The following is a 144,179-nucleotide window of genomic DNA, read 5'->3' as shown; positions in this document are numbered from 1 at the left end:
ATGTAGAAACAATACAAGCAGCAAAGGTGCAATATGTGTTTGTCGCCAAAAATAACAATAATAATAATCAAATAAAATTACAAAATAAATAAAATAAAGCAAAAACAGAGCATACAGAGGGAGAAAAAAATAATTCACTCTTTAGACAATGCTCTAAAGCAGTGCTGGTGGTCATGCTCTTGGCAGTTTATACTGCCCTCTGTTGGACAAACCCAACACAATGAGGGGCTGCATCACAACATTACATTAAAATAATACCCACTCAGTTTAGTTCAATCAGCTGGTTCACATCATGCACATATTTTCAATATATATATATATATATATATATATATATATATATATATATATATATATATATATATATATATATATATATATATATATATATATATACTGTGTATAGACAACTAGTGGTTTTGAGTCTGGTCTGTGGATAAGCATTTGTCTGGGTTTTCCCGCACTGACTCTTTCTTCCGTGAACATGGCTTTGAGATAAAATGGTGTTCAATGCAAAAATCACAAGTGCTCAGTTATGACTCTTTTTCCACCTGATCTAACCCTGAAAAATCTGATTGATTTGTCCATATTTCCATTTTTTTTTTTTTTTTTTCAGCTTCAATAAAAGTAGTTTTAATTGAAATCTTACTTCCAGGGTGTAGAATTGTATTTTAATCCAGCTATTATTATATTTGTAAATTGTTAAGTCTAACCAAATTTATTTATACAGCGATTTTCACAATACACTTCGAAACTGCTTTACAGAAAATCAAAACGTTATCATGTATAACATCTTAATATATTTATGTCTGAAAGTATTCATTTAGCAGATTACAGCTGAGTAAATATATATTGCATGTTACATAATATATATAAAACCCTACGCCATTGTACTGTGTGTATGCAGATAAAGTTGAAAAAGGGAAGGCAATAAAAAAAATTAAAACAGACAATTGAGATTTGCTTTATACTATATACTGCATTACACAAGTAAAAGGCCATGAGTCCAATAAAACTAACTAACAGTAATTTAGTGCAAAATCATTTGTAGATGCTAATAATATAGTTACATTTTGCAATGCAATTAAAAAACACTCAGGCAATGTATAATATATATATATATATATATATATATATATATATATATATATATATATATATATATATATATATATATATATATATATATATATATATATATATATGGGTGTGTGTGTACATCTCTTTATGTGAGAGTAATTTTTGTTATGGATATAACAGTTCAATATAATATAATCTCTCTGTCTAGATCTTAAATGGTCAGCGTGTTGATGACAACGCAACACAGTTGAGCGGTGGCTGTGAGAAAGTCCATATCAGCAGCCGCTCCAGGTCACAGAGGCCACGCTGAGGTCAAAGGTCATGGGACAAAAGGTCTCTGGACATCTCCTGCCTCACTTGGTCAGTACCGACACCCTTGATAGAAATACACTCACGTACACCAGCATTTTTATTTTTCAGAATGCTCCTTAATTCATCACACACCAAATTTCCTCAGTTCCCCACAGAACCCTGTATACATTCACACACCGTCCCAGAATAATGCATCTGTATTCTCCAGGTACAGGGGACAAATCTTTTGTCATGGAGTTTTCTATAACAACATTCCAAATGCTATCGAGGTGGACGGATTTCCATAAAAGCAGTTAAAACGTCGAGGAACAAACATCTGTGCATTTCTATGAGTGCGCTCACTGTTCACACATTGTTGAATGTACTGGGTTAAGCATGAGATTTCTGAAGGTGAAGGTCTATTAAATCTGCCAATTCTTTCTTGTGTACACTTGGCAGGAAACAAAACAGGAGAAAAGAGAAAGAAATAGAAAGAGAGGGATATTGAAGGGCTCACGATACAGTGATATTAGACTTTGTATTACGGAGTGATAGGACTCGCTACATCACAACACAACAGAATGTTTTTTTTTTTTTTTTGCAGCGCAGTTCGTGTCTGATCTAAAACATGATGTAGGAGCACCCATGTAGTCTGTGTGACTACTGATCAACAAACCATTCAGGAAAGCAATGCACTACTGATCAGAAAACCAGACAGGGCTGCCAGGAGTAAAATTATCAGCTGACTCTAAGAAAGAAAGTAAGAAAACCACACGAAACTATTTTTGAAATGAATGATTAATGTAAAAATTGAGTTTTTCAGTCTACAGGAGAGTTACAAAAAAAGAGTGGTTCTAAAAAGAGCCAAATAACTATAAACTCACCAAATATAACCATATAGCTTTAGACGTTTATACAGCAAAACATGGTTCCTATCCATTTGTCCAACAAACCTGGCATTATTATGTAGTGAAAAAAAGTCCCTCTGGATAAAAGCATCTGCTAAATGTATAATTTTAAATTTTTTCAAGCTAATGAACCCAAAGAAATATATATTCATGCACGCATACAGTGGGTATAGAAAATAATCGCTCCCCTCCAAAACCATCATATTCTGTTGCTTTGCAGCCTGAAATCAAGAGGGAAACAGTTTTTGTTTTATCCAGCTGTATTTACTCACTGCTACTTACAACATCCAAGTGAAAGATATAACACCAACATTTCAAAAAAAAAAAGGATCTCCCCCTTGTGTTGGCTGCTTCATATATTAGTGTACTGTATGTGTCAAAATGTGTCAGTAGGGGCTCATCAAAATTACTTTAAAGTTGTGATTAATGCTTAATATTTACAGTTTGCTAATCTGACCATGACATGCCTTTATAAACATACATATTCACACAATACCCATGTTTCTCACCCAAAAATTACAACTCTGTCCATTACTCTCATATTATTCCAAACCTGTCTATATTTCTCTCTTCTGTGAAACACAAAATATATTTTTAAGAATGTTGGTAACCAAACGAGTTTGGCTTCCACTGACTTCCACTGAATGGGCAGAAAACACTGAAACATTTCACAGAATACCATTTCCTTGTTCGTTGCACTGAAGAAAGTCAACCATGCAGTTTTGGATTGAGTGTAAAATCTGCATTGATGCACAAATGACGCATCTCTGTTAGGAGGTGACCACCGCTGTCCACTTTCCTCAGGTCAGCAGTAGCCAGCCTAATTGCACTGGGCTCCAGGCGGCCCCTTACACGAGCAGACACACACAGACCCGGATCTCTAATGGGGACAAATTGGCAATGTCTGTGCTGGCTGGTACTGTGCAGCACACAGCTGTGGATTGATAGTGATTCCTAATGATCCCCTTGGGTAGATCAATACCAATAATTCCCTTTCCTGCCCATCCTTGTTATTGGCAATAGAGCACCAAGAGGAGAAAGTGGAAACTGCAGTGTGGAGTGACACGAGGCTCGGACCCCTTAACACATGCTCACACACACCTATTTGTTGACTTATCCTTTGACACATATGCTAACACCCAAACACATTATTGCAGCATCTCAAGACAAAATAACAACCTCGCTGACTCGCAAATTGTGGAAATCAAGTCAAACACGTATTGTCCACATAGCCAGCATGATCAATATTTATTCCATCGTATATGTATTTATTAGTGTATGCAATTTCACTGGTCCAATAGGGGCTGGTTTATATTAATCGTATCAGTGGCACCGCTGCCCCAGGCTCCAAAACTCAAATTGAGATGTGGTCTAGAGCAAAACAAACCTTATAATGCAATTAAAGCCACATCTGTGGCACCGCTAAGAGATATAAATGATATCACATTATTCATGTTCTTGGCCATATTGAAAAAGCATTTGTTTGATATTCCGCTCGTTCGATGCTTTGCAACAACGCAACGACTGACTACGGCATTGTTTTTTCGAACTCGATGCATCATTACGAATGTAAGCAATGCTATTCATTAATTCCTTTAAGGTGAGAAGCATTGATAAGTTGAAATAATTTCATCTCAGTAGGGGAACCAATGAGAGATGGATTGTGGGATGCATGTTGGTATGGATTAGAGTGAGTGCGTGTATGATTTGTAGATACATTCTAATAAAGAGTGTTCTGTGAGTGGTCATGCGTTTGCTTCTGTGTGTTTAGCCGAGCGGGAGGGAAGCGGAGCATGAAACCCAGAGGACCTCTGATCTGCGTGTGTGTGTGTGTGTGTGTTTTCTAGCTTGTGTGTCCCTGTTTGTGCATCACAGCCATAAAGCATCAAATCACTCTCTCTCTCTCTCTCACACACATACACACCCATTTCCATCCCCCTGGGTTCACGCAGCCGATTACTAGCACCAAACACATCCATACACTTTAGGCTAGCTGTCAGAGAGCGTCCTCATTACCCTAGAGTCTGGCGCTACACTGCACCTCCTCAACCACGCCAACCGCGGAGAAACACACAACACAACCCCGGATTTCACTGTTTTCAGCCTCCCTCACGCTGAAACGGCAAATCAAATTACAGCTTGATACATAAATCAATGAAATCAATGAGGTATTTGTACGACGACAGGAAACTCATTGATTATTCAGTCGCCACTCAGCCCGTCTGTCGAAAGAACAGGAAATATGATCATTTCATTTGATAGTTTTTACGGCTCAATTTGCCTTTTAGGCAAAAATCAAGTTTATAAAAATCTGAGACGATTATAAAAATGGGTGATGGCAAATTTGACATTGAAAAAAGATTTCAAAGACATTGTGTATCAAATAACAGCATGCCACTGGTTTAATATTATAATATTAATATGATTAAATAATGTGTATTTAAGGCAAATGTCTAAGTGGAACCTATATTATAACTGAAACGAGTTTAAGTTCTGGTAAGTCAATCTAATTCTTTTTAAGGATTAAATTATACATAAGGGATAAAGTATTCAATTAACTAGTCATACGGTGTAAATCAACAACTAATTTTAACAATTGCCCTCACTTAAAAGTGGTAAATAAAAGATAATTTGAGTGTCTTTTGTGGCAAAAAAAAAATACTTTACTAAAAATACTACTAAAATCTCACATTTAGTTTAATTGACAGTTTATTTTTAAGTACCTGTGGAATTTTACTAGCAATTTTGAGTGAAAGCAGAGTTCAAATTGTGTCAAAGTAACCCCTACACATTTTCTCCAGTGCAGTGACTGTGTTAGTATTGGTCAAGTTTCAAATTATTAATAGATTCATTAAATGGCAGATGAAAATAACCTTAATTTCATTTGTTTATCATTTATTTACTTGAAAATAAATAGGACCTCACTTGGTTTCCTCAAGCAGAGAGAAAATTACATCAAGTATATGACATCAGAAAATAATATGACATCAGTCAAATTAGTGTTTTTATTTAAATCTAAATGAGTATTTGCAAATAAATAAATAAAAACAAAAATTGATTCTATACTTTAGATTTTTTAGCCTTAAGTTCACATTTTCAACTTTTCATGTAATGAAATAAGAGAGCCGGCGTCCTAGAAAGGTGACAGATATCAAGTCAGCGATGGACAACTCTAGTCAATACAGAGTGAGAGAAGTGAATTGAGCTGACAGAAAAAAAGGAATAAAATAAGAGAGAGAAAATGAAGTTTGGAGAGACAGGGGAGCAATCCGGCTGCCAGCCAGTTTGCTCAGGTGACTTGGTCAATAGTAGAGAGACACTCCTGCAGTCTGGCGGACGGGTGATATGTGTGACACACTCGGCACAGGAGAGCGGCCCGCCGTGCCTCGGTCTCTCTCAGCTTCATAAAACCACTGCCTCTTCCTGAACATCAATCAATGTGCGGCTCAACAGTACAAAGCCATTAACACACACACACACACACACACACACACACACACAAGAGCCATCTCTCTCTAACCCGACTATGAGATGCAAGGTTTTAGGGACTTCTCAGTCCCCAAGGAGGTTCATTGTAGATTTTTTTTCACGCCGGGTTATTGCCAGAGTCTTGAGAGGTGTGAGACGTGTGTATGTGTGTGTGTGTGTTATAGATGAGAGTAGAAATGGTTTTAGGAGCCGCTACAGGAGGAAATCAGTGTGTCTAGTTATTGCGATGTAAAACAAACTAAAATATACTGAGTTGAAGAGTTCATTCACACAATAGCTGTCAAACACCTCCTCAAAAACCAGCTGCGTAGATGAGAAAGGAAATGACAAAGAGAAGAGGAGAATGCAAAGACGACAAGAAAAAGACAAATGACAAAGAGGAGAAAAGAAATAGTATATACATATATGAGAACCAGAGAAAATTAGTCCTTTCTATTAGTATCAGAGCTGTCAATCAGTTAAACAATTTGAATCAAATGATTCTTTAAATTAATTACAAGTCATTGCCTATCATATTATTTGCTGAGAAAAAAATAAATAAAAGTAGGATAAACCTGGTTTGGCAGATGAGTGCATCAAATAAATATTATAAAATGTCACTTTTTTGTTTTATGCAAAATATTGTTTTTGCACTCAGTCTTTCACTCTGTTAGATGGTATACTTTGCATGGAATGTATCTATTCAATAAATTGTTGGTCTTTGAAGACTGTCATTTTGGGCACGGAGTCAATCTTGAATCACTTGTACTCACACCATGAGCTACACATACAGGCAAAATAATTTAACTTTCAAAAATGAAGATCCTGCATTCTATTTGAATGGCTCCTCGTTCACTTTTGCTTTCCACTCAAAGTGAGGTTTGGTGAGGCATATTATGGGCTGCTCTGACTGTGGACACACACGAACATGGAATCGCTATTTTAATCCTGACATGCTTTGAAAATCTCTTATTATAATATGTACATGTGGGACATGCATGATTATTTGTGTTATTTAACTGCATTAAATCAGTTTGTTGTTGCAGACAAGGGCAGTGTACAAATGCATGATTGTTAGTAGACAAATAAATACAGATTCAACTCTCCAAGATGTTTTAAGGGAGTTTGGAGTTGGACTAAAATGCTTATTAGATGTGAGACAGAACAGAGCATACTGAAGTTGTGAGATCTTTTCTTCCATCTTATGTTGCACATCAAAAAAAAAAAAAATGTAGGGACAGTATATTTCACCAGAATAAAATCTTTTTCAAATGAAACAAAACATGCACTGATTAATTGTTCAATAGCAATAATTAAAATGATCTTCAATGTAATAAATATGTATGGGTTTGTCTATTGTTGTTTGTTTTTCACTGTTTAAAATTAATTTTGCATAAAAAATAGAATGCACCACAGAAACGATGTTTGAAGACCCAAGAAAAATTGCATTTGCATTGGGGAGAAATATACAGTATGCACTGATATTATTCAATCCAGGGTTTTTATGGTTAAATAACACCATAAAATAAAGATTTTAGCTACTTCAAATAAAATAAACATTAACCAAAATCAAATAAAACATAAAAACCTTACACTTATCTTATTCAGTTAGGATAGAACAGCATTTTTAATTGACAGTAGTTTTAACTTGGTGTAAAATAACTCTACTAAGACCGAAATAAAAATGAATAAGCACTTTACAGACATATATATTAAAATTAATAATAAAAATAAAATAAAAATGACAAACATACAACTAATTTAATTAGACAAAATACAAAAATATAAACTAATTAAAAAACTAAAATGGTATCTCAGTTATACTGCTGTAACACTAACACAAATGCAATCAAGAATATAACAATACAATTAATTTAGTCAAAAAGTAGCCTTTAAAAGCAAGTAAAAAAAAAAATATTGGAACATTTTTATAATTTATATTCACAGGCACAGATTTACACACAAGTGGTATAATGCAAAAAGATGAGACTGCTGCTGTAAATACTGAAGAGAGAAACAGTGAGGGGAGGGCGGTGGATCAGTTTCCCATGAGCTCCGGGACGTGCAACAGCTAAACGGCAGTGTTTAATTCATTACATCGTTATGTCATCTCATACTAATCTGCACAGTGCCTTCCACTGCTTTGACATGCAAATGAGGCTGAAAAAAGCCACGGCACTTCAGGGAGGGGCGAATAGCAAACACGCGCGACAGGAGGGGGTCAGCAATCATCATGTCTTGTCAGTGGCATGAAAATACAGCCTGGAGCTCATACTGCCATTTCCGCTCCTTCCCATGCAGGTTGTATCTTCACATCCCGCCTCGCACGGCATCACACACAAAAAAATCCTGCAATCTGTCGAGCATCAGACTCCCTGTAGGGCAAGCGTAAACACTCTCGGCCCCCCTCGTGCACAGCACGCGCCCCTCATCTGCATATTCAAAAAAAGGCCTGCCGCTACTCTCGGGCATCAAACTAACCCCTCCCCGAAACCTCATCAGCACGTGCCGGCTGCACTAATGAAGGGCCACACACACACTACACACGCGACCAGCAAACACAGTAGTAAACAGACAAAAATCACACTGTGTCACTTTCAGTGATGCAAACCTCCCTGCATTTACCAATTGTTCTCCTCTCTCTCCTTTCCCCCTGCTCTCTCTCTCTCTCTCTCTCTCATCATCAGGTGCCGGGTGACGAGCCGCCCATGATAATCCAGAAGCATGAACCAATCAATCAGCAGCATCGTAATCAGCAGTGCAGAGACAGAAAGGGGAAAAGAAAAAGCTCACAACTTACCCAGAGTTCCTGAGGTTCAGTCTCTCCTCAGCTCACAGCCAAAGCAATTTTTACTCTTCAACCAAAAAAAGGAAAAAAAAGAAAAAAGGGTTTCTAGCTCATGCCCTACACTGCTATCTGAATGGATGTATTTTTCACTGCATCATGAACGTGTCGAATGCGTCCATCTATCGGCCCCTAGTCCTGCTTACTGTGACCTGTGGGCACAAACACACTATTGTAGTGGAGATATGTATTAAAACAGCACTGTGGTAGATATCAAATGCTGGGGACTACTGTATCCTGCAGATCTGTTGGCCTGTGTGTGTGTGTGTGTGTGTGTGTGTGTGTATGGAAGTGTGTGTATGTGTGTGTGAGGTGGAAGGGAGGAGAAAAAGAAGGGAGGGTCAAAACTAAATGTTCTATAAAGAACTGGAGGACTGTGAGGACTTTTTTCCTCTTTCTCTCTCTCTCAGACAGCGGACGCTCCCTCCCTCTCGGGCTCCTTCCTTGCTACGTTCATCCCCTGCCTCCCAATTCTCCCTCTCTTTTCCTATCTAAACCTTTTTTTTCTCTTCTCTCCCTTTCTCCGTCTCACAGACATTCCCTCCCCACTACAGCATCCTTTTAGGGGGTGTTCTTGTTTCTGAAAGCAGAAAGCGTAACAGTACCTAGCAGCCATGTACGTTTTAGCTTGGGGCTCCGCTAGCTGGGAAGCCATGCGCTATCATCACTTTTTAAAACACATGAGAGACGAAACCAGAGAGGGAGAGGAAAAGAGAGATCTGAATTTAGCATAGGATTATTACAAAGCCAAATCCTAAACCATCTCAGCGCAGATTTCCAACCATTGTACAGGACACAGCTTCCTTTTGGTATCACAGACAAGCATGCAGCAGATGTTTGCAAGTAAAGTACATTTTTTAGGTGAAATCATTCCATCAGTGAAAAGCTGCTTTGCAACATAGTGGTAGAATCCTGCTTCAGCAACGAAAGAAACCCACATTCAACCAAATTCTGTAAAAACTATTTAAAGTGTGCTGTATTGTTGAAACATCGATATTAACTGGTTTTTATTTAAGTCAAAATTGTATTTGATCAGAATAAATCAACCTTTTATGCTTAATGTACATCTAAACTAACTCGTTTTATTAATTTATTTGAAAACCTACAACCTGTACATGCAGTTAATTTTGTGTAATTACACTGTAACAACATCACCTTACATGCACTGCAACTAAAAGAAGTAGTGTAACCGAAACATTATTTGTCAGGTTGATTTAATCCGATTAAATAATAATTTTGACTTGAATAAACTTGTAATTTATATGTTAGCAAAAGTGTATTTATTTAGTTTTTTTACCTGAAAAGTTGGGTTACTGTGTCAGGATGTAAACCTATAGGTTGCCTTCCATGATAAACAAAAATTAGCATGTTAAAATGTTAAATGTTTTATCTTTTTTTCATGTGACCTATAAATGTAGCATCTAAACTAGCTGGTTTTATTCAAGTCATTAAATCAACCTGACAAATTAAGTTACACCATAGACCCTGTAGAAAACTTTCAGGTTTTCAGTGTCTTAATGAAACAGGAAAAACTGCCAGATTTGGCATTTTGTTCCATGGATTTAAAGTCTAAACTACAGAAGGTGCTATTCAACTGGACTGACCAGATTCATACATGCTCCACGTGCCCTCTCAGTGTGAACGTGCGTGATTCTTAATTCTCCATCCAATTCTCAAACTCTCCAGCAAAAGTCAGGTGAGCTAAAAGCAGAGGATGGAGCTGGTGCTGTGCAAATGAATGTGTGTCTGGGGTCACTGGAGCACATGAGAAGAGGCAAGCTGGGTGGAGAACAAGAAGGATCGGAGAGACAGAGCAGGGCCCGCTGCTCCTCATCCACACATGATCTTTGTCCTGGTTAAGTAGAAATGCGTTACGAGAGGGAAAACACGAGCGGAATCAAACACGGCGCTGCCTCTGCGGGGCCCATGAATCCTAGTCTCCCGCTGTTATTAAGGAGCGCTGGTAACGAGGAGGGAGGGGAGCTGAGGGGGGTCTGTTTGCTCCTTTGAGTCCCGCACTGTTGTTTTATTAATCTAGTTTATATTTCTGCTGCTGCTGCCTACCAGTCCGGTTCATCTAGGAGTCTCTACTGATCTCTGACCCACACGCAGATGCACATGCACACATCCGGTGGAGATTCTCTAGGCAACGTAGCATCTGAGTTCGGTGAACACAGGGCCTGGCGAAGTCTGGCTCCACCTGCAGAGCACATGTACTCCCTATAGTGCCCAGAGGAGACAAACAACTGTAAATCCCAACCGTCTCTGGCCTCTACTACCACCCCCCACAGGTTTATCATGTACCGTCCAGCATACAACCTACACTGACCATATGAAGCTTATTTTTAGGTTATGTGACAAAAAAGTCTAAAACATAATTTGTAGTCTAGTGGTACAATTTGAATTTAGCATTAAAACCCTACCTAGTAAAAAAATGGTTAAAGTTGTATTTTTGGTTAAGTTAATTGGCTTTATACGAGTCAAAATGTTATGTAATCTGAATAAATCAACCTGTTTAGCATGATATACATTGGTTTTATTAATTTATCTGCAAACCCACAAATTTTCCACTTGATCTAACTAAGAGAAGACTGCTGTTGGTGTAGGTAACCGTTGACAGTAGTCTGGCAGTAACATTCAGTGGCTACCGTCAACATTTTTCAAAATATCTTATTTTGTGTTCAACAGAAGAAAGAAACTCATACAGACTCGGAACAATTTGAGGGTGAGAAAATGATGACAGAGTTTTCATTTTAAGTTTAAATGGTACATGTCCTTACTCTAATAATAACAGTAAATTATGCATAATTGCAAGCAACTAACCCTAAACAAAATCCTTACACTAAACTTAACCCTTCATGTAGTTAATATTACTCAGTGCTTATTAGTGTAAATACACTGTAACAGTATCACCTTAAAATAAAAAAGAAACTGTAACATCAATTTAACTTATTTTAAAGTTGATTTAGTCTGATTACGGTAAATAACATTTTTAACTTAAACATAAACATGTTAGTTTAGATGTCAAGTTTATTAAATTAAGCTTATGAAGTTTTGTCAGATTAAAAACATTTTGAAATGAATAAACTTTTTTTATATATATATCAGAAAAAGTAGTTTTTACAGAATTGGGACAGGATTTGAACCCAGGTTGTTTTTCATGCTAACTAAAATTGTGAAGAACATTTCAATGATCTAATGAGCTTTTTTGTTTTACATTCTTTTTACGTGCAATGAAACGTTTCCATTGATGTTGTAGGTTCTTCATGGAACCCAAGATGCTGATAAAGAACCTTTATTCTAAAGAGTGTATTGTGACTGGATTTTACTGTAAAGTGTTTCAGAGCGGTATTCATTCACTTTAAAAATGTGCATGACACAGAAATGTTGCAATGTATCACGTCACAGCTCCGGAAGCAAAACAGTCAGGTCGGTTGAACGTCATAAGACGGCAAATACCAGCAAAACGTCTCGAGGGCAAAAGGGAGAGTGTGTTTGCTTGCACATCTTACTTGTATGTGTTTCGCCGAGAGAATAGGTAAGCTATGGGTCTCAGTATTTGGGGGATGGGGTGGTCATGCTTCCCTGCGTGTCATGTATATAAGGAAAAGGATCCATCTTCCTGAAATACAATTTCACAGAATGTGACAGAGACCGAGTCCTCCAATTGAACACAGACAGAGAGAGAGGGAACATTGCGTGTGGACAAATGAAAGATATAGATGGAGAGAAAAACAGAGAGCTAACTAAGCCCAAAGCAATGTAATGTGCCGCACCACTGTGCCAGCTACATCCAGCCGCATTACAACTGTAACATTTGATGTAGTAAAATAGTACATTTGCTATAAAACTTAAGTGATGTGATTGGCGCTATTCTATTCTGTGCATGGCCAGGGCACATCCGGAGAGCACGTACCCTTCAAGGACTTCATCAGTGTGATAAAAGACACAGGGTCAATCTCCCACCATTGCTGAATTTAATGCTGTCCTCGCCGTGCATGGTATTTTACTGCATGGAATCATTTTAGACCACATTAAAGATTGCGACACAAAACGCGTTGAGAAAAAAATGTGGATATGTGCAGTAATAATCTTAAAGAGCTACTAATCAGGTCTTACAAAAGACATTTTGTTGATATAACATCCAGACATGCATCCAGATCGTTTCAGTCATATTAAAGCTATAGTTTGTCCAAAAATAAATTTTCAATTACTTACCCTCACGCCATTCAAAATTTTGAGATGATTATAGAATTTAAATCTTGGGGTGAACTATCCCTTGTTTCCATTATTTTATATAATTTAATAAACAGTGCTTTTATTAATGAAATAAAAATGTGCATGACCGTGCATTTTTACTATCTTTTATATTTATATTTATTATCTTTTATAATTTATTATCTTTTTTTTTTCAATGTAGTTAAACACTCAGCATAATATAAACGAATCTGGGCTGTAAAATTCATCAAGACAGTCTGTATTTAACGATGCAACATAAAGCAGCTGTTATTAACATCTCAAATGTGAACTGTTAGTATAATCTGACTCGTCACTAATTAATTATCTGAGATAGTTGGAATTAACACATTTGATGTACATTGTGGTTCATTAAATATGTGATAGCATTAATTGCAGGTGGGAGTTTGTACAATTATACCTGCCATATGACTAATGATAATTAATCTCATTAACTAATTAAGCTTAATTATTTCCCCACACTTAACTAATGACAGTATTTAACATTGGGGAAATTATCTTAATTAGCTGCTGCAATTAAGAGTAATTAAAACCCAATTAACGCTCTCGGGAGAGGCAGTGATTACATTGAATCTATTGCGACTGTGGAAGTGCATGTGAGCCGCAGCTTTTCCCCATCAAGGCACAACCAATACCTCTGGCAGCATTTCAAACAGGAATAAGAAATCAAATTATTTCCAGCGAACAGCACAGGGCTAATGGTAAATGACAGCTGTCAAAGAGACTGCGACTATCTGCCTGAAGATGGGGAAAAAATGCCCATTGTCAAAATTAATCACTCCAACCTCGTAGAAAGTCATAAGGGGGAAAACTGCAAGAAAGAAAACAGTGTCAAGTTCAAGTTGAAGGAACACAGTACAGAAGGCTGTACAATTACAACAAAAGACATGCCGAACTCAGGCAGAGGAAATCTGACAACCAGCAAAAACCAGATGGAGTGCGATGATGAAAACTTGCTTAATGTACAACCAAACCCATGTTGCACAGATGTGCTATTCCGTGCAGGCTTTTTACATTATTCTTTTTTTTTTCTTTTTTTCTTTTTTTTTTATACGTACTTTTCAGTTGCTTGTGTTTATGCATAACTTTTAGAATGGTGGTAATGCAATAAGCATTTTGGTAAAATCGCTGTGGAGTGTGTTTGTGTGTCTCTGTGTGTGTGTGTGTGTGTGTGTGTGTGTGTGTGTGTGTGTGTGTGTGTGTGTGTGTGTGTGTGTGTGTGTGTGTGTGTGTGTGTGTGTGTGTGTGCGGTGCTGTAGGCTGAGCGGTCGTTTTGCATCCACTCTCAGCACACTCTCACACACCCCTACTATGCACATCCTGATGAAAAAATTGAGTGGCAAGATTCATTGCTATCAGAGCAGCTGATGAGATGGAAGGGCAAGAGGATGGTAAAAAATGGGGCCCACTCTATTTCTGATTATTATTCAAAGAAGAGGCAGAACAGGACGGTCCTGACACATCAGCAGACACAAAATAAATAAATAAATAAAAGGCAACTGGCCATATCCAACCCCCTCCTCCGGTCCCCCACAATCTCTGTCTCAGCAACAACAACGACAATGTATGACGATTCAAGCTGATTTTGCTCTAGTGGTAAATATATTTTATATGTTCTTAAATATAAACATAATAATAAATATGTAATTGTACAACCTCTTAAGTTTGTATATTACACTGAAAGTATACATAAGTAAATGAAATAATGGCATTTACTGATGACATGCTCCCTATTGCTGCTTTGATGGAGAAAAAAAAAAAAAAAAAAATATATATATATATATATATATATATATATATATATATAGACTCAGATTCAGCGGTTTGGTCAAAAAACAAAAAGTAACTTTTCCTGTAAATGTAATTAAGAGAAATTATGTACTGTAGATGCATGGAGATAACTACATTTTCATATTTTAATAAAAATTTTAATTCTCTAATTTTGATTTTACAGAAGAAACAGTTTGGGCTTAATTAGATAACTGTTTAAAAAATTTAAAATAAATAAATAAATAACACATTTATAGCTTAAATCTCTATTTTGGGATCTAATAATTTATATTCATAAACATTAATTTGTACCTTACAAAATGTTCTTCTATAACAGTAACAGCTTCCTTATAACAAACGCAAAAATGTCTAAAGATAAATAACATTTTCAAAATAACTAAAACCAAGAAATGGATGTGGATTGGAATAAAACGGCATGTACACTGCAGGGTTTCTATGAGGAAATAGTTCTCGATGCTGCCTGTTTAAGGGAGGTTTTAGAGTAAGGGGGGTTGGATTCTGAAACCCCATCCCCCCTCCCCAAACTCCTTTTTTGTCAGTTTTCAGCAATTGGGAGTAGCTCTCTGCCCAGATTACTCCTATTGTGCTCAGCCAGAAAAACCAAAGCGAAAAACACCTCCAGCCCTCCAGCGGGGCTCACAAATGCATTTAGAAATGACTTACAGTCCGGCACCAACACAAGCCACGATGTCCCCATCTCAGCTACTCAGCCTTGTTCATAACAAGCACCTGAGAACACAGTGTCTATCAGAAGAAAACTTTCAAAGAGCCCCTCTGCATGTACCGCCAGGCCACTTAAAAACAAGAAGAGAAGGACATTGACGGAGACCGTCAGGCTTAGTCAAGAGCAAGATAGTAATAGCATTACCGTGAGAGAGAAAAAAATTTAACGCAATTCAGTTAACACGAATAATATGTTATTTGTTAAATAAGGACAGAGAGAAAAAAAGGAAAAATATTTTCAGGATGAGGAATACAAGGCCCAGCAGTGACATCAACGGCTTTATTCGGCGTGAACATCTAAAACTTTATATATATATATATATTGAGTTCATAATTTTAAAATTATTATTTATTATGACTTTATATGATTGTGTTACTTAATGATTTTAAGGGTCAGGCAAAAGCAGCACCTTAACGCAACGACTGTATGTATCAACTTTTAAACACTACGCTGCGATAAAACATAGTTGCGGAATAGAGAATAAAGTTTATTAAAATTGAGCTGCAGAGGTAATAGTGTCCTCTACGATAGAGGACTATGGTGCTATTACCTTGAAATAGGCATGCAGCGGTCTTCTCAAACTGGCATCTAGTGTAAAAGCATCCTGCAGAATAGACCGAGGGCCTGGGGTGAAGCCATGTTAACTCTGCAATTCTGTAAGTTCAGTGGAGCTGAAAAACACAAACTGTTAGAGAGAAAGAGAATAGAAGAAAGGAGCCTTTCTCATCTCGCTTTTTTGTGCCGGCTTTGCAGGAATTCTCTAAATTGTGGAGATGAGTGTAAATGGGAGCATTTCGGAGCACCGAGATGGGACAGATAGGGACAAAGCAGGGCCATAAAAACAGCTGCATTACCATACATTATTATACACAATATTTTGCACTCACTCTCTTGGACGAGCAATCAGAATGGCCTTTCTCTTCACACCAGACACATTTGCGGCTGCAGATGATAACCCTGCTGTCATTTTCCCTTTGCAGACTCCTGGTGTCTCAGATGAGGGGCTGCACAAAGCCCCTGCATCTCAATGTGTGCAGTGTGTGTGTGAGCATGTGTGCGTGTGTGTTGGTGTGAATTTGTTTGTGGGTCAGTGTGTATCTGATGTGATGGTGCATTGAGATTGTGACAGACTGAAGCTGCCAGATATAGGGTGAAGCCTGTGGTATATATATGTGTGTGTGTGTGTGTGTGTGTGTGTGTGTGTGACAAGCAGAGGCAGGAACAGACAGACTGCAAAAGAAAGGATGAGATGTCTCAGAGAGTCAGAAAAGATAGAAATAACCAATGGGTGCAGAAAAACAACGGATAGATAAATAGATGTACTTCATTTGGTAACACTCACATTAGTATTCAAATCTTCACTGAGGCTATTTGTTATAATTATAATAATAATTAGTAGTATACCTGGGTCATCAAGCACGCAATGAAATGCATCATTTTCAGAATAAATTGTGAAAATATTTCTGATTGAATATGAGTTTAGATGAGTTTAGATATATATATATATATTCTTAATATTACCCATCTTGCAGATATCAAGTCTTGTTTTAAGCCAAAAACTCACTTTATATTGATCCTTTCTCATGTGATTGCTTCAAATAAATGTATCTTGATTTAAGATTATTTGGATATTCGCACAAAAAAAAAAACAAGACAAAAATATTAAGAAAAATAGTTTTCTGCAGTTTAAGGCTTTGTTTTAATATATGTATTGGACTAGATTATCATAATCACACTGTGTTAAATGCTGGACCACCACAGCACTGTATACTGTGGTGCGTTCTTGCTTTGTCTTGTGTTGGTGAGGACATAAACATGGAGGCTGAGTGGAGGCTTATCCTTGGGCTTATATCATGTCAGGCCAAACAAGTTCATTTCATATTCAGGGGAATGGCTGTTCACTGCAGGGGACTCGCTGCACTACCTATCCCACTCTCCCCCCTTTTCTCTTTGATTTGCTTCATTTGAGCTCTGCTGTCCCCGGCAGCTTGTTAGAACTGCCACCTCACAGACCGGGACCCCTGGATCGAGAGACAGAGAAGATGGAGAAGATGTTAAGGGCTGGGGAGGCCTCGACAAGAACGCTGTCACAAGCCAGAGGTGAAGAAGCACGGATCCCCACCAGAGCAGGAGGGATTGCTGAGCAGGACACGCCATCTACTGATACAACACCGCTACTGAATCACAAGCACAGCATGACAGGCTTTCATCTTTTTATCATTTTTTTTTTAATGCTGCGTTAATCAAATTGTTGAACAGTTTGTTACAGAGCATATAGACTTCGGTCAGGTTAGACGCCATACTGAATTTGACCGTGTTGTAAGGGACAGACCTACATTCTTTACAATGGCAAGCATTTTATAAAGGTCCTAGATGAGGACTTTTCACAATTTTCAAAACTGCAGCATCAGACCAGTTTGTCATTCTGTGTGTAAAAAAACACATCACAAAAAAAAACTTAATTGCAGTGCAAAACATCTAAAAATGAACAAAACCTGCAAAGACAGAACAGAGCGGCTGGATTCCTTAGCTACATGCTCCTTTTTATTATTTTTGACAAGGTGCAAAAAAATTATCCATTTAGGTCAGAGGGACAAGAGACATAACTGCCTCAATTACCCATAATGGCACACATATGTGGCAGGCAGCCACCTCCATTTTACGTGAATCAATCTAAAACGTTCGTGCCTACATTAGGTGCGGGGGAAATACTTGGTCATCCGTCAGTCCAACGGAGGGTCAAAATAGAGAATGAAATTTTGAGAAAAAATAAATAATAAAATGATTGTATTCCAACCTCTCTATTTGCCAAGGTCAGACTCATTCATCACAGTGGGGTGCGCTGGGAGACCGGACGAAGGCTTGAATGCATAATGACAGAGGACAGGCGGTGTGCCGGGGTGAGGATGAAGGGGGCACAACAAGACACAGCCTCCCCACCCTTTCTGAACCCAGCCTAGATGATTAGATGTCCAGACGCGGGATAACCTTGGGCTAGAGCGGATAAAAGGTGCCCAAGGAAGAGCCGAAAGAGATGGAGGTAGACATGGACGCGGACAGAGACGGGAGGCTAAAGCTATTCACAAGATTTTATCATTTTCAAGAGGAAATAAATAAATTATTATATATTATATATATTATTATATAATTTTGTATTTAAAGTTATACATTTTATTTTATTTGGTTTAGGTATTTAATTAATTTTATAATTTTCTTACATTTTCTATATTTTAAGAAAAAAATATATTATATGATTTTATATTATATTAAATTTTTCTTATATTATATATTCTTAGTAAATTATATATATACATATATATATATATAGATATATATATATATATATATATATAGATATATATATATGTCACGGTAGGAAATCCAGTGTTTCCTCCGTGTCATGTTTTGTTATTGTTTTTGTACTTACGTTGTCTCCATGTGTTCGTTTAGTTGATTGTCATCACCTGGGTGTTGATTGTCTCGCTCCAGCTGATCGTCATCATACCTCTGCTACTTATACTCACCTCGCTCTCTCTCTGTTGTCAGATCCTCTCTTATGTCTCCACGTACTAACTGGATTACCGTCTTCCGTGTTTGTGTGCTGGTTGGATTCGTGTTGTCGTCCGCGTGTCAGTGTTCCGGTCTGTTCCTGGTTCTAACCATTGACCACCTTCACCTGCACCGCTGACTTCACCATCCCGCTCTTCGCACGCCACCGTAGACCTTCCTTGCCATTGCCAACACTCTGGACACTCCTTATCAATAAACAACATCTGATTGCCTGCAATTGCTTCCTCCTCTTTTATCTGTCGTTACAGTAGGATCTGACCATCATGGAAGCAGCAGGCGATCGCTCCCCATCTCATCTCGAAGAATTTCTGCAACGAGCTGTGGGTCGTATGGATCGCCAAGACAAGGCGATAGATGAGATGGGTCGAGCCTTCCAAGCAATGGTGACGAAGGTGTCCGAGCTCGTTCTCCAGACGCAACAACAACAACAATCGTCACCCGCTGCGCCTCCCACGCCACCCACACCGCCGATCGTCTCCGGGGGGATTTCCCAGCCCGATCCACGCCTCCCCATCCCGGAGAAATATGCGGGTGAGCCAGAGTTCTGTCGATCTTTTCTGTCTCATTGTTCTCTGCACTTCGCCCTGCAGCCCCGCACGTTCTACACCGAGGAAATGAAGGTGGCATTCGTCTTATCTCTACTTACGGGAAGGGCTGCCCTCTGGGGGACGGCGGTGTGGGAGAACCAAGACAGCTGCTGTGCCTCGTTCCACGCACTTTCGGAAGAGATGAGACGGGTCTTCGACCGCTCCGCCGCCGGGAGGGAAGCGGCTTGGCTTCTCACGGACCTACGTCAGGGGGAAAGGTCCGTTTCTGATTATTCGATTGAGTTCCGCACCCTGGCGGCGGAGTGTAAGTGGAACGAGGAGGCGCAGTGGGATCACTTCCTGCATGGGTTGGCTGACCGCATCCAACAGGAGATCCGTGCCGTCGAGCTCCCCACTTCTCTCAACAGTCTGATTGACCTAACCATCAGAGTGGAGAATCGACTCGATCAAGCCACCAGACGGAGGGGGAGAGCAGTTCTCACGAACAGACCGGAGGCTCAGTATCAGCGCTCAGATGTTGCGGTCAGCCCACCGGGAGATCTTGAACCCATGCAGGTGGGGCGAGCTCGGCTCTCCCGGGAGGAGAGGATCAGGCGGAGATCCCTGGGACTTTGTTTATACTGCGGCAGTCAAGAACATCACATCCAGCGTTGTCCGGTAAAAGACCAAGCCCGATAGTAAGACGGAGGCTACTATCGGGTGGGATCTCTGCCAGAAAGACCTCTTCTACATCGACACTCCTTCCGGTGAGTCTACGGTGGTCCACCCACGCACTCGAGCATCACGCCTTGTTGGATTCTGGGGCAGAGGGTAATTTCATGGACTTCCAGTTCGCTAGTAAGCTTAACATTCCTCTCACTTCCCTCAAACACCCCATTGCACCCTTTGCTCTCAATGGACACAGACTACCAGTCATCACTCAGACCACCTTACCTGTTTCCCTCACCACATCTGGCAATCATACTGAGGAGATATCATTCTACATTACGGACTCACCTTCATCCCCCATCGTTCTCGGTCACACCTGGCTTCAGAAACACAACCCCAGCATCAATTGGCGCCTTGGATCTGTGGTTAGCTGGAGCGAGGAATGTCATTTGTCTTGTCTTTTGTCTGCTGGTGTTAATGTTTCTGAGTCTGTGTTTCAGGGGGAAGCAGTGGATTTGGCTAGCGTGCCCGCGGAGTACCACGACCTGAAGGAGGTGTTCAGTAAGTCTCGTGCTGATTCTCTTCCTCCTCATCGTCCCTATGACTGTGCGATAGAGTTATTGCCAGGTACTTCTCCGCCTAAGGGCAAGTTATATTCTTTGTCTGTTCCAGAGACGGCGGCCATGGAGAAATATATATCCAGTTCTCTAGCAACGGGGTTTATCCGCCCTTCCTCTTCTCCAGCGGGGGCGGGGTTCTTTTTTGTGGGAAAGAAGGACGGATCCTTGCGACCTTGCATTGACTACCGAGGGCTGAACAACATAACGGTAAAGAATACCTATCCTTTGCCGCTTATGTCTTCAGCTTTTGAGAGGTTGCAGGGAGCGTCCGTTTTCACTAAATTGGACTTACGTAATGCTTATCATTTGGTCCGCATCAGGGAGGGGGATGAGTGGAAGACTGCCTTTAACACCCCTAGAGGCCATTTTGAGTACTGCGTTATGCCGTTCGGGCTAACCAACTCGCCGGCAGTTTTTCAAGCACTCGTTAATGACGTGTTGCGAGACATGGTCGATCTGTTCATATATGTTTACCTGGATGACATATTGATCTTTTCTTCGTCTCTCCAGGAACACGTGCAACACGTACGACGAGTGCTTCTGCGGTTGCTAGAGAATGGATTGTTTGTCAAGGCGGAGAAATGCGTTTTTCATGCACAGTCTGTTTCTTTTCTAGGACACATCATTTCGACTGAGGGTGTTCGCATGGATCCTGAGAAGGTTAAGGCTGTGGTAAATTGGCCATCCCCAGAGTCTCGCAAGGCCCTGCAGAGATTTCTGGGGTTCGCCAATTTTTACCGGCGTTTCATTCGCAATTTCAGCCAACTAGCCGCTCCTCTGACCGCCTTGACCTCCCCTAGTTTGACGTTCAGGTGGTCAGACGCAGCTGAGGCTGCGTTTGCCAAACTGAAAAGCTGCTTTGTTTCAGCTCCCATTCTCGTCACCCCTGATCGCTCACGTCAATTCATAGTGGAGGTCGACGCGTCAGAGGTGGGGGTAGGAGCAGTGTTATCCCAACGCGCATCCTCAGACGGAAAGGTGCATCCGTGCGCGTATTATTCTCACCGTTTATCTCCTGCAGAAGTTAATTATGACATTGGCAATCGAGAGTTGTTGGCAGTCAAACTTGCACTGGAAGAATGGCGTCACTGGCTTGAAGGGTCGGGTGTACCTTTCATTGTATGGACGGACCATAAGAATCTCGAATACATTAGAACCGCCAAAAGACTTAACTCCAGGCAGGCTCGGTGGGCATTGTTTTTCGGTCGTTTCGATTTTACACTTTCTTACCGGCCGGGTTCCAAAAACATCAAACCCGATGCTTTATCCCGTCTTTTTGAGCGTTCCGATCGTACTGCTACTCCCGAGCCCATTTTACCGGGGACCATCATTATCTCCGCGCTCAGATGGGAGGTCGAATCGAAGGTGTTGACCGCCTTAGAAGGGGTAACGCCCCCGGCTCGTTGCCCACCGAACCGATTGTTTGTGCCGGAGAGGTTACGGTCAGACGTTCTCCAGTGGGGTCATTGTTCCAGTGTTGCTTGTCACCCAGGGGTTAGTAGAACTAGATTTCTGGTCAAGCAACGATTTTGGTGGCCTGGTATGGCTCGTGACGTCCACGATTTCGTCTTGGCTTGTTCAGTTTGCGCTATTGGTAAGACTTCCAATCGACCTCCAGATGGGTTACTCTTACCGCTGTCTGTCCCTTCAAGACCCTGGTCCCACATTTCGCTAGATTTTATCACCGCCCTCCCGCCCTCTAAAGGCAATACGGTGATTTTAACCGTAGTGGACCGGTTCTCGAAGGCGACTCATTTTATTCCCTTGCCCAAATTACCTTCAGCCAAGGAAACAGCGGTAGCTGTCATTGACCACGTCTTCCGCATACATGGCCTCCCGACAGACGTGGTTTCTGACAGGGGTCCCCAATTTGTGTCCAAATTTTGGCGAGAGTTTTGTAAATTGTTAGGAGCGACTGTTAGTCTTTCTTCCGGGTTCCATCCCCAGAGCAATGGTCAAACCGAACGAGCCAATCAGGATGTCGAGAGGGTTTTGCGATGTTTGGTTTCCAATAATCCTTCGTCCTGGTGTCAGCAACTCTCAGTTGTGGAGTACGCACACAATTCTTTACCAGTGTCATCTACGGGCATGTCTCCATTTAAGTGTAGTTTAGGGTACCAACCACCTAATTTTGTTAGTACGGAATCCGAGGTTTCGGTCCCCTCCGCACACGCATTAGTCCAGAGGTGTCACCGCACCTGGACCAGAGCTCGCAGAGCTCTGCTCCAGGCTAGGTCGCGCACCAAGGCTAAGGCCGATCGCCACCGGTCGAAGCCTCCCCGTTACGTCGTCGGTCAAAGAGTGTGGCTTTCTACCCAGAACATTCCTATGCGGTCCGTTTCTAACAAACTTGCTCCCAAATTTATTGGCCCGTTTTCTATTACCAAGATTATTAATCCGGTTACCGTGCGTCTTAGCCTTCCTCCGGCGTACAGGAGGATTCATCCCGTGTTCCACGTCTCCAAAATTAAATCGGTGATTTCTTCCCGTCTTAATCCGCCTGCTCCGGTTCCCCCCCCGCCTCGTCTCGTTAATGGGGAAACCACCTATTTGGTTAATCGTATTCTGGACTCTAGACGGAGGGGACGCGGTTTTCAGTACTTGGTGGATTGGGAAGGTTACGGTCCGGAGGAGAGGAGTTGGGTTCCTGCTCGGGACATATTGGATCACCACCTTATAGATGATTACAATCTACAGGTAAAGCAGGCTGGGAACGTCAGGTGACGTCCTAGGGGAGAGGGTACTGTCACGGTAGGAAATCCAGTGTTTCCTCCGTGTCATGTTTTGTTATTGTTTTTGTACTTACGTTGTCTCCATGTGTTCGTTTAGTTGATTGTCATCACCTGGGTGTTGATTGTCTCGCTCCAGCTGATCGTCATCATACCTCTGCTACTTATACTCACCTCGCTCTCTCTCTGTTGTCAGATCCTCTCTTATGTCTCCACGTACTAACTGGATTACCGTCTTCCGTGTTTGTGTGCTGGTTGGATTCGTGTTGTCGTCCGCGTGTCAGTGTTCCGGTCTGTTCCTGGTTCTAACCATTGACCACCTTCACCTGCACCGCTGACTTCACCATCCCGCTCTTCGCACGCCACCGTAGACCTTCCTTGCCATTGCCAACACTCTGGACACTCCTTATCAATAAACAACATCTGATTGCCTGCAATTGCTTCCTCCTCTTTTATCTGTCGTTACAATATATACATATAGATATATATATATATATATAGATATATATATATAGATATAGATATAGATATAGATATAGATAGATAGATAGATAGATATAGATATATAGATATATATATATATATATATATATGGAATAATTATATATAATTATATAATGTCACTTATATAATGAAATTGTATTTAAATATTTTTCTAAGAAGATATATTATAAAATTTACTAAGAAGATATATTATTAAAAGATGTATATATATATATATATATATATATATATATATATATATATATATATATATATATATATATAACATAAAAATAAAAAACAAAGCAAGGCACTATTACTGAACCCCTCACCATCATCCCTCTGTAGACCCCATGAAAAAAAATAATCTAATTTTCCCATCTCCACCACCAAAGCGTCATTCCCCTCCCGCAGGCCCCCCACTTCCATCCCACCACCACCACCTTCCTCTTTTACAGAGCACCCCTCTTTTTTTTTCTCGGAGCAAGGCTCCATTTTGTAATAAGTTCTGATCAGTGTTTCTACCAATTTGCATTCTACGGAGGAAATGGAGGAACATCCCTGATGAGGGAGAAAATGGAAAGAGATAGTGAGGAGAGAGAGACAGAGAGAAAGAGAAAGCAATCATATGTCCGATTGAATGTGTGTGTGTGTGTGTGTGTGTGTGTGTGTGTGTGTGTGTGTGTGTGTGTGTGTGTGTGTGTGCGTGTGTGTGTGTGTGTGTGTGTGTGTGTGTGTGTTGGAATCAAGGGTGTGGTGTATATGTGTATATCTCATGAGCTGGAGGTCTACCTGTGAGCCAAACACAACGGGACAAAACACATTCACCCATAAGGGCTGTTACACATTATAATGCTGTGACATTATAGAACTGTCCACTGTCAGATTTGCACCTGTTTTGACACACACACACACACACACACAAAATACGACTGTGCTATCATGGGTTTTTAGACATTAAAGACATTAAAATATAAAAAATTCTAACATAAAAATATAAATATTACAAAATAACTCCCCTAATTAATATATGTTGATTGACTGATTTATTGACTACTTATGTTTAACATTTGAATTGTGTAAAAAAAATGCATAATTTTTTACATTAATATTTTGATAGAAGACTTGTCTGGTGCATTTTTTTAAGTTAATCGCACTGATTATTTCATTAAAGTGAGTTAAAAAAAAAATTAAAAAGATAAAATGGGAAGATTCCTCATATATTAAATCTTCTTTTATATCGTAACTATATTAATTATAAAAACGATTATATCATGCAAATATGTGACCAATGAGAAGTTCTCATTTTAATATATTATAATGCTGATCTATCTCAATAAGTGCACAACATAAATTTAGTGAATTTAGTGAATTTAGAGAATTTAATGAATCGTGAATGAACAAATGAACTCTGTGATTTTTATACAAGTCTGCCTTTATATGGTGGGATTATATAGCATTATACAGCCTTGAAAAATATTCGTAATAATTGTCATTAGATTAAAGTGCAGAATTATTTGCATTTGCAACATTTTTATTGATTGCATATTACACTACAAACTGAGATGTGTTAAATAAGAAACATATACAATAATATAACTTAGTAATGTCTATCATATACACTGAGACACATTAGGAGTAGACCGGAGGTGGCTCAGGGCAGTTCTGGTGATATTGTTAATGGGTGTTCGAGGCTTTTCTCAGGACTGATGAGACAGATAGAAAAGTTAATTACAGCCTGACTGGAGCAACCCTTCCTTTGTCTGTATATAATATGTTTTCCATTTATACTGTGGAGATCAGCGGTTATCTCCACCTTTGGAGGGAAAAAGAGAGAAAAACAATTGTGAATTCTCCATCCAATTCCCAACCATGCATTTCTGAGCAGAATTAATTTCCGTGACTATCTAATAAATCAGAAACAACTGATTGCTGTTGATGTCAATCCAGATGGACACAATGAAATCTCCCTCCAGTTTGCCCCTGGCTTTTCCTCTGTCACCGCTCTTGTGTTGGAGACTGCTGCCTCACACAGATAGTGGGTTCTGATTGCCTTCCAAACAGATATTATGTTCTTGCATCAATCCAATAATATACATTCAAAAATGCACAGCACGTCTTCTCACATGATTGTTGAAGCCAGTCTGCCAGCAGCACTTTATCATGGGATTATAATTATTCATGGGCAAATATGTTGTATTGCATGCTTTATTACACATGGCTTCACTTCAGTTGGAGCGAATTCAAAGTCTAGCACCTTCCTTTCCAGCAGGTGAGCAGCAGGTCTTTGGACGCGATGCAGGAATGTTGGGTAATAAAAGAGAGGTTAAACGATGCTGCCGTGACACATTGATCTGCCTCAGATCCAGAGTTAGATATCCCCTATTCCCCTGTACACACTGCCATTACAGAATTAGCCTAACTCCTGCCTCACCATGGCTCAACAGAAAGGCCACACTGAATGCTTCTCCACCGTCTTATTGATTTTCACACCCAGAGACGGCGCGCCCCCAAAGGCCACTGAATTACAGGCCATTTTACAGGGAATTACACCAGTGCTGGAAACTTTACAGAGATATGGGTGTCAGGGATCAGTCACAGTACAGACCCTGCAAACAGCAACTCTATCCAACCTCTACTGGGGACTCACACTGATCTTCCAGACACAAACGAAGCAGTCCAAAGTCCAGCAGAATTCAACAATAAAGATAATAAAGTTAAAGGGACAGTAACATTGCACATTTGTGCCACCAGCAGCAACCAACTGTGAAAAAATAACAACTGTCATGTGAAAAAAAGTGTGCTTAATTGTAATGAATGCACTTGTAGTATACTTCAGATCTTAAAAGTATATTTTAAAAAAGCTACTTGCAGATAATATATTAATAACATAAAAGTCACTGAAGTGTACACAAAAAGTTTGTTATTAACACTTTTTAAAAGTGCACCTTCCAATCATGTCAAATTAAAAGGTTTATTTTAAAGTACATTTTAAATCATTATGGTTTATTAATCATTTGTCGTGCTTTAAAGATGTAACTGTAAATGTACTAAAATGCAACTACATCTTTACAAATGTGTAATTACAAATACATGACACACATATTTCCATAGAAGTTACATTAAAGTTTATTTTAGTTTATAACCATAATTGCTTGTCAGTACATACATCAGTATAACCATATTTCAAAGACAACAGATGTAATTATAAAATTACATATAAAGATTTACTTGAGTTCCATTTAATTGGGTCCAAAACACTTTAAAGTTCAGATAAGTGCAATTAACATAAATCTGAATTATAATACATTTAATTGCAATTAACATAAAATTGTGTGGCCAATATAACATCTCATTCATTTCACACTTGAGAATACTCTCTTAAAGTGTATTATTTCTTTATGCTATGCTAAAGTATGCTAAAGTGTACTTTGTACTTTATATATTCAGACTACACTAAATGACTTGTTTTGCTATGTTGGGTCACATTTAAAAAAGAAAACATAATAGCAATATTGGTATTCTTACTAAAATTAAAAGGGATTCAGTTGCTATTCTAACTAAACTTAAGTATTAACATTATTATTTTCAGATCAATGCACAAACTATTTAAATTTCTAACATTTAGTAATATATTTGAAATACATTATTTAATACATTTTCCATGACTTTTCAACACATTCTAGTTCATTCCATCCCCCCCACCACCTATAACTCCTGCCAGCACCGAGACTTGAACCTGAGGGTTACAAGACCAACTCTCTAACCATTAGGCCACAGCTGCCCCCAGGCAGAGGTGTTTTAGGCAAAGGCATTGCTTCAGCGCACCTCCAATGAAGACGAGAAACAAATATTCTGCCATCCTAATATGCATGTATTACAGGCTGCTGTTAGATGTGTTGACAAACGCAGCATTGTATCGTACTGCTGCTAATGTCTGTGAGTTCCTGTGTGCCAACAGCCCTTTCTGATTTTATTTACGTCTGGGGAGGGCGTTTGATCCAAGCTCTGAAGCGCCATTTACAACGGCGTGTGTCATGTCAAAAAATTGTGTGAGGCAAAAGCCCTGAGGATAGAGGTTAATTCAGGGAGGGGAAAAAGAAGCTGCTGTGTCTCTTTAATGTGATAAACAAGAAGAAGCTGGAGAAAACTTGACATGTGTAGATTTTACATATATACCGTTGATAAGTAGAATGACATAAAACATTGACAAGTCTTATTTTTGTTTCTTTTGAGTGAATGCAGAAGGAAGCAAAGGCCCGTAAGACATACTGAGTGAGCCAGAGGGACGGCTCAGAGTTGGCTGACTAATAAAAATCTCTTTCTCTCTCTTTCTTTGTCTATCTGAGGCCGTGTATGGTTACATTACATTTCTTCTCTAGCTTTGGCTTTGTAAAACTCACTCAGTGCACCGGCTCACACTGACCTCAGTGGAGACCCACAAACATGAAAGGACATTTATCTGTTCCAGGTGTGTGAGCACTAACATCAAGTTATAATGCTGTTGCTGTTTCTTGACTAATGTCTTCATTGTACATAATATCTTATGTATTTCAGTCTGTATATGCAACACTGTGAGTGTGTGTGTGTGTGTAGCCTTTTAATAATAAATAATAATAAAAAACTAAAACGTTTAATTTACTTCTGTCATATTTGGAATGGTGGTGAAGAGTTCATTTTTGTACCCATTTTTGTATAAATCATCATGTGGGTGGAGATGGCGATGGCATGAAGACTGTCAGTGAAACAGATAGAAATCTAATCATCTTTTAGAAGAAAACGTTTCATGGAATCTCAATCCTGAACCAATCAGGCCACACACAAACCCACAATCAGTCTCTGCAGTTCCTTACAAGGGCTGATAAAATTTCAGATAAGTGATGGCAGGTCGAAGCAGCCCATCCCATTTTTCAGCTTTGTTACTTTTTTTGCTAGACTCATTATTTCACCCGTTCAGGGACCAGACTGTCACACACAACCCACGTTTGATATATGAACATCGGTCCATCACTAAGATCCTCTCCTGCCAGAGCCAATGAGTTGTGTGGGTATGCGGCAGAGAGCGGGTTGCTTCCCCGCCATGAGCAGACAGAGACTGATGGTATGAGCTGGAAGTGGTGAGGGGGAGCATGGGACTCTGCTCTGGACAGGTTACAAATAGGGCTGAGAGAGTGAAGAACTCAACCTGAATAAATGCTGATCTTCTATTGAGCCTCTCTCATCCACTAACTGTCATTGTAGCCCAGTTGCGGCAGCATTAAAGAGACTCAATCAGTGCTATAGAGAGAGTAGGAGGAAAGAACTCGAGCGGACATCAGACAAAGACTTGGGGAACACCACACAAATGACACAAACTGCAATCACTACAGCTTTTGCTGATGTAACACACCATAATCTATTAGCAACTAGCAGATTTGAAGCAAAAGAGAGCTTGGTTGAGAGAGAGTAAGGTTAAAAAAGGTAAATGAAATTTGCCAGTGCAGTGCATCATTTCCTGTTCTTTTGTTGCCATCCCAAATGTCTCTCTTCCCCACAATCAGTGTCAGCAAGGAGAAGAAACACTGTTCTGACATATTAACAGAGGCCTGTTCCTACAACCTTTATCTCTTCAGGAGACAGAATTCAATATACAAAAATCCCATCATGCAACTGCAGCATACTTGCAACGGAGAGAAGGGCAGGGTTGCGAGGTAATTGGCTGGCAGTGGATGAACACAAGGTATGAGATTACCCGTGGAGGAGTGGAGAGGATGGGGAGGGAGAAAGGAGGGGAGCCTTGACAAGCCCTCCAGAACTACCTCAACACCCCCACCCCCCATCATCGACGGCCCCTCCCTCCCTATTTTACATACAGCCCCGCATCTGAGGCTCCTACTCAGCTTCAGTAGTGATGTGTTTCACACCGCAACCACCGCAAGAAATGAGGAGCAAGAAAATGACTGCATTTTGCTTCTTTCCTTCACTTAGGCTGTTTGTGTATACCCAACAGGCATTATATTCATTATATGAATTTTAAATCTCCCTAGATTAGTCATTATAGGAAGCTGAATAAGATCAAACAGTAAAAGATAAATGTGGTCGAAGTGGTAGCAGCCAAAAGAGGCGTGGCACATAGAAGCCCTGTCAGTTCACCATTACCATTCGCCTTTTTCTGCCCGGATAAATGAAGCAGAGAAAAGAAAGAAAGAAAGAAAGAAAGAAAGAAAGAAAGAAAGAAAGAAAGAAAGAAAGAAAGAAAGAAAGAAAGAAAGAAAGAAAGAAAGAAAGAAAGAAAGAAAGAAAGAAAGGGGAAAAACACATTTGTCTGATTTATTTATGATGCAATGAAGGTATGTTGAACGCATCAGAACAGGCAGCAGTGGTCAGACTGTCAAAGAAGATGAAGTGTCTTCATAGTTGAGCAGGCGAATGAAAGAGAGAAAGAGAGAGAGAAGAGCAGAGCCAGAGGTTGTGTTGTGGCAGGGTGTTAACCATCTCGCTTCCACGCACACCCAAACTACAAACCACCAGAACCACCATCAGCTGTCTCATCAAAAAATACTCTCAATCTAACACATGGGCCTAGAGAATAGCACTTGAGTAAGAGATACAATAGATATGTGCTGAAACAATCTGGAAATTGGTTTGATGGAGACCAACCACCACTGACAATGATGGAGCTGTTTCATTTGAGAATACAGTGTGATTACCTAAAAAGGTCAGGACCTATATATGGATTTTTTTTAAATATATATATATATATATATATATATATATATATATATATATATATATATATATATATATATATATATATATATATATATATATATATATATATACATACATATGGGGTATATGCAGATGAAAACCTTTCCTGCAAGTTGTATTGAGCTGTTCTTGTTGAAAACAGCTGAAATAGTGCAGACATTCAAACACATCATATTTATTTTATGATGGATTTTAAAGGTGATTTAGGATGTGTTGCAATTCAGAAAGTCAAAATGTCTTCTGATTCTGTGATTGCAATTCCTCTGATCAGAAAAAAAATGTGCAAAGGTTAATTTTAACGGTACTGAAATAAAATTATATATATATATAATTTTATTTCAGTACTGTTAAAAAAAAATATATATATACACATGCATACACACATACATACATAAATATATATACATGCATACACACATACATACATAAATATATATACATAAATATATATATATATATATATATATATATATATATATATATATATATATATACATGCATATATATATATATATATATAAATGTATTTATTTATTTATTTATTTATTTCAGCAAACTAACTAATTAAAATAAAAATAAAAACTTAACAACTATTTATCAAAAGTCCAAAAAAAAATAAAAAATACAAAAAATTATCAAAAATTAATAGAATTTGCCAAAATATTGTTGTCAACATGACTTAGTTTAATGTGTGGTGTTCAGTTGTCAGATTACCGCAGTTCCAATGCTTTTAATTCAGTAATTCAGTGTTTGGGCATGTGATCAAATAATTTAAATTTTTTTTTTAAAAATACATTAAAAAAAAAAAAAGCAACAGAGACAGCAGCTGATATTTCTATCAGTCAAACACATTACCAATGGAATCAATATAGCATGCAGTGTGCTCTTGCATACTGCACATGTAAACAGGTGTAGTTGATCATTCCATGAATGCATTTTGCATACTGTGCACTGCATACATCATATACACTGCAGAAATAGTATGACCATACATTATTCGGAGCACAGACAAAGTGTATGGAGAGCAGAGCAGGTGAATGTTAAAGACAACATCGCCCTCTGGAGGTGGAGGACAGAATCCTGGGCTGACTGTTAGAACATCCAACCACAAAGAAGCCACCTGCAGTCACATCCTTCTCTCTTAGGAATTTATATGTATACTAAATGGCTAGAAAGACAGGTACTAAATGGACAAGAGTGAGAGGAGAGAAAAAATTAAAAGATGCAGAGATTCAAATTTAAGAAGAAATACTTGAGATGCCGTGTAAGTGTGATCTTCTCCCAGATCGAAACGAAACAACAGCAAACTGTAAGTACTGAGATGCTTTCTGAGTTTGCAGTAGTTGCACAAAGCTGAGATACGACCAGGTGAAACCTAAAAACCTCTAAAATAAGCAAGCAAAAAGAAAAAGGCTGAGGCTGTCTAATTCAACCCTAATTCTGTCCATTTTACCTCATCATTACTAGACCAGAGCAATTTCCAGGCTGAAATCTCCTTTGACGAAGCCCTCTTTTTTTGCGTAACCACTGCTCTATCCTCTTTGCGCTGCTCATCCCAAGATTTATTAACAGTTTTCAACCTGGCATGTATTTGAAAAATCCCAGTGATTTCATATAATTTAATGGGCTGCAGATGGGCCAGATTCAAACTGCTCGGTCAGAAAATACAGCCCAAAATTGCTGTGCTTTCTAATATTGCCAGCACTCCGGGCAGATGGGAATAAACCGGAATGGAACACAAATGTACTTTTCATATTTGCAGGTCTGCTGTGAATCTCCACCTCCAATGTGATAAAAATTGGGCGTCTGCGGCATGGATTCAAATAAGTCGGAAAGGCACAGCTCACATCCATCATAACGCGAGGGGTGGGGGGCAAACAAGAGCAAAAGAAAACCTTCCATCGCTAAAACCGGATAGTTGTTAGTGCGACTCTGGACATATTTTTTTGTTTGTTAGTTAGTTTTTTTTTTCAATTAAAATAGAAGAATGCAATCGTCCACATCATCTACGTGACATAGTTTCCAGCTGCAAGAATTATGTATGACATCCTCACGCTCTCCATGCAACCGTTCCATTATCTCCCATCGCACAATATGGCTTCCTCCCCATAGAGCAGACCACTGACCCACAAAGACACAAGGAGGTTGGATCTGAAAGATGTCCTCTATCACCTGCTCCTGTTTCATGTGTCGCATTACAGAAAATTCCAGAAATCAGCCAGACTAGATTGGGTCTGAAGCAAGCCCTTTGATACCGCCGTGCGTCCTTTCATCTCTGTGAACGGTTCCCTTCACTTTAGTTTACCAGAACAACACTTTACACACTAGGGAGAATACCCTTGAAACTTGACAACCAAGCTGCCTTTCTTCTGAGCAGGCACAGGGAATATTGGAGGCTTCTTTTCAAGTTATTTTTCCTCCCCAGCAAGTTTTAGAGATGCAACAGTGAGATGCAGGAACGTCATGCATTAGTTTGCCGGTACTCTTTTTTTCTTCTTCTTCTTCTTTTTTTTTTTTTTTTTTTTTTTTGTATGCAAATAGACCTGTTTTCAATTATACATTGGACTGAGACAGTGCAACCTGTCTTAACTGACCAACTGTACACGTGTGAATGGATAAATCCTGCCACTGCATTTAAGAAAAATGTACACATTTACTTGTCTTTTTATTTTTTGCGTGAAAAGTTATTTGCATCTTTTGACTGTCTTGATTTTATTTTTAAACATCTGATTTTATAAAGAAAAGCTTATACTGTGTATTAGGTACAGTGTAAACACAAAACACCTTCAGGATGAAATAAATGACACAAATTTTTACATTATAAGATGTTAAGCTGAACGTTCAAAAAACATAAAATGTGAGCTGTCACATAGAGGATTCTAGGAAAGTCAGTATATGTTTTCTTGAGCAATAAATGATTAAATTTCCTGTTCTTTTTCACTTCCAAAAACTGTACATTTAACAGTATTTTACTGTAAAATTACATGTCTTATTAGATCTATTACATGTTGTGATACAGGTGCTAACAGGTTATCACTGCAGTATTTTTACCATTAGAATCTTTTTTTCTTCTTTTGGCCCATCTTTATATAAAGGGTCTTTTCAAGATCAAAGTCATGTGCTCTATTCAAAAAGAAGGAAAAAAAAAAACAGGAAGTAATATCATAGAAAGATCTCTTTCAAGACTCACATGACTGTGTGTCAAGATCAATATGTCTATTAAAATATACATATACATAAATTAATTACAGGGCAACTTTTCATGTGATGCAACTTGATGCAATACGTATGATATTTGTATAATAAATAAAAAATAAATAAATAACCTTTTTTAGGTAATTTTCCTGGCCTCATTCAAAATCTACTTCATTCAAATATGCACTCTCTATTTTAATCACACTTCTGGTGATAAGTCATGCACAGATACAATTCTAAAGACTTTTCTCAGTTCGTATCTCTTTTTTTCTCTGAGAGAGAGAAATGAGAATTCACATACTCAAAAGCAGGTTTGATAGATTCACACTCGAGGACTTCACAGGGACTGAAAGCAGATTTCTCATTTCTTAAGTGCAAGCTCTCCATGCATTTAAATCATTTCTAACCAGTTATCTGAAAGTTCATCTATCGATCACTATCGTCAGATCATTACCATTCAGCTCAGGAAATATGAATTTGATAGGATCTTCTTTGCTTACGTTGGCTCTTTCTTTCCTCTCAAGATTTATCCCGAGATTGACCTGGTGCTTTCTACGCTTGTGTTATTGAACACCTGGCAGCTGAGCCCTTTGAATCCACTGATGCCTTTAGCAAGAACGCTCAGACTCCAGGGTTATTTCAGCAGAATTTCCTTTCAGTAAGACTCTAACAGTTCAAATACGCATTAGAAATCAAAATGCAGCCAAGTAAACTAGCAAAAGTTACAGGATTGCGTGGCATCAAAGTGGGTCTGACGTTAAACCAGACCTGACCGAAAGCCATGTCTTTGTGTGCAGTACCTGTTCTTCACGTCTCAGGGCACCTCTCAGCTTTTTCATGGGATTACATGGAGAACTTTGAAGCCCCGAAACCCAACTGGCCCAATCTCCACACCACAGCTCGTCTGTCTACATTGGAGATCAGGAAATGAGCTTCCTTTTAGAGGGACTGTTGTGTGCGACACCAGACCTGAGCACATAGAAAATGACATGTTGAAATATACAAAACTGAATTTCACACAGTGGTAGAAACATGGTGCCTGGTGGCACTTGAGAGCGTGCAACCCCAGTTCAACTCAGGACATCTGTGACATTTTCAGATTTCATCGATGGAATTTATTATTTATGGAACAATTTATTTAATTAAAAAGTAAAACAGACACATTTCTATTGTGAAATACTATTAGAATTTAAAATAACTACTTTCTTTTTAAATATATTTTAAATGTAATTTATTCCTGTGATGTCAAAGCTAGATTTTCAGTATCATCACTCTAGTCTTCATGTAACACAATCTTTTATAAAACATTATAATATGATGATTTGCCAGTCAAAAAACAAACAACAACAAAAAACATTCCTTATTATTAGCAATGTTGTGCTGCTTAATATATTTTGTGGATTCTTTCATTAAATGAAAGTTCACTGAACATAATTGATTTGAACTACAAATTTTTGTGACATTATAAACATTTTTACTGTCACTTTTAATCAATTTAATGCATCCTTGCTAAATAAAAATATATAAAATTTCCTTAAAAATATATTTGCATAAAAAATAAATACATATTCAAATATAAAACAAGTATATATATATATATATATATATATATATATATATATATATATATATATATATATATATATATATATACACATAGTGAAAATAGAAGAAAAATAAGTTTTTTTACTAGTGGTCTCAGACATACAGGCATTTTAAATTTTAAAAATAATTAACATTAATAACTATTTTGGATGGATGGATGCATAGTTCAGACCCTACTAAAAGCCTATTTGATGTTATTTATATGGATATATTTACAGTTTTAAAAATATTGAAGAATAAAAGATTACATGACAGTGGGAGACTAAATATTAATGCTGTTTGTGTTCTCTAAGGTCAGGGATCAAAAAGGCCATATACAGATCCACACCGACAGACAGGATCCATCTTTACCACTCGGGCGACTGTTGACTCTTTTTAAAATGAAAAAATACATCTGAAATAGAAAGCGGCAGCATGCGAATGACCAAAGCCAGAGCAGAGCCAAATGTCAGCAGAGGTACACAGAGACTCCAGCGGCCCAGAAAGAGCAAACACATGAGTGGGCAGGACCCTGCATGAGAGGGCGGCAATTCTACCTTCAAGGTGGGATGAATAATGAATGGGCTTGCGATGGACACAGAGAGAGACCATCAATATTTCACATTTCTCCTCCTCTAATTTCACTCTCGCTCCCCCAGACTGCTGCTTGCTGTCCCAACACAAATCCAGAACTGTTGCTGCTGAGATATAAGGGCAGTGTGTACACAAACCACCAGCACGGGACACGCCATGATACCAGCACTGATTTATGTTGAAATAACATGTAAGACATTCTTGTTGTTATTCTGTTTAATATATATATGGCTTCAGTTTGAATTCAGTGAAAATCTGCAAAAAGAATGAAATCGCTAATGAAAAATAAGGGTTTCATTGCATTAAATGTGTACTTTAAACCTTAAAAGTATATATATAAAAAGTGTACTTGCAGATAATATAATATTAATTAAATTAAAGACCACTTAAGTGGACTTAAAGAGAAACACTTTAAATGTTTATTGACACTTAAGTTTTAAAAAGTGTACTTTTTCTAATGTCAAATTAATTTTAATAATTAATTTTTTCCATGCCAATTTTAATCATGAAATTTAGATCAAGAATTACTATTCTAGAATTACTAGTCAAGAACTCAACCTTGGGTCGGGTAAGAATTAAAGCAAGCACTTGGAAGAGAGTTTGGAAAGATATACAATTAAAAGTCACAATAATACACTTCCCAGCACAGGCAACACACTCAGCTTGCATTTAGGAGTCTGTCAGTATCAGCATAATCGAATGTAAATGAATGCATTCAATCAAGTTAAATTGGATGCATTCAAACTTCATTTCTTCACTTTCTCCCCCATGAACTCATGTCCTCGCTAATGACTGCATTAGATATACTTATTGCTTTGTGTGTAAATCCAATTGTCATTCCCATTTCATATAGTGTCACTGTCCTGATTAGCCTGCAGACCCTGAGACAACAATGGGAAGCGCCATGCTCAGTGAACCTGCCACCATCACGCACACACTCGTCTGATCTCATCACACTCCAGCCCGTCTGAGCCAAGCTGGCGGCCACCTCAATTCTACTGATGCTAAAGTCCTTTCCGCACAGACTGAACTACTGAAATCTTGGTGAGAGAGAAGAACAAAGAGGGCAGACAAAGGGTAGCCGAGGCAGAAAGATGTAGACTGACATGCTATAAACATAAGGGTCAAAATCTCAGCCAACAAGCTGCTCAGCAGAATTCCCCAGACATTCATTAACAGCTAATCATGCTGTTACACACTGTCACAACGCTCTGAAGGTTAACAAATCAATATTCCTCAAGACTGGCATTCATTAAAGAGATAGCATGCCAAAAAAGCATGCACTTACAGTCCCAAACACAAGGTTTTTGGCCCATTCCTTATGCAAAGGTAACTGTACAACTTTAAGAAACTTAGAATATGCAAAAGAGGACTACTTTTATGGGGCTTTTTTTGGTAATTTTTTTGTGATCAAATAGCATCTTTCTTCTTCACAAGACATTTAAAATGAAGCATTCTGACTTATTCATTCTTTCTTTTCTTTTTTTTTAAACAAATTTATATTTTTATTCAGCAAGGATGCGGTAAATTGATTAAAATTGTAAGTGAATTCTTATTTATCCATCTATCTATTTATTTATTCTCATCTTTATTGGGAAAATATTGGTTTCCACAAAGATATTGAGCAGCACAACAGTTTTCAACACTGATAATAAAAAAGCAGCGAATCAGCATATTAGAATTATTTCTGAAGGATCATGTGACACTGAAGACTGGAGTATTTATGCTGAAAATACAACTTAGCCATCATAGAAAAAATAAATAAATAAATACAGAAAATGTAATAATGTTGTGATAATATTTCACAATATTAACAGTTTTTACTGTATTTTTGATCAAGTAAATGCAGCCACAGTTTTACAGTGAAATTGGGGTATTTTTATAATGTTGAGACAGACTGTTTTTAGGCCAAAGGTTTATTTTGACAGAGGGGTAAACAACAGGGAAAAAATATATGGTCTATATCAGGAGTCTCCAAACTCTGTCCTGGAGGGCCGGTGTCCAGCAGAGTTTAGCTTTAACCCTAATTAAACACACCTGAACCAGCTAATCAATGTCTTATTAGGCATAGTAGAAACTTCAAGGAACACTCCTTGCCTATTTGGTTTGAATACAGACATTTTTAGAGATTGCAAACTATGCTTTTGCCAGATATTATAGATTTCTACAACATGGTCATGACGTATATTCTCTTCACATATGACTAGCACCCAGACAGCAAGCAGTTTTGGTTCAGATCCGGCCCAAATCTGGCCTGCATGTATTTCACACAATTTAGGATATACTGTTTTTTTTTGTTTTTTGTTTTTTTTTTACCTCAACTATTCTGCATTTAATAAGTCTCAAGTGGAACCAGTCACCCGTCAGAGGAAACACTGACACTGTGCCCAGGCCACACACCATGCACGGCACAGCACACCGCACCGCAACGCACCACAGAATAAGAGCGGCATAGCTCGTCCGATCAAATTGTGCCATGAGCTGATGATGCTAATTAGTCAGGGCAAATGTGTATTAGTGGATTATGTAATCAGCTGGAAGCGAAGTGGAGCAGCGAGACGGGTGGAGGGAACTGAATAAGTGAGCGTGGCACCAGCTACAGTCACAGCTTTAGTGGAACATTGCCCTGCCACTTCATGCCAATCTGGGCATGAGAAATCAAGCAGAGAAGCTAGCAATCCCAATTAAACAAGAGTGGATAATTTCATCAAAGGAGGGGCTGGTGGCATGAGGGACCCTGTTACATGTCCTCAGGCAGCCTTGCGTCTCTGCCCAGTTTAATACTTATTAAATGACGAGCCTGTACTCACTAATGTACTCAGACAGACAGTACAACACACACACACTCATAATAGAAGGATGAGCAAATGGGGGCAACTGACATTGAAGAGGGTGGTGGAGAAATTGAGGGCATAAAGGATGGCGATATGACTGAAGTAAAAAAAAAAAAGTTGTTCACCTTTTCACACAAGATTTGAACACTAAAACATACATAAATGGAGCTAATTTAAAAACAATAAAAAATTGTATACACAGCCCGCCCAAGCCCACCAATTTGTGTGGAGCATCTGGCTATAAAGCATGCATAGGATCCTCATGTTACTTTGAACTGAAGCAACAACTGAGTCGTGCAGCTACATAACACAGCCCACAACGCAGTACTCGTTCCCATATCTCAGGTACTATTGATACTTTACTCGTATTGCGTCTGCTAAGATGCTTATGGGGAACCAGTACAATCACGCTGTGCTGTGTTAGAGCAGTGGTTCCCAAAGTAGGGGTCGCGACCCCACGGTGGGTCGCGGGACCCCGGCGCAGGGGTCGCGAGATGATTTCGATATAGGCTTTATATATTTTTGTTTCAAATAATTTAACTCTTTCGCATCTTACGTACGATCACACCGGTGTGATCAGTCTAGGCTAGTCCCTGGAGTGTACGACCACACCGGTCAGTGCATGACGTGAAATTCAAATGTGCTCTCGCGAGTTGGCTGGCGCTGAGCCAGAGACAAGTGCGCTCAGAGCTGTCATCACAACTTTTCAGTGTTTTCAACCACATAATGTTTATTTTAGGTTTCAGACATATAAGTACTAGAAAAAACAATACATTTAGAGTTTGTAAAATACACACTGATGTCAAAGGAAGAGGCAATAATAATCTTTTTCATTATAATTAGACACATTTTATTCATATCAGATACACATTGTGTAAGTAACTTTAAAGTTTACTCCATTATTCTCCCAGTTCACCAGCCACTTACTTTTATGTATTTCGGGAGAAGTGGATGAATTCACGTGTTGTAAATCCAACAGATCTGATTCTCTGAACTGCGTCTGCGGCACAAACTAAGATGGCGGCGCCCATCGCGCATTCAGCTCAACTAACGCGATCGTTATAAAGGTGTTTAAACAACAAAACACTTCCACTTGCATATATTTGACAATCGGAATATCAGCTATTTCATGCCATATCTAACAAATTTGTTAATATTTTGAATAAAAAAAGGAAAAATGACAAAAGCAGATCATTCATTCAGCTCTGTTGTTGCTGTGGTATGTCACGTGACAAGCAATGACGCGTCACCATGGAAAGCATAAAGTGACACATCTAGCGGATTAGTGTGTGTGTGTGTGTGTGTGTGTGTGTACGGGTGGGAGCACGCGTGTGAGCAGCTCAGACTTACTCGACTGGTTCCTGATGGCAGAATAATGAACGAGTTCAACCCAACATAGCTGCACAGTTACTTTCCAAGAGAGAACAGGTGGATATCGAGCAGCTCATGCAGAATTGTAACACTGATTTTGCACGCAGAACAATAAAATATAACTTCGTGTACTTTGAGACTGGGCATAAAATCGATTTGCTGTACATTTCACGCGACGAGAGGTGTTTGTTTTTTGTTTTTTTGGGGGGGGGGTCGCGGGGCAGCAGCGCATTTATCATGGGGTCGCGGGCTAAAAAGTTTGGGAACCCCTGTGTTAGAGGACTGACCCATACTTAAACTTTTCTTGAGCAAAAAGGGCCCCGAGAGACCAAGTAATTGCAGGGAAGCTCCACAGAAGCAATAGGGCCAAACTCACTGAGGTCAGCATGCGCTTAGCAATTGTTCCAAGTAGAATTCGTACAGCCTCTGAGCCCAGAGGTGGCCGAGAGAAGAGAAGGCAATGCCTCAATAGTACTGGTTTGCCAGAGTAAATCTATCTAAGCAGAAAGGACCCGAGTCTGTCAGGCCGGGACATCCAGATTCTAAAACCCGGTAAATGTGGACGGCGAGGACCAGCCAGCCGCCGCACAAATCTCTGTAATGGAAACTCCGCTAGACCAAGCCCAGGAAGAGACAATGACTCTTGTTCAGTGAGCTCTTACTCGCATTGGGCATGGAAGTCCCAGATAATAGTATGCTAGCTTGATAGCATCAATTATCTATTTGGAAAGACTTTGCTTCATGACTGGTGACTCTTTGATGTGATCACTGAAGCATACAAAAAGATGATCTGACCACCTGAACAGGGCAGAACTTTTAATTGGTTATTCTTTCAGAGCCCTCAACAACCTGGGCATGTCTCAAGTAGGGATGGTGAAAGGGCGGGGAGGATTGAGCATCCTAGACCCTTTCAAAAAGCGAACTACTGTAGGTTATTCTGGCCCACCAACTGGCCAGCTATAGGAGTGTTTAAGGCTGCTATGGCTGCTTCATAGACCTTAAGCATGGAAGGGGAATGGCCCTTATCTAACAGCTCCTGCAGGAAGGACAATATCAGAGATATGTTACAAGAAATCGTGTCTCCTCCGCCATCTTGTCGACAGTGCTCTAGCCTGAGATAGTGTGTTTAGCACCTTCTCAGGGATGCCATGTCATCTTGTTTGTCTGAGAGAGTTGATCTCATCTCAGAAGGTTGGGCCACTGGGCTGCTAGAAGCAGCTGAGACATCTCTGTGACCCAATGCTGGGTCTTCCAGAGGGGGGCCACCAACAGAACCTTGTGTTTCCACTCCTTGAATTGCCTGATTACCTGCAGGATCAGGGCAGTCTGGGGAAAAGCGTAAAGAAGGAGGTTGTGCGATTTGTTGGTCAACGCATCCTTGTCTTTCAAAAAATGTATTGGGCTGTAAGAGTTGCTTTCTGAGGTGAAGAGGTCGACATCTGCCTTGCCAAAGAGCTCCCAGATTGTATGAACCATATGAGGGTGGAGCATCCACTCTTCTGAGTGGACATTGCTCCATGATAGCATGACTGCTCCCTGGTTCAACCTGCCTGACACATGCACTGTTCTCAGCGAGCACAAGTTAATAGCCGATTCCAGGAGGTACTCTACCAGAATGAAGAAGCACGCTGCAGGCCTGGCTCACCTTTATACGCTTGCATCCATGGTGCAAAGCATGGGACGGAACTCATGGTTTAAGCCAGTACTGAAGGGGTCGCATGCAAAGCAGGCCCAGCTGAAGTAATGGAGATGCAGAAGCCATAAGGCCCAGCACCTTCTGAAATGCCTTGAAAGAGCGCTGAAGAAGGGATGGACAATATATTGATTGATATGATTATTTGCATCTCATCAGTAAAGCTGGTTCAATGATTGGCGGTAAATCCCCATCACCTGCTTTCAAATTGAGTGCCAGTTAATACACAGAGCCTTTGTTCACTGACAAGCTACGATATATTGAGTTCATTATTGAAGTGATAATTTGAAAGCAGGTGACGGGGATTTACCGCTAATCACAGAACCGGCTTTACTGACGAGATGCACATGATCATATCATTCAATATATTGTCCAGCCCTAGGCTGAAGTAGTCCTGCATGGCTTGGACAGATGGGCAGCCTTTGCCTTCCAGCCGATGGTCGTGGGTGGGCAGAGATGCACGGCCACTGATTCATCCAGGGGAGGCAGTTTATCGTAACCTTTTTCTTGGGAGCCGTCGACTGTGGTGACATTAAGTAGCATTTTCTGAATGAAAAGGAAATCCTTTTCAGATAAAAATGACCAGAACACAGCATGAGAGCTGAAAACATTTTAAACAGTACAAACATGTATTTTTTATTCCCTCCCTCCACTACCAATCCTTTAAATTCATCAGTATTCAGAAAAAAAACAGGAATACAAAACAGAAGCATAGAACAAGCATATGCACAATTTATTCAAATATAAATTGAAATGGTGTGTGCATTGCTTGGCTTTGGCTGACGTACTTTCCTTGTTCAGCCCAAATTCAAATATATATAAGTTACAGTACAGACCAAAAGTTTGCATACACCTTCTCATTCAAAGAGTTTTCTTTATTTTCATGACTATGTCACACAGTCACACTGAAGGCATGAAGTGATATTTGACCAAGAAGGAGAGTGATGGGGTGCTGCCCCAGATGACCTGGCCTCTACAGTCACCGGACCTGAACCCAATCGAGATGGTTTAGGGGTGAGCTGGAGCGCAGACAGAAGGTAAAAGGGCCAACAAGTGCTAAGCATCTCTCGGGGAACTCCTTCAAGACTGTTGGAAGACCATTTCAGGTGACTACCTCTTGAAGCTCATCAAGAGAATGCCAAGAGTGTGCAAAGCAGTAATCAAAGCAAAAGGTGGCTACTTTGAAGAACCTAGAATATGACAGATTTTCAGTTGTTTCACACTTTTTTGTTATGTATATAATTCCATATACCACATGTGTTAATTCATAGTTTTGATGCCTTCAGTGTGAATCTACAATTTTCATAGTCATGAAAATAAAGAAAACTCTTTGAATGAGAAGGTGTGTCCAAACTTTTGGTCTTTACTGTATATATATATATATATATATATAAGTTTTTTGTGTGCTTGCCACTTATTGCATTGTATATTGCTTGAGAAATCACAGCTCATTTCATATAATTAAAAAAAGGCTTTAATCCAGGCTATACTACTGTATGTTCCAGAAAATGGAGTAGTTATAGGTTATATGCAAAAAAAAAAAAAAAAAAAAAAAAACGCATCATTGTAGAATCAATAAACCAGAACATATGAATCAGGCACTATATTTCAAATCTTCTGAAGCCATTCAAAAGGAAAATACTGAACTTTTATGTTTCATTTTATTTTCTGGTATTTTACATGATTCTCATCAACAATGTTGGGGAAAGTTACTTTTAAAATTAAAATAAATAAAAGCCCTTTCACATCAAAACGTGTAATGAATAAACCACAGGCTGGAGGAAAAGTGAATTCATGTCTGTACAGTAGAACACGAGAAGAAGGTTTAACACTCTTAAGCAATAAAAAAATAAAAAATAAAGCACAATTGTTAGTTCATCTAAATAATTTTTGCTTATCACTTTGGTTGAACTGGATCATCAAAGGTCAGCAGCAAAGTATTCTTCAAAATCAATTTAAACAGTGAAATGCAAACTCAGAATATGACACAAACCTAATGTTAAATAATACAAATGTATCTGAAAACCAATGTCTTTTGCATTTCACTGTTTAAAATAATTTGGAAGAATACTAAATGTTTTTTTGGTAACACTTTAAAATAATGGTCCGTTGTTATTAAGTAACTACGCAGGAAGTAATAGGTAGTACTACATTAACACTTAACTTAATACTATTAACTAATATAGAAGCAAGATTAACTAAGCAGTAAGTAATAGCTCATTTAGGACATAGGTAGTTCCTTATTAGTTATTTGATAATTACTAAAGAAAAATATCGTCATTGAGAACTACTTTGGAACTATGGCCAACTAATGAAGAATAACCAATTAATTGCGAATCACAACAGCTACGTCTATAAAGTAAACAATTAGCTTCTTTATGGAAACGTAAGTAAATTTACGTGTGATAAAACCACATTTAACGTAAAAATACACACGTATTCTCATGAGATCACGTTGAACACTCGAGTAATGAGTCATGGATTTCACAAGTAATTTACAATAAAATTATCTGACACATACTGTACAGCCATATATTTCTGTGAGGAACTAGTGATATTCTACCAGACATTGTAATCTGGAAGATGTTGTTTTGTGCTTAACACTATAGATGCAGTCAATGTTTTCATGAAGGATGCAAATATGTTTTGACAAGAGAACATCATTATTTATTGTCACTTCCTAAAGAGAAGCCCTCCCCAGGATAATATCACTAACATTAAAGTTATTAGAGTTGGAGACATTGAACTTAATGGAGCTCATAAAATATATCATATGGATAGGCTATATATATATATATATATATATATATATATATATATATATATATATATATATATATATATATATATATATATATATATATATATATATATATATATATATATACACGTTTCCATAAAGAAGCTATTTGTTCACTTTATAGACGTAGCTGTTGTGATTAGTAATTAATTGGTTATTCTTCATTAGTTGGCCATAGTTCCAAAGTAGTTCTCAATGACGATATTTTTCTTTAGTAATTATCAAATACCTAATAAGGAACTACCTATGTCCTAAATGAGCTATTGCTTACTGCTTAGTTAATCTTGCTTCTATATTAGTTAATAGTATTAAGTTAAGTGTTAATGTAGTACTACCTATTACTTCCTGCGTAGTTACTTATTAACAACGGACCATTATTTTAAAGTGTTACCGTTTTTTTTTTTTTGTTTTTTTTTTACAAATGGGATGAATTAATGCACATTCACATTTAGACTAGAACTACATCATGTTCTCACAGCACACACAGCACCTCTGTACTTCCAACTTCTCCCAATATGGGGACAGGAGACATCAATTTTTGAAAAAGTAACTCAGATATTTTCTTGTCAATTAAAAAAGTAATGAGTTATTTTACTGTCTATGTCTCTGAGTTTTGTTACCGTTTGGTGCCCATCATCTGCTATTTCCACCACGTAATCAAGCCACTCTTCTTTAAGACATGAAGACGTTGTATTCCACGTCATTGTGTCTCGCATTAGCTATTTCAACCATAACCATTAAAGTATTCAATTTCTACAGTGACTCATTTGGCGAACATGATTCTCTTTCTATGAAACCTGCAAACCGCATTCACTGGCTCTAACTCTGTAGTCATACCAACTCTATAGCAGTTAGCAGAAGCATTGCAATTATTTCACATTTAATAGAATTCAAACAAATGGCTTTCTCAAACTCATTTTTGGGTCTGCGTTGTAAGTGTGCAGCTTAGAAGGAACATTGCCTATGACCTGTGCACTATATTCCCAATTTTCTGAAGCTACAGGCCTCTATCTCTCAGAAAATATTTTCATTTTTCAGTAATTGCATTGTATGGAAAAGAGCAGCAGATACATTATTCTAAACTTTTCTTTTAAGTATGGATAAACAAAATGAACGATGTCACAGAAATTCCTGGCAAATTAAAAAAGTAAATCAAAGAACTAAAAATATGTTAGGAAGGAAGGAAGGGTGGATTTGTAGAGTAAGCACCACACTGAGATATACACTACTCTTCCTCAGACCTCTTCATCAGTCCACAGGGGGCAGGAGATGTACATAGACAGGGGGAGGAAGAAGAGCAGAGCCCTCGCTCCCCCGTCCCCTGCATCTCCATCTTTCTCTCTCTGACCCCGCAGCAGGCCGGAGCAACCCTGGACTCTCGCTGTGCAAATGCCCTCTTATTTTTCTTTCTGAGGCCATTCCTGATTCTAATTGGTTCAGACCGGGCTTGTTTCTGTGTAATCCTTGCATGTTAATACTCCCACAGTAACATTCTCCCGCCTAATGGCTGCCCAGCAGGAGGCATTTCAACCGCATTACCTCTTATCGAGTTACGGAGCCCCACCGTTCCAAATAAGACAAATTTAATTGATCCAGTCTATAAAAATCCCTCTCTGCTGTGAAGGGTCTGGTTCTGGGGATTTCTTTATTTATTTATTCCCTCTGTTTTCCCCACTCAGGCTGAACTGCCTCTGCATGTGGCGTGGGGAAATTAGGTTTATTCAACTCCTTACAAAGAGGAGGGACAGGGGAGACGAAATTCAAAAGGCTTCAAAATTAGATCAATGGTCTCAACAATCAATCAACGGCTGGACTACCAAGCCGCCTCGCTCAGGAGGAGATGTGAAATGAACCTTTAAAACAGCGGGCGTTTTGCCCCATACCTCTGCGTGCCATGCGGAGGCAAGTTACTAAACTGCAGTATGATTCAATGGTTAACAACATTCATCGCTCTCTCCGCTGTGCTGCCAAAATATTCCTCGAGCAAGAAGGCGAACACACACTTTTTTTTATTCGGCAGAGGACAGAAATGTGGTGCTAATACTGTACGCACTTTGTTCTGTGGTCTTGCGGCTCCGAAAATAAGCCAGACAGGCAGGAGAGTTTGAAGAACACAAGATTCAAGAGCAGTTGTGATGATGTGTGTGCATGGCCTTAATTTCACCCAATGTGTTTTTTTGTTTTTTTAATCCTGTTACTGCACATTGGTATAATTGGGCTCAATGTAACACGGCAGGCTTATCAGAAATAAATACATTCGATTCACTGGGGATGAGGAGTCTTAAAACACTGGCTTTAAACTTTGCTGCAGAAGAAAGTAAAAAACTCAGGACTGGAATATCCTATTAGTCTATGCATATCTAGAATACTTAATTCGAATGCTGATGTGCTCAGTTTACCACTTGTCCATGACACACCGTGCTAATGTCATACCAACCCTAGTTAAAAGAGCTAATTGCCATAATCTCGTCAAAGATTTTTTTTTATTGAGTATAAAAGTTTTTACAGTAACAATAAGCTCAGGAGTCTCCATTTAAAGCCATAAAACAAAAACACTGCTGGAAAGAACATGAAACTGATGGGAGACAATAAGCTAAATAAGAACTTAAACACACTGGAGTCTAAGGGTATTTTGGGGGCCTGGAAAAGTTTTGTAATGCCCTGACATTAGTGATCTTTTTTATAGATACAGTATCTAAATGGCTAAAGTCTAATCTGACTGTAATCAGCACAAACTGGGCTATAATAATATGTGAGCAGCATGTATGTACAATTATTGTGTTTTTGAGAAAACCTTTTTTTCTTTTTTCTTTTTTGAATGATATAGTATTGTATATTGTATATAACCAAAAAAATAAATATTCCTCCTTTATTGCATGATGCAAAGTGTTGGGGGCAAAACATACATTGCAATGCAATACAATAATGACTGAGATGAACAAATACATGTTTAAAAGCATAATGTATCATATTTGATAATGACATTTTAACCGGATTTTTCTTAAAATGATATATGGATAAACAACAAACCCAAGTTGCTTAAGTCCAGCTTCAGTCTTCTTGAAATATCTTGAAAATATTTTTAATTATACTAAAAGGTCTATTTTAATCATGTTGATAGTTTAAAGGCCTTAGAAATGTCTAAAATATTACACAATATGCTTTATATGGTAGATAAGATATAGATTCATATTGTAGTATTGTTACACTGTTCATTTTGTCTGTAAGCTTTCTACACTGTAATGGGCAATTTTTCTTACAGCACTCTACAAGTTAGATTATAAAATAGTTTTACTTTATTCAACTCAAATCAACAGTTCATTCATGTGCATTTATTTATTAGGCAGGTTGCTGTGTAATAAGTATAAAGTACATTCAGCCAGTCATTATCACAAAATAAAACCCTTCAGAGTGATACAAGACCCGATCACCCTGTCATGTTTATTTTGAGATAATGATCAGCTAAATGCACATTATCTCTTACATAAGCAATACTTAACATATGGAATATATCTGCCAGTCCTAGAAGAGCATCTTTTGCCCAGCATCTACTCTGCACAACTAAGTAAGTAACTCTGAAAGGGGGCAGAAAAGGACACTGACCTCGTGTTTCATTGAGGAACTATTGGCACAGCAATCTGCTGCCGATTCCTACCCTCATGACTAAAACTGAGCTACATATCCAACTCGCCTGCCTTTCATCTGTTCATCAGACATTCAGAGGAGTGAGAACCAGAGGATGAGAGGGAAGGGGAGGAGAGGAGACATGCATAACATGTAGAGAGACACGGCTACTGGAAAAGGGGTTTTGTAAGATCTTTTGCAGCTTCTGGTGTTTGGAGAGCCGGCTAAATTAAAATCCTGTCCATTAAATCCTGTGTAGGTGTTAAAAATCCCTTTTCCCTGACCTTTTGGATAAATTTCCATCAATCTCATTTTACACACGATTAAGGTTTAAATGAGAGATGGGCAGTATTAATGCCGGTTTTAATCTAGACAACCTGTTATTTAGTGCTGCTAGCAAACTTAAACAGACCTGGTAAAGCTAAAGCCTGGATTGTAACAAATTTTCAGATTAATTCAACTTTTCACCAGTTTTAGTGGGCAATCTGTATCCACTCTCTGACACAGTCTTACATTCCATACAATCCTCACCTTAATCTTGAATAATCCTTGATTTAGGTGTGAACTTTAAAAAAAAAAGAATTTAGTGTCTATTTAGTGTCACCCACCAGGCATTTAATTTCAAAACTGCTGTGATACTAACAACAACGAATGTAATAAAATGCTGCTAGATTCACATGCATTTGTTCCTCTTCAGGAACTCGAGCTGCGACAAAATGCTTTGGGTAATGCGCTTAGCGTGAGCAACTGAATATCATATCTAATCTGTCTCATAGAAGAGCGTGACATCACCGACGGGGTGACGTAAGCGACCAGGAAGCTATAAAGGCACGAGCCGCACAGCTGGCTTCAGCTTCGCGTATTTCAGCAAGCGCTCTGTGTGTGCAATGTTTTATTTTTTGTTGTATGTCACAATTAGCTCCTCAAAGAGTAAGCAATAATCACGTTTCAGATTGTGTGTTCATCACTAGTGGGAATAAACAGTCTGTGCGCGGTCTGCCTGGGATCGAGGCATGCTGTTTCGGCTCTTGAGGGAGTCGACTGCCTTCACTGGTACAAGCCAGTGTGGACTCTTCGGTACAGACCTGGTTGAGGCTTCGTCTGTACGCCTTTCCCCCTATTGCTCTGCTCCCGGGAGTTCTGGCGAGAGTACACTGGGACGGGGTCCGTCTGTTGCTAGTAGCCCCATTCTGGCTGGGCCGAGTATGGTTCGCAGATCTGGTCTCGCTCCTCGACGGCTCTCAATGGGAGATACCGATCAGGACAGACCTACTCTCACAGGCGCAGGGCACGATAATTCACCCTCGTCCGGAGTTGTGGAAGCTGTGGGTGTGGCCCACCAACCGAGGTTGTTGAGACCATCCTCCAAGCCAGAGCTCCCTCAACGAGGAAACTGTACGCACTGAGGTGGAAACTCTTCACCTCATGGTGCAGAGACCGCCAGCTTGTCCCAGCAAACTGCCCAGTTGGTACAGTTATGGAGTTTCTACAGGCCAGGCTCTCTGCAGGATTGACCCACTCCACGCTGAAGGTTTACGTGGCGGCCATTGCGGCCTACCATGCCCTTCTCGATGGTCAGTCTTTGGGAAGACACCCCTCAGTTACACGTTTCCTCCGCGGTGCGCTGAGGCTGAGACCTCCAGTACGGTCCCGTGTTCCCCCGTGGGACTTCATTATGGTGTTAGAGGCTCTTTGCAAATCTCCATTCAAACGGATTCAAGATATCTCAGACAGAAATCTGAATCTTAAAACCGCCTTTCTGTTGGCCATTACCTCTCTGAGGAGAGTATGGAGATTTACAGGCCCTCTCAGTGGCCCCTACCTATCTTGATTTTGCACTTGACATGACCAAAGTGTTCCTATACCCTCGAGCGGGATATGTTCCTAAGGTGCCCTCTATCACACCACAACCTGTAGTGCTGCAGGCCTTCTGTCCTCCTCCCTTTCAGGAGCCCGGCCAAGAGAAGCTAAATTGTGTGTGTCCAGCGCGAGTGCTGGATGCATACGTCCACAGAGCTGCCCTTTGGAGAACGGACCAATTGCTTGTATGCTGCGGTCATCCCAAGAGGGGTTTTCCTGCTTCTAAGCAGACTATTAGTCGTTGGATAGTTGAGACTATCAACGCCACCTATGAGTCCTCTGGTCGTCCCCCGCTGTCGGGAGCCAAGGCTCACTCTACTTTGTGGTCCACGCCTTCTACTTTTGCAAGATTCAATGGCTTAGACATGCCAGGCACTCAAGGCACTTCAGTCCTCTCATCCTAAGCTGTCATGTTCGGATACACACTAGGCAGTGGGTTTGGTAGTCTAGCAGCGTTGGTACTCGTTCCCCAAAGTGTTTTGACGCAGCTCGAGTTCCTGAAGAAGAACGTCTCTAGGTTACGTATGTAACCCCAGTTCCTCAAGGGAACGAGACGCTGCGTCTCGAGGCCATACCCCCGGCACCCCTGCCGGCGCTTGCTGGTACTCGAAGCTGAAGCCAGTTGTGCGGCTCGTGCCTTTATAGCTTTCTGGTCACTTATGTCACCCTGCCCGTGACGTCACGCTCTTCTATAAGACAGATTAGATATGATATTCAGACGCTCACGCTAAACGCGTTCCCCAAAGCGTTTCGACGCAGCATCTCGTCCCCTCGAGGAACTAGGGTTACCTAGAAATGCGTAACCTAGAGATGTTTTTGGATACTATTGTATATGCTGCTCCTTGAACATTTACATTTGAAAGTGTCATGATGCATCCAAGATGCAAACGAAACAAGATTTTACAAATTAGCTTGGGTTGTAAATATGAATGGCAAATATTGAGATGAATCAATATAATAAAATTCCTCCTTGAATTACACTAAGACATTTTTTTTTTCAATTGATTGCTGCTCTAAATTCTCACATCAGGTGCTGTGTAATGAGTGACTGTGCATTGAAAGCCTGTGCTTGATGCTGTTTGCTAGGTTTTCACAAACATCTTCAGAAAGTTATCAGAGACATCCAGCTGAACATGACAGCTCCTGTTCTATTCACACATTTAAGATTGCCTTCCTTTGAAAACTCAAAGCATTCCCCAATCAGCTTCAAATCCCATTCCACAATGGTGCAGTAGTTTTGACTTATAAGACACATCCACTTCCTTCAGCTGCAGCACAAAGCACAGTGCCATCAAGAACCACAAAATTAGACCAGAAGGACAAATTGATTCAAGTTGGTTACTCAACAGAACTTTTCGGTTGTACACTAAAGGTCAAGTAAACTCAATTTTTTTAAGTGTACCGTAAGTGCCTTTTATTTAATTAATAAATATATCATCTGAAAGTACTTTAAAAGCACACACACACACACTGCAAGTGCACATTCAATACAATTAAAAAGACTCTTATCACTTGTCACTCACAAGTGAAATCAAAAAAGAAAATATTTTTTTCTTCTTTTTTTTTCTTCTTTTTTTTTGAACAAAGACCCCAATAATCTCATAATAATCTCCTAAATGTCAAACATAGTCTGTCAAAAGTTTGAGATTTCAATAAGAAAACAAACATTTCTCATCAATTCTTTCAAAACGAAATGCTATCTACAGTAGCTGTGTAGCCTTGATCTATTAACATATAGTTACATAAATCTGTTTCTTATCTCTCCTAAAAATAAATCATTAATTAAAAAATGAATAAATAAATAAAGGAGAACCCATCCTAAAAGTTAATACTTAAAATATAAGTCTCCTGAGCAATGAAGGAGAACTCTTTGCATGATACAGTTTTCATCATGGGAGTCCAGAATCAAATCAACTCTTCGCAGTAATATTTATATAAGACTATTTTGTTTATTCATATTTTTAGTCATTTTTAACAGAACCTTTTCAGGTAACAGTTTGGATGAAAACAGATGAAAGGCATCTATCATAAGCACCATGTTCCCTGGTGCAGTAGGTGAAATCCTCAGTAAAATCCCCCTCTTTGTATGTGAGCATGGTATGGCATAGGGCTGATCCCTGGAGAGGTAGCTCTTTTGAATACATATTGATATGACTGAGCTCCTAAGACACAGCGGGAGAGCCTAAGGCCACTTCCTGTTTATTACACATGTACTCTGTGCGTGTGCCGGGGGTGTGGAGCCAGGGGGCCTTGGGAGGATGCAAAGACTCTACACTTTATCTCCTGCTGTGCCAGGCTAAAGCAGCATGTACTGCCACATGGGGCAAGGCCCATGAACATGCGCTGAAAACACTTGTGTAGGAGAAGAGAAAAGCCATTTAAAAAAGCAATCAGGGATAAAGATGAATCATCTTCTGGTGGTGCTTAGATCACTTAGAGTTCATAACAATCCAATGTTCGCTCTACAACCACAGCATTTGTGTGCAAACGAGAGGAAATCAGGGTGACCAGGTGGCACGGATAATGCGTGCATGCTTAAGTGAGTGCGAGGAGTCGTCGAAGACATCCGTGATCATTGTGAAAGTCCTTCAGAATTAATGCAAATGAGCCTTCGAGAGACTGAGACGAAGTTGGAAAAGAAAAGGGGGAGGGGGGCAATTAAAGAATGCCCAAAGCAACAATATTGAGGACAAAGCTTTTCTTCTATCTAATTATATTCTACGGCAGACACCTGCCCTTTTCACCCCGCGTTCTCCTGGTACTCGAGTGAGGCAGTGAAACGCTCCTGGCTTCTTTGCCCACTGAGACGACTGAGAGACAAACCGCAGCTTAGAGGACTGGGACATGTCTATTCTGTCCTGTTTTCACAGGGCACGGTTATACAGAGAATGGCAGTACTTCATTTGAACGGAGGGCAATGAAACTCCAGCCAGTTTTAATGAAAGTCTGCACTAAATTAGTGGTATGGTTGTAATACTGAACTCCTAATGTAAGATATGAACAGCAAACCAGATGACATGCCAGTTAACTAACTTAAACAGAAAGACTTCTTTTGGTCATCCAGCATCACCAGAAAGGCCATGCTACATGTAGTTACCAAACAGGTTTGCCCACCAGCTAGACCAACACGACTACATATTTTGAAAGTCAACTAGTTTGAGATTGCCTAAACGACTAGTTGAAATCAATCTGGATGTATGATTACTTTTGTATGGCAACAATTGTTTTTATTATTATTATATACTGTTTATTAGGAAAGCATTTTAAACTCAATGGTGCCTTAGTTTGCATGCTAGATTTAGCCTTTAGAAATTTTTTTATAGTAAACCTTCTTTAAAAAGAGTACTTACTATGGAAATAATACTCTTTAAAAGAATATCCTTAAGTGCAAATTGAATGTATTGTTTTTAGACACTTAACCCTTACCCTTATTAATTTTTTAGTAGTGTAGCACTGATTTTCGAAGAAAAGTCATGCTTTCTTTCAAAATAAAAATCAACTTGTTTTATAAATATACTGTATTATCTGCAATTTTCAGAAATACTTTTTAACTAGATTTGAAGTATACTGCAAGCTCACGTACATTTAAGTGCGCTTGGGAGACCTTTTACACAAACCACTAAGCCACAGCTCAAGCAGCAGTTTGCTTTTAAATTTAAAGTATTGCATAAAGAAAAGAGGAAACTGTGCATGTCATAACTTTCACAAACATATAAACACTCAATCAAATATAATTTAAGTACTTTCAGTCAGGCGAAGAGCCCTGACTCAGAGTTCATTAAAGGGGAGATGATCTCCCTCTGCCTCCCTCCAGAGGAATTCTTATAGGTGAAACACTGTGGAGGAGTCTGTGGTAATGGTGCGGATGTTCATAAAGAGAAACCAGGTACTGGAGATTGGTTTTAAATCACTGGCCAAGTTGCTCTGCTCCGAAGGGAGATAAGTTTAGCTAATGAAGCCTGACAGTCCATTCCAGAGCAGAGAAGGTTTCACCCGGATGCAGCCGCCCCCCGGCTCAGCCCCTTCTCGACGAACACAGGGAATGGAAGAACTTTAGAGAAACTAACTTCTGCCCATTTCCTGCTTATTTAACACCAAATCCTACTTTAAAGTCTTTAAATAGCAACACGACTCCTCAACATCAAACACTCTCGCTTCCAGATTTTCCTCTCCCACTTTCACTCATTCAATAACTGCCTATCTCTAATTCAATCCTGCTCTCAGGTGGCACAATTAGTTCCCACCAACAGGGCTTGAGGCTTCATCTCTTCAATGAAAATTCAGTACTAACTACCCATCACTTGTACCGGGGCACAGAGTGATACCGCACATGCTGGCATTAGCATGCTGACTAATAGCCGTACTTATTATTACATAGAGATTATTACATAGAGAGAAGAACGTTATACCGTATATTTTGAAATGCAACAGCCTGATCAGAAGCAACTGGATAAATCAGGGTACTATATACTCTAGAGACAAAAGAGTATTTTCAACATAATAATCAGACCTTTTGTAAACTTTTCTGTAGTTGTAATTTGTAGATGAAACTAGTTAATCTTTGAAACTAATGACTGGAGTCTTTAAGGTTAATTGCGCGGATCACATTGTGTGCGACTCATTTAGTATTACACGCAACAATGACATTTCACAAGGGGGTAGAAAGTATGAGCGGAGCAAGATTTACGGATTCCTTTTCACAACCTCTGGGAGAATCACGCCAGTAGGACATTTTAGACAGAGGAACCGAGACAAAGCGGGAAAAGCTTGTGAACCTGGCCCTTAAACATATTTCACTGCCTTAGTAAAATGAAGAGAGAAAGTGGCGGACTTTGAGTTGAAGGGTGCTGTTAATTTACAGCACATGCCAAAAACTGAGAATTGAGGATGGAAAGAAGGCAAGAGAGAAAGGGAAAGCTCTGAGTTTTATATGATTCCCAGCTCCCCAATAATCCACGGCCTCCCCCCTGGAGTGGACTTCCACTAACCCCTCCACTGCTCTCCTCTGTTTCATATTCTTCCAAGATGATCTGGAACTAATGTGCTGTTTATTTTTCCCAGAAGATAGTGTCTGGGCTGCTCGGCTCACGCAACCTGTCTTTATCCACCCACAGGTGGATGGAGAGAGAGAAAATAACACGGGGAAATGGGAAAGGAATAGGATTTGGATGGATACTTGTGTTCCTTGTTGTATTTAAATATTTTTAGATCATCGCTGTCCCCTGTAAAGTTATATACGAGAGGAGGTGCTGGAATCGGTGTTTGAAATGGTTGCTTGAGGCTGATAATATGTCAGTTTCTGATGACACCTTTTGTTCAGAATATTTTTAAGCTGAAAGACATATAAGGTGTATGTGATTTACTTTGTGGAATGTTAAAGTAATGCATGCTCTCATAGAGATCAGCCTCAAACAAGTCCTACGCAAAACTTATCTAAATTTCTATTCACTCATGAAACTCTAGATGGCACAGACTCATTTACATGCAATCTACAGCCAATGAGATTGCTTGATCAACTTTCATACAGTCTGGTTCAGTGTTTGCTGTAATCTGGTCCTGCAGCAGACTACCTGGATTCTTCTTCGACCATCCACCTCCCCCAGCTCCACCTGTGTAGATGTGCTACTGGATTTATGTATACAGCAGCTGCATTCATCAGCAGCATATCTTACAAGCTCACAGGCTTGCTAGCAGATCTAGTTTGCCAAGACTAAGTCCATTTACATCATATCCATGCTAAAACTATTCTGAGAGTTTTCATGAATTATTTTTTTCTAAAAAATACAATAGTAAAAAATAACTCTTTATTTTATGTTCCAATTCTCGCTATTAACAAACCATTAACTATGATTTTGCCTCAATAAACTCCCAATTTGCTGTTTATTAATAGTTAGTAAGGTAGTTGTTAAGTTTAGGTTTGGGGTAGGACTAGGAATGAAGAATATGGTCATGCAGAATAAGTGAAATCAATATGAAGGATTTGTCATACGACACAAAACAATAAGAAAACCTGCATTGAATATATGCAAAACAACAGGTGACAGTTCATTCAGAGCTTGTGCCTACTGTGTCATCTGTGTCACTTCCATGTCACTTCCTGTCTTCTAGCAAGTGAATAGATGATGGGTGCACATGGTGATTTGAGCTCTGACACAACCTCCTTTACTGTTGTTGGACAAAAAGCTAAGATGATTTCCAACCGACCAGCCCAGTCAGTTCCAATAAAGCCTGACAGCAGCTGTCAGACACTCTAATGCATGCTCTTTCAACACTCTCCGAGTGATAAAACATTGCCTCAGATTGTGTACCCTGATAAAAGTTCCCTCTGCTCACCCTGTAGGAACACAAGGAGATCTTTGATGTAGAGACACCAGGGATGCTGCGTTCCCAAGCAACTATGGGCGTCTGAGAAAGCAATGAGGCCCCCTGTACTGGCCTTTTCTCTCCTTGAAGATTTGTAAATAAAATATCAAGGCATGGAGCATCCTGAAACAATCCCTCTTCAACCGCAGCGGCGTGCACCGGGTATGCAGCACAGCTCAGGAGAGAGACGCATGATTGAACTCCAGAGGTGCTGGGCATGGGCGTTAATGAGATGGGAGTGGGAGCATTTTCCTCTCTGCCCTCCGCACGGCAGCCTTGAAACCAGCCCCGACCAGGCCCCACCCGAGCTGGCGAAAGGTACTCGGACTAATCTGCTTCATTTTCTGCCTCTTTAACCGAGACCAATGTATTTAAACGGCTGCTCCTTTGACAGATGCTCAGTTCAAATTATTCCTAACTGGAAATTTGCTGGAGCAAAATTAAATATCCTTCAGGCCAGGCCGCCTTAAGAGAACGCTCAACATCAAAAGGGCGAACACTTCAAAAACTAAAACTAATGACGCCAGCCCACCTCCAGGGAGTGTTGTTTCAGCCTCAGATCCTGGCCGGCCAAGATTTCAGTCTTTAAATGAAGATTTTAACTGTTCCCTTGACTCCAGTCTTTAACACAGAATACAGAATAAGATACTGACACTACGTTTTACCACCTTCCGTCAGTTCCAGAACAGAAACGGCTCTCTAATCTGATGCATCTATTCATGACTGATTTTCACTTTGTCAGTCCTACCATTATCACGTCTGCACACCCATGGTGTGGAATCGCACCAGCAGGGTTTGCCGTGGGTGACTACCATGCCAAAGCTTGTTAAACTTCCAAAATCCCTCTAAACATGATGCTTCATCCCCACCGTGAGGCCAGAGGAAGCAAGGCAGAGAGAAAAGGGGCATGTTAGAAGGGGAAAGAAGGGTTATAACAGCTGGCAACATTCATCTGGGCTCCCTGATCAGAGCCGACAGGAGTCATTAAGTCATAAAACCCACAGAACCTCCCACTCTCCAGATGAGCAAAAGAAGAACAGAACAAGCACTTGGAGTAGAGAGGGAGGTCCATGTCGGCCCCACTTTTCCCTGCGAGAGCCTTGCACTGGAGGTTCAGGTTATTGAGTGAGACATATCTAAAGAATGAGTGAATTTATACATCAAAAGCTGAAAAACCACAAACATCAAGTATGCAATCATTGTCGACAGGCTGTTTTCTATCTAAATCTAAACAGCCTGGGGTCAGTTGAGTTACAAATTATGCCCGACTAAGTCATTTTTATTTATTTATTTGCATTGCATTGCACCATTAAACCTAGTTGAAACATAACTTTACATGTAAACTGAATCATTACAGAAGTCTCCGAACAGGAGTAACGGTTGGAGTTAAATAGCAGATTGACTGAATTACATAAATAAGCTCTTTTTTTACCTAACAGACTTCAATCCTTTAGACGCATATGATGTAACATTGACATTTACACTTGTTTACATTTTAAGAGAGAGAACATTATATGAATAAATTACTTTGCTAGCGGCTCTTCAACACAAACCTGACCTAAACAGCACTCTGTGTATATCGGTCCATGTTGTGCATGTTAAATAAAATAGAAACATATGTTTAATGTTAGTTACGTAAGCAAGAATCTAGGATAAATAGAAATGCAATACATTTCAACACATCATCTGCTCACAAGGCTGCTATTGGATCACTGAGAGTAAACATGATATAATATAACTTTACAGAAAATTTACTATACTAGCTATATTCGGACTAAATAAAAATGCACCCAAAAAAGTAAAGAGTTACAGTAGTTATAAACTAGCTAGAAGTTACTAAGCATCTAGCTTTAACTTTACATACTTCAGAACTTACGAATGGCTGATGCAACACTACCCTGGAGACCAAATATTTCTAAGCAAATTGTTCTAATGTAATGTTATAAGACAAAAAAAATTAATTAAATTAAAGTCTGCATTGTCTGCCGCTTTTGAAATATAGCGATTAATCATGTCAGAAAAACAGAAAAGCTCCAAAATGCCTTTCACATTTTCTAACATAATAATCTATAAATATTTCAAAACATGAATCCAAGGAACTCAGGCAAGCATTAAGATAACATGCATGGCACAGCATGCCAGAACTGCCACTGAACTCGCTATAAAGACCAACCTATGCATATTAGTGAGATGTTGAAATATTGAGAGTGAAATGAACCGACAGTGAATGGTATGCCAAGCTTTTTAAAAATCTGATCAACGAGGTGTTTCAGGCTCTCTGAAAGGCAGTATTTCGTTTCTTCAAGCAGTGGGGTTAAACAAAAAGCAAATGTTAAGCCCTGATCGTCTGAAGTTGTGCCGGGCTTTGAAAGCCAATACCCAGCTCCTCTCACCCAGACTAACCCACCATTTTACAAGTCAAATCAAATGCCTTCTCAGATCAGGACACATCATTTTTGACAATTATGATTTTTTTTTTTTTTTTAGCATCATGGATAAAGACAAACTATGAAGAGAAAATAGTTCACCCAAAGAAAATCTAATTCCACACCCTTTTAAAGTAAGCAGGCAAAAACAGTCCAAGATTTGTGTTTGTTGAGAGGTTTCCAAAGTGCTAGTGCCCAAAGGAACAAGGTGCTCCAGAACAGCTTCTGACCATTCAGTCCCTCACGGTGATGTCTGGCATGAAAGAGCTTTGGTAGATTTAAGACTTATTCAGGCATCAACTGAGGGCATGAGCTACAGTGCTGACCAGCTCCTTAAGATAACAATTCACATGAAATATTGCCCTCATAAATGTTGGATTTCTTTTTCAACATATTTAAAAATAATTAAATAAAAATAATACATTTTCAAAATGTACAATTCAAAACATGTTAGGATGTAGTATGTGTGTGTGCGTGTATGTGTGTGTGTGTGGGGGGGCATGTTTTTGTGATATCAGGACACAACTCTGTATAATGACATGGGTATGACACAGGTATTACAAGGAGAGGGTGACTTATGAGGATATAACCCATGTCCCCATTTTTAAAAACGCTTATAAATCATACAGAATGATGATTTTTTTGAGAAAGTAAATATGCACAAAGTTTCCTGTGAGGGTTAGGTGTAGGGTTGCTGTAGGGTGATAGAATATACAGTTTCTACATTATAAAAACCATTACGCCTATGGGATGTCCTCACTTTTCACAAAAACAAACGTGTGTGTGTGTGTGTGTGTGTAATACTGTATATCTCTAAAAGAGAAAAAAAAAACATGCTTCTAAAACCAATTTTTTTAATATTCAGTGATATTATCGTCTGGGAATGTAATAAAAGTCAATTTTAATTATGTTTCTGGATAATCTAAAATATTTTGGGGGCTTTTCTCATCAAATATTTGATTAGTTAATCAGCATGTGAGGTGTAAATTTGATATTGTCAGAATCTACTTTATAATGAATATAAATGACTTACATTCAAAATTTGGAATAACCAATCTATTCAGTCAAAAAAATCTCAAATTAGAGATGCATATAACACAAAATCTCAAATTAGAGATGCATATAACACAAAATCTCAAATTAGATATGCATATAACACAAAATCTCAAATTAGAGATGCATATAACACAAAATAATACAAATTCTGAATAGGGATTTTCGCAGAATTTCGCAGATTGTCTACAGAAGCGAGGATGATGGCCATTTAAGGAAACACATTTTTTCCCTGGTGGAATGTGGAGAGAACAGCGGGAGAGCGAGGAGGATAGATGTAAACCTGTGAGTGTTGACCCGGAACAGTCTTCTCCTGCTCTGCAAGCACGGCAAGGTCCACCGTCAGAAGAATAAACTCTCAGTCCTGTTAGCCGCTCGGATGCATGAATTTAATTTTCACCATCTGTTGCCTTCATGCATCCATGTTTTCCATTTCTGCCGCACATTCTTCACAAATTCAGTAGCTTCCTTCTTCTACATTTGTAAATGTTGTTGACTGTGGAAAGGGTCCATGTTTACTTAGAGTCCCTGGCCATCTCAAGGCCTCCTCTAATCACCCACAGCTGTTCACTTCTCCTTTGCTTTCCTTGGCCCATCTCTTCAAACACACAGACTGTATTTTCGATATAAATTATAGATTTCTGACAGACTAAATAAAAAGTCAGATTGTTATTGGAAGCAACATGTCCCACAGTAATAATGATATTTCATGTTCTTCAGGACATTTTCTTCCCTGGCATCTATCCAGAACAGAATGGCAGCTTTATTTTAATGTTGTGCACCAGTCTGAGAAATATTATTGTGGTGATCTCACAGGGCAAATAACAGAGATGTTATTCTTTTGAATACATGCATACTGTTTATCAGTGTTGATAATTGAGAGTAAGCTGGAATGAAATAAAATATAAATGTTAAATTACTCTAAATCGTAAACAACTTAAAGAGTAGGTTCAGCCAAAAATTTAAATTAAGCCATAAATTATAAATTATAAATTAATTATAAACCCTATATGACTTTCCTCTTTCAGACGAATTCAGTCGGAGTTACTTTAAAAATAGTCTTTGATCTTTCAAGCTGTTGGATGCAACTCAGAAGGTGTTATACTCCGTCGGTCCATAAGAAGTTTAATAAAAAGCTCATTAGGATGACTTCAAGGTGAGTAATTTATGGGCTAATTTTCATTTGTGAACCCTTTAAGCAAAATAAAATAAAATAAAATAAATAATATGGAAATTAATTTAAATGTTGCATTGGCAACTAACAAAAATGAATATGTTTTTACATTGAAGTACTACACAATTACTACTAAACCTGAAATAAAAATAAAGCTATATATATATATATATATATATATATAGATATATATATATATCTATATATATATATATATATATATATATATATATATGAAACTGCATTTATTTAGAAGAAATATACACTATAGTTAAGCAATAGCACAAGAAATGAAATTATTACGTTGAGGTGGAATTCCTACACAAGTACTACTGAAAGTGAAATAAAAATAATTTAAAGCTATAAAGAAATAGTTAATAAAATTAATATAAATGACAGAAGTGCATAACAAAATTACTAAAAAAAGGAAAATTTGAAATAACTCCAAGTATTAATAAATACTAAAATAACACTTAATCTGCATTTATTTTAAAGAAATACGAGCTGCTAATAACATTGTGTGATGATTGCTTTTATATTCAACTGTTTATTAAACGTGACAAAAAGTGTATGCTAAGCAACTTACATTTTAACATACTTGACCTGAAAACATTATCAGTTACACTGTATTTTGGCTCTGAAAAATAAAATAGTCCCAAATAACTAGACGTTGAACATTTCCAAACAACACGTAGTTGTGTTTCATTCCTAAATTAATCAGTGTTTTTGAACAAACCAGTTGAAGATATCAAAATGGGATGGCAGAGACTACAAAAAAACACGGTTCGTGATAAAATAAATCCTACCTCTCACAAAAGTTCTAAAAATAAACACTTTTCTCTCACTTCCACTGACTGTCATATACTGGAGCAGTTCCGGCAGATGACGTAAAATGCGCGGTGTTGCGTAATTAGTGACAAATGCAGAGAGACAACAAAACAAAACGGCAGTGACGAATAAGAAGTACAAACTGAGGATTTATAAAGAAAAATGTCGAAGGATTTCGAAATAAACCTAGAGGAGACTGGTTTTCTTTGCCAGGATAATTTTTTATTTAACTCTGACTGGATTCGTCTGAAAGAAGGAAGTCATATACACCTTGCTTTTGAGTTGAACACAAGCTAATTTTCGTTTTTGAGTGAACTAACCCTTTAACTTCTTATTTTAAACTGTTGTATCACATGTGCGGTAATGCTATTCTAAATCGTAGTCATTGATAGTTGTAAAATTGTACCCTGTTGATCAACCAAATTTCATGTGGAATTTAACAATTTATGAAGCATTATTCATATTAAATTGGGTTTAGGTTCAGGTATAGTAGTGCAGACACTTTTTCAACATTCACGTGTGTGTATGTGTGTGTGTGTGTGAGAGAGATTTTAAATATTTGTTTGATTTGTATTATAGACTCCTACATCATAGGTTTAACTCTCATGCTGAAAGTTTTTAGGGACAGAGCAAAGAGACCAAGGAAATGAGAAAGAGAGAGAGGCAGAGAGATTGAAAGGATGAGAGCAAAATGTATAAAGAGTCATCTGTTCTTCTACTTGCCTGAGGACCTCGTCTGCTCTCACCTGCTCTGTTTGGCAGCAAGGGCAAAAGCAAATTTGACACAGTCTGGGACACAAATTGGCATTCTGAACCGCAGTGATTCCTTGAGTGTAATCTAATTAAAGCACACAGCCAGTGGGGTAACGGCCAGAAAAAAATATCAGTGCATTAAAAAGTTCAATGGATTGAGAGACATAAAAGTGTCTGGCACTCTTCTCCAAAGCCATCGTCAAGTTCACTATCTGTAACTTTACAGCTCTTACCAGGAATGACCAGCAGTGGATAGTCTGGTAAATCAAGGTAACAAGAAACCCAGACCAAAAACAGTCAAGAGTATAGAGGATCCGTGTAGCTAGTGCATTGCAATTTCTGTAACCGTACACTCGTTTACAACACTGCTGCTTACAAACTCACCCAACATGAAGCATCCAATGTTATTGAATTGCCTTTAAAAGTCACATAAGAGTTTGAACAAGCACAAGGTGCTTTGGTTTTCCATCATCCAGGAAAAAAGGGATGCATGAAATCCTTTCTCCAGCTTTGAGAGCCATTGTAACTCTATAACTTGATGCGTCATCTTGAGTTGAGGGAGGATCAGTTGAGTTTTAAGCTAATCTCTTACATTATCCTCTGAGATCTGAAATATGAGTGTAACTTGTCTTTTTGAGAGTGGGGGAAGATGATCTTAGCTGCGGTAATATCCTCACATTTAAATACTTTAGTTCATCCTGCGATAATGTTTACCACAGAAACAGATGAACAAAACACCTTCGGGTTGATTCATCCAATCCTGGGGACACTGAGCTGTACAAAGAATATTTTAGCACTGTGTAAGATTGGGGGTCATGAACAGATCAGTGCTTTTCAACTGGTTTAGCTTCAGGATCCAGATTTACATTGGAAATCAAGTGGTGACACAACAGTACCAAGCACATTTACTGTACTCAATGTACTGTAGTTTTATAGATTTGTTCATGCTCTTGAAGGATAAAGGCATGTGACACAACCTGTTAGCATTGGATTATTTGGCTGATTACCATTTGACCGTTGTATTTCTGCCAAGACACAAATATTTGTGGTCGCACAAATGATGTAGCACCAACAACAACACTGTTTATTACTGAAAATGTTAATTTTATTTAATTTTATTTTATTGTACAATGCCTGACAATATGGTTAGCTGCAGTTTCATATATGCATTTTGCATTGTTTTCTCCTGTTATCTCCAACCCTGTCTTGAAGAGAACAGACCTGCTGTGGATCCTCTTAAAAGCTTATATTTATTATTTTATTTATTTTTACATTTAGTGCATGACAAATGTTAGTACAATTTTATATTTGAATTCTGCATTGTTTTAAAAGTTGATTTTTATTTTTATTTATTTTTTCTCAATGCATGGCAATATGGTTAGTTACATTTTCATGTGTGCATTATTTTTTCCTGCTATCTGTGAACCAATGCATAAGGCATTTTAGAAAAAGGCCCTGAGCCTCATCTTCTGCATCTAGTGCCTGTTTTTCCTCATTTGATTCTGTTATTTAATTGCAGTTTTGATGCTTTGGGGCATGATAGACCATGTGTGAAACCACGGCCATCAAAACACCCAGTAGCCTGGTGTAGCCATACATGATTAATTACTTTAAATGCGCTTTTCAACCTTTGATAGTCTGCAAAGGGGCCTTCAGGCCAGGTCCTACACATCACAGTGGTGTGCTCTTCATTTTATATCACCTGTAAACTAAATCAAACAAGGCTCCATTGCAGCCCATATCCCAGATCACTCCTGTGAGGGAGAAAAAGAATGAGTTAAGAACAGCTTGGCACACATCATAAGCACCTGGATGCCAGCATCATCCATGCATGTGTTTGTGAGAGAGAGAAAGAGAGAGAAATGTTGTGCCTCAAACCTCAAACCCTAATCACCAGGAAAGATGTGATCATAGGCAATAACACAAGATCCACACAACATAAAAAGTTCATCTCTACAGTCAGATGAATTCTCCTTGAATTATAGTTTAACATGCCTTTGGCAACATTTCTGCAAAATGACTCAGAATCACATTGATTCTTGCACATTTTCAAAGTGAAATGTCTGGTTAGAGGTGCTAAAAGGTTAATTGTTTTCTTCTTTTTTTAAACGTACCTAAACCTAACCGACGTGTCAACAAAAGAAAAAGTGAGATAAAAATATGTTTGCTCCTGGAACCATTTCATTTTAGTTTGCGTCTTGAGCTCTTGTTTCTTTATCAGAAAAGCCATACATATGGAAATGATTATGGGATGCAAGCATCAAAATGTATTAGTTCACCAATAATGCACTATTTTAAAAGTCATTTGAGGTCTTACATGGCATTGTGCAAGGAACCACATGAAAGTGATTCTTATTTAATCTATATACTGCCCTTGTGAATATAATTTGTATAAAAAGGAATGAATTCTATTGGTGTTTGAGTGCCACTAGTGTTTATTTCAGTTGGAAACTGCAGTGAATTGTATATAGGTACATTCTTGGAGTTTTGCAAAACATTTAGGCACATTTTCCTGTAAGCTTTTATTATGCACAATTAACTGAGATGTTTCAGGTTCCCTGAATGATTCAAAAACCAAAAAAAGTTGTCGGGATTCAGTTTATTTTTAGATTTATACTTATCTGTTTTTAGCATTTTTTGTTTTTCTATTATATCAGTTACATGAAAGACTCAAGACTAAAATGCTTGCTTCATAAACTGAGTCAATGCCTATCTACTGCCATGCCAATGAGAACAAACAGAGGCCCTGTGGGATTTTTGTAACAAGAGCAATGCATCACTGCTCCAATTAGCCCGGTTACATGCTCAATTAAGCTGTTCACATGCATCATCTGTGCCAAATATCTGTCAACATATGTGCTTAGATAAAGAACACACATAATTAGTTATAAAACATTACATTAGTGGACATGACAACATTCTGTAAAACAATATTGTGTCAGGGTGCTCTTCAGTGAGCACTAAAAAGGTCCAGAATTCTCAGCTTAGTTTTGACTTTAGGCAACATTAGAGGACTTTAATAGAAATATACAATAATCTAGATAAATAAGATTGATAAGCATTCAACAAAGATGGGATGCAGTCTAAGATATCAATATATCAGGCCTCATTTTGCATCCTATAAGAAATCTAATTCTCCTTTACCCTGATTTGCATAGGCGCGCATATCGCTCATGATGGAAAAAATGACATATTCTTAATTCAAGAAGCCTCCCCCATTCTGCTACTATATCACGGTGTATTCCCAAGGACCCAAACGAGACAGAATGAATCTGAGCGTAGATGTGGCCGCTGGGTTTCCCTCCTTCCCATTCTCTTTACTTCCCACTCGGCTTTGGGTTTTTATTAATTTTATTTAATTATCCTAAAAAGCTCTTTTTACACCATAGCACGCCGCTCCGCTCCCCCAATATGAGCTATGTAATTTAATAAAGCTCCATTAAAGAGAGGATTTGATTAAAAAATTAAGCTGCCACGATCACCCCTTCCCCCAACCCCAATTTAGGATGAGATCCAATATTTCACATTATGAATATGTCGAGTAGAAATTATCACCGCAGGACAAGTTAATACATTCCACGGGACCTCCGCGATGACAAACGGAGGAGACAAATGTACAGAAAGTAAAAGAAAGAGAAAATGAAGTGTGAACTTCTGCCTTTATCTTAGGTGTTCCGCTTTTTTCCCGCTCTTGTCTTTCCAATCATGCTCCATGTTCAAATCTCTTCTCATAATTCCCCATTTTCCACTTCCTCCAGACTGAGTGCGAATCAAATAACTCAAATGGAAGTCTCTCGGCCACGTATGACGGCACTGCCCTGCAATTTCACAAGGACCCGAGCGAAGTCCATGCTGCAACTTTCTGGCTTCAATCTGGAAAACATTCCTGTTGTCTAATTGTTTATATATAGTGTAGCGACCCTTTGAAATCCCATCTGCCCCGACGTCCAGCCAGAACAAGCACACTGTGTGTGTACGCACAAAGACTTGCTGATAAAGAAAATGTGCGAGCTGTCGATTGCCATCACTCAAGAGCGAGATGGTAGGATTTCGAAAACAGCATAAATGCACGATGCACTTTAAAGTGGCATTTTGGCAGTACAGTTTTGGAGGAGAAACATAATCTGTGCAATTAATGCCTGAAAATTGTAGCCTGGGTCTAGTAGTGGTTTGAAGCATAAGTTATTGATTTTGAAATGAAAACCTGTACTCTTCAAGGTTAAATCCAGTCTACGCTCATTACGGCTCCGTCCTTGAGAGGACCCACATTAGGGGCCGCAGCAAGGAGGAGAGAGGGGCTGCTTTAATGAAGGTGAATTTAATGGGATTTAATGTAGCTGGGGGCAATGGAGCAGGAGAGATAGGGTTTAACAAAGAGCCGGGGAGCAGGGGTACAGCCCAGAGAGCAGCCATTTTCCGTTCTTTTTATTTATTTCGCCATTCAGCCAGATGGGATGAAAGCACACCATGTCTTAGATGTTATTGGGTCCCGCGAGTCAGCGCTTACTCTTTGCTCTGAAGTCAAGTCGGCAAAAAAGGACCATGGCTTTTCCACACCTGTCACCTACGCAGACCAATATAACATGATACATTTATTTATTTTTATTTTTTTTAAAGGATCCCAATCTGTTCCACACACCTAACCCCTTCAAACCTGAGCTGAGGACGACGGGCCGTCCAAGTATCTGACGGTACATTCCAAAATCCTTCTCGAAGAATGCATTTAAATGATTTACGAGCCACTGATGTGAAAGACACGCTCATTTTGCAAACGCTCAGCACGCCTTGGCTCCTTCAGAGCTGTGGAATAATTGTTTTTATTGTACGACCGAGTTTCAATTCTATTCCATGCAATCCATTGTCTGCTGCAGCATGGCGTAACCACTGCATTCTTCCTTTCTTTCTTTCTTCGGCAATGTCAGTGTCCCAGTCTCACTTAGGCTGGGGATACACTAGATGATCTTCAAACTGATTTTCCAACTATGGGACACAGGCATGAAGACAGTTTAAAACGATTTCAGCTTCATAATCCTCTGAATGCTCACACTACATGATTCGACTAGACTGCGATTGTAGGAATGATTTCACAGTGGCATGAGATCTCACGGAGACTCGCGAGATCAAACGTGACTAGAGAAGAAAAACACAGGGAGAACTGTCAACACTGTCAGCTGGCTCTCTTGGTGAGCGTTCTGTTGTACAGTGAAAAATATAATGGGGGGGGGGGTTAAAGAATAGGGGTGATGTTCTTCCTCAGTACTCTACTTTCATTGCATGTTTGTAGCTGCCAAGTTTCAGCTATAGGAGCATGAACATCTGGTAGGTGACGCTTGTTCACTCTCATTGGCAATCATGGGTAGCCCCATCAAGAGTCGTAAATATCAAACACGTTTGATTTGCCTCACATCTCCTTCAAAATGCAACACTGCACTCTAAGTGCTGTAAACACATGTCCAAATGAAGCATTTGCATCAATGGCAAACACTTCTTTCATAACAATACATTTTTGGATATTCAATCTAAACACTGCTGTTCTAAATCTAAAGCTCTTTGGTCTTTCATAGGCTTATATCTACATTTCAATACAATGTTCTACAGTGAAAGTAATCTGCTGAGAGGGGTAACAAGTACACCGGAAATGCCAATGCAATGTAGAGACAGAAAATATTTATTAGGTCAAACATTACTGTTGTATACATTAGCATACAACAAAATATAAACATGTAAACCAAAAGTATATTCTTTACAGAAGAATACAGTAAATTGTGTGTGGGATCCCGGTCCAGGAATAGTGCCAGGCTGAGAAGAATTCCTCTATAGGATTTAGAAAAGGTGAATGTAGGGGTAGGTACAAAACTACAAATTGTGGATGGGTGGCAAACCAGTTTTGGACCAGCACAGCCTGGTGAAAACTAACATTGTCCCATACAACTTGTTTATCTATTATTTATTTATTCAAACGTGTCTATACAGTTTTTATAGTGTTCAACTTTATTTTATGAATTAATTTTATTTTAGATAAGTTCAAAACCAAAACCAGTTTTAAGTGTTTGTTTGTTTTACTTTATTTTAGCTAATGTTTATTTTATTTCAAGTTATGTTTTTATAGCAATATATTTTATTTTTTATGTGTTCTTTCTCATTTTAATTTTATGCTTAATTTAATTATTATTATTATTTGTTGTTAAATGTTTTTATTATTAATTTTATTTTATTATATATTTTTTATAAGTTATTGATAATATCCCTGCCTCCATCTCCACCATTATTAATTGCATATAGCTTGCATGACAACTGTTGAGGCCCCATCCGATGAGCTAAGCTGCACGGTATAGTGCTGAGGTCACATCTCTCTCAGCCGTGCACTCCACTTCTCATGTGCTTGATGAAAACAATGTGTGCTCTCTGCAAATAACATTAAACAGCCCGCTTCTACAGTAATGCCTCATAAATATGCCCAAATCTTGAAAAGCCAAAATAATTACTTTCATACCTTGTACTGAGAACACAGATTCATTTCTCTCCTCAACCCCCTCAACACTACACTTTTCTCTTTTTCTAGCCTTACAAATCAGCCTCCGCCATGACTGCAGAGTTAAGATGCTTTAGAGAACACAAACAACACGTTAATTAGAAGTGTCAGCGCAATCAAATTGTTCATAGTCTTCTCTGTAACGTTTCATAATAATACTACCAGTAACCCATTACACATCACTTGTACTTTACCCGTGCCTGGCAGACAGTCCAGTCGAAAAATGAATTACAGTTCATCTCCAACTTATTTTACTCACTTTTCCTTTGAGAAAAACTCACCCAATGCGCTTATGTTAAATAATGCCTCTCCGCATTTTAATCAGCAAAACAATGTTGATGCATCGCTTCACACGCGTTCTGCCAATCTCAGAGGGGTCGCTCAAAACTTTAGAGGAAAACAAGCACTCCGCTGCTAAGAGGTCAAACTCGGGGTATATAATTAAAGACATATACCGAGCCCAGCGGTGGGTACCTGAGAGGCATAATTAATGTACAGGCATGCGCTTCCAGCTCACTGATCCTCGGCCAAGTTCAGCATGTGTGGACATGATGCTCCAGCCAAGGGCACTGCGGTAATGATGGACAGGGCCAAGACGTCCTCCAAGACTCGCCTTTGCTGAGCAACAGGGATATCAACACAACAAGGGAAAACCCAAGTGTCAAAGGTCACTGAGCATCTCAAACGTGAACAGAGTGAATGGAATTTGAGCTCATGATGTGAGCAACTCAAAACTATTTCCTTCTCCTTTAAAAATAAGGTTCTTCATTGGCATCGATGGTTCCACTGAACCTTTCCACTGTCAAAAAGGTTCTTAGTAGGGGAAAAAAGGTTCTTTACACTTAAAAAGATGGTTGTTTTAAGATCTTTAAGACTCTTTGGGGGGGCAAAATGGTTCTTGCATCACTACATGATCTCATGTTCTATACATACTGTATTTTTAGGAAATGGTTGTGGTTAGGTTTAGATTTAGAAGTGGAATAAGCAAATCCAAAAAATATATAATGATAATAATTAATGGTTTATTGTTAGTAAAATGTTTATTTTCCTGCACAATTCTTTTCTTTACTGAGAAAAGAGTAAAGAACTAACTGAGATTAACAGTTAGGGTGTAAAAGGTGTAATTGAACATATAACATAAAGAGAAATAAGAAAATAATTTTTTTATTAAATGGAGGTACTTGAACCCAATTCCTCCTCTTGTAGACTCGAGTAACCCCATCAAAAAGCAAAGTCAACATTAATTGGAAAGAAATTAGGAAACCTTGTCAAACCCAGTTAGTTTTTAATACTTACTAAACGACAGTGATCACAGTGAAACAAGCTGCATTGTTCGCACATCTGCATTTTCCATTTAATCTTTGACTTTCACTGGAGCTGTCTGTAATCCCTCAAACGTGACTAATGGGAAACATTAAGTACAAGTTCGGGAACAAGTGGTTTTAATTAAAAGCTGATTCATAGAGGCCTTGAATGCTGCATGTTTTTTTTTTTTGTTTTTTTATATATATATATAATTCTTCAGAGGAGCCAGCATGTGTTTTTCCTTTTATTAGCAGTTATGGACATACTCGGTCAGCACAAGGTGTTGCACATTTTCTGCAGAAACTTAAAAGCAAAGCACTATCTAAACCACATTTCTCTTCTACAATTGCTTTCAAGTTTTGGAAAGTGACTAAATAGTGAAGAATGACTGAAAGACAAAGCTGATGTAAATGAAACGAAGATGGAGCCGAGTTCAAATAGCCGTATTTAAAAATACAACGTCTTGTGGGCGAACCAGAATAAATGGTTAAAACATGCTGAGTGGCACATCGGATGGATACAGGAGGAAAAAAGAAATAAACCCCCAAAAAATTCAATTTTATAGCTTCCGACAGAGGAAATAGTTAGGGATCTCCGCTGGAATCTTCATGGGAAACGTTCATGACCTTGTGCTGACAGCAGTTTGTTCCTCCCACATGTAGTGAACTCAAGTTTATAAGAGTTAATGAACACTACTGCCATACCGATTTTCAGTATGAGTGTGTGACACTTTGACCCCACATTTTAAAGCAGCGTAGTCTTCTGCAGATGGGTGTAATCACACAACCACATCCATTCAGATCACCTATATACAGCGTGTGAAGGCCTTGAAAGTCTCGTCTTTAACTCTATAATCTCTGGAGACATTGTGTGATTGTGCTGGATTTTGTTATGAAACTGTTTTATTTTGATAACTGCATTATATTTTGTGTTGTGTTTAAGATAGATTCTACTAACCATTTTTATTGCAGGTACTTTTACCTAGCCTGGTAATACCAGACTCTGCCACTTCTCTTTGCTTCGTAGACAGAGTCTGGAATGGCATAATAGAGAAGTGTTTTCTCTCTCGCTAGGGGGCGCTTGTCTGGAGTTTAAAATCATTGGTTACCCGTAAGCCAATCAGATACGTTTAGTTATGACGTATGTTATGTGCCTGTACAGCCGCATCGAAGCATAGACAGTAAAAGAAATGGACACAGCGACCCCATTGGAACTCAATTGAGACAAATGAAGCCCAGATTTAGCGTTTTTTAGCACTTCCGTTTCTGACGCGCAGACTCAAACGAAGCTTGACGACGTCAGCAACCTGTCTGCCCAGATGTAAATCTTCTAGTAGCTGTGCGTGCAAACTGCCATCGTTAATCTTGCAGAGACGGCGAGCTTGAGCGGGGAGTTCTTTGGCGTGAGTGAGCAGGAGTAAGTATTCTGATTAATTATTTTGTATAGTATTTTAAAATGTAACGCCAGTACGCCATATTAAGTTAATTGCCTGCGAGCTTCTCTTCCTGTCTGTACGGTAATGCGACAGAGAGTCGAGTGGTTATGACACAATCGTTAGCCTATTTTTTACAAAAACTGTTTATACGGGGCCATAATGTAACATAGAAGGTAATGGAGCCCTTTATACATTGTCGTGTATCTTTAGAAATAAATAATGGACAAACGGAGTCTTTAAACGCCTCAGATGTAAAGTTATTCGCTGTCAAAGTGACGCCAAAATGAATGGGAGTCAATGGGAATGCTAACGCAAGTGAAGTTCTGCTAAAAGATGGCAGCCCCCACCCGACTTCAACTTCCGGTCGAGTTCCTTGCCCCTTGCATCGAAGCACAGACCTCATGCATCGAACTCAAATCTATGATTGAACTTCCATTGTAAACCTGTTGTAAACACATGATGATGCGAGCGAAATACCAGAGTGAACATGGCTGTAAACGACTTTTGCAGTTTGAAAAAGAGTTGAATGTTCTCCATAACAGAGCGAATTGCATCCCGTGTCTCGTTTCCCATTTCCGCGGTCATTTCGGTTTTTTGATTTCTCTAACCTACAATGTAAAACTCGGCGCTTAGCATCTACGTCACGGCTCTCAGCCCGCCCTCTGTTCGTTGATTGGCCCAGCTGTTTCCAGACCAGTGGCAAACAGAAAGCTCTGACGCTGTATCAGACTGAGTACAGAAGCGAAATGAAATTGAGCAACAAAATTGGCGGTATTAATTTTCTCCTCAATTGTAACTTTGATATTAATAAAATTCCCCTTAAGCTGTCTAACTTTCATAGACAAGCTCTATTATCTTGGTTGTTGGTGTACAAACACAATTTCTCTCCCCACAGGTGTTTGATTTGGAACAATAAAGATATTAAATATAAGAATAAGACACTTTTTTTCGATTATTCGTTCAGAAATAATATTATATTGGTGACACAGTTGTTTCGTCCTGATGGTGTTTTACTTTCATATGGAGAATTTTTAAATAAGTTTAAACTTCCAATTTCTGCAAAGGATTATGCAGTGGTCTTTGATGCTATACCTTCTGGTCTTCTTCAATTGATGCGAGCTGCTGATGCTTTTGATTTGAACTTAACTAGTGACTTAAATGTAAAGTTAGATGGTATAAGTATTCTTGATAAAAAAATGCAATAATAATTTTCTTAGACAGATTTGTCGGCCATTTAGAATACCCCCAGCTAGAAGTTTTTGGAATTCTCGCGAGGTTTCATTTAAAATGATTCATTGTATTTATCCAGTAAATGAGGTTATTAAAAGATTTAAGAAGGATATTGATTTGAAATGTGTCTTTTGTAATTTGAATGATGAAAGTATATGTCATCTTTTTTTTTATTGTATTTGTACTAAATTATTCTGGTATGATTATAGGATCTTCTTTGAAGAGATTTCAGGAATTGACATTACTTTAGAAGAAAATAATGTTTTATTTTATTATGATAAGCCTTTAGAGAATAAATTTTATTTTGTTATTAATTTGTTTATTATATTAGCGAAATATCACATTCATAAATGTCGATGGTCAAAGAGTACACCTAGTTTTTTACAATTTAAATTTGAGTTACGTCAGTATCTTAAAGTGATGGAATGTGTAAGGAACTCCAAAGCAAAAAAGACTATAGATTGTTGTAAAGCCTTGAAATGTTATCCTTTTTAAGGACTTTTGTATACTTATTTTGTAGTTGGAGATATGGATTTGTTTTTAATACCCCTCTGTATATAGTTCTTATTTTTGTTTTTTGTTTGTTGATTTATTTAGTATTTACTTTTTTTTCACAATTATTGTCAGGTTGAATATACAGTATTTATATTTTTGCTTTTGTTGTTCATTTGTATGTGAATTGTCACTAAATAAAGCATAAAAAAAAAAAACATTGTTTCTCAACAGTTGTTTATTTTGTTGGGAAAATTCCATATACATAAGAAAAAGTGGGCTCAATGTTAACCAAATGCACATTTGTACATTTTATAAATGACTTTAAATTATTATATGTAAATCTCTTGAAACAAACAGAAAACAAAAAAAGCACGGAAAACATGTAATGCTCAGAAATCATTGATTGAAATGTATGTAATAATTTTAATCTCTTTCTTTCTCTCACTCTCTTTTCTCTGGCAGGTAAAGTTAATTTTATCATGTAATACCTCATGTTCTTGTGGCATTCAATTAATAAAGCATAAAAAAAAGAAAAAAAAAAAGAAATGAAATTGAGCGGAAGTAGGAAGTCTGACGTAGTCAGGCTAACTTTTACCATATACTGCAAGAGACTATATTTATATTTATTTATGTATTTATTTATTTATTTATATTATATTAATCATAGTACATATATAGGTCTGTCTGTCTGTCTGTGTGTGTGTGTGTGTTTATCTATCTATCTATCTATCTATCTATCTATCTATCTATCTATCTATCTATCTATTTGAATAATAAAAAATGTATATATTTGCAAAAAAAAATACATATTTCTATAGGTATTTTACATTTATATTTACATCTACTTAAATTGTATTCCTTCACCTCATGAGTTCAGCAATGCAGTGACGTATTAATTATTATTCTTATTCTTATTCTTATTATTATTATTATTATTTTCAGTCGCTTTGGTGCATTTCTGAGATCAGAAATGAAATTCTCAAAACTGCTTGTACAACCTCCTCATCATCTAGTCATTTGTAGACATCACAAAACAAGATTCTCATTCTTTTGAACAAGTTGCTATTGCTTTTGTACATTCATTGCAATTGATTATGTACATTTATATGAGGTTTCCTACATTATCAGTTGCTAATGTCTTCTTGCTCCAAATGTATTATATAGTTTTCTCTTCAATAGTCTTGTCCCTCAAAACATCTAGTCTTTAGTTCATCGTACAAGTCATTAAAGGAAAATGGTTCATCTGTCAAGCACTCTTTTCTTTACACATTACACACATTTAGTAAATTTGTCATGAACAGTGCAAGTGAATCTTGACTAATGGAGAGAATGTATATCCACCAATGATAAACCATTTCCCTGAAACAGCTCAAAGGTTCGTCTCATGAATCTTCAGTTGGAAAGCATATACTGTATAGACAGAGGACAACACAAGAGTTACACATTCTGACAATGGACTTATTTTATTTTATTTTTTTCATCTTTGTGCCCATATTTCTTTTTCCGTTTCTATATCACAATAACAGATAAAAGAACACAGTAGTCAGATCACTAGTAAAAGTGTAACTGGGAATACTATCCTCTCTTTCAATCAATATCTCACATACAATAATGTGTAAATTTGTACTTTTGAAATTGATATATTGCATACATAAGCATATGTAATACTGACAACGTGACTAAGCTTTTTGACTATCTTGTTTGTGAACAATGAAACAAGCACTTTTTATTCTGATGGCACTGATATGTTCAATGATATAAATTCTTTTGAGAGATGAACGAAAGATTTGGAGTAAGTTACAGGCTTTTGCAGGTAATCCATTCTGTTACAATCCAATCCAGGTGCTGTTCATACTGCACATACTTTTTTGCAAGTATTAAGGATGATTTGAGATATTCACCAAAGCAACTGAGAAAAACTGTAATAATTAATTAACTATATACACACACGTATAAAAAATAATAATATTCGTGTTAGAATTACTGCTGTTGATACTTTTATTACTGAACTACACACACACACACACACACACACATATATATATATATATATATACAATAAAATAAAAATCTCTTGCAGTGTCAGCAATTACAAATGACTCTATGAACCTTCACTATGCACTACAACACTTCATCTATGGCTGTACTTATGGATCATTTTATGAAATCACTGCTGAAATTCTCATGTAATCAAATGTAATTACATGTGACTGCTTCAAATCTCAAGTCATCATATCAATCCACTGATGTTTGCAGGGCCTTTTCTTCATGCGGCTCATGGCACATTTCAGTCTTTGCATATTATTCTTTTGTCCATCTGCTCGTAATCTTCCCCTTGAGTCTGCTTAGAAATAGTGGACAGTGCTGAACGTCTGCATCTGAAGATGTCTGGAAAAGCCATCGGTCCAAGCCCGTCTTTTTGGAGTATGTGCTCTGAACCGCCTCCCAGTGTTGGCGGTGTCCATGACAGGTCCTCTCCTGGTGAGCTTGCTCCCATGATGAATGGCCACCTTTCTATTCTTTATTGCTCCACTAAATCATACAACTGCCATGTGTTTATAACCCATTTTTGCTGCTTTTTATCCCCCCTCTGTTTTTTTTTTTTTTTTTTTGGAATTAAACTACAGATGTCTTCTTTTTTTTAATAAGGAACATACAGGTCTAAGAGACTTTTTGCATGTAGTTTGCATGCAGGCTTCTAATTCACAAATGCAGATTCTTTTCTACTAACATCCAATAAGCATGTGCACACGTTCCTGGAAAGGTGCGTCAGCATTGCTGTGGATATTAAAAGATTATTGCTGCAGGTTAATTACTGAAATAGTAGCAAATGGAAAGCACAAAAAACATTAAGTCCCTTCCTTCAACTAAAAGTCTTGATGCTTTTACTAATAAAGTGAATATTTGAAGTAGTTCAATTTTGTTGATAATTCAATTGTGCGGCGTTTAATGATTAGATGCAGTATCATCGTCCTGTAAACCACAAAGTGATTCTCGTTCTATACCTCCCGGTCATGTATTTCTATACTCAGATTTTTTTCTTATTAGGAAACTGCTATTGCTATTTCAGCTATTGCTTTTGCTGAATTAACTGAGGTCTGTGTGAAATATGTAGTATGGATGTAGTATTGGCCTGCATTTATTTAAAAGCATAACTTCGTTTGACTCTAACCAAACAAAAAGATTTGAAAAAGAAAGAATTTCAGATGCCAGGCTGTTATGAAGGCCAGGAGCCATCATTTATTTATGTTTGGTTAATAGCCCTAGCCGCATTACAGGCAAGGTTGTGACAGCACTGAGCAACAGCCAAGTCCAATTTCGCTGCTCTCCACACTTTACCTTTCCAGACTGCACAGGCACCGAGTCTGAAATACAGCTGCTCTCGTCCATCAATCACTCTTTAGTCCACACATGCGGACAGGTCGAGCTGCCTCTAGTGCACCTGTGAGGAGTAAATTCTGCTGCACTGACAGAGCCTTACACTGATTGAAGACAGGTGAGCCACTTATTCTGGTCACTTAAGGCCTTGAATAAAACACTGCAATCCAAACCTTGGGTATCTGCAGGAGACTTTCTCCTCTTGTAATTGTAAGACATGTTCGTGATGTTTCTTCATAGGTTTTAGGTCTGGCATTTGTTATTTAAGTGCTCTTCAAAAAACTGTAAGTGTGGTATTGAAGTATACTCTGTACTTTGTCTCCACCTAGTGATCATATACAAAAACCAAGCTAAACATAAGCTAAAATAAAAAAATAAACAAAATAATAAAAAAAAACTGATTAATAATTAAAAATAAACTAATCTGATTAGTCATGAAAATAAGCAAGAATTCCATCTGTTTTTATTTATTTTATTTTTTTAGTATGAAGCAGCAATAACTTTCTTGGGGACCATGGCACACTGCTCAGCTGTGCTCTGACTGACAGGTTTTTATGAGCTATCAGTCATCTAAAGTGAGGTGTGTGTGTGTGTGTGTGTGTGTGTGTGTGTGTGTGTGTGTGTGTGTGTGTGTGTGTGTGTGTGTGTGTGTGCGTGTGTGTGTGTGTGTGTGTGTGTTGGGGGAGGTCTGACCCACGGCCAAGTCTGACATTTAGAGAAGAAGCGATGCTCACCAAGAAAATCCCATTACAGCAAATCATGATGAATCTTTTTCTTAAAAAAAAAAAAAAAAAAAAAAGTAATATACAGCCTGACATATAATTTGTTATAATTTGTAAAAAAAAAAAAAAAAAAAAAAAAAAATTACTCCTTTTTATTTGTATTAATCTGTTACATAGTTATTTTGAATAGTGGGTTAAGAAATTAAAATATTCTTAAAATATCTGTAATATATAATTTGTAAGCTATCATCAATGACGAATTGTTATCATTTGGTGAAAGGACTGAATAGAAATATTGCTTCATTATTCTTAAGGGAGATATTGTATAGAGCACAATATAAAATAAAACTAAAAAAAGTAATAAAAGCCATTAATAAAAAAAATGTCTTGCAATTTTGAATAGCATATACCATCACACTATTCAGAAATCACTGCTTTATGATTTACACAAATTAAGTTAGTAATGTTCTTACAACGTTCATCTAGAATTACAGAACCAAATTACTCAAACAACAACATTTATAACAACACATAATAACAATTCATGAAAGTGCATCTAAACAAAAAGACAAAGAAAACTTAATGATATAAAAAACAAAATATATACAGTATATTTCAAACTCAATGCTGCAACACAGAACACAAAGCATGAATATTCACTGGCCACAGCTGATGCGAATTGTTGAGATATGACCCAAAAATGTGCATGTGTGCAAATGGCATAGTACTGAAATAAATAAATAAAATAAAACAAAAGATTAAGAAAATGTTTCGGTATGAAGTCTGCTTTTAAAAGCAACTTTGGGCTTTTTTTTTTTAAAGAAGTTAATAAATAATTAAATAAATATAAAGCAGTTGGAGTTAACATGTTATGAATTTTCACATCAATAAGACAATAAAATCACAATTCTTTAATTCAGTGATGATATGGTTGTTTAGTCCTAGAATAACATATCGAGGGAATTGGACTTTTATGGAAAGTGCTAGAAATGGTTCAAGGATTAAAAAAAAAAAAAAAAAAAAAAAAAAAAAAAAAAAAAAAAATTGCTGGAGCTTTATAGAAAATGTGCATGTGATGTGCATATACTCCACCCCCCAAAACTAGGGGTTGCTTATTTGTGGCTTATTTTCCAAGACAGTGATGCTAATTTTGGGCATGTTTTTTTTTTTTTTTTTTTGTTTTCTAGCAAAACCTGGAAACACTGACAGCAACTATTAAATGAGGCCAAAAAATGTAAGAATAGAGTCCAAATCTACCGGTACTATTCAGGAGAAAAAGAGATGAATGAATTTTATATATCCAGGTAGTTTTGCGGGGCACTCAGCAGTGTTCTTGTTGATTGTGCCGATAGCTAATACAGTTCTCTAGTGAAAGAGCTTAAGCTGATCTTATTGTATCACTTGAAATGTGAAACAATTTTAACGAGACAAAATAGAAGGAATGTAATGCAATAGCATGTTATCATCTTGCCTCTGATCAATAGCACTGTTGACCTGACAGCAAATATACTGAAAGGGCAAAGTTCAAAAATAAAAACTACTGACTGTTCTCCTGAAGAACGAAGATGGGCCTCCAGCCACCAAAACACCTCCCTGACTTATATAATTTATCAGACTTATATAATTAACACTTTGTCTGGGACGACCATGTGATCCCGCTGTAGTATTCGGTGCTATTCATGGCCGCAAGCCTTAAGGTGCATCTCAAAGCAAATCGGCCAACAGAGCAACACTATGCTGTTGTTCCTGAACAATAAATATGAGTTTGATGCTATTTCCCACTGCAGACTGAGTCATGTTTACCTGGTCCAGATCCCTCCCCTTTATGATTCCCTCTATACTGATAAGAGAACAGCAAACACAGACATTTGGCAAAATCTCAGCCTCTCTATCAGTCTAGCTCTGTTGAGCCTTGGACAATAATTGCTGTATTTCAGCAAATCAAAGAGCTCCGCTTCAGTTCCTGGGTGCAGGGAACCTATGGCAGAACAACGATCTCGACCTGATTTCACCATTTGAAATCCATTTACAGGGAAGGGCAGAGTAATATATTCAAGAGCGCACTGATAAGCTCGGATGGACTCAACAGGCCGCTGAGGGAAACGCTGGGGAGCTTTACAGTGTGCTGGTGATTCTCCAATACAGGCCAAATCCTGACTTCAACATGAAGATCTCTGGGACTTCACTCGACCTGAGTGCAGCAGACTATGGGATAACCCTGGACCCTACGTTCACCATGCTGGAGTTTGACGCTCTACGTGTTCTCCCTCTGCAATCAGGTACGTCTCACCTTTGGTCTAATGACTCATTACACAGTGACTGAAAACAAGACTTGTGGATGGAGTTTTACGCTTTTCAGTTTAACTGGCCTACCCAGATACCAAAAATATTTTCTAAGGATGTTTTGTTTACAATATAAAAACATAGTCCAAACATTCTCTGAACATTCCAAATGTACAATTAAAAAAAAATGTAAAAAATTTTTTTTAAAAAGTTTATTAAGGAAACATTCCATTTGATCATTATGATAACCATACTTTTAAACGTTCTCTAACATTCTGAACAATAAACAAACATTCTATTAATTTTACTGGAAAAACATTTGTTTATAAATTATCTTGCCATCATTTTAGACCAAGTTCTGAGAAGTTAGTTAATGCTGGTTAGTGCTTGTGAACCAGTTTAGCCATTTAAACCAACATGAACTTTCTAATCAATTTGGTTGACAAAAAAAGTAAAGGTGGCTGTTAAGGTAGTAAGATCACAGACTTACACAGTAAGTGTGTCAAAGAAAAAGAAAATAATAACTTTTAATAAATAGATCTCTTGTGTATTCAAATTGGTTTTTAAACTGATTTCAAATTTACATTTAATGACTCTAAAAATGTAACCATAAGAGTTATATGTATCTTAATCCTTATATATATAAATAAGTGTATATATTTATTTTAATGTTGCATCCTATCCTCCAGCCCCGCTTCCAAAACACAAGCAGGGGAGGCTTGTTTGAATATGATTGATATTGCATTTGAGTAGCATAAACACAAACACAAAGATAAATGTTTAAAAGCGGTCTGTCTGCATGTCTGCTGCCAATTATCATTGGAGAACTGCAGTGCAAGCCAAGTAGAGCATGTGTTTAACCTCTCTCATTTTTAAACTCTTCCAACAGAGCAGGGCGCTAAACGTAACTTCACAATGACATTAGTTCCTATAGCATGATATGCTGCTATTTCAACGACTGACTGGTCATAAGAGGACTTTTCAAAAGCTATGCGCACAACTTCAGCCTGTTCCTGCTTTCCATTATAATCTCATTTTCTTTAATCATTAGAAGCGCTGCTGATTCAGACATACTGGATCCATCTTCCCAAAGCACGCTTGCATGGGTGCCAGAAGCATTGTAGACTCTTAATATAATATAACTGCCCTTTGAACCCAGAGGCGTTCTGTATGTTAGAGCATATTACCTCTCTGAGTGGCTTTAAAGTGCTGAGTGTATTATCTGCGTACATTAGGCTTTATTCCTGAAGATGTGACATTCACTGGCTTGGGATGCAAACTGGTGGCAATCAAATTCCGTGTGCAAATTTGAATGCAACACATGAGGGAATTGAATAAAATTTTAGCTAACACTGCGAAATTACCTGGGAAATGGCAATCGACTGAGTCTTTTCACTGACCTGTTTAATTAAATGGAGTTTCTCTTTAGCAGAGTAATAAATACTAATACTCTGATGATTTCCTACGCTCAGTTAGAATTGCATCATACTTTGTAGATCTGCAACATGGGCACTGACGTACATTTTTTCCTCAATTGTATTTAATATCAATAATTATAATAATATATTGTTGAAAGCAGCTACATTTCTGATCAGTTCAGTTTTATTGTCCTTAATAGTTTACCCAAAAATTTAATTTGCCAAAATATAGTCGCTCTCATGTCATCCAAGATGTAGATGAGTTTATTTCTTCATCAGAACACATTTGGAGAAATGTAGCATTGCATCACTTGCTCACCAGTGAGCGTAAAGACTTGTAATGTTACAAAAATTATTATAATTTTTTTTTTTTTAAAGAAGCTGTTCTTTTGAACTATTCAATCAAAGAATCCTGAAAAAGTGTCAAAGTTTCCTCAGAAATACTAAGCAACAAAACTGTTTTCAACTCTGATATCAATAAGAAATGTTTCTTGAGCTTCAAATCAGAATATTAGAATGTTTTCTGGAGGATCATGTGATACTGAAGACTGGAGAAATGATGTTGAAAATTCAGCTTTGCATTGCATTAGTAAATCAATTTTTAAAATACATTATTTTAAGTTGTAATAATATTTCACAATATTTATGTTAAAATTTTTGGTCACACTTTATTTTAGAGTCCAATTCTTCCTATTAACTAACCATTAACTATGACTTTTGCCTCAATTAACTCCTTATTTGCTGCTTATTAATAGTTTATAAGGTAGTTGTTAAGTTTAGGGTATTGGGTAGGATTATGAATGTCATGCATTACATGTACTTTATAAGCACTAAGAAACAGCCAATATGTTAATTAATATATATATTAATATATATATATATATATATATATATATTAATATATATATATATATATATATATATATATATATATATATATATATATATATATATATATATATATATATATATAATAAAATAAATGCAGCCTTAGTGAGCTTATTGAGACTTCTTTAAAAAATATTTTCAAAAATCTCAAACTTTTGAACGGTAGTATATGTGTTGTCAAAGTGATGCTACAGATGTCAAATTCTGTTTTGTCCACTCTTTTTCCAATGAAGAGCCATTCAATCCAGGCCATATGCCTGCATCAGTCCCAGTGTCAGCGCCGCAGCAGAGCGTGGTGAATCTCTGTGCTATCTGCGCAGACAGAGCTACGGGGAAACACTACGGTGCGTCCAGCTGCGATGGCTGCAAGGGCTTCTTCAGAAGGAGCGTGCGTAAGAACCATGCCTACACATGCCGGTGAGAACCCACCATCACATTCACATCTATCCCCTATATGAGCTTAACATTCTTGTAGTTCCTTTTTAATTCATTTCTAGACATGTTAGTGTGGACTCTATGAACTGTTGTTAAACAGATTCAAAACAGTATATAAATAAATAAAAAAATAGTATATAAATAATGCTAAAATTACTTTAAAAATCTAAATAAAAAAGCAATTTACATTTTATCATATACAAAATATAATTTACAAAATATAGTTAGCATTTTTATATTGTATATGTATTTAATAGTATTATTAATAATTAATGTTTAAAATGCAACTAATTCAAATTTGTATTATATATATATATATATATATATAATCCTGTACAACATCACAGCTCAGCTTATAAAACAGAAATGTTATTTCACATTTTCACAGGACTTGGTTGATACACACATTGTCTTCTACACACAACATCTATAAATGTTCACAGTGTCTGTGTCCTCTAAAAAATATTCGGTGATCTGAAACCACCTTCATCAGAACGTGTAAGAGGATGACCTGAAGTGTTTCATTGGTGAAACTTCAAATGTGAGAATTACAGTCGCCTATGTACTTCTGTCTCTGTGTGTGAAGGTTCAGCAGGCAGTGTGTGGTGGACAAAGACAAAAGAAACCAATGCCGATACTGCAGACTTCGAAAGTGCTTCAGAGCCGGCATGAGGAAAGAAGGTGAAAGTCCATTTCATTTTAGTTTATGATTCAGACTTAAAGCTGCAGTCGGTAACTTTTGACGCTCTAGCGGTTAATAAACAGAACTGCTTGCGTCTTGCGGAAGAACATCGTAGCCGGAACTACTTCTCTCTGTTTATGTCTATGAAGAATCACAAAGGTACTGGGTTACTCCGCCGCGGTACCCCCGATGCAATCTAAAATAGTCCGAATATAAACACTTATTATAGGTGCACCCTAGTGATTCAGGACAAGCTAAAAACACGGTTTGGAAAATGGATTCATGGTGTACTCGCTTATTATATACATTTTTCTACATTTTGAACACAAACAAAGTTACGGACCGCAGCTCTGATTGGTTATTTTTTACCGGGAGCGGATGACTTTCTGCAAATGGCAATAGGAGCACTGGGAGGAGCCAGAGGAGCTTGATTTTTTCACAGATTATCTGTCTCACATTCTACTGTCAGGACATAATGACAGGTTTAACAAATATGTAAAAAATATATTTTTACAAAAGTTACCTACTGCAGCTTTAAAAGAGTTTCTTCAAGGTGACGGATATGGACTAGATCTGCGTAAACTTATTGTGTATTGTTTATTGTAACTAAAGATGTATTGGACTTAACCTAACATTCATGATGTTTGCAACTCTATATGACTTAAAATGTTTATATGACATTTTGTATGTTTCTCTTATCACTTCAGACAATTGTTCTATTTGACTGTAAGTTCACTGCAAAGGGGACATCAAAGGATACTCCACCATGACTCCAGTTCTAAACAAATGTATACGTTTAATTTAAAGGGCATAAAAGTGTGCGAGACGTGAATTTAAATTGTATTTATTTACAGAGGAATATTATGTCACACTTCACGCTTCTCTAGTAAGTTTCGTCTGTGTGTAAAGATGCTGCAGGATTTGGTGCAGCGCAAATCCATGCATGAAGTTCCGAAGTGATGTAAACTTTAACAGATTTCCCGGGCTCAGGGAGTAGGGAGCAATGGACACTGTGTAGGGATAATGTCAGTTTGAACACAGTTCATGCATTGAGCTCACTTCTAACAAGCTGATGATCTGAATCAGATGTGTTAACTAAGAGAGAATATGCAGAGCGGGGGTATGCGAGGACTGGAATTGAGAACTGCTGCATTAGTGGACACTGTGGGGAATGGAAACTCCAAGCATTTCCCCGTATGCTGGCTGGAGTTAGGTTGGGAGGATTCAGTGCTCACAGTCTCATCTCCACCGCCAACCACATCCTTACTCTCACTAGATGCGCCCAATATAGCTCTTTCCCCTGGGATCCGATAATTCAAGAGAAAGAGTGTCTGGATCCTGAAAGTGCCTGAGCTTGCAATGGAAACTTTCGAACCTAACATTTTGACCTAAGAAACCCCACAGAACCACCCAGTCTTCACCCGTGCCTCAGCAGCAGCAGGACCCGACCTGCGGGACACAGACACAAACAGAGGGTAAAACTTTAGAATAAGGTTCCATTAGTTAATGTTAGTTAATGTATTAATTAACATGAACAAACAATGAATAATACATTTATCACTGTATTTATTCATCTTCGTTAATGTTAGTTAATGAAAATACAGTTATTCATTGTTAGTTCATGGTAATTCACAGTGCATTAACTAATGTTAACAAGCACAACTTTTGATTTAAATAATGCATTAGTAAATGTTGAAATTAACATGAACTAAGACTTATAAATGCTGTAGAAGGATTGTTCTTGCTTAGTTCATGTTAACGAAAGTAGTTAACTAACATTAACTAATGGAACCTTATTCTAAAGTGTTACCAAACAGAGTTTTCTCATTGAAAATTCTTATAATGAGTGCATTCAGAGCCCTCAAACACCGATCTTGTATTATTTAATTTATTTATAATTTAATAATTATTTATATTGTCTCATGGTAATCTAAAATATACGTCAATGTCATTTCTATTTCAACCTTTAAGTCATGTATTTAAATATTGTACATTTGTTGTGATGAAACTGCAAGTCAGTGCATTTAAAATATATTAATCTTTTAATGTGACACTATTACTTTTTAAAAGTGTGTTAAGAAACAGTCATGAATGTTAAATATCACATAGCCTGTATTCCCTTCAAGTACACTTAAGTGGCCTATTATGTCATCAGTATTATATTATCTGCAAGAACAACTTTTTTAAATAATGCTTTTATATATTTTATATATATATATATATATATATATATATATGTGTGTGTGTGTGTGTGTGTGTGTGTGTGTGTGTGTGTGTGTGTGTGTGTGTGTGTGTGTGTGTGTGTGTGTGTGTGCGTGTGTGTGTGTGTGTGTGTGTGTGTGTGTGTGTGTATTTTTTTCTGCATCCACTGGCTACTTTATCTGTTTTCTATAAAGAAACACATTAGGTAAATTGATATTATTTTTCTCTGATCTTTCTTTGTGTCTCTTAGCTGTTCAGAATGAGCGTGACCGTATCAGCTGTCGTAGAGAAGGTCAAGGCGTTGGGACTCTCACCATCGATGTGCTGATGCAGGCCGAGGCTTGCACTCATCAGGTAAGCTTTCTGCTTTCAGAACATTAGTAAACAATATGATTAATTTCACAAAACAATTTGGCATATATATAATACATATAAGGTACTGAGTGAACAGTACCCTATATGTATTGTATAATATTATAAAACCTAAACAATGATTTAAGTGAGACAGCCGTTAGGGGGATTGTTGGACGTAGCAATAGTAACTAAAGGGGACGGGTCTTTGCAAAGGGTCAGTTGCATATGGCCCTCTTTTGTGCAGTAAGTCACTTTGGATAAAGGTGTCGGGAAATGCATAAATACACATGTAACTAAACTACTCTACTATATTAAGCTCAAGTCATTCCGCCATCTACAGAACCCCTCCCAGAATCCCATGAGGGACATCAAAACTAAGAAGATAGCTGGCGTGAGTGATGTGTGTGAATCCATGAAACAGCAGCTCCTCCTCCTCGTGGAATGGGCAAAGTGCATCCCTGAGTTCTGTGAGCTGTCGGTGGATGACAGGGTAGGCCTGCTCCTGAGTGTGTTTGTTTGGTCATGAGCTGTCACTTCCTGTCTGTAGCAGGCACTGACTGTGTGTGTGTGTGTGTGTGTGTGTGCAGGTGGCACTGTTAAGAGCTCACTCCGCTGAGCACCTCATCTTAGGGGTGGCACGACGTTCGATTCCTTACAATGACATCATCCTGCTGGGTGAGTAAGGGGCTGGATAGGGTTCATTTGAAAATTGGTCGTTCCTGTTAAGCACTACATTTTCATATCCCATTCATATTGCATGTATTGAATAAATGTTAAAATACATAAAATAAAATATTAAACTTACTATTTAAAAAAAAGTTGAAATCATATTAGTTGACCAATCAAATGATGATAGGGAGGTTGCATGTAATTGGTTTTAGGAAATAAATCACAAAGTTGGAATTGGAAATTAATTATGCACAGGAAGTTGAATTGGACTTACATGAAGTGAAATTCTCTCTGGTCACCATAAGGCCTATAAAACCCAATATTTCAGCATGTATTCTAATCATTTTTTTTTTTAGGGTGACTTTTAACATTCTGTCCAGGGACTACGGATGAAACATAGCCTTTGGCTAATTCTGATGTATTTACATAAATGTTTTATTAATGCACAGTACAATGTCCCTGTTAACTAAACAAATAAAAGACAAAAAACGTGTAAAACATTTAGTTTTCAGAGTTACTATAGTTAACTAAAATAAAAAATAAAGTAATAAAGAAACATTGTTTAAAAAAAATAAATACATAAAAATATGAATAGATAACTAAATAAATAAATTATTATTCTTTACTTGTAATAAAGTGAATATTTTATTTCATCTAGCTGCAAACTAGTTCTTATTGATGTACTAAAATAACTTAAACTAAAATTAAATAAAAATATATACAGACATAATTAAATCTAATTTAGATAATTTCTATTTTTAAATATTCTTATATTTTAAAATGACAAAAACACACAAAAAAATTATTAAAACAAAAATTAAAATGAAAACAAATACAAAAGTAATTTAAAATATTAAACAAAAAACTATAATAGTATCTTAATGACACACACACACACAAACACACACACACAAAAGAAATACTGATTTCTAGGCTTTATTAACATCCTGATGGTTTCCATCTTTTTAAGCATCTTGTTCATTTTATTGTCATTGTATAAATGTTATAAAATGTATAATCAATACATTTCAGGTACATGTTCCCATTTATGAATTATACAAATACTTGCTTGGAAAAGTGTCTTTTTGTTGTTATTTTTAAGTTACAGAGCTCACAACTGGAAAGTGACAATCTTAATGTGAGCATGATTTGTCATTATACTGTGTTTGTACAGGAAACGACTTCATCATTCCCGTTCGGGGTACCGAGCAGGAGATGTCCAAGGTAGCCACTCGTATCCTGGAGGAGCTGGTGAGACCGCTGAAAGAGCTGAACATCACAGACACTGAATTTGTCTGTCTCAAAACCATCGTCTTCTTCGCCCCAGGTTAGTCAGGGATCATCGCAGTGTTCCCAGTCAAACTCTGTCCATGCCAGGAGCGTCTGCACTTGTTCTTGGCACTCTTTGATTGCATGATGTTTTATGGGGATCTATTAATATCTGGGACATGCTGGTGTTGAGTTCCAGACTTTCCTGCATGTTGCTCTGGAGGTCTGATTATAAGAGAGTAAGAATTGCTTTGTTTTAAGTTACTTTGGTTTCTGTAGAGGTTGACATTTCTCTCCACATGTGCTACGATCTACAGTAACATGAAAATATTAAAGATTTTACCCTTTTTTAGCAGTATTTTGTGTGTGTATATATATATATATATATATATATATATATATATATATATATATATATATATATATATGGGCCCAAAAATATATTTGCTACAATTTAAAAAAATAAATAAATAAACATTTTAATTCTAATTTTATTTTCGCATATGAAGGTAGAAACTACATGTATTTTAGTATTATCAAATTCATAGCATATGTTTCAAATATATAGCATATGTTTCAAATATTATTTTTTTTCTGTGTATTTTCTTGAAAATGTTATATTATATAGTATGTGCTAACTGTGTAAGCCTTAATGAAATTTCCTCCAGGAAGTGACATCATTTCAGAAAAACAAAATGGTGAAGAAACCATTTTCACTTGTAAATTTCACAAACAATTACAAAGAAGAAATGAAATGAGTTATCCAATCCATGCACTACATGCCAAATGCAGCTTCAGCTAATCTTGAATCTCTCAGTGAACTTTGTTTTGCAACTGATGTCATTGAACTCGGTGTGTGTTTCAGACTGTCCTGGACTGCAGTGCACTCAGACAGTGCGCCGCCTGCGATTCCAGGCTCAGGTGCTGCTGGATGAGGCCACGAGCGAGCAGCGAGGCCGGTTTGGGGAGCTGTTGCTGTTGCTGACCACACTGCAGAGTGTGGCCTGGCAGATGTTGGAGCAGCTGCAGCTGATGCGTCTCCTGGGCAAAGCCAATGTGGACAGTCTGCTGACGGAGATGCTCCTGGGAGAAGAAGCATCCAGAGGATCTGAAGCACTGCCTGCATCAGGTATAAAATGAATATGCTTTGTCCCGAAGGAAAGACGAATCACAAATGAGAACTCTTTAATGTCTCAATTATTTCTCCTAGTCAGCCGTGAGATTGAATTAAGACACTCACTGAAGTCTTGCACTTCCCCGTGTCTCCATAAAAAAAAGATCTCATCACAAACTAATTTCTCATCAAAATCTTACAAGATTACCCTTGAAAAAAGAAGTGCTTCATTCAGTTAAATGTGCACTCATAGTGTCCTTTTAAATCTTAAATGTATATATTAAAAAAGTTACTGTATTTGTATATAATATAGTATTGATGAAATAAGAAATAAAGTTCTTTCCTAACACATTTAAGTACACTTTTTTTTAATTATGTCCCCAATACGGCCACTTAATATAAAGTGGGTCATACATTTCCTGTCATTATTCATGTAAAGTTAATATATTTTAAATGTACTAAATGTAAAAAATTTCAAATATTTTTTTAAATGCATGACATCAATAGCAAAGTTTCAATAGAAATTACTAATGTATATTTTATTTTAGCATAAATGCTTCAGCAGTACACTTATTTCAAACAATAAAACCATATTTCAGACGATACAATTATATATGGCATGTATCCTACTTCACTCCAACTTAAGTAAAAAAATTTAATAAAACACTCTAAAATTCAGCTTATTGCATTTAATATAAATGTAAACTATTATACAAGTTAATTTGTTCAATTTAACATTGTAAAAATGAAGTGTCCGAAAGCATAATCAATTTGCACTCAGTTCTATTTTTTTTGTGCATATTATTTATGTAATAAGTGCTTTTTTATACTCTTACACTCATATTGCATGTCAAAAAAAAATTCTCTCCTCTGTTTATTTCTCTCAAGGAATTTTAAAAGGAACATATGAGACGTAATTCAATCAAAAATGTAAGATAGCTGAGAATTCAAAACTATAGTCTAGTGAACTACAAAATGTTCCTCTGGGTTGGCATACTGCTGATTTAGGATCGGTAAATAAATTCTTGGATTTAGGTGAGCAGTGCTGGTCCGGAGACATCATGGAGAGTTACTGTAGACTTTCTCTGGAATAAACTTGAGTGAACTCAGAGCTGGTTAAGATTCCATAGAGATCTCAGTCCAGAGTCCATCTGTCTCAGAGTAAGCTTTAGGGATTTAAATACGATCCACTATTAGCTCTCGGAGGGAATGGAGGCCCTTTCTGACTTACCTGCAGTTAAAGTATGAACAGGTTGGAAAGGGAATAAAACAGGCTTTTTTCTCTTTGTTTGCCTTTCTGTAGAGTCAAATCCTGAGCCGCTTATATTCACCACAGCTACAGAGTCTGTCCTCTCCAGAGGAGTACTGACGGAGCATATCCCAGTGCCTAACTTCACATCCGTGATCCTTCCTGTACCCTCCTGTGAGTATCTCAAGCGCAGGTAGTCCAGCCATCAGCCCTATAGAGTTTAAAGGGATAGTTCACCCAAAAATCAACATTCTATGTCATACCAAACCCGCATGACTTTTTGTACCTCAATGGAACATAATAATAATAATAATAAAAGAAGATCATTTTGAAGATAATTTTAAACAAATATTACTGTGGTACATTTTACAGGAAAATACTGCTTCTTTCTCTCTACTTTAAAATCGCATTTTTAATTGAATGTTTCTTGTGTAACTGTGAGTGAAAACTGTTTCAAAGTAAATCCTACACCAAATGTTTTTCAGTGTAAGAGACGTCTGAAATATCGCCAATATACTGTGTTAATTTTTCGTATTGGTTCTCCACAGGTGTTTTACCTGTATTTTGAATTACACAATGCATTAGCGGTAAAGGAAATATCTGTAAAGGTTCTGGCAAATAATTACCAGTACCTTATCCATTTTCTACTGATGCTTTTCTTACAGTGCATAAAAATAGCCCATATGACCAATTAACCATATTCTAAGTCTTTTAAAGGTGTAAAGCTTTCTGTAATCACAGAATATTTATGTTCAGATGAAATATAAGTCTTAAAAAGCTGGAATCTTGATCTATAAATGGTAGTTTCCCATATATAAATAAAAAGGTAATTGCGACTTTTTATCTCACAATTCTGACTTTTTTATAATTCACAATTTACTTTTCTCAATTTTGCCTTTTTTTCAGAATTCTGAGTATTTATTAAGGGGGAAAAAGCTAAATGCTAATCTGAGAAAAAAAGTCAGAATTGTGAGATAAAAGGTTGATTGATTGATTGATTGATTGATTGATTGATTGATTGATTGATTGATTGATTGATTGCATAGCTGAAACAAGCTGCCTTTTATTTGTATAGCGCTTTTCACAATACAGAGTTTCAAAGCATCTTCAATTAAAGTTGAGCGGTTGCGCTTTATTTTACAGTACGTGTACTAACATGTATTTATAGTGTACTTACAGTGTATTTATCTAAGAAAGTTCTGGTAAAACAAGGTAACTACATGGGGTAGGGTTAGGTTTAGGGGTAGGTTCAGGGTTAGTACCTACTGTAGTTATTACATAGTTATTGTAATTACTATGATAAGTACATAGTATGAACATGAGGAACAGGACTGTAAAATAATGTGCTGAGCTAACATTTTATTTTAAGGTGTCCTTGTTACACATTGCATGTACTTAATATAATCATAACAATTAATTATGCATAATTACATACAAGTAATCCTAAGCAAAACCCATATCCTAACCCTAACTATACACTGTAACAAGGACACCTTAAAATAACGTGTAACCAAATTTGACTTCGTTAATTGCATTATTAATGTCATTAAATTTGTCATTCTGACCTTCTGAATGCATCAGCTCTGTCTGAGGACCCCGTGCTCCCCACAAACACCGGACCGGAGGTCTTCACACATGGACAAGCAGCAGACATGCCAAGAGAAACGTCCAACAGTCTCCACACGTGCCTTTAACCACATGGTCCTCAGTTAAACAGACGTAAATAACTCTATATACTAAAGACCGCTGCTGATAGACACACATAGACACAGACACTGAAATTATAGATGAGGAGTCCTTGTATTTTACAAATAGTGAATAATGCTTAATAATTTTAATGTGTGAGTGAAAAATTAACCTCCAAGCTGTATATAAATATTTCGTTTTGAGATCACTGGTAAATGATTGTCTCATTTATTGCATGGTCACATGGCAGGGCGCATGCATAACCATTACAACTCAACAGCTCTCGTGGGTTCATGGTTCAGTCAGATACAGATGGCGAACACATGAGGGTTGGTCTGCCTTATGGAGAGGGCTGCCAGGATTTTTACTATCATTCTTTTTTTTTTTCTTTTTTACTTGAAAATGAGGATTTCTCTGGGTCTTAAATATACTTGTTTTGTTATACACTGTAAAAAGTTTTTGAAGTTGTAAATAAAATGATTACTGAAGTTGATTTAATCAAGAAACTTCTATTTCTGTTTTTCTAATTAATTTTCATCATTTTCAATTCAGTGCCTTACTCCCCATTTCTATGTAATTATTTGTGAAATTTGCTAGCAATAGGCCTATGTGTGAAAATAGTTGCAAAGAAAATCCAGACTTTTTCTTTTTTTTTTTTTTTGGTAAACTTGTCTTTTTATCAGATCGTTTGCTTATAACCGTTTGTTTGTTTATTAATGAAATTAAATTAAATTGGAATTAAATTCCAAATTTATATAAAGTGACTAAGCAAGCTAGAATGAATTTGACTAATACGTGAAGAAAAATGTTCACTAGAGAGCGCCAAATGCTTATTATTATCCAAGATGAAGCTTTTCGCATGACAGGAATGGCGATTGTTATGCTTTCATACTGTTGACTAATTTATCCTTGAATACACAGTTACAGCAACTAATAACAGACCAAACTGTGAAGTGTGATTGTCCCATACAAAAATAATAGAATTACAAATAATAATAATAAAAAAAAACTTACAAAAACTGTACAAGGAGGACAAAACTCTGAATCCCAGTCCATATACATGCAAAACACTTTTAAGTAGTTTTAGATAAGTAATTTCAGATCATTGCAAAGATGATGCATTCTGCCATTGCCCCACTCTGATAGTTAAGATATATTTTACATCTTTATGTAGTTGTTTAAAGGAATTGTTAAGACCCACCTTAGGGACAAGCATATGATACTAAGCTGTTTGAAAAGAATTTGAAAACAAATTGTGATGAGCAGAAAAAAAAACGTTTAATGGAAGGGGGGAAAATGGAAAGGCAGCAAAAATCAAGAAAAGAGAAAATGAGAAGACATTTTAAAGACTGGTGCACTAACTTATCTGAAACTTCTTCTTCCTCAGAATTAACTCCCGCAGTTCACCCAAAAGAACTTACCCTCCTGTCAATTAAAAAACGATATTCATTTATTTTTTTCTGTTAAACATAAAATAATATATTTTGAAGAAGTTGAAGAACAGTTTCGGGTCCCAATAACTTCCATAGTATGTTTTCTCCAGCTGAAACCGTCTGTTTACCAGCAGTCTTCAAAATATATTAAATTGTGTTACAAAAAGAAACACACAGCTGTGGAATGACACAAGGGTGGACTGTCCCTTTAAGAGCGTCTCTCTTGGTTTCTCCCTCCCTCAGTAGGTTAGAAACAAGTTAAAGTGAGCAGCTGTGCTGGTCAGGCGTTCAGGAGGGCAGTCTGACTCATCAGCAGCAGTATACTTCAATAAAGAGATGGAAAAGGAATGTTTGCCCCCCTGGCAACAGTAGCCACAACGAGAGGATCTGTCCAAATAACAAGAACCACAGTTGTTAACACTTATTCAGTAGGATCTCTTCTTCTTCAAACCAGTGATTTCAGAAACACACACACACAAACACACTTGTAAAATTAATCCTCAATGCATTTAATAATGCTTTAATTTTTTCCAAGTTCGATACAGTTTTCTCCTCACCTGTGAAGACATGTCCGCTGCTAGCGAAAACCTGCCACCATGCTACTATGCCATAGGCATTGTGAATTTGATGCATTTATGCAAAAGTGGAAAGACAGAAATCATAACAGGTTATCACTTTGAGTCTGTAAATTACCAGAAAAAGTATTTCATCAGAGCAGTAAGTAGGTCACATAGTTAGTCAGCGAGTACTAATAACCTGTTTGTAATCAAGTTCAGATTCAGATTCAAAGGAAAAAAATTCATTTCATGTTTTTTAAGAGCCCTTTTAAGAACTGGCAAAAAGGTCTGTTTCTAAATGGCTTTAAAAAAAGTATTTGCAGTTATGATGTATTTTTTAGGCCATTTTTGTTAGCTTCACCCAGATTCCCTTGACAAAAACCCGACATGATTTTTCTATTAGCTTTCAGATTATTGCAGAATAGAAGCTCTGTGACTGACAAAAGTTTATATTTCTTACATGCTTTGTTCATCGTGCTCATCTTTGCAAATATGATGAACTTTGAAACATAAATTCAGTCGGCAGAAGGAAAACGCTAGGCGTAGGTTATAAACAAACTAGGGCTGTCAAACGATTAATCGTGATTAATTGCATCCAAAATAAAAGTTTTGTTTGCATAATGTGTGTATTATGTATACATTACGTATATATTTATTTTCACTGCCTTTTTTGATCATATTTACCAAGCGTACCAACAATTCTGACCAAGACTGTGTATGTATCCACAAATCTAAATATGTAACAAATATGTGTGTGTATTTCTATATACATAATATTATGCAGCATTTTTATTTATATTTTGGATGTGATTAATCACGATTATTCGTTTGATGGCCCTAAAATAAATTACACCACAACCACATGACTTCATGGTCACCAAAACTAAACTTCTTTCAGTCTTTAATAAAAATTAGAAAAAAAATTTCAGGTGAAAGTTACAAATAGTTTGCAAGAGTGTGATTCAACACGGCGAGGCTGTGAAAGTGACGAGTAAGTATTTGAGTTTATCTGTTCAGTGTGATGTGGTTTAACATCTCCGATAACCTCTGTAGCCCATTTAGACACATGTTAGCAACCACCTTTTACAAGACAAGTGAAAGCACACAATCGGGTGTTAGTCATGTTTTTTATGTCGTAGAATAAAACGTGAAAACCTCTTGAGCTTCTGTTCACCACAGTCCTTATTTTAGGCAGTGTCCGGGAAAGTTACTTTGAAAATAATGCATTACAATACTTTGCATTACAAAATATAATACAATAAAAGTAACAAGTAACTGCATTACGTAGTTACTTGTAATGCATTACCCCCAACACTCATTTGACTGGTGTTGGAAATCTGTTCAACAATCTCCAAGAACTTTGGGAGCTGTGCTCTTCCCTGGGCTTTTCCATGCTGCTTCAGTCCTGTCTTTGCGGTCATCAGAAAGCATTAGCACAAACCCAGTCTGTCAGCAAGTTGTCTCACTTACCGACCTGAAGTCTTACATCTATGAAACTAGGTGTCCTCTTTTTCGGATGTTACTGTAATTACTGGCAGGGCCTGTGAGATTCAGCTGGAAGGATAATTTGTTTTCACCACCGCTTTTTGCAAGTCCGTGACAGTATTTATTAGGATTAATTTCATATAATTAAAAAGTTAAAGTGCACTTTCCTTAACACATTGTGCATTTTTTAAAAGACCGTAAAAATGTCAATTTAGAAGTAGATTTAAAATTATGTCTCAATAACATTTTGCCTTGCTTTAAAAAGTCCCCTTATTTTCATGTGTTGACTAATTTAAAGCACTTGTAAAGTTCTTGATTATAATGTAACTGTAGGAAGTTACTCAAGATTACATTTAAAGTTAGTATACTTAATGTACTAAATTGATACTTTATCTTTACACATAGAAATACATGAGCTTCCATAGAAATGATGTCTGCATTCAAGTTTGTAAAGAGGTCTACTTTCAAGTTTGTAATAAATGCTGTTCAACACTTCAACCTCATTTTTAAAGACAACAGAAGTCATCCTGAAGTTACATAGAAAGATGTGCATTATACTCGCATATATTACTTTGTTTGCAAATTTGCATTACTTATACCAGGGCCAGGGAGAAAGCAGGAGGCAAGACAGGAACAGACACAACTCACAAAACGTGACTCAAGACGGATGACGACAAGAGAACAAAGATAAAATAGGAGCAAAAAAAGGCAGACAAGAATGTTATGACCTTGAAACAAGATAAAAGGGGAGCTAGAAGTAACCAAAGTAAACTAAAAGGTAAAGAAACAAATAAAAGAAAATAAAGTTCTAGAAGCAATGGGAAACACTAATCAAGGAAATAACTCAAAGGGAAAAATAAATACTTCAAAGAAACAAGTCAAAATCAAAAATCTGTTCCAAACAAACTGAAGCTAGACTAAAACGGTAACAAAATAAACTTTAATGAATGAATACCTGACCTTAAAAGACAAGGAAAACACGATTTCTTAAAGATCAGCTAGAGAGCAAAGCACACCCTAACTTACACAAAAAACAAACCAACAAACACATGAGGGAAATGAGCACAATAAATAGGAAGAAAAGCACACAAACACAAGGTGAGAACAATCAATTAGTGAGCACCAAACAAGGACTAAATGAGGGGGCGTGGTAATGTGAAGCAAGGGGGCAGGAAATATGAAATCTGCATATTTTCACAATCACAAAAGGTCATCAGTAAATTTTGCAGAAGAAAATTATGCAATTTAAAAAATAAAAAAAAAATAAGACTGAAACACATCAAGTGAAAAAAATAATAAAAATGCTGTGTCATAATTGCTGAGAGTAACAGATGGCCGTAAAGTAAAGGTTTCCAGAAAGCCCTTAAATGGTATAGTTCACCTCAAAAAATTATATTCTGTCATCATTTACTCCAAACCTATATGAATCCGTTTCTGATCACCATAAGACTTCCATAGACTGGAGAAGAAGAAATAAAAGTATGGGAGTCAGTGGGGACCAGAAACTCCATCTTTACCCACATTCTTTAAAATATTTAGGAGAAGAAAACATTCATAAAGATTTGGAAGAACTTGAGGGTGAGTAAACAGAATTCAAATTTTTAGGTGTACTGTGCCTTTAAGAACAAATTCATGTGAAGGTTACATGTGAATTAAATTAAATATTCTCCTGTGCATATAAATATGAAATCATCCATGAAATTATTAGTGAATGAGGCCCAATATTCATCTTCCCCATCCAAAATGTGACAAATATATCGTCCTCTCTTCAGTCATATTCTTCTTCAGGAAGGACTGCTGCCTCTTGTGTTGTTATAGCAAAACATTTACAAAAATAAACGTACAAATAATAAATAAAATCAAAAAAGCTCAACTTCACCACCCACTGCAATACCTGCTTTCGATTTAATACTTCTAATAATAGTGTTTGGTGCTACAAACTGTTTTGCGAGGACATTAAATGTAGAGCCTAAATGTTAAAACAACACTGTGGTTGAGAACAGGTTTGTGTCTGTTATTTTTTAATCAAATAAAATTGGATGGTTAAAAACCTTAAAATATCAACGTAAATATGATGACACAGCCATGAAAATATAGTCATCATAGCTGGGAGGAGAAGCTGGTTTACTATCCAAGAACGAGAGAAGATGCTGAAAGCCAGAAGTGGGGAGAAGTAAAGCGCAGACCCGAAACCTCAGAAGCCGTGGTGGAATTGGCTGCCATCATCAGTTGTCCAAAGTGCCAGGGATAGACAAGGATCAGAGCACACAGACAAAGACAGAGCGGTCAGCCCGTAGCCTGGCCTGGTTTTCATTAAACCCTGCTGATCTGTGTCATAAACAGCTCCGCTCTGGAGGTATTCTCCACAAGGACACCGTGCCCTCAATAACACAACCATCACTCTCTGAAAGTCAGCTTTAACTCTTCTAAAACAAAATACAGATCCCTGTCTCCATCTGACGTCTCTTAATTAATGTAGCATTGCTGTAATTAACCAGTAACATCAGCATGAGATGACAAGCAAAGGGACGGAAAGTTTCTCAGTCGCATCTCAAGACCAGCAGAGCAGTAAATTCAAACCACACAGTTAGTCCTTTTTTCTTTTTTTGGTCATTTTAAAAACAGCAGCACGAGCACAACACAAGCACCTCCTCACTCTGTTTATAATGCAAGCTGTCAGCTTTTTTTTTCTCTTCTCTCAGGTAGTCATAAATGATAGCAGCATCTACTGTGCAACCAGGCTGCTTAAGTGAGGGCATTTGCACAGATGCAGAAAAAAAGAAGAATTATTTTTTTTTTGTAATATTGAATAACACATTAGAGTTAATGTAGTGCTGTCGAATGATTAATCTCGATTATTTGCATATAAATATATATAAGGCACACCTGTGCAATAATCTGATCAGTCTAATCAGCATCTTGATATGCCACACCTGTGAGGTGGATGGATGGACTAACACAGATTCAGACAGATTTGTGAACAATATTTGAGAGAAATAGGGCGTTTGTGTACATAGAAGAAGTCTTACATCTTTGAGTTCATCATATATATATATATATATAATTCAAACACTAGAGTATTGTAAATACAGTCAACTAATGTGCATGTACATCATCCAGCTGACCCTTCACAAAAACACATTTTGTTTCTTAATTTGTAAAACCTTTTTAAATTAGCACCGTACTCCAAAATGCACCTTTCATTTGGTGATGGAAACCAGACGTCAAAGCTTGTGTTCAAGACCTTGAGGTTTAAACAAAGTCTGTCTGTTTGCAGTCTTTATAATAAGATGTAGTACAACGCAGCACAATAGTATGCTGAGCCAGCGATTAGTCAGAAAAACAAAGTCTGACATCTTGATGTACTTTCAGCTTCTCATTAGTGTCTCAACAAACACGCCTTAACTGAATGCAGGCCTTTATATAATAACAAATGTATTTTTATCCAAATATGGTTTATAAATCAACATTATAAATCAGAGAGTGAAAGTTTGTGTGATTAACTTGTTACTCATAATGAATTTCAGATGTGGTAACAGTTTATCATCTTAATTAAATCCCTTGACGTGTCATTCCTTTAATGTACATCATACATCATTATACTATAGTCACAAGTGACTTTATCTTATTATACAGGTGCGATATTCTCTCCCCCCAACACCTACCATGAGTATGAGTCATGCTCTAAAAAATAAAGGTACATTGTTATTATTTGCCAAAAATATATTCACTCTCAAGTCATCCAAAATGTAGATGAGTTTATTTCTTCACTGGAAAAGATTTTGAGAAATGCAGCATTGCATCATTTGCTCTTCAGTGGATCCTCTGCAGTGAATGGGTGCCGTCAGAATGAGAGTCAAAACAGCTGATAAAAACATCACAATAGACCACAAGTAATCCACACATCTCCAGTCCATCAAATAACATCTTGTGAAGTTAAAAACTGTGTGTTTGTAAACAAATAAAGGCCGTTTAACTTCAAACCGTGGCTTTTGTCCAAAATACTAGCCTATAATCCATTCCTCAAATTAAAAAGTCCATCTTCTGTTGTCCTTGAACTTCAAAATCCACCAAAATATTTGTTTAGAGCTGTATTTGATTTGTATTTTCCCCAAATTTGTTCCACTGAAGAATCTTGGATGGTGTGAGGGTGAGTACATTTTCAGCAAATTATCATTTTTGGGAGAACTGTTCACTGAAAGGGTCTTTCAGGAACATAAAAACGGTTCTTATATGGCATCACTGCAAAAAAAAAAGAAGAAATAAAAAACCTTTGGAGACTTTCATTTTAAGAGTGCAGTCAGTGTGCAATGTAACTGTCAATAGATTCATTACAGCACGTAACTCCAAATTTCACACACTGTGACCAACTCTCACAGTCTCCTCAGAGTGGATTGAGTTGTGATTGTCAATGTTGTTTTACAGGAGAAGTTCTCAGGCACAACTTTGGACTTCCCTTTTGACAATGTTTATAGCTGGCTCTCTCAACTAGTATGTCTTTCTGCTGATGTTTGTTGAGAGGAAATCTAGGACGTGCTGGATCTAACGGAGCAGGGTTATCGAGGGCACATGGGCAGCTGTGCTTGATCTGACTATCCCAAAATGTGTGTTCAGCCTCGTCTTAATTGTCTGGCCAGATCATTCACAATACCAGTATTTGCATGGCATGAATCTCTCTTATTATAATGGTCCATCCTTATTATAAGAAGTCCATGAGCATCAATCCCAGATCTGTGTAGATTATTGTACAAAATGGACACTGATCCGAAAATCTGAAGAGAAATGATTTCCCTGCAACCTCCAGCTCACATTTTCACCCTCAACCGCACACTAGCACCTGTAGCCTGGCTCTTGAGGGAGCGATATGAGTGAAAATAAGGTTCAAACAGGCAAGTCTTGGCAGCCCTTGTACGTGGGCTTAAATTGAGTCCTTTAGCGCACCTGATTACATAAAGAGCGACCCCAGAGGGAGAATCAGGCACAAGCAATGAAGCCACAGGCAGGAGAGTACCTTTCCACTCATCAGGTGTAAGTGTGTCTCCTGAATTCTGGAAGAACATTTACACATTTCTAGTATTAAGCAATAACATTACATAATGTAAAATAATCCGGTGAAATACAGAAGCATAATCTCTCTCAAAAGGGATCCACTGTAAATAAATCCTGTCATTTCTTTCTTGACTCAACCTTGTCCTTGCCTGATGCACGCTTACTTTAGAGCTCAAACAGTGAATTGTAAACCCATTTGGAAGAGTTAAATTTTCTATGTATTCTAGTACAGAAAAAAATTACTTTAACTAACCTTATGCAGTCAATTACAGTGTGCAATCATATCTGATTACTTTCCATCATTTTAAAATGATCTTAGACTGAATGTTTGTTAGTTTTTTCTTCAATTTTTGTAAAGTCTTATTTAGTATCATTTTTGCAATAACTAAACTTAAATAAATGCTGTAAAAAAGTACAGAATTGTTCAAAAAAGAACAACAGAATCCTGCCAACGGAGTCTGTGAACACTGATGTGAAGCCCAAAGTCCTTGACGTCTTTAAACTAAAGGAGAAAAGCTTACGTGAAAAGTATCTCTTCTGCTTTTGTCAGGCCATGCAATGCACTTTTTAAATACAAATATTCAACCAAATAGCCTATAAAATGACACCATATTGCATTAAAAAGTCAAATATGCAAGTAAGAGTGTCAGCATGCTATAAGATGCTATGTACAAGATCCAGGAAAGAGGCTTATACTGCAAGATTCTTCCAAATGACGCCTCTCACTAGATAACAGGAAGGAAAACCATAAATTACTATTGTGGAAAAATAAGGCAAACGTGTAAATCAAAATAATTCCATGAGAACTAAATGGACAGGGCTAAACGTGTGATTTATTTATTTTTCTTTCATTTACTATAGGCAAGATCTCTCATGCCTTTCAAACCCAAATCTTAGCAGAAAAAATATAATGCTACTTTATTTTTAGTGCAAACATGAAAAACAGTCAATGAGGACATTTTTGTTGAAGATAATTTTTATAGGTATTTTCAGTATCCATTATTATAGGCATTGGTTCTGTCCAAATATTCAAATAATTATCCAAACAGTTGTTATCAATAATTGTATTTTAAAAATTAAATATTTATAGACTAATATCTGTGCTTTAATGATTAATTAATTAATTCATTCATTCATTCATTCATTCATTCATTGACTCATTCACTGACTCATTCGTTCATTCATTCATTAATTCATTCATTGACTCATTTATTCATTCATTCATTGACTCATTGACTCATTGATTCATTCATTCATTGACTCATTCGTTCATTCATTCATTGACTCATTGATTCATTCATTCATTGACTCATTTATTCATTCATTCATTGACTCATTGACTCATTGATTCATTCATTCATTGACTCATTCGTTCATTCATTCATTGACTCATTGATTCATTCATTCGTTGACTCATTTATTCATTCATTCATTGACTCATTCGTTCATTCATTCATTGACTCATTGATTCATTCATTCATTGACTCATTTATTCATTCATTCATTGACTCATTGACTAATTGATTCATTGATTCATTGATTCATTCATGCATTCATTCATTGACTCATTGATTCATTCATTCATTGACTCATTGATTCATTGATTGCGGCTGGAAATCATCATCCTTGTACAGTCTTCAGTAAAAATTATTATTATTATTATTATTATTATAAAATAATAAAAAGATGAAGGGATTTGATGGCACCATATTTTTAAATAAAGAAGTAAATATATTATTCTGTCAATACAAAATATTTCAAAATTATAGATAAACTTAAAAACACTTAAAAAAAAACTTTTGTTTGAAATATTAATTATATATATATTGATATCTTAATGCCTTTTTTGCTGCAAACAGATAAATCAAAAAGAACAGTAAAGAGTAAAACACCTTATGATTATTTTTTTTGGACAAATAATATGTGACAGGACACTCGTCGACTTATACAGTGGATGGCAGCATCCGTTATTCACATTTTGAGTGGCACCACATAACAAACACCAAAGAAACCTCAGAGAAAAGTGACATCCATTGGAATGGATGCAGTGTCTGAACAAATTGAGACATGAGGGACTTCTGAAGAACAGTATGAACTGTGATCCTTCCCTCTGCTTCTCTGTAAGCCGCTTCTTCACAGCTGAAAATGCTCCTGCTCCGTCTTCTTTCAGCAAACATCAGCGACCAGCTTCAGTGACTCGCTATCCCTGTCAGACTGGTGTTGTTCCTCTTGGGAAATACAAATATTTATCAACAAAGTAGGGGCATTTGAACTCTTTAAAGCGTCAGACCCTGCGACGACCAACATGTGCAGATAGACGTCACAACAAACCTACTATAAAGTTAATTTATGGTTCAGTGCCGCAACACGCAGCTCAAGTTTCACCTCTTATAGTCATCTGGTTCTGGTAGTCTTCTGACTACAGTATATGCTGTTGAATAAATAAAGCCATTCGCGTCCTACATGGTTAGAGTAAGCAAATTACAGCTTGAGCGAATGTAAAACCCTTTGAATTAGATTGAAAACATTCCTCATACAGAGTTAAGTTAAACTGACATCAGAAGACAACTTCTTTTATAGTCTTTGTGAAAGCAGTGACATTTTGGTCCATAGCTGTGGGAAAATAAAAAGAAAACTACCATTTAGAGGAGGGCATCGTGTCTTCGACTGTTCTTTGTCACTTAAAGGAATAGTAAACCCAAAAATGAAACTTTGCTAAAAATGTACATGATATAGATGCAGTAAATTGGTGCCATCAGAATAAGAGTCCAAACACCTGACAAAAACATCACAGTGACCCGCAAATAATCCACACCACTCCAGTCCATCGAGATTTTAATGAAAAGCTGCGTGTTTATAAGAAACAAATCCATTGTTAAGATTTTACATTTAAAACATTTTTCAAACCATAATATTGCTTTCGACTGTAGAAAAGTAATCTCGTCTGAATCAGGAGAGAAATATGCACAGATCAAGCATTTACTAAGCAGAAGCAGTCTAAAACATTTTTGATGTGAAATAATGGTTTAAAGTTAAATGATTTAATAACGGCAGCTTTTTATGATTTAGGGTTTGGTAAAACTTATATATTAACAATATAATAACTATACTAAACTATAAAGACTCATTGTAAATAATCATTCTATATAATTATGAAAAAAATAATAAAACACAAATAATGTTTGTCTCTTTATTAGATGTTTTTTGTTCAATGCAATTTACAAATCCTCTTCCGTGGGATAGTAAAATCTCCATCAGGTGCACGTATCAGAATCTATTCATGAACACAGTGAGTTCAGATTTACAGATACTCACGCCCCATTAATTTACCTTAAAATATATATTTTTTATATTTTACATTTTTCACAAGGTGGCTTATTCGTACGAATTCGTACGACCACATTCCTACAAATTCATACGATTGTTGCCAAATTGTACGTATTTTACAAGTTGCACAATTTGTAAATGACCTACACCTAACCCCTCCCCTAAACCTAACCGTTAGACAAATTGTATAAAATCATACGAGTAAGGTCATACAAATTCATACGAATAAGCCACATCGTAAAATACGTACGAATTGGCCGTGAGATACCGTTGTATTTTTCTTATGTGTAATTGATGTTACAGTTTTTAATGTCCATGTAAAAGATACTATAGTTTTTGTTGTTGTTGTTTTTTATCAATGTAGTGGTGAGTATTTGGAGATGCTAATAAAATCATTTTAGAAAATTAAATAGCAAATCAGACATTTTGTTCACTGATTCTAATGCACAGTTCTGGGTTATGCAATATCCAATAAATGGCATTTGTAAGAATGTGATGCTCTCTGGAAGGACATTTGTACGGTTTTCTCTGTTTGAACTTTAATGGATGAACTTTTTGTACACTGACAACAATATTTCTGCAAACACCGCAGTGGCCCTTAAAAAGCCTATCCTGTAGACGCCAACATAATCTTCTGAGAATCTCATGAGCATATGGTGGCAATAAAAGACTTGACATCCATCAAACAGCACCTCAGAACAAGCCACCGGAGCATCAATGGTCCAAAACATCTCTGAGATTCAGCTTGTTGTTTTAACCGTCTCAGGAGTATACATGCATTAGCAGCATGGTAAAATACATACAGGAATAGAAATCTTAAACTGTAACATCTGTCATGTCTTCCCACCACGAAAGTGTGTCACATCGGGAAAAATGAGACGATTCAAGTGTAAACCAGAAACAGCACTGTGGTTCAGTTGGACCTGAGCCATGATTTGACTCATACTCCATATCCCTCAGTCTCAGAATGATAAACAGTTTCTTCTCACTGAACAACATGATGGCACTATTATATAGTATTATTAGTCATTTTTCAGGATGAACACTTACTGGACTGAGTCACCTTAGGTTTACTTGATTATTAATATTTTAGAAAGATCAAGTTAAAATTTGAGTATCGAATATGAGCCATCATGCTTTTTTGAGGAACGTTTATTTCTTCATCTCAATCATCATTGTATTGCAATATGTGTTTTGGATTGATCTTAAAACTAAGTATTTAAATATCATCTTAATAAGACATATTATTGAAATATATAGAATGACAACTGATATTTATATGTGTTTTCTGCAGGTAGTCTGCTATACTGTTAAAAAGATCTAATTGATTTAGATTACAAGCATCAGAATGTCGTCATAAATATCAGCACCAAATTGCGTATTTTCGCAAGGATGAGCTCCATATTCTCACTTTATCATATTGCATGAGCCATAAGAGCCTGATATATCAAATATGGGGAGGGGATGTGTGCAAACATTATTTGTATGTGTATGTATATTTTGTACCTTTATTAATATAAATCTGCAATGAATTTAACATCAAAATACTGAATATTGTGTTTGTTAAAGGGGTCATATGATGTGATTAAAATTTTTCCTTTCTCTTTGGAGTGTTAAAAGCTCTTGGTGCATAAAGAAGATTTGTAAAGTTGCAAAGACTAAAGTCTCAAATCCAAAGAGATCTTCTTTATAAAAGTTAAGAATCTGTCACGCCCCCCTAAAATGGTTCGTTCTAACACGCCCCCCCATGTCTACATCACTATGTGGAAATATTTGCGTAATGCTGCCCAAATGTTCACGCTAAGAAAGTTGTTGACGCTGTCATGTCAGGCAGATGCTGTGTGTTTCTAGTCAAAAGCAAAAGCACTTTATTTGGCCTTCTGAAAGAAGATGCATTAAGGAATCTTTGAGATTATTTACATTTATTTACATTTACAACTATACAACTACTAACTACTCTACTGTATTACTCACTTGTAGTACTATTGTCATCCCACATGACCTATTTTTTACCAGAAAGAATGGAGAATGGATTCAGAAAGGAGGAATAGATCTGAGTTTCCACTAACACTCCTCTGTTCTCCAGCATCACCAGATCTTTCTGCCCTCCTTCCTCTCATTCTCCAGAGTTCACAGTGTTCATAGGACTTATCATAATTTCTGATCTGTTCTGCTGAATCTAGTGTCCTCCTCCATGATAGTCCTGGTCTATCTCATTTCTGCCAAATCATCAATCCATTTTATAATCAGTTTTGAAACTGGAGAAAAACTTTCTGAATTTACACGGACTAAAACAAACACTAGACGTCTGAGATAAATTAATATGGCAATACTGCAGTTCCCCTCAACAAGTATGCATTGACTTTGTTGTCCAGTTTTCCTTTAGAATCCTCACAAATACAGATGCAAATCTTGCAATTACTCATCTATCTCTCTTGCGCAGAACAACAAACTTCTCTGGAGCCTTTGCTGTTTTTATTCTCATATATCCTGAAATTAGTAACCCTGTGGTCTTATGGCAACTGAGCTAATAAAATCAAATGAATTGAAATGGTTTTGTTCTATGGTTCAGTCTGCCATACATACATATACAGAAGACTGCTGACTGATTGTTTCCATCACACACAGCAGTGGGTTTATAACCATTACATGTGAATTAATGTCTCTTAGTCATCCTAAATGCCATTTTCCATTGCTGAAGTGTCAAAAACTCAAGTTGCAAGCTCAATCAAATAATCTCATGATCTTGAAGTAGGTCACTGCAGCTGTGGTGAAAAGTTACAGAAAATAAAGTTGAAAAAAAAAAAAATCCCCTTCCCAAAATAATATTTTTTATTAATATTTTATTTGGGGTTGGTGTAATGTAATGTATTTTCAATGGCCAGTATATATTTTAATCATATGCTAAACAGTGAAGCCCGATGATTATATGGATCTCGGAGAACAACAATACATATCACCTTTAAGAATCTGTCTTAATTCCAATGACCTGAATGACTCATAAAATCAACAAATGTCATGTCCTAGAAATGTAATTGAGTTTTAAAACACATGTTGGTGAGAAAGCACAAGCAAGTGTGAACCGCCAGGGTAAGAATGTCAGCAGCTCTCTTTAATTACAGCTGAAAGGTTTATATAGACCAAAATAAAACATTTATAGTCAGTGGAGGGATTCAGACACTGACTATGATTCAATTCATAACCCTCTAATCCACAAGACCTTGAAATGCTGTTTGACATTACAGTATAGATCAGCCCTGTATTTAGTGGAGAAAATAGGAGAAAAGCAGAGACTTGTGGAAAATGTCATGACATGCATTGTTGTATATAACTGGAGATATTAAAGAGATCTCGCATTAACTATTGGACATACAGTCATCATCACAGAAGGGTTTTTGACCCAACATGGTTCTTATGCATCTGAGTATTGTTCAAGAGAGTATTTTTAAACATCAAGTACTTGACTTTCCCCAACAGCCGTCCAATAAACACAGGTCTGAAGTGTCAGCATGTTTTAAACATTCAGAGCTGCCATTATGGTAAACCTGGTGAATTCCTTCTTGTTTCAATCATGACATGAGGAAAAGCAGATTAAACAAATGAACATCTCGAGAAAACGCTGTTCAGCAGATGGATGTAAGGAAACTACATCATTGCAGAGGCTTTTGAACAACATTAATATAAGGAGCAGTGGCTAATGTTCATTTATTTGGTAATACCACAGCAATTTATTTCAAACTTACTGTAAGCATCTGTTCTGCACATTTCACAATTGACTGCTTCATCAATGCTGGTTTTCCAAAGAAGCTACTCATCAAAAATGCTTCAGTCCACACATTGTTGGGTCTGACCTCAAATCTGCAACCTGTACGTAAACTTCTCGCACATTTTATGTTACATCATTGAGCCAGCATAATCAGAAATTAGATTTTGTAAATGGTTATGCAATGCTAACGTGATGCTAATGTCAATTTACTGTATCAGTAAGAAAGCAATAGTAGCATAGTGTAGCTTACTGCATACAGTGTTTGAAAAAAACATTAAAGGCACATTATGTAAGTTTTCGCCACTAGATGGCGCATATTCAAAACAAACAAAAAAAGGCGTAGATTGATGACAACTGAGTGGGGAATCATGGTAGTTGTGGTCTTCATCCCCACAGGCGATGCAATCCGACGGGACTCGGGCAGAAATCATGTTCATGGATGAGCTAATGATTCATTAACGTAGTACAATGAAGCAGGGTGAGGCTGAAAGCCGAGCATTTGTTATGCCACAATCAACTGCTTCCGCTCCATCCAGTCTTGAGTATGTGGGGGAAAGCAACGCTGTTTTATCATACTAGATACATTTGAAAGTTCAGTTATAATGCTAATCTGCGCAATCGTCACCGGTCTTTTAAAATGCACAACATATTAAAGCTGCTTTGGGGGTTTCCATGTTTTCTACAAAAGCAGAAATCGAGGTGTTATGAGGTCAATGATAGGCAACACAATAACACTATGCACTTGGTCCATGTCACTAGTCAAAATAGCTTATTTCTCTCGATTTTAAACAGCCTTCGAAACATTTGGGAAAACGTACACAAGTCAGCAAAATATATAACATTGTTCTCTAGTGGTTTTTGAATATTTTGATAAAATAATCTTACATATTGTACTTTTAATTACCATTCTGAAACATCCTGTTCTTAGATCGTTTGAGGAGGTGGTTGGTTGTCTCCTGTCGTCGTCGATTCGGGGTCTGAGTTCAGCTCAAACATGTAAGGCCGGACAACATTTCCCTCAGCTGTGACCATCATTACCGGTTTTTCTATTTACCTTACTTGTGAGAATCACTAAGCCACAGCAGGCTACATCATACATGACCCTAGTTACCTGTGGTTGGCCAGGCCATGCGTCACTCAGAAAACAACAGGCCAATCAGAAGAGAGGCTCATGAATATTAATTAGCCAGGCCAAAATCGACCTGTTCGTAGCAGAGCTCCTGAGAGAGCAGATGAAAAAATATATATTGAGATGAATTTTGGTACTTATACTGAAAATATATATTCTTAAGTACATCAAAACCTAAAATAAAACTCCAGAAAGGTGTAAAATATGTGACCTTTAACACTTAAGTACTATTTTAAACAGTGCATTTTCAAAAGTGCAGATTCAAAGTTTAATAATAAAGTGCATCTTTTGTCATGCTTTCAGATATTTGTACCAAGAATTAATTTAATAACATGAAATGCATCCACTGATGACCCTAACTGAAGTCTACATCACTTATATAAAAAAAAAATCTAAGATATGTATACTCCTAGTAGTCTTTGTTAACTGAAAGGTGGTGTATGAAGAGTCGACCTGTGCTTGGGTGGTCTCGGGGAGTTTTTGATATGGTTTTGATTTCACATGGTAAAATAAAGATTGTCCCATTTGTTGAACAGCATAAGACACAGTAACCTAAATACATGTTTTATAAAGCAAAAGACAGACATCGTCTTAGTATCATAGATTTTATAATCTTAATTTTACATTTGTGCAAAAACAATTATCTTCTGGATTTTAAAAAAAGGCACAGATGACAAGATCTGAATATTTACACAAACCATTGTAGTCTACAAACATTTATGATTTCCCTAAACACATCAATACTCAGATATATTGCTGCAACAGGACTGAGGTAACAATTCGAGAAAGTTATAAAGAAAATAAAAGTCGGTGAAGACTGAAAAGCAGGCCAACGGAAGCCTTCAAAGTGATTATTGTCCTCCAAGGCCCTTATTTCGTCGAAGAACATCCACATTTTATCTAAATCTGGGACTCCAAAGCACTATCCAGCTAATAAATATACAGAGGCATGGCTTTCATCTTAAGTACCTTTCTATTACATTGCAGTATAAAGTGATTTAAACTAATCAGTGTTCGGTCGGCATTGCTCACTTGGGTTTCATTCTGTGAGATCTAATGAAATTGCTGGGTTGTGTATAGCAGTTAACCAAACAGGAATATGTTATACTCTGACAGACGTTTTAATCTCAAGTGGACACATATCTTGTGTCGCATTCATAAATATTTGGTCGTGAGCAGGGGTTGAAAAAGGCATAATAATAAATAACAAAAAGGAAGGTACCGTAATGAAAGATGAGCCTAAACATGCACACTGTGACTCTGAATTCTACTGGGATTAAACATCGTTGCAATGTTTTTGCACCTTTAACAGTCTGAGTACTGTTGACTCTGGAAGTCTTGCATGCATTATTAAGGGAAGGTTTCTTTTGCTTGGAGGTTTGCCTCTTTTTCTTTGCCATTTCTCTGCAAAGCATCTGTTTTCCCACTTCAGGTCCAATAAATCCCCACTTCTGCACTGTACACACTCAACTACTATTGCAATTGAGCGCAAAAGTAAAAATCGCACTCATTTTTATCGTAAAGAAATTGATTTGAACCATAGAGCATAAACGTTTGAGACAAACGTACCATGAGCTTTAAACTCTGAACTATATTTTCATATCAGGTTTGTAATTTTGTGATGGAGATGGTCGTTGCTGTTTTTTTACTATGGGTGAACTGAATAGGAAAAATAATTCTTGACGCAAAAATGTAGGTGGTGACTGTTGTGCACTTTTCCAGCTCCGGCTTCAAAAATGATTAATGAAATAAAGCAAAAAAATAAGAAACACAAGTCTGACAAATCCACAAAATATCTGTACAGATTAAATACAGTGTAATCAATATTCATTTTGTATGGAAATAAGAGATTTTGCATGTATTCGATAATAGCATCGAAAAAATTAACAAAAAACAACAATTAAAACCAGCATCGCTGTACCACTGCGTTTTGTTCAGATTTGCATGTGTGGTCAAGAACATTATTCACAATTGTATATAAAACCCCTGGAAGCCCGTGCATTGAAGCTTTGAAACATCCTTCGATCTTCTGTAAATGTCTCTTTCCTTCCAAAGACAGAGTCCAAAGGTTTGCATTTTCTTTCAATAGGTCCTGACTTTTCAGAGCAATTCGGTGACCTCTTGTGTGTCATCAGTGCCGTCTCACCCTCTAACACCGAAGACACGGAACGAACCGCCTTCTGTATTGCTTTTACTGCAAGAAAAAAAGAGAAAGAAAACAATTAACAAACAGTTTTACTGTATATACACTGTACCTTCATAATTCTAATGACTGAAATATGTGTACTGCTATTATTTCTATTGAAGTATATATGTCTTGCATTAAAATATATTTCATATGTTGTATAATTACATGTTTGATTAACACATTTAAGATACATCAACTTTAAATGTAATTTTAAATAACAAAAAACGTTTAAAATTCTTTACGCATGCTCCGTTGTGATAATCGACAAATTAAAACGAGTTTTTTAAAGCATGACAAATTATAATTGAAAAGTATTAAAAAGTAATTTAAATTGCATTAGAAATTATAATTGTACGTTTGTCGTTTACATTTTAAGTACACTTAAGTGGCCTTTTATTTCATTATTATTATATTATTACATAATATGTGTATGTACAGTTTTTAAATATATACTTTTAATATTTGAAGTACATTGCATGTGCACATTCAATACAATAAAGTGACTGTCAGAAAGGAAAAAATAGGGATTCAACTTTGGGTTGAATCTTATTAACTCTTGTAGATGTTGAATTCAAGAGTGTAATTATCCTCTAATCAACTTCAGTGATTTGTGTATACGCTTCAGATAAGCTCTGGAAAGCATGACATTAACACTGGCTCACACTTCATCTCGTGCTGCGGTTTCATTCAGATTTCTTCCAGCAGTCATTATTGACTACTGTTCTTGGCTTTTTCATTTATTCAGGTGGTGGTGTATTGAATTTGTTGCTTTGTTGGCATCAGATGTGCTGTAATTATCTTTGACTGAGTCAGACACCAGCAACTTTTCCATCCAGTGTTAATATGGAGAGCGTGTGAACACTTCCCTGTTAACAAAGCCGAATTCACACGACTGGTTGCTTCCCATTTCCCCTTGATTGCATCATATGAATAGCGTGCAGTGAGGAGCAAATCTATCAAAGCTGTCAGAGAATGGCTTAACTATGCTCGGTCTGAAGGCCGGTCGAGGCGTTTAAAAAGCCACGATCAATTCCTTCGATGATGGTGTATGATTCAAGTGTTAGATTTCATTACACTGGAGCCGATTTTTGTCGATTTAAGCACTCTGCACGCAGCATTGGAGAGTAAGCAAAGAGCTCCTGTGTGGTCCATCTTCGACAAGAAACCACACCATTACTCTTCAACCACTAACGTGCCACAGGCAGATTTGGTCCATCACGGCTTCTGACCGCTGAGTTGAGTTACTGAGAGAAAGCAAAGGAAGGAAACGAGAGGTGAAGCGAGATACAGGACGTGTACCTCTCAGACTGGATGCCATTCTTCAAGGTCCCGGTGTAGCTTTTCCTCTTATCCAGAGCCAGGAGGTCCACATAGCCACCGCCGGCTTTGATCACTCCAGCGTGGAGAGCTGCTCGGCAGATACTGGAGCCCTGGACACGAGGAGACAAAAGCCTGTTCTTTTAGTGCAAATACCAGTGTTCATATGCAGTTCCACTGACCTTCATTCTGGAGGATTTATATCATGCTTCCTCAATTTGCAAAGTCAAAAGTTTGGTATAATCTGTTTTGTTTTTAAATATCATGCTCACTAAATATCTGGACAAAAGTACTTGTACTAGTGACACTAGCCATAGCACCATGCCACTATGTTTTCCACGCTCTATTCACCAGTCCTTGAGATGTAAACAGTCTAAAGGAGCATTGACAAATAACAACACTTGGATGTCTACAGCACGCACAAGAGCATGGCCGGAGCTCAAGAGCTCCAGAAAAGGCAAGACGTGTGTGCGTGAACTCTCTGGAACTGCATGTACCTTCGGTTTTTATTCTTTTGACCTGGAAAGAAGGTTCAGCTCTGGCTGCTTCTGTCCGCAAAACCCTTCAGTAATGATGAAAAGTAATAAAAGTACACAGCTCATTGCACACATCTGGGTGCCACTATCTTATAATGCTCATCCAATTGTTCATGCAGTGAAGTGCACTTTCAAACAAAGACGACTACCATCACAAACTACCAAGTCCAAGCCTTTGAATAATGAGGGTTAATTAATGCTTGCTCTGATCTGAGGCCAGCTACACAGACGCTCAGCTTTTACACAGGAATGTAGCCGTAACAAGCCGAAAGGGCCAAAAGGCAACAAGTTCATTTGAGTTCATACACAACCAGGCCATTCCACACTAGCTCTCTCCTCCAGTGAGGAAAAGACATGCCTGATTGAAGTTAATTTATTTTTATAGATTGACTGTTGAATTGCTGTAAATTTAGTTTACAGTTTTCAGATCTCTTGGATTGAATCCAGCTGGAGTTAGAAAGCTCACTAAAGAGCTTGCTAAAGATTATCAGTGAATAACTTATATTTTGATCTGTTTCTCAAATAAAACTCTACAGATTGAATTAAGTGAATAAATGTAGAGTCCTCGTTCATTATATTAAAAATGACAAGATGTTTAGAAGTTCCTTTTATTTCAAAAGGAAGAAAAAATAATGGCATGTGAATTGTAATTAAATTAAAATGTATTATAGCTTACATTTGTTTAATATCATTACATTAATCTTAGAGTCGCTGCTGACAAACATTCACGTTAAACCAAAATATACTTTAAATATACTTTAATGTATTTTCTATTGATGCCTGTGTGACATGTTATTCAATATTTAAAATTACACAGCTGTGATGATGAAGTTGCAATTTAGTGCATTTAAAATATATTAAATGTAGTATTGAAGTCAACACATCAAAACAAGAGAAAAGTGAAAAATATTAATACAACCTAATGATTTAAATGGACTTTAAAGTAAAGCATTATCACAAAGTGAACTGTTAAAAAGTGTACTTAAGTTAAAACAGTCTTTCTTTAAGTACATTTAAGTGGGCTTTTATTTCATTAGGAATATATTACCTGCAAGTAAAGTTTTTTTTTTAATAACACTTTTAGGATTTGAAGTACACTACAAGTGCACATTCAATACAATTAAGTGCACTTCTTTTTCACAAGGGCTTTCAAATGAATCATGAAAGTGTCATGATTTTGATTAAGTTATTAACGAACCTCTCCAATGATGATGAAGTTAAACTGTTACACTGAAGTTACATAGCAAGCTGTTCCCTAAACCGTGGTCTAAAGTAGTCTGCAATGCCAAGTCCTGACCTCAGGCGTGCATGAGTCAGTGAAGAGAGCTGCTGCTCTGTGGTCAGTCTACACTCTAGCTGAAAAATTAGTGGCGACAATGGCGGCCACCTCCATAGAAAACTCCCTTTGCACTCAAACAGACAATTCCCGCGGTCGGCCCTCACCACAAGAGCAGCACGCTCACTTTAGCACTCATAAGTGCTTGACTATGAATGCCTGTTCACACTCATTTCCCATCTCTCAGCCCTGTAAGTACGCTCTCGGACCGAAGCAGGTACTCACATCACCGTAAATGTTAGTTCCGACCACTGGAGCCCAATATGAAGGTTGGTTTATGCAGTTAGCTGGGCAGAAGACTCTGATGAGATAGAGGAGAAGCTGGTAAGGTGCATCACTTTGACAAGCACAGTACTTCACACTGAACTGATATAGAGCGTATATAGAGAGAATTTCAATAAGTCTGAACTGTACCTTGGACAATGAGACGCAGACGCCTTGAAAGGACAAATCTCAGCCACTGTTGTGTAGCAGTCTATCGTTTGCTCTAAAAAAGGTAAAAACACATTCTTTTGGTCAAACAGGCCTTCTGCCAAACAAAATGTTTATTATTATTATTATTACATTAAAAATTAATTATAATTGAATAATTAAATTAATATATTAACCATAATATTATATTCATATTATATTATATTTCAGACACTTAAAATAGTAACAATAAAATAGTAATGGCGACTGAAAATGTATTATAGTTTAAAGTTATATTAAATGCAAATAGCTGGATATTAGAGTGATTTTTCAACCCACTTATGTACATCTTTATATGAGATTTCATAATTAATTTGATTATTTTTTTAATATATTTAAAGTACTGCTAAATGTACTGACAAGCATTTATGTTAAACTAAAAAATACTGTGCATCTGTCATGGTGAAGCTGCAATTTAGGATTATTATATATCAATACAATCTATTAACTTCAAATGAAATATCCAAAACCACACTAATTCTGATTTCGTATTGGAAAATATGCATATATCTGCATTCACTTTGTAATACAATAACAATACTCACCTTCCACTCTCGACACTGTAAATGCATTGCCAGGTTTGTATTTACTGAAAAGAAAATGACAGAACGCAGATTAGAGTCAATAACTCTCGTGTGGATATTGAATTGTGGACAAACTGAATTCAAATGATATCAACATAACATTTAGACTACCTGAATGACTCTACGCCGTTCTTGGCTGCCTTTACAAAGAAAGGGAAGTTGTCTTTTCTTGTAACATCCACAAGGCCTCCATTGTTATCAATTATTCCATAGTGGATAGCTGCACGGCAAATACTTGATTGCTAAAATAATAGGAGAAAAAAATTGTATTAATTAATAAATGTAACACTTAAACAGAATCAAGTAAAATGTCAAAGTAACACTTACAACATCATAATACAATGTTCCCCAGACTTTCCCCTTCTTATTTAAGCAGTTTGCTGGGCAGTTGTACCTTAAAAAGAAAAAAAAAACACCAGTAAAATTTTCTGAACTTATTATATCTTTAAGGAATCAATGTAGTCCTTACACTGACCTGTTGCAGGTCGCTCCTTTACATTTGTCCCTCATTCTTGTCTCACACTTAATATTTTGTGCTGAAAGGCAAAAGTAAAAAATAAAAAGTAGAAATTTACAATCTTCTATCATGAATAGTTTAGATAAATGTACACATTAAATTACACATAATAATAATACATACACATACATTTTATAATTATGCATTTATTTTTATTTTTTCATCGTTTCATGCAAATTAACCTCAGTTTTCTTCTGAACGTTAGCATCGCACATATCCAGCTTCATATCTATGGGTTTTCAGATGCAGTAGGTTTGTTCGGTAGCTCACAGAGTACAGAGATGAAGCTTGGGGTGGTGTTGGCACAGTGGATAAGACACATGCCTTTGGTGTGAGAGACCTTGGTTTGAATCCACTGTGAGAAACCAATGTGTCCCTGAGCAAGACACTTAACCCCTAGTTGCTCCAGAGGTGTGCAACCTCTGACATATATAGCAATTGTAAGTCGCTTTGGATAAAAGCGTCAGCTAAATGAATAAATGTAAACTTAAGAGGTTTGAATCCCGTGTAACTGCGATTCAACAAAGTGGTTTAAATCTACATGTAAGGAAGTTGAAATGGCACGGTTGCATCAACAAATGCATTTTTACATAAGTTTTGCATTTGATAACACTATTGGCTAGGTTTAGGGTTGGGTTTGGTGTGGGGCATATTTCCAACACAATAGAGCATTAACTTTAAACGACAGTCGGATATTTGAATTCTGATCCGCCGCAATTCGTACCAGAAGTAACATGATAAAAACACACCAATACGTACAAATATAAACGTAATAAAATGTGCCAGGGTTCACATATTGAACCCGTGTTTTAGCGCCACTCAAGGGACATTTATCTTTGAAACTGCTGAAAAACGTTCATTAAAGCTGCGGTAGGGAACTTTTGACGCTCTAGCGGTTAATAAACAGAACTGTTTGCGTCTTGCGGAAGAACATCGTAGCCTGAACTACTTCTCTCTGTTTATGTCTATGAAGAATCACAAAGGTACTGGGTTACTCCGCCGCGGTATCCCCGAAGCAATCTAAAATAGTCCGAATATAAACACTTATTATAGGTGCACCCTAGTGATTCAGGACAAGCCAAAAACACCGTTTGGAAAATGGATTCATGGTGTACTCGCTTATTATATACATTTTTCTACATTTTGAACACAAACAAAGTTACGGACCGCAGCTCTGATTGGTTGATTTCTTACCGGGAGCGATGTAGTTTCTGCAAATGGCAATAGCACCACTGGGAGGAGCCAGAGGAGCTTGATTTTTACACAGATTATCTGTCTCATATTCTACTGTCAGGACATAATGACAGGTTTAACAAATATGTTAAAAAAAATGTTTTTTTACAAAAGTTCCCTACAGCACCTTTAAGGTATTTAAAACCGGTATTGCAGAAACGTACCCAGAGGTACATATTTGCCATGTGATTGGGTTGAAATTAACATCAACAACATATTACTATTTATTTTTTTTATTTACATTTTTAATTGTTTTTTAATTATTTTAAATAATATTATTCACACTTACCTAGATAGCTAGTTCTTGTAGTCTTAGTTGAGGAAGGATTGGCATTTGCAGGTTTTTTGGGGGAAGAGGGTTTGGGCTGAGGCTTAGTTGGAGGCTGAACTGGCTCCTGCGGCTTCTCCACTTCATTCATATCTGGAGACTCGTGACGTTTAGCATCTCCTAAAAACAAAATCACAACAAAAAAAACTCAAAAATAAGATTTCGACCTCCATGTGTTATTCCTTTGTAATCGTATTTCTTTCAGTGCTCACCCTTGTAACAGAGTTTGTCTCTGCAGCCTCCTCCATAGCTTGGTGGGCACTGGGAACAGGGGCTGCCATGTTGGTACGGGGCTTCCCCAATCCAGTTTCCCCTAAAAAAAGACACAGGTTCAGCATGGTTTGGAATCGACCGCAAAATCTGCACATTTGACTGAGCATTCAAAACACATTATCACATACTCTCACGGATCTCACGAATAATTCAGGAAAACAACCCCCAGCTGCCAAATTAAATCATTAGCTTGGAAAAGAATAGCACATTCTGGCCATGTTTTCCTTTCCCCAAAAGCCTTCATTTACTTTTCCATTTTTTCTAAGGATGAAACTGTCTGTAGCCTCCATGTTTTCAATGATGAACGTTTTGTTCCATAGGCTCATCATCAGGAATAGTAATTAGCCATCTGCGGTTAAATGAATAAATGTCAGCAGAAAGAGCTGGTCTTACTTGGGTGAGTAGTTGCAGACGAGATAGACAGCGTTCTCCCAGATTTCCCCCCATACGTTCATACGCGGACACACGTGTACAGCACAGCCAACACGGTTGGTCGTGGCCCACACCAACTGCAAATGAAGAGTTATTATTATTATTAAATTACATTACTATTAGTGGTGCTTATTCAGGATTAGGTATTTGTTCATAAATACTGAACCTTGACATGTAAGTCATCTGGAATGTTGAATAGAAGTATTTTGTTTCTTTTCTAAGCAGTCTTGTTATTTCAGTTTTCATCAGGATAATTATAAAATATAAAAAAAAACTCAAATAACCATACATTGAAGATCGACCCAAGCTAAATCTATAGGCTAAAAATCACCCTAAAATCCATATAGAGCACCCTAGGAACAACCTAGCTGTAGGGTGGCCATATGCAACGTTCATACGGGACACGTCCTGGCCAGGATTTAATATTGCCTAAAACATCCAAAGCAGTTTGACCAATAACATGCAGGTATTGTACATAATCGACCAATCGTGGGGCTGCGCCTGAGAAGGTGAGGTCCACAGGGATTGATTAAAGCAATGCAAATATGCGCATGTGCTCATTCGTTTGACTTGTCACTGTGCACCGATGAAAAAAGACACCAAATTAGGTGTAAGAGCGATTCGAAAGCATAAGGAGCCAGAACCTGGATATTTTAGGGAATATTAAAATCCTGGCCGGGACGTGTCCCATATGAACGGCGCATATGGCCACCTTACCTAGCAGCTATCTAGCACTGCATTACAAATTCTAAGAACACCTTAGCAACTAGCAACTAAAAGACACTAGAATTAAGACAGAAATGTTCTGATATAATGCACATGTTGTGGACAGGGGGGGTAGGTTAAGCTAGTTGGTTGGTCTTAGTTGGTTTAAGCTGGAAGTAGCTGGTTTTAGCTGGTCTTCAGCCTGGCTAAGATGATCAAGCGGATGTTCAGCTGTTTTTAGCTGGTTGGTCAGCTGTTGTCCCAGCCTGAACAGTAAAAGAAGCGGTCAAAACCCCTCTAAAACCAACCTGCGAAAACTACAATCAGCTATGACCAGACTGGAAGACCAGCTAAAACCATCCAACCAGCTTAGGCTGGTTTCAGCTGTTATTTTGTTTGTTTTTTTGTTAGTTTGTTTTGTTTTTTTTTTTGTTTTTTTTCAGCAGGGATGTAATTACATCTGTAATTAAAGTATGTAGTAATTACACTGATAACCTTACTCCAACCCCTCAACCCAACCTTAAACCGATATATACAACAGAACCTTAGCTGCATCCTTCCCAAATATCAGCAAACATGTTTGGCAATTCAACATAAACACAATTTTACAAACTATTATCTGTTTTGCTGTTATCAAAAGTGTAAAAAAGACATCCATATCAACTCCTTTCTGAGGAGGAAGTGTTCCCCAACAGGAAGTGGTCTCCATTCTGGGGCAGAAGCAGTAGATTGATGGGGCCACGGGGCTGTGAATAGAGACAGCCCTCTTTCATTCTGCCCTGTAGGGCGGAAGTAGAAGCACTTCAAGTGAAAAACTTCCCTTCATCCACTCTTATCCACACAAAGCAATGTCTGCGTGCAGCCCACTGAGCTGCGGTCAAGGACCTCTGATTCGCTTAAACACAATCTGGTTCACCGGGTACAGCCCGGTACACGTCTCAATGCTCCCTCGGGAATGCACTTCCTCTGCAGAGGCCGCAGACGGTGTTGGCCATGGGACAATGAAACAGCAAACTAATCAGTCTCAAAAAACACAAACTCAAGCTTAACCCTGAGGGATCGTCTGGCACCAAGAAAATCATGGGGCCTCCAAGACCTGTTCTTCCACATCCAGCACGCGAGCGAAGAGGGAAACAGAGAGAATCACAGCAGAGATTTGGCAGGAATCCCCAACGACTCTGCGTTCTGCATCTTTAAATGAATTCGGGTCAAAATGGAAAATGATTTAGGAGTCTGGGAATGGCTTCCAGATGCTTGTGACCTGCTTTCAGAGCTGAGCCAATGTCTATTTTCACAAACTCATCTCAGCGATAAGGTACAGTCTAAGAGGCTATTGCTCAACTCCTCCTCTTGTCCTCAGTTTTCTCTGCTGTTGTCTAGTCTTGAACTTTGGTTGGTCTCTCTTTTCTACCCTCCTTTTCTTTGTGCATTGCATCTGCTTGATCTGGCATGTTCGATATGTTCTGACAGTATCAACATTACTTTTCAAAATACCATTTTCAAAAAGGAGCTGTTAGTGTAGAATGAAACAGAAACACAGAAAACCACTGGCTATAATTGGTATTTGGACAATTGGTAAGACTTTAGTTTAGGGACCAATTCTCAGTATTACTAACTAGTTTCTTATTAGCATGCATATTACTAGCATATTGTCTGTTTATTAGTACCTATAAAGCACATATTAATGGGTTATTCTGCATTACCATATATTTGAACCCTTAATCCTACTCAATACCTAAACTTAACAATTATCTTACCAACCACTAATAAAATAATGTGTTTATTGAGGCAAAAGACATAGTTAATATTTAGTTAAGAGTGAGAATTGGTCCCCCAACTAAAGTATGATCGACAACTTAAAAGGACAGTTCAACTAAAAATGAAAAATTTGTCATCATGCCCTCATGTCATTCCAAACCCTTCAGACTTCCATGCATCTTTGAAATGCAAATTAAATGAATTTTGGATTTTGTTTTATGAAATGTGCAAGATTTCTGTCCATTGACAGTCCATGCAACCAAAACTTCAGCATTTTAAAAGTTACAATAAAAGTAATCCATATGAATCGAGCTGTCTAACCCACGTCTTCTGAAGAGACACTATCACTTTATATGACGAACAGATTTAATTCACATGCAAACATTGATCAATGTACATACAATGAGCATATCAAATATGGTAAAAAGAATCTCAAACATACAATACATGCTTATTTAGCTTAGGTGTACAAATACATTTCCGCGCCATGTTACATGCTTTTTATATGACACTGTTTTGTGTGAGGTTAATGGACACCAGTGATCATGCTGCTTTTAAAGTCACTTCTGTTTTAGTGTGGGTCACACATGCTACTTATTAAACTCTGCTGGTGAGGAGAAATGCTAGCTGGTATGTGTACACCTTTGCACGCAAGTTTTGAAACCATTAACAATGTTGTGTTATTTAGTCCCACTGGGATAATTGTTTGTAAACTGTAAGTAAATTGGTCTTTCTCACTTGTGTGTAGTGGGTGCACATGGGTCCAGAGCAGCGCTCAGGGCACCAGGGGTTGCACTCATGTGGGTAAGGGAAGGTGTAGTCCTTCACCTCATCGTACCAGGCCTGCACATGATAGGCCGGAGAGCGGTACCTTTTGAGAGAGATACAATTAATAATATGATTATGAGTATCAGGCCACAGTAACATACATTAAATAGTGTTTTATATGTGAAATGCATTTACATTAATTCATCTGGCAGATGTTTTTACACAAAGCAGCATGGGGATCATTTAGGATCACGTGGGTGGATTTCAGTTTATATGTTGTAACTTAGAAATAATAGATTTGAAAAACTTACCCATAATAGTTTAAATAATTTTTTTTTTACATTTCAGCTCAAAAATAAGAGAATTGCACTAGCAGTGCCAAAGTCATGGGTTTGATTCCCAGTGAATGTAGAAACTGATAAACTGTATACTTTTGCTGCAGAGTAAAGGTGATTTTGGTTTTAAAATCCAGCCATTTCATTAGGATTCTGTGTGATGAGGCCGAAATATTTCCCCTTGTAGATTTCACAACAAGTTGTCCATGCTTAAAATTCATGCATGCGAAAATTAAGTTTTGAGATATTTAAGGATGGAAATTCACAAAACATCTTCGTGGAACATGATATTTCCTTAATATCCTAATGATTTTTGGCATAAAAGAATAATCTGCAAGGTTTTTTTTGTATATTGTGTGACACGTGTCCCGAGCTCTCATCAGCGTCGCCCTGGAAACCGAGCAGTCAAACCTGCTCTTGCTCGTCACGGGCTGAGCGGCCACACCTGCGGATCATCAAGAGCTGCCTATTTAAGCACAGCAAACGAACACAGAGGTGAGAGATGTCTCCAGGAGAGCCAGATAATCCTAACTGTCTGTCTTGCTTTCAGAGAACAGTGTGTGACCGCCAGCCCCACCGCACACAGGAGAGCACAACGGACCCACACCGTCACAGCACACAGATCACCGAGGAAGCTGAGCACCCCGCACCGGACCACCTCACCTCACCGCCTTCTGCCACACTATTTATTAATAAAATCCATTCTTCGGGGAACTCACCTGTACTTGCTTGTCATTTCCTTCTTCACCCCGCCACACTGGTGGAGAATGCTGGTAGGACAGAGAAGACACCGACTACCCCTTCCCACGCGGTGTTTCCCCAGCTGAAATGGTTTGATAGTTTTTTTTGTTTTTTTCTTTTGCCACACGCCCTGTTGGCTCACTTGTCTTCTCTGGTTTCCCCAGGTGGCGCTCCTCCCCCGGCGATGGAAGAACTCTTGAAGCACCTCACCGAGGTGAGCATCCGCCAGCAACAAATTATGGAGCACATGGCCTCCCGGCAAGGGGAAACCGAACGGAAGCTCGCCGAGCTCCGTATGGCTGCCGGCGCACGTACTCCACTGCCTGACCCTCGTGTCCAGGCCACGCAGCTGCTGCCGAGGATGACATCCCACAATGACATTATCATTATCATCATCAGGATCATTGCCCTGCTGCTGACGGGAGAGGCCCAACAGGCTTATTTCACGCTACCCCCCAAAGGTCAACGAGTCTTATGAGGAGTTGAAGGAAATCCTCCCCCCAGCCCGCTGATATCGCTGCCCATCATTGAGTTGCCCTTCTAGCGGATCGGGATGGACTTAGTCGGGCCACTGCCGAAGTCCGCCCGGGGGCACGAACACATCCTGGTCATCGTGGATTATGCCACCCGCTACATGTATGCTGCCTCTTCGAGGTTCGGGAGGCCTCCACCGGCTTCACACCATTTGAGTTGCTCTTCGGCCGCCAGCCCGTGGTCTGCTCGAACTTGCCCGAGAGGCCTGGCAACAACAACCGGCCGTACACCGTACCACTGTGGAACACGTGCGGGAGATGCGGGAGCGGCTCGACCGAGTGATGCCCATCGTCCGGGAGCACCTCGTCAAGGCGCAACAGGCCCAGCAGCAAAACTATAATTGGGCAGCCCAACCATGGGAGTTCCAGCAAGGAGACCATGTTCTGGTCCCTACGGCTGCCTGCAAGTTCTTGGCCACCTGGCAGGGGCTGTACACCGTCACCGAAAAGGTCGGCCCCATTACATACCGAGTGCGGCAGCCCGGAAAACGGAGGAGGGACCAGCTTTATGACATTAACCTCCTGAAGTACTGGGTCGGAACTGGGCCTCAGCTCTCGGCCTACACCAAAGCATCTCCCATGGTTGTGCACATGGACCCTCAACTCTCCGCTACCTAGAAGACCGAGTTGCAGCACCTGGTCAGTCAGTTTCCGGATGTGTTTTCCCCTCAGCCTGGGTGGACCCACGTCTTGGTACATGACGTCCGCACGGCACCCGGAACCATCGCCTGGCAGTGGCCCTACCATGTCCCGGAGGCTCTGAGACACGCCATTGAAGAGGAAGAACAGGAGATGCTGAGGTTAGGGGTAATTGAACCATCTCACAGTCCATGGTCCATCCCCATTGTCATGGTTCTGAAGCCCGATGGCACCCTCCGCTTCTGTAATGACTTCCGCCACCTCAACGAAGTCTCTGAGTTTGACTGCTGCCCCAAGCCCCGCGTCAATGAGCTGTTGGATCGTCTGGGAAGGGCCCAGTTTATATCAACCCTCGACCTCACGAAGGGATACTGACAAGTCCCCCTCTCGGAACAGGCCAAGCCGAAGATGGCCTTCTCAACCCCAAATGGACACTGGCAATATCGGTCCTTCCCTTCGACCTCCACGGAGCACTGGCCAGCTTCCAGAGGCTGATGGACGTCCTCCTCCGACCGCATCAGGTCTACGTGGCGGCCTACATCGACGTAGTAATAAACTCTGAGACTTGGGAGGACCACCTGGAGCGGCTGCGAAGGGTGCTACTGGAACTGCGCCGGGCTGGCCTGACTGCCAACCCCCGGTGTCACCTGGCCCTCTTGGAAGCAAAGTATCTGGGGTACCAGGTGGGTCACGGTCTGATCAGACCCCAGGAGAAAAAGGTGGCAGCAATCCTCTCCGTGCCGTGGCCCAACTCCAAGACGCAAGTATGGGCCTTTTTGGGGATGGCAGGATATTACCTCTGCTTTAAGGGGCAACCGGAGAAGATCCCGTGGACCCCCGAGACGGAGGTGGCGTTCCACCGGATAAAAGCTGCCCTCACAACGTAGCCGGTGCTTCGAGCGCCCGACTTTAACTGCAGCTCCGTACCACTTTTATTAATAAAATCCACCCTTCGGGGAACTCCCCTGTACTTGCTCGTCATGTCCTTCTTCACCCCGCCACAGTAGCTACAAATATTCCTGTGCAAGTTTGTGTGCAAATGTGACTCGTACAAAACTTTTGGGGGAAATTTTTTTTTTTTTTTTTTTTTTTTTTGAAAAAACTGATTGGTTTCTATACTGTTGACATTGGACCTTTTGTTGACTGCGAAATTGTATTTAATGTCACCACAACTTGACGTGATATGGATAAATAAAATGTAGCAAACATTTCTCCAGATCTGAATGAATAACTTTGCTTGCCCTGGAAAAAACAATATCTGTAGAGACTTTTCCAGGCCTGGAATTCACTTTTTTTTTTTTTTTTCCCAATACTTCCAGGTTTTCCCATGACTATGTGCATGACTGGTTACATTACAGGAACAGACTGATGTGGTCTTTTTAAATGTGTACTCATACCTTCCCCAGTGCACGGCTAGGTTCTGCCCGATGGACATCAGTAGATCTTTAGGTCCATGTTCCCACTGGCACTGTTCTGCCCAGTAGGTCGCTGACTTCGCCAGTTCATCGTCCCAGACCTGATCATACACACATAAACTAAATAAAACTCCCAACAAAAAACACATGAGTCCATAATTCCCATATATTTGCACTGAGACTTTAACAAAATACTGAACATGCTGAGTTTTATTCCTAGATGATACCCTTTGCCTTCCTCTGACTCTTCATCTTCACTATTGGACTGGGAATCAGGCCCAGTACAACTAAAATATTGGCTACATGCACGCACATCAGAGCTTGGCTCACATCCACTGTAAGCCCCCCGCAATCAGGGTTAAATGAGACAAATTTCCACAGCTTATTTCTCCACCTGTAGGGAGGGAGAATTCACTTTGCTCAAATGAACAGGGTTCTTCAACTCTGAGGAACTCTCAGTAAATTTCCAACTGCATGATGTGTACAAACACTCACACATTCTCTAACCTCAGTTCTGAAGGTGCTGTTTGGGACTAAGCCACATTTCTGAAACCTTTACTTGTTCGCTGAGGCCTGGCAGCGGTTCTGAAACCCCTGCTTGTGGTAGACTCCTGTCTTTCTCAAAAACATCAACCCAACTACATTAACCACAAGCCCTTGCTCTTTGTATATTTCCCTTTAAAATCTCACTATACCAACATTAAACACATTCAATTACCATCCACAAAGATACACAGGAAACTGCAGGACCATAAATGCTCTTCAGTAAAATCGACAATACATTTAAATCATATTTCAAAGAAAATTTATATAATTTTGAAATCACCTATAAATACCTTTAAATACTTAAGTCCTTTTCAAAGTGGTTAAAAACTCTTAAGTACAATTCATTGCATTTAATATGAATTCAAACTATTTTACATTTTCTTTCAATTTCAATGCAACTAAGCATTCAGCAACACACTTAAGTATAATCTTTTCCATAACAAGTACTCTTTTTGAAGGTTTTATAAAGTGCACTTCTTTAACACAAGGGAATCCTTACAACACTTACAGCTGAAGGCTGCATAGCTGCAATATCATCTCAGGTCCAGCAATGTCACTCATCTTTGGCTCTGTTCAATATCTGTGTCAGCAGACGGCTAAACCTCAGTGTAATTGTCTGCACTGTAAAAAGCACCTCACCACACTTGTAAACTCAACATGTCTCTTCCAACTAAGCCAGTATTTGGCACCTACACAAACCTAAAGATATTTACTACACCAAAAGAAAAACGATGACTGCTGCTAATACAATATAAAGTTAGTACAAATCAGAGTCATTAACGCAGAACAGAGAGTTGGTTTGTACAGCTCTTGATATGTGTGGTTAATATAAAAAAAGCAGCACTGGGAAACTAAACAAACTATTAACTCCTACAGAGTCGAATGCTAGCATGTGGCTAAACAAACTGCGTGACAATGATATAAACATAAAAACATGTCATTAGTGTCATAAAAGTGTATTTTAAAAACTATACTTGCAGATAAGACAGTATTCATATAATAAAAGGCCACTTAAGTGAACTTAAAAATAGACACTTTTTAAATGACTGTCTCTTAACACACTTAAGTACACTTTTAAGGAGTGCAGTTTGTAATAATGTAATAATAAATGAATGTGGTGACTAACATACCAAAGCAAAGTACTTGATTTTAATTTCAAATGTAGTGGGCTATTCATTTTAACATTAAAATTAACAATTAAAAAAAAAATACTAAATTGTAATTTCATCATTAAAATGTGTAATTATTATATATTTTTTAATACGTTATACAAGTTTCGACGGAATATAAATGTAAACTATGCTACGTTTTCATTCTATTGCAATTAAAATGCATTTATGTTTCTGAAATCATTACATTTAATTAACACTTAAGTATATTATTTTAATGTATATCATTTTCCTTTTTAAAAGACATGCTAAAGTGTAATTTCATTTTCAAGTAGCACACACAAAAATAAAAAAATAATGCATTATTAAATAGATTGTATTTGATACCTTTTGGTGTTGAATAAATATTTTTGTATTTACAATCAATAATTCTCACCATCTTGAGTGAAAGATTTCAACTTGTCACATTCTAAGGTATCTTCCGGCAGCTTAAACTTCAATTAGATCTCAGATGTCAACTTAACTTTATTACTTTTTGAAACCCTCTTTGTGTCTGCAGCACACTCATGATGGACTAAAATGCTTTCTAGAAAGGTAACTCTTTAGGTTTTCGAACCGAGTTTTCAGCTCTTTTTAATGTTTACAGACTCAACATTACAGTGTATCATAAAAAGAGTTGTTTGTGAGTGAACAGTGACTCAAACTGCACTGCAAAAATTTTCGTTGTAAATTTACAATAAATAATTGGATAAATTTTGCATGACTTTCACAGTAAGGATTACAGCAATATACTGTGAAATATAGTCACAGCAATTTACTGTAATTTTATATCTGTGATATTACAATGCATTGTTGTAAAAGCACAACCTTATACTGTAACTTCACAGCTTCAATGACACAGCAATTACTGTGATATTACAGTACATTACTGGGGAATTACAATCTTTTGCTGTACATCATTACAATAAGGCCCTGTACTTTTACAGTGTGTAGTGTGAAAATAATGTACAAATTGACAATACTTCACTGTGAATTTACAATGTATACTGTGGAAGTCATGCTAAAATTGTCCAATAACTTACTGTAAAAGTAATGCAGATGAAGCTTCCATGTACTGTGAATTTACAATCATTGTACAATTAACCCCCTCCCCCCAACAAACAACTCTGAGGTAAAGTCAACGTTAGCCCAATGGCATATTTATTAAGAAAAAAATATTTTTCATTTGTTTAGCAGATGCCAAGTACTTCAAGAGTCACATGCAGCAGCATTGTAGTGCAAAGTTGTCTGGAAAAATTACAAAAAGAACAAGGCTACTCAAAACTGAGCCTGACAACTACCGCTGCAAAAAAAAAAAAAAAAAAAAAACTATGATGCCCACTCAAAGTCAATAAGTTTCCTCAAAAGGGTGCTCACATGAGGGTTCATTGTTGTCCGCTTTTTGGTCTTTGAGCCTCTTTCAGGATTGATGCCCAGGAAGCACCTGTTAATAAGCAAAGATAGTTTCAGTTTTAAATAGACTTACAGTATGTATTGCAGACAGCATTTATCAAGGTGTGCTTTTTGCTGTGCTTTTCCCCTACATAGAACCCTAATAGATTTATAATTAAAAACCTGTTAGATCTTACTCTCACCATAATTTTTTTTTTTTTTTTTTTTGTGCCATTTTTAGCCAAGGTGCCTCAGGTTAGGTTAGCGTTAGGCAAAGTGGTAGATTTTTTACTATGAGAGGTAGCAAAACGAAATAAATAGCTGTGATTGGACCGGCAGGTATTTGTCAGCATAACATGTGTAGAAACCCAGATTGATCTGCAGAGCGAAATTGAATGAGTTCGCGAGATCAGGATGGTCTCACCAGGCTAGCCTCATGTACCTCGTTTGTCAGCATTTTTGACCTCAAGACAATCATTGAGTTGTAAGCCTGTACTATAATGTGAATTACAAGATTAAATGTGATCTTTATAAAATACCTTTGAATGAACTCCAGTGTCGAAGATCCAGCAGTAGGATACTCAAGGTTGAATACGTAATAGCTGCTGAAGAAAGCAGCTACTCCATGTAAAAATAAAGGGTGTGGGCCCATCACGACATGTCCTTCGATGGATATAAGCCATCCAGAGGGCTTCATCATGTCACCTGAAATGAACAGATACAACTTAAGATCTGCTTAAGATACAAAGGGCTATACAAATGTAATTATTATTATTTATTGTGGTCATTTAGATTTCTAGAATGAAAACAAAATAATGAGTTAGAAATATCGGTACTAGATCAAAGTAACATTACCTTGAATGATCAAGCACGGGGTTCCGGGGAGTTCTGCAGTATTGACGTCCACAGAAGTGGCACATGGCTGTAACATAGTTAACACACAATAGCATGGATTTAGGATAAAGGATAAATATTGTTCATTGGTCAGAGGTAGTAAATCATGCAAGGTAAATCTTGATAATGTAATCACTCATTTTGCATTTTAAATATTTGAATAAAAAAATCTTACATGAACTTCAAGCATCAAACTCTCTTTCGGCTCTTTGAAGTACAACACTAGGAGCAGCAGGATGCAGGCAGCCTTGTCAGAGTCTGGATCATAGCAGGCCAGAACATCACGGATCTTTGGGTTGTCCAGTGTTGCACAGTAATCCAGGATGGTCTGTCCTCTTCGACTAATTTCCTCCTGTAGCTTCTGAAGGACATCAACGTCCATCAGGAGGTTAAAGTGCGAGAATAGGCATTTCTGAGAGAAGATAAATGGCCATTCCTGTTTGATCTCAGACATCGCTGCAGCAGGCACTTTGTTAAGGTATTTCCGCAGGATGATGCATGTCTTTTCCATTATTGGTTCTGCTCTCTCTGCCCCACTCATTCCTTCCCATGTGTACACAGACATACAGATGTATTGTTAGTACCCAAGTAACAATTTGGTCTTGTAGCCGCCCAACACACACAGTGTTCAGATCTTGACAAATTACTAAATTCTAAACAAAATAACCCAAAAAGAGAGTAGATGGCATGCCTGAGTAGATGTTCAGCAGATCCCTCTTTATATTCTCCAATGTTGCCTCGGTCTCCCCCTTTGGCAAATCTGCTGGGCCCCACCTGACACACCTAGGAGTGGGCATCACAGAGTAACAATACTATTGGGGATGGTTATAACTCAGAAGTTGGAGCAAGTCATCTCATGACTGAATGGTCAGCAGTTTGATTCCCTGTTGTGACTGTCTAAATAGACCCATCCCACAGAAGTTATGTTACAGTGTAATAGTGTTGTAAACACAGGTGTATTTTATCAAACTAATTAAAGGGATATTCTACCATTTGGGGAATTAAGCTCATTTTCCACCTAACCTCATTTTTCCATCAAACAATTGATTTTTACCTTTCTCCTGTTCATCCAGCAGTTCCCTTAGTCTGGCGATACCATGTATAGCTCCAACCTATAGCATAGATCATTGGATAGGATTAGACCATTAGCATCTCGCCTGCAAATTGACTAAGATTTCCGGAATTTGTCCTATTTAAAAGTTGTCTCTTGCTGCGTGATATCACTGCGCCCATGGTAAGTTAGCAATGTTCCTTGATTATTACACCAGAATGAGAGTATAGTTCCATGTCAGATCAACCTAGAAAATCACCACATTTCATTTTCCCTTACTTTTATTGCATGTTCTAACTTGGGAAGAAACTACTTTTAAATAGGAAAAATTCTTGAAATCTTAGTCACTTTGAGGGCGAGATGCTAATGGTCTAATCCAATCCGATGATCTATGCTAGGCTGGAGCTATATGTGGTATCGCCAAACTCAGGGAATGACTGGATGAACAGGAGAAAGGTAAAAATCAATTGTTTTACTCAAGGGGAGGTGGAATATCCCTTTAAGGTCAATGTATTTAGTGTATCACAACCATGCATGCCAGAGAGCCACTATGCACAATATCAGCGCCCTGGCTCAGATAAATCCTAAATGGAACAAGTCCATAATCACAGGTAATTACATCACAACATGATTGCTGTGAAAAGGGCCCATGTCAAAGTGTCAATAAACTAGTCAAGAGAAAAGTATGTTTTGTCCTGTTTCAGTGTTATTCATGGTCATTTACAATGCAAAATATTGACAGACTTTACATGTATATTGCCACATACATATTGCCACATACCTGTATTGGTCAACAGGACCTCTTGCCTCTGGCCTCTCCTGCCATTCCAGTGCGCGGTCTTCTTTCTCTGCAGCATTGAGCAAGAGCTTTATTCCTATTTTTTTTCTCCACTCTAATTTTTACATGTTGCAGAAGAGAGTGACATCCGTCTCCAGCAGTATCACCGTGCTTGCCAGTGTCACCAAATGATTTTGGATGGCTCCTGAAAATGTGGGTGGGATAATTAGAAAAACATGTCACCATTGTGGCACTTATGACAGAAGCGTACAGCAAATGTAAGGATTACTTAAAGGAAAGAACTAAGAAAAGGAAAGAAAAGGAAATAAAAGGAGAAATTACACAAAGGCAACCAACAATAAGAATTTCAGTTTGAATGCAGAATATGATCATTTATTATTGTAATTTAATTCTAGCCGGATGTCAAAAATGAAAGGTGTATTTATAAATAGTGTTTTAATAGTGTAAATAGTTTTTTTTTTTTTTTTTCTGTATTACTTTGATATTGCTAACTCAATGTAAATTGCATTTACAACTTTTACAATTATTATTCATTCATATCAGGACAAGTGGGAACCCTAGTGTTAAAACCCTCCCGTTGTCCAACACAACGTGAGAATAACTTACTCCAGTTAGCTCAGTCATGTTGTAACTAGGATACCTGCTGAAAAAAAAAAAAAAAAAAAAAAAATTCATGGACCGTTTGAATCAATAAGTTATTAAAGTTAAACAGCTAACAGTAAGCCCTGCTAATCTACGATAACCTTGACTAATAACAGAAATGTGCACACATTAATAGTAAAGTTTGTCCCATTACTGGTTTTATAAACTTTACAAATACCAAATTTGTCTTAACGGTTATTGACATGCAAAATTATAGCGAAACATTACTATTATTACTCATTACTAACATTACTACTATTAGCAAATGCTGTGAGAGAATTAAAAAAAAAAAAAAAAAAAGCCGGGCACTTGCTAACAAAATGTGAACGGTTGTAACTATATCCGCTGGAAAAAAAATCATGGACCGTTTGAATCACTAAGTCATTAAAGTTAAACAGCTAACGGTTAGCCCTGCAAATGTATGATAACCTTGACTAATTACAGAAATGTGCACATATAGCAATGTTTGTCCCATCAATGGTTTTATAAACTAGTATAAAATAGTGACATGAAAAATTATAGCCTAACTCTAACTAACATTAAGTTACTTCTATTAGCAAATGCTGTGAGAGAACTTTCAACAATTCCCGGCACTTGCTAACAAAATGTGAACTGTGTCATGCAATAAATGTTTATTTGAAAGTATATATTATAATTATATTAAAATAACATGGGTGTAAGTGCTGCAAACATGCATGCTGCTCACCTTCTCCATTCAGCCCGGAATAGAAGAGGGACACGACGACAGCGCTTTCAATTCAAAACAGATCGGTTATGTCATGTGACTTCCCATGGCACATTTCAATACAATATTTCACTGTAATAATACTGTTTACTGCTGTGAAATACTTATTTTTTACACTGTGTTGTTGTGATATTACAGACCTTGTTGTGATATAACAGTAGGTTTTAGACAGCAAGATTTTACTGTAAAATAAGAGTTAAATGCTGTAAAATCCAAGGATACTGTAGTTTTTACAGGTATTCATTGGGATATTACAGGGAAACTTAATTACAACAAGTTACTGTAAAATAATACTGTTAATTATTGTGAAATGCTGGTAATTTTTAACAGTGTGTGTTCAATTCTCACCATGTACTCCATGTTGGAGGCAGTCGGTTGCACCGCTCCTCTCAGCTTGTTGTGCAGTTGCAGGATCTCCTCTCTGTCTGACCACCTGATGGCTCTACGAGTGCGTAAAGGTGTATCAGCTTTTGTGCCGTTGGGCTCCAGCTCGTCCTGGTAGCGTTGCATTATCTGCCTCAGCTCCAGAGAGTCAGGAAGGAAGAGGGAAGCAGCCAAACTGGCTCCCAGGAATAGCAGGGCAATGGAAACGAGCCTGTGCATGACAGCAGTGATGCTTTCGGGGGTCAACTACAGTAGACTGCCTTGTGTGCACGTGTCTTCAGGACTCTGTTCTGAAAAATCTGGAAGGAAATATGGTTTCCATGAGGACAAGTGTTGGGAAAGTTGTCGGAGCAAACGCTGGATAGTAAACACACGTCCATGTGTTTACACACAGAGAAAAATCAGTGCTTCAAAAGGGAATTTGTTTAATTGGGTTCATTAGTCACTCTTATTACATACGCCACAAATATATGAATAACAATCAGAAAAGAAAGAAAGAACTCAGAAGAATCTGAGGATTGATATTCTGGAATAACATGAGACTGCAGCAACTGCTTCTTTGTTTAAACTCATGCGTGTCCATTAGGTGAATCTAACAAAAAACAAGTCCAGGTAACACTTCCCCTGAAAGTAAGTGAAATTTACCTAAAGCAAGCACAATTCTAAGACAAATAAGATTAATTGGGTTATTACTTTCATGACAGTTGAGCATATTCCTTCCCAAATTCCTATAACCATAAAACATAATTTTTTCTCCTTTTTACTATAATACTTAATATTGACTGTAGCAATATTGCAGTAAAAATACTGAAATACAGTGTTTTCAAATTAAAGTAGCATCAATAAAAGTGGTTATTATCTGTACAGTAATACCTAAAAATTTAACTGCAACACTAAATTAATGTAAACATATTGAAATACAATTTTTATTTTATTTTAAGTTTGCATAAATTAAAGTGGTCATCTTTACTGTAATAATTGAAAATGTTGTTGCATCACTATATTACTGTAAAAATATTGTAATACAATGTTTTTAATTTAAATGAGCGTAAATTAAAGTGGTCATTAACTTTACTGTAATACCTCAAATGTTACTGCAGCACTATATCACAGTAAAAATATTGAAATACGTTTTAAAATGAGCATAAATGAAAATGTTTATTATCTTTACTGCAATAATTACAAACTGTAATACAAAAGCAATAATTATAACTGTATCTATATTACTGTAAAAATATAGAAATATTTTAATGTAAATTAGCATGAATTAAAGTGGTTATTATTTTAACTGCAATACCTAAAAATGTAACTGTATCACTACATTATTAAAAAAATACAGATAATAACATGATTATTTAGATATTTTAAATTGTTATTATTCAATTTCAGTATTACAGATTCACAATACAATGAGAACTACGCTAATTAATTAATTAATTAATTAATTAATAATAATGTCAGCTTATAATGTTGTTTCTTATGATATTGAGATGAAATATGACAGACATTACAGGTTTCTTGTTTAATTCACCCAGAATTGCCGTCAATTTGCTCAGATGAAATTTGCCATCTATCCTCAGCGGAGCAGCACTTACCAATGAGGAAATGAAGAGGCCCACAGCGATCCACACCAACTGAATAGTTTGTGCTCCAATTAGAAGAATGTTTATTGTATGTCATAATGCACTGTCAGTCCAAAGGCCCCATAATTATAGAACAAATATACTAATCAAAGCCTAACATAACAAAAACCCCACTGAAATCTTCATTACTGCTCAAAAGATCAAACCACTAGGCCTGATCTCCTTCGATTAGATTCAGTTCAGTTTGATGGACCAGCAGGTCGGTTTGATCTCTGCAGGTTCACAATCTATCCATGAACTCAGACTCATTCATTTCCTGAGGTGACAATGGATAATTCATTAACAGAACAGATCCACATTCAGCAGCTGTGCCATTCCCACATGAATCAAAGCGGCTCCTTCTCTATCCCAGACTGATTTTCTCTGGGAATGGAATTAGGGGAGGAGGTGAACAACAATTAGTGGCCACTTCTGAACACTGATGAGCCAAACGTGATTAAATTTTCCCCTCTCTGCATAAACCTGATCTGAGTAAACACAGGCACCTCTCCAATTCCAGCTGCCTCTCTCTCTCTCTCTCTCTCTCTTTCTCTCTCTCTCTCTCTCTCTCTCTCTCTCTCTTTCTGTCTTTCTAGTTCACATTCAGGTGGTCCATCTTCAAATGCATGGTTTTGCACATTGTGATTTTCCTAGCACAAGCATAAAAGTCTAAAATGGCATGAGATTGTAACAAAAGCGTGACAGTTCAACCATGACAATGAATGCAATTAATCATGCCCAAAATACATCTTAAAATACATGCCCTCAAATTGATGTTCTGACCAGTGAGCATTAGATTTTACAGATTGACTATCAATGGATCATTACCAAAAAAAAAGGAGAAAAACTGCAGCTCCTCCCCTGATTCTGCACATCCAACTTTAACTGATCAAATACATCAGTTAATTAAAGTATATGAATAATTTAACTTCCATGTACTAGTGTCAGCAACACATCTTACCTAGTTTCGTCTTCTGCACGAGCTATTCCAGAGGCTGCTGCAGCTGTGTCAATAGTATGTTCCTTGAAAGTCAAACAAGTGTGAGCAGTGGACTCTGTTTGGCAGCTGGTGACTCGCACTGACTCTGTGGAAGAGACTCGCCGCCTTTTATAGCGAAGGAGAGGCGCGTGAAGAAGAGGAGGGGAGGATGAAGAAGGTTGTGTTCTCTGACGAGCGATGTCGAAATGAAAACGCAACGAACATAAATCATCTCAAAGCAGCTCCAGAGGATTACTCAACAACTCACGACAGCAGGTTGTTTTTCGATGAGTTATATATATATATATATATATAGATATTTATATATAGATTATATGTGCCATTAAAATTGTATATATAGTAGCCTATAGTTTGCATGCGCGCGTGTGTATAAAGTCGATTATAAATGCATATTAGTACCGGTAATACTATGGAATACTATTATTTTGATAACCCTGAAAAAATGCATGATGTTAAATTACATTTTATTACATGAACTTAAAAATGTATTAAAATATAAAAAAAGTTTACATTGCAATAATATTTCATAATATCACTTTTTAGTAGGGGTGCTCCGATCACGATCGGCGATCGTTAATGCGCATCTCATCAGTAAAGCCGGTTCTCTAATCAGGGGTTAATTGCATCAGGTGCGTGGTTTCACATAGAGCAGCTGTTACTACACAGAGCTGTTGTTAATAGAGAAGATGCACCAAAAAACGCTGAAAATGAAGTGGATTTGCGCATCTTCTCTATTAACAACGGCTCTGTGTAGTAACAGCTGCTCTATGTGAAACCACGCACCTGATGCAATTAACCCCTGATTAGAGAAACCAGCTTTACTGACGAGATGCGCATTAACGATCGGCCGATCGTGATCGGAGCACCCCTACTTTTTAGTGCATTTATGATCTTTTTTTTTTCTTTTTTATATGCAGACCTGGTAAGCATAAAATACTTATTTCAAGAACATTCAGAAACTCTATTAGAGGTAAATTTCTCTTTTAAGGAAAAAAAATGAATTATGGACAGAAATATGTATTAAATGTTTTACCAATTTGTAGCAGTAAAATAGCTAGTTATTACTTTAGTGTTTTTAAATTACAACATATAAAACGTGCAAAACAACTTTTACTGTCAAAATTCCATCGCATAAACTTGAACCATCCCTCACTAATAAATTATACAGTTACATGTGTGCATAATGAGAACATACATGTGCTCCTGCATTTATTAGAGCTTTAGAAATCAGAAGATAATAGATAGTATATATAAGAAGCCTGATTTCACATCTTCAGAAAATAACATTTGATATTTAAATTATTTTTTTATTGGTCTTGAGAAACATGTGAAAGTGGGGCAACAGAACACATTGTTTCACTCTGCCATTACATGTTGTGTATTTTTCATATGAACAACTCATTCAGAATCGATCCGCTGAAGCAACAATAGTGCATTAATGACAGTACAACGGCTCATCAATAACAACTGTATGCTTGTCTGTACCTGTATGCTCTAGTTTTGTAAGAAAAATGTCAATAAAGGATATGACAAGCTTAATTGTGGCAATTAATTGGCACTCTGAAGTTCTTTTGAAGTTCAACTACAAATATGACTATAAGTAAAGAAACCTGGCATGTGTGAAAAAGCGGAGTCAGGTGGATCTGCTTGATGTGTGCCCATCACCAAATATTTCACATCCTCGAATCAGGCAATATAGGGTTTAGATATCTGGCACAAGGGTGTGCAACTTTGGATCATATAAAGCAGAATAGGATTAGTAACTGGCTGACCACTTCTGAAACCAAAGCATCATGCACAAGTCTTTTTTCTGTGAAATCTTTGCTGGCTTTTATAAAGCAAATGTAAGAATAACCTTTATATTGTTAGTAATATTTCAAGATGGACATTTGCTGGACTAAAGCAATTAGATTATCCATACAATCATTTTGTTTTAGGAAAATGTAGTTCATGACAGGTCATGGTGACTTCAAATCCTCTGAGAACGTCCCATGTGGATTTCATTCTGTAGTAGACCAACAGTTTTTGGTAATCCATATCTGCACCCAAACACTAAAGAGAAAAACTGCACGATACACACACATCCTCAGTCAGATGTGCTGCAGGGCTACATCTCATCATGTAATCAGTGACGGTCTGAATGTAATTGCCAGTGTTTCTTCCTGCACAGATCACCAGCTGTGACCTCGACTGAGTGAAGCTTAAGTCCAGATGCTGACCGGAGGTGTATAGGGGTCACACTTACCTCAGCCTCACGGTCAATTATTTATTTGGCGGGCTGCATTGCCCTACAATGTTTATTTGCTTCCCTTGGTGATTCAACAGTAAAGTTTGGAGACCTTCTCAGTGAGACAGGAAGAAAATCTCTATATGAGTGAGAATATGTTTAGAGGGTGATGAACACGAGCTCGGCCTCTGTGAGGGCAGTGGAAAGACCAGAATAATAAAGACTACAACAGATGCTTTCATTTCATTGAAAAGTGGCTTAAAAGAAATTAATCTGACACCAATGCCTGACCTCTTGACTGCATTAACTATTATGTCCAGCTAGTATTGGTCCAGTCAGCCCCTGCTGGTAGAGGATGTAACTACACCAAATAATTTCCATGGAAAATTAAATCTTTTCTGCATTCCAAATCAGCCATGAATTCTTTAGAAAAATAACTTGAAATTAAGAAATGAGTAGCAAATGTTATTTATTTATTCTATTTAAGCTGATGTTTTTTTCACTGCCTGATTCTTTAAAGGGCTCTTAAAAAAGGGGGCGAGGGAAAAAATATTGGTAACTAAACCGTATCAGTTACCATTGGCTTGCACTGAAATACAACAGAAGTCAAAGGTTACCGAAACTGTTTGGTTATCAACATTCTTCAAAATATCTTCTTATGCGTTTAGCAGAAGAAAAAAATGCATAAAGGTTTGGAATGACATGGGGGTAAGTAAACAATGCCAGAATTCATATTTCTGGGTGGACTAACACTATAGAATATGTAATTGCCTTTTTTTTTTTTTTACATACTTGCTGCCTTTTGACATAGTCACACAGAATTTTTTTTTCTTTCTTAAAGCTGCAGTCGGTAACTTTTGACGCTCTAGCGGTTAATAAACAGAACTGCTTGCGTCTTGCGGAAGAACATCGTAGCCGGAACTACTTCTCTCTGTTTATGTCTATGAAGAATCACAAAGGTACTGGGTTACTCTGGCGCAGTATCCCCGAAGCAATCTAAAATAGTCAGAATATAAACACTTATTATAGATGTACCCTATAGTGATTCAGGACAAGCTAAAAACACGGTTTGGAAAATGGATTCATGGTGTACTCGCTTATTATATAATTTTTTTCTACATTTTGAACACAAACAAAGTTACGGACCGCAGCTCTGATTGGTTATTTTTTACCCAGAGCGATGGAGTTTCTGCAAATGGCATTAGGACCACTGGGAGGAGCCAGAGGAGCTTGATTTTTTTCACAGATTATCTGTCTGATATTCTACTGTCTGGACATAATGACAGGTTTAATAAATATGTAAAAAATTAACTATTAAAAATTGTTTGCGTTAAATTCAATCTGAAATTAAACTTATTCAAAAACTTAAACTCTGAATATTAGAAATGTCGCCTTGGCAACTAAGTGCAAGTACTAAATTACTAAAAGTGGCATGGAAATAAAATTTATCAAAATCTTGAAAGAATGCAAGGGCATGTCCGCTTGCCGGAGCTGAAACCACGCCCACTCACGGGAAAGCCTCCTCCCCTCTCAACTGTCAAACGCCGCTAAAATCCAGCGGATTTATACAAACAAAAAGTAATTTTAATGTGTTGTTTGTTGATTTTAAATATAACAGTTGGTGAAACGACTTATGCGTCAGTATACTTATTGAACATTTCCGGCACATTTTAACAATAACATGATAAGTTACTACTAATAACGGTGTTAGTTTTGGACAGAGAAATCCGTTTCAACTCTAGTCCTCTAGTCTTAGTCCCACCCACATACAACGGTTCCAACGATCATGGTTTAGCTACTTGCTTGAGCGAAGTAGCATACAAATGATCTAAAAGTAAAACGCATTAAATAATACGTTGCTTATGTTTATTGCATTTAAACGTAAATATGTATATGAATTATTGAATTATTGTAAGGTGTAAAAAAATAAAATCAATGTTAAACAATTTAAATAGCTCAAAAATAGCCACTTCGAATTTGGTGTTTTCAGTGAAACCGTACATTAAACACCTGTGCCAGGATCCACACTGTAACATGGGCATTAGAAACAATTAGTCTGTTTTAAATAAGCGGTTCTCCTTGGGCTTAGGCGCATGTTTAGGATTCCTGCACACTCCAGACTCGATGCCTACAGCAGTTTGTTTGAGTCCAATTTAGTGCCAAGGAACTGGTCCATGTTAATTACGGGATGGTCAGCTGCACCAAGACAATTTATTGTTGTAAGAACTTGTAAAAGATCTTTCTTCATTCCTAAACATTTATTTTAAGGTCCGTTCACGCAGCCAGGATAATCAATATGGTGGGTCTTCAAGTTACAAAGCAATGTTTTGAAGCCCCCCAATGAAATCAAAGACAAAGTTCTGAGGCTTTTAGTTTACATGTGTTAGATCTGTGCTAATATATATATATATATTAACCATTCATATCTAAATGTTGCTCCCTATAATATCACTTGCCTTGTTCGAACAAAACACCAGCAGTAGGAAATTATAACACACCTGAGGCATTGGGTAATTAAATTAAATAAATGGGCAGATGAGAAAAAGACAACTTTATGTTTCCTTTAAGACATTTCCTTATATATATATATATATATATATATATATATATATATATATATATATATATATATATATATATATATATATATATAATGAATGAATACATTTGCAGCAAAATTGATTTCTTTCAAATATATATTCTTTTTTCTTTTAAACATCCTATTTTTATTCCTCATAGAGACTTAAAAAAGTATCACATTTCACCAAAACTATTAGCAATTTCAACATTAATAATACTTCGTGTTCCAAATCAGCATATGACTGATTTTTGAAAGAACACGTTAACACTAAAGACTATAGAGTAAGGATGCTGAAAATTCATCTTTACCATTTTATAAATTACATCATAAAATATATTCCGATAAAGAAACATTATTTTTGCAAGTGATATTTTACCATATTATGGTTTTGACTCTTTTGATCAAAGAGCATAACACTTCTTTGAAAAACATCTTACACTGACTTAAAAAAGGAGGCGTATCATTATACATTAATGTGCATATATATATATATATATATATATATATATATACATGTGAAAGTGAAAGTGACATTCAGCCAAGTATGGTGACCCAGACTCAGAATTTTAACCCATTAAATTAACCCATCCGAAGTGCACACACACACCCGGAGCAGTGGGCAGCCATTTATGCTGCGGCGCCCGGGGAGCAGTTGTGGGTTCGATGCCTTGCTCAAGGGCACCTAAGTCATGGTATTGAAGGTGGAGAGAGAACTGTACATGCACTCCCCCCACCCACAATTCCGTCCGGCCCGAGACTAGAACTCACAACCCTTCGATCGGGAGATTTTTCCTTGTATTGTAAATATCATTAGGATATTAAGTAAAGGTCATGTTCCATGAAGATATTTTGTAAATTTCCTACCGTAAATATCTCAAAACGTTATTTTTTATTTGTATGCATTGCTAAGAATCCATGTGGACAACTTTAATTAAAAGGTAATTTTCTCACTATTTAGATTTTTTTTTTGCATCCACAGATTCCCGATTTTCAAATACTTGTATCTTGGCCAAATATTGACAGATCTTAACAAACCATAAATCAATGGAAAGCTTATTTATTCATCGCTTCAAAAAATGGACACTGGTTAAGACTGGTTTTGTGCTCTAGGGTCACAAATCTAACCTCTACCAACAACAGATCAGTGCCAAGTTACGCACTAAGTATATCCATATATATTCTGGCTATGATCATCCGCTCCAACCCTAGATTGCATCCCCTGTATCAGATCTTAAACTGTATTATGATATTAACAAAGAAAATTCCAGGACCAAACCTGCGTGGAGAAGCATTAATCATGGGAAGCTCTTTTGAGTGATGAGACAGCCTTTACCAGACAAACAGTGAGGCCATGTAACCCAGAAAATGCACATTGGACGAACAGGCAGCCAACTGAGCCACAAGTGCATGCAGAACAGTCAGAGAACATATGAACAATGGAAAAAAAATGTGGAATAGGACAAAGAAAAACTATTTTGAAATTCAACCTACTTGGGTTAGTTTAGAATACATGCTAAGGAGAAATTGCAAGGATCGGTTTGTCTTTATTTCATGTTTTCTCATGGTTACGCTGCACATTCCTCAAGAGAGAGGGCAACATGTGGTGGAAAAAACTACACTGTTCTCACAGCCTCATTTGAAAAGCTCCAGACTTGAATCTGCTATTGAAATAAAGCTTGCCACAATTAATTTTTTATTTGAACAGTTGACAAAAGTAGAAGGCTGAAGGCCAAGAATGAGACAGCAAGAGAAACAAGACAAGATGAGCACATCAGATGTGACCAAGTAGGCGTCAACACATTAAAACCGACAGTTAGGAAGAGTGGTGATTTTCCTAACGCTTCTTCTGGTGACGAGTCAGCATGTCAGCTGAAAACAGGTCAAGTTCTTGAACGGTGCAATATGGAGACACCAAATTTGGGAGGTTGGGGGTACTTAATTTGTACATTTGATCTTCTAGCAATCATAAGAGGCAACAGCGTCTGTTTATATCGAGGCTCTGTATCCTTTGGTTTCACATGGGGATGCGTCCTTGTGTCCTTTTGTAGATCCAAATAAACCAAAATTCAGGAAGTTCAAAAGGTCAGACGGTTAAACATGACGTGGCAACCGTAATCAAGCAATTGAAAGGAAAAACCGACAATATATACACAATGAAATCTGACATTTCTTAATGACAAGAAACTGGGATTACATGGATTCGAAGTCATGTTCCGACTGTGCTGCTGGGATAAAATAAGCTCATTCAGATGGATGTGAAATTCATGCTCTGCATTTCTAAAGTGGAAAGATGAGTTCACACCAGCCTAACACGGGAGCGTGTGAAGGGCTCAGCTCAAAGGATCTGTTCCTGGAAGCAACAGGTTTACTTTCTACAATTGTCAACAACAAAAATTGTGCGCAGTTGTGAAGCGCTAAAATGCACGTATCACTTGCGTAAAGATTGGATATACCAAGTGTTAAGCCTGAAACATTCCCAAAAAGTTCTGTTATTAGAGAGATATTCAGTAATAGGGTTATGAACAAGAATGTGTGCAGAATTTTCAAACACTCATCACTCAAACCACTTTTATTTAGGTCATCTGATGATTATTTCAGCTACCAACAGTTTTTAGTAATTTCAGCTGTTTAACAATTTTTCACCAAAGCAAAAAGTCTGTCTATCCTTTCTGGGCCTAGGAAAGTAGAGCAATGTTACATTGTTAGTTATTAAATCAAAATACACTTTCTTCATGTCAGTGATACTTTTTAGTGAAAAAAAATTGAAATAAGGTCAAGCATAGTACTTATAACTTTATTAACTGTTGTGCTTTAACCTTGGGACATTTCCTTTCAAAAGATCAATTTTAATGGGACAGAAACTACTTGAATGGGGCATGAAGAAAAACTGAAAAAAAAAAAAAAAAAAAAAATCAAAATACAGCCAGGTATAATATTGATGATGCAATGTCTCTAAAACAGAAAGAAACATAATTTGCTGTTTGTGCGCATCTGCGGTTGCACTTAAGACTTAATCAGGCAAATCTGATCTCACCTCGTGCGACACAGCAAATTGACTGCAGCAAGGGACATTTCTTGCCATCCATTCTGAGATATTATCCTCAGAGCTGCACACGGAGCCTCAACATCACAGGCTGACTGCTCGGAGCGGGCTAACATACAGAATGAGATGCAGACCAGACGTATCTCAACACAGCTCCCTCTTGAAACTTGGCAGGAGTGGCTCAGCAGATACTTTTTACTGATGATACAGGAAAAGACCAAACAGAACTAATGAAAGATGGCGAGAGGGGGACAAAAAACAAAAACAAATAAAGGCGAGTCAATGTTCATGATGGAGTCTTGGACATCTCTGGTATCTCGCCTGCATGAAAGTACACAAAAAGCCTAAAGAACAAGCATAACCCCCCCCAGGGAGCGGATTAAGGTGACGGCCGCCAAGAATCAGATTTTTGCATTTAATACTTTTAAAACTTAAATATCTGCAAGAAATGCGCAAACAACGCACATCTGCCTTTTTTTAATCGACCGTTTTTTTTTTTATGTTTTTTTTTTATTACGTGCACAAAGCTTTTGTAATCATTTATATCCTAAAGCGCATTAAAATTGTAAGATAGTCATTCTAATCCTACACCCAAAAATCACACTGAAGCTCTCTCAAGCCAATTTTAGTTTTTTTTTTTTTGTCTTTTTTCTTGTTTTGCTTTTTACCATTTCAGCACACTGCAGCACCCTTTCTCCCACCCGCTCTTTATTTTTCCCATGACTCAAGTGTAATATAAAGCATCAGGATTGTGAGAGAAATGGGGGAGAGAGAAGAGGTTGTGGTGTTGTTGGTGGAGTTGAAGTGTCTTGCTTGTGGACTCAACAAACCCCTACATTGAGATCTATACAAATTTTGGTAGCTTGCTGGTGTTGGGCCACTTTGATGCTGTAGTCAAAAATTTAACAGGCTCCACTTAACTGCTGCAAATTAGACCGACATCTCTTGCTAAAAGGCAAAACACTAACTTTTTCCTATGCCATTTAAAAAAGGAAAAAAAAAAAAAAAAAAAAAAAAAAAAAAAGGAAAAATAATTATTT

The 144,179-nt window shown here is 37.6% G+C and overlaps 3 protein-coding genes and 1 long non-coding RNA gene across 7 annotated transcripts in view; 1 reads left to right on the top strand and 3 right to left on the bottom strand.

The window, feature by feature from the left end:
- Positions 1–79,815: 79,815 nt before the first annotated feature.
- On the top strand, positions 79,816–92,384 carry LOC113051839 (hepatocyte nuclear factor 4-beta-like). Of its 2 annotated transcripts, XM_026215971.1 has the most exons (10): positions 79,816–80,240; positions 82,784–82,967; positions 83,572–83,666; positions 86,120–86,223; positions 86,564–86,713; positions 86,811–86,898; positions 88,067–88,219; positions 89,027–89,290; positions 90,579–90,698; positions 92,106–92,384. In XM_026215971.1, exons 1-10 carry the CDS (start codon positions 80,126–80,128, stop codon positions 92,216–92,218), a joined length of 1,386 nt encoding a protein of 461 aa, XP_026071756.1. In that variant the 5' UTR covers positions 79,816–80,125; the 3' UTR covers positions 92,219–92,384. The 2 variants fall into 2 exon arrangements, with proteins under 2 accessions (XP_026071756.1, XP_026071757.1); XM_026215972.1 differs by lacking the exon at positions 92,106–92,384 and having other exon boundaries at positions 90,579–91,418.
- A 17,169-nt stretch (positions 92,385–109,553) lies between these two features.
- Positions 109,554–135,502, bottom strand: LOC113051837 (cysteine-rich secretory protein LCCL domain-containing 2-like). The gene is made up of 15 exons (XM_026215970.1): positions 135,250–135,502; positions 132,631–132,965; positions 125,048–125,166; positions 121,373–121,505; positions 118,133–118,248; positions 117,679–117,779; positions 117,428–117,586; positions 115,864–115,924; positions 115,716–115,782; positions 115,500–115,630; positions 115,350–115,393; positions 114,748–114,820; positions 114,559–114,634; positions 112,444–112,574; positions 109,554–111,150 (listed from the first exon to the last, which is right to left on the bottom strand). Exons 2-15 carry the CDS (start codon positions 132,883–132,885, stop codon positions 111,099–111,101), a joined length of 1,518 nt encoding a protein of 505 aa, XP_026071755.1. The 5' UTR covers positions 132,886–132,965; positions 135,250–135,502; the 3' UTR covers positions 109,554–111,098.
- Positions 129,742–132,432, bottom strand: LOC113051838 (uncharacterized). 2 transcript variants are annotated; one of them, XR_003276950.1, is made up of 5 exons: positions 132,244–132,432; positions 131,502–131,538; positions 130,878–131,079; positions 130,100–130,157; positions 129,742–129,828 (listed from the first exon to the last, which is right to left on the bottom strand). It is a non-coding gene; the product is annotated as an uncharacterized LOC113051838 (long non-coding RNA). The 2 variants fall into 2 exon arrangements; XR_003276951.1 differs by lacking the exon at positions 130,100–130,157.
- A 6,122-nt stretch (positions 135,503–141,624) lies between the features above and the next one.
- The window catches only part of LOC113051835 (ubiquitin carboxyl-terminal hydrolase 10-like), a 43,393-nt gene continuing 40,838 nt past the window's right edge, over positions 141,625–144,179 (bottom strand). For both annotated transcript variants that reach the window (XM_026215967.1, XM_026215966.1), the window contains one exon: positions 141,625–144,179. This exon is cut by the window's right edge and continues 606 nt beyond it. The gene's annotated coding sequence lies outside the window, so the exon portion shown is untranslated.

The sequence above is a fragment of the Carassius auratus genome, chromosome 32 (assembly GCF_003368295.1).
Source record: "Carassius auratus strain Wakin chromosome 32, ASM336829v1, whole genome shotgun sequence".
NCBI classification, from domain to species: Eukaryota; Metazoa; Chordata; class Actinopteri; order Cypriniformes; family Cyprinidae; genus Carassius; species Carassius auratus.
The sequence above is the reverse complement of the archived record's forward strand: the minus strand, read 5'-3'. Positions and strand labels throughout refer to the sequence as shown.

Bases quoted from the DNA above. Each gene is read 5' to 3' on its own strand.
- LOC113051837 (XM_026215970.1), bottom strand. From the start codon at position 132,885: ATGCACAGGCTCGTTTCCATTGCCCTGCTATTCCTGGGAGCCAGTTTG. The intron at 117,587-117,678 runs GTGAGCACTGAA...TTTTGTTTTTAG, and splicing joins AGACAAACTCTGTTACAAGG to GAGATGCTAAACGTCACGAG. The intron at 115,394-115,499 runs GTAGTCTAAATG...TTTTCTTTTCAG, and splicing joins AACGGCGTAGAGTCATTCAG to TAAATACAAACCTGGCAATG.
- LOC113051839 (XM_026215971.1), top strand. From the start codon at position 80,126: ATGAAGATCTCTGGGACTTCACTCGACCTGAGTGCAGCAGACTATGGG. The intron at 82,968-83,571 runs GTGAGAACCCAC...CTGTGTGTGAAG, and splicing joins AACCATGCCTACACATGCCG to GTTCAGCAGGCAGTGTGTGG. The intron at 89,291-90,578 runs GTATAAAATGAA...GCCTTTCTGTAG, and splicing joins TGAAGCACTGCCTGCATCAG to AGTCAAATCCTGAGCCGCTT.